Source organism: Rattus norvegicus, chromosome 2 (assembly GCF_021556685.1).
Source record: "Rattus norvegicus strain SHRSP/BbbUtx chromosome 2, alternate assembly SHRSP_T2T, whole genome shotgun sequence".
Classification (NCBI taxonomy): Eukaryota; Metazoa; Chordata; class Mammalia; order Rodentia; family Muridae; genus Rattus; species Rattus norvegicus.
The window spans coordinates 88,098,476-88,242,654 of NC_141535.1; the positions used below are offsets into that span (position 1 = coordinate 88,098,476).

The 144,179-nt window shown below is 39.5% G+C and overlaps 3 protein-coding genes and 2 pseudogenes across 6 annotated transcripts in view; all 5 read right to left on the minus strand.

Moving 5' to 3' along the window:
* Positions 1-3,307: 3,307 nt before the first annotated feature.
* On the minus strand, positions 3,308-70,459 carry Slc7a12 (solute carrier family 7 (cationic amino acid transporter, y+ system), member 12). Its single transcript, NM_001011948.1, is given in 4 exon segments — positions 3,308-3,827; positions 16,273-16,634; positions 18,344-18,475; positions 69,710-70,459. Coding segments are annotated over 4 exon segments (1,419 nt in total). The 5' UTR covers positions 70,377-70,459; the 3' UTR covers positions 3,308-3,569.
* Positions 70,460-100,417: 29,958 nt separating this feature from the next.
* On the minus strand, positions 100,418-113,717 carry Slc7a13-ps1 (solute carrier family 7 member 13, pseudogene 1; annotated as a pseudogene).
* Positions 113,418-123,502, minus strand: LOC134485875 (uncharacterized). Of its 3 annotated transcripts, none has more exons than XM_087636438.1 (6): positions 123,322-123,502; positions 117,741-117,908; positions 116,964-117,114; positions 115,534-115,794; positions 114,705-114,831; positions 113,418-114,359 (listed from the first exon to the last, which is right to left on the minus strand). In XM_087636438.1, exons 1-6 carry the CDS (start codon positions 123,376-123,378, stop codon positions 114,119-114,121), a joined length of 1,005 nt encoding a protein of 334 aa, XP_087492564.1. In that variant the 5' UTR covers positions 123,379-123,502; the 3' UTR covers positions 113,418-114,118. The 3 variants fall into 3 exon arrangements, with proteins under 3 accessions (XP_087492564.1, XP_087492563.1, XP_087492557.1); XM_087636437.1 differs by having other exon boundaries at positions 114,705-114,969; XM_087636431.1 differs by having other exon boundaries at positions 113,418-114,969.
* On the minus strand, positions 121,654-122,487 carry LOC147996150 (solute carrier family 7 member 12 pseudogene; annotated as a pseudogene).
* A 16,019-nt stretch (positions 123,503-139,521) lies between the features above and the next one.
* LOC134478919 (leucine-rich repeat and coiled-coil domain-containing protein 1-like) overlaps positions 139,522-144,179 on the minus strand; it is a 16,718-nt gene continuing 12,060 nt past the window's right edge. The window contains exons 5-9 of one of the 2 annotated variants that reach the window (XM_087636457.1): positions 143,717-143,892; positions 143,418-143,618; positions 142,072-142,268; positions 140,398-140,545; positions 139,522-139,706 (exon numbers count right to left, since the gene is read on the minus strand). In XM_087636457.1, the coding sequence (XP_087492583.1) occupies positions 139,554-139,706; positions 140,398-140,545; positions 142,072-142,268; positions 143,418-143,618; positions 143,717-143,892 (875 nt within the window). In that variant the 3' untranslated portion in view covers positions 139,522-139,553. Of the gene's footprint in view, positions 139,707-139,755; positions 140,546-142,030; positions 142,269-143,417; positions 143,619-143,716; positions 143,893-144,179 lie in introns of those variants that run through there. The other variant, XM_087636459.1, reaches the window with a different exon arrangement.

Consider the following 144,179-nt stretch of genomic DNA (forward strand, 5'->3'; position numbering starts at 1 on the left):
AATGTTTTGTATCTCAAAATAATTTTAAGCCAGTATTAGTCTGACTAGATTATATCATGAATACAAAGGAAAACTCTAGAGCCTATATGGCTTATGCCTTTCAAGAGATGGAATCAAGATTTTTATATTCATATTATTTTATATGTATATGTGTTTGTTGGCATATATATTTATATAACATGTGCAAATGTTAATAACTGTTGTCTTGAGAGCCTAAAAGAGGGGTGTTGGAATCACCAGACTGGAGTTACAAATAGACTTACAGATGGTTGTGAGCTGTCATATTGCCCAACTTCACTGTAATTGTTTTTGTTTTATTTTTATATTTATTTTGTTCTATTTAAAAAAGAATGAATGTAAACCTAGCCAGTATGATAAAGGCTAACAACAGAGCTATCACACCTGCTATGAGAGGGAAAGTCAGTTTTCTCCAGGAGTGTATTACTGGGAATATCAACTGTTCTAGGACAGGCCTATGTTCAGGAGTAGTTGACCAATATATTATGTTCTCCACAGTTTTGTTTGAGGATGCTTTTATTTTGTTAGAGTTTGGTGGTTTGGGGATGTGTGGTTTTATCTTGTTTTCTTCATTTTAAGGAATTTCTTATATTGGATTTTTGTTAAGTATAATTTTTACAAAAGCATAAAATAACAAAAAAATAAAGATTAGGCAAATGTCAAAGCAAAAACATAGCATCAGAGACTAGCAGAGAACTGAAGGAATCCAGCACATGAATTTGGAAGTCCCAAGAAGAAAATAAGGAGATAAGGTATAAAAACATTTGACGAAATTATAGCTTAAACTTTCCATGTTCTATCTAATCTCTGGTTTTAAATAAACAACTAGAGGTGTTGGAGAGATGTCTCAGAAGTAAAGAGCACTTTTTATATTTCCAGAGGACCAGAGTTCAAGTCCTAGCATCCATGTCAGGCAGCGTATAACTTCCTGAAACTACAGCTCCAAGGGACCTGATGCTTCCAGCTTCCACTCATGTGCATATACCCATGTACATACATATAATTGAAAAAACAAAACTTAAAAACAGTGGGAGATGATGGAAAGACAGTTCAGTTATCAAGAACATTGGTTGTTCTTCCAGAAGATCCAGATTCTTTCCTCAGTTCTCATATGGCTATCTTTCCATTGTTAGCCATCATAAAAGCATAATGCTTCCTAGCTGCTTCATTGGGATTCCATGTCAGAACAGTCAAAAACTCATCTTCATGAAAACAGACAACACATTCTGGTACATTTACAGGTAAAGAAGAAACCACATATACTGGCTGATATGACTATGAACTCATGTGACCATTAAAGAAATCACTGTGGCCCTATCACAAAATCTAGAAATACCATAAGTTTTATTTTTGTAACTCCTGGTTATATACTGAAAAGATATAAGCTGGCATACAGGCAGACTTTTACATACATGTTTATTACTACACTCTCAAAACCTCAAGCATGGAATTAATCTGATATCCATCAGAGAATAAATGAATAAGGAAAATATGGTAGATATATCCATTAGAATTTTATTCAGTTTTAAAGAATATTGAAATAATGACTATTTCTGAAAAGTGCATGAAATTGGGATCAACATAAGTCATATAAGTGATATAACGCAGATCAAGGTAGTCAAATATCACATTTTCTCTCATACGTAAAACCTACTTTAAAATGTATATTTGTATGTTCTAATGTGCAGAAGAAGAGAGGAAAAATGACTGGGCAATAGAATGTAAAAGTCATGGAAAGACAGATGGAATTTCTTTGCAGGAAGTTGAGAATCAGAATTAGAGCGATAGGAACATACTGGGGAACATAATAGTATAAAGATACACACACACACACACACACACACACACACACATATATGTCACACTGAAACTCAAAGTATTGCTAAGAAAAATAAAACAGGAAATAATTATGCAGTAAATTATTTTACATTTTAAACTTATTTTATAAATTTATGTAGAGAATGAGAGAATGTTATAACTTGATTAATTGTGATATTTAATGATTTAATCAGGGTAGTCAACAGTTTTACCTGAAACATTGTACTGGTTGCTTTTGTGTCAACTTGACACAAGTTAGAGTAATCAGAGAGGAAGGAGCCTCAGTTGAGAAAAATGCATCCATGAGATCTAGCTCTAAGGCATTTTCTCAATTAGTGACTAATAGGGGTGAGACAGCCCATGGTGGGTGGTGTCATTCCTGGGTTGGTTAGTGGTCCTGAGTTCTATAAGGAAGCAGGCTGAACAAGCCATGGGAAGCACGCCAGTAAAGAGTACCACTCTATTGTTTGCTTTCAGTCATGTTTTGTCACAACAATAGAAACCCTGTCTAAGACAAACAATTTAAAAAAATATCTTGGTTAAGGAGCCAATGACAATATTTATAGGGTACAGAGTTATATCCAGTATCCAGTGGGGTGTGTGTGTGTGTGTGTGTGTGTGTGTGTGTGTGTGTGTACTGTTCAAAACAGAGAAATACACCTTTTTTCTTGTATGTCTTATATGTTAAATAATAATTTGCTTTATACAGTAAATTTGTTTTCATAGGACCGAAACTTGGTGTCCTTTTTTGAAATATATTTACCAGATGCTATGTAGTGTCATTCAAAGTTGTGGTCATAATTGCTACCATCCCCCCAAATCTGCATATACAAATACCTCACAAATTACAATAGGTCACGAATCATTACTTGTTAAATCATCAATTAAAACTTTAGTCATTCAAAATTCTGGGCATTATAAATCTTTTCAAATTAGCAGTATAGCTGGGTAACTTTCTGTGAAAAATCAGTGAGAATATATTTTCAGCATTGAAGGTTATGTGGTCTCTGTCATTACTCTTAAAGTCTATCAATGTATAGGGAGAGTAGGCAGAGATGAATCACTAACTCTGGCTCTGTGGATAGAGTACAACCATTTCTTTTCATATGCAACACATTAAATAAACTTTGCCTTTTAGTAAAAATAAGCTAAATATGATTTGTGGCAACTCTACCTAATAGTTCTAAAGTACATTTGCTAACATGCGAAAACACTGTGGACACTTATGTCTCTCTTAATGAGAAATAAAATTTCCATATTTTAATTACTGTGTGTTTGTAATATTTAATCCTATGTCTACTAATTATTTAGAGGATAAAGATGTTTAAAAGGTAAAATTAAAAATTTACAACAATTATTTTGGGGATGGACATAATGTGAACAAGCATGTGTTTAAGAGCACACACACACACACATCACACACACACATATATACACAAAATTGCAATAAAATTGCACTCATTTAAAAAAATTTGATTTTTTAAAAAATTTTTATTAGATATTCTTCTTTACGTACATTTCAAACGTTATTTCCCTTCCCGGTTTCCTGTCCATAAGCCGCCGTTCCCTCCCCTCCCCCTTCCTCATATGGGTATTCCCCCTATGTGTCCCCTTTTTACCCGCCCCCCATATTTCCCTGCACTGGGGGTCCAACCTTTGTAGGACCAACGGCTTCCCCTTTCCCTGGTGCCCTAACAAGGCTATCTTCTGCTACCTATGCAGTTACTTCTTCTTTAATTGGGATTTAGAGAAGGAATTAATTTTTCTGGGTGTTCAGATGGGGAGACGTTGAAAAGTAATTGCCAGTAGCAGGTGATTCTATTAAAACAAACACCATGTCTATTGAGGTAAGCTTGAAGCCAATAACACAGCAGTCCACAGAAGAGAAACCCAACTTGATAGACGTGCTCTGTACTGGGAGACTGAATCACTGGTGTGAGAATGAGGAAGAGCGATGAAGCTATAGATCCAAATACAAACGGCAGCCGCACCTGAGAAAGCAAAGTAAGGTTTTCTGATATCAAGGTAAGTTCTTACTACAAAAGGGGCATCATGTATATTACAGAACCAAAAGGAAGTAAGTGCATATTACATATCTTCAAGAGGTTTAAAGTAGGTAGTCATGGTATTAGCTTATAAAAATAGATTGCAGATTAAGTATTATTTGAAAAAAAAATCAATGTAAAGTATATTACACTACTTCTGTAGTGTCCAGGAGTTTTTACTTTCTTCATCACCTTAAGTATTTATCCACTAAAGCCAGAAATTTATTTTTAAACATTATCAAGAATGGTTCCTTAGTAAGACACAATTGCCATACATAAAATAATGGCATTATAGACCTTTTAATAATTATCATTAACTGAATTATAAATACTAACTCTATATTTACACAATCAACATTTTCCCTGTCCCCCCCCCTTGCTCCTTCCTTCCTTCCCTCTCTTCCTTTATCTATTACTTTGCTTCTTTTATTAATTTTTTGTTAGCATAGTATAGTGGTATATTTGTAGGTATATTGATATCTACTTTTGGAATTTTCATATACATTCATAATTCTATTTTGTTCTTATTCTATTCCCCACATTCCCTTTTTCCTTTTTGTTTATCCATTCCCTTCTTGAAAATTGTTCCACTTAAACTTTCTAATATATGTTTGATTATCTCTTGTTTTCATAAATCTTTCTTTTGGGCATTATTATCTGTTCTGACCTCATTTCCATATTTATGTTCTATATATGAATATGTGTAACCAAATATTGAAAAAATAAATGTGTTTTCAAACTTTAAGTCTAGTTATATATAATATTACTTTTACTGATTTAAATATGTTCAATTAGACTTTCATTCCTATAATTAAACCACAATTTCTTGTAGTATCTTATCCTCTTGATATACTCTCAAATTTAGACTAGAAATAATATATTACAAATTGTTGTATGTATATTCACTAACAAAATTGTTTAATATCTTTTCTAATTTTTGTTGGCTTCTTGTTATTGTGGATTATTATTGTAGGATTATGGAAATGATGGCTTTGTAGAATTGTTTTTAGTATTTCTATTCCTTAGACTTTATGGAATTACTTGAGAAGCATTGGTGTCAACTCTTAAAGGTTGGTAGAAATCAACAGCTCCTTAAAGAGTTCTTTACAATACCACTAATACTACTTAGGAGTGAAGGCTGTAGGTAGGCACTAGCTCAACATCTCTTTGTTGAGTGAGTTGTGAAGGTGTCTTCAATAGGGCCATTCTGTCAGTCTGTAGGGAGCAGCAAATAGTCTAGGTCGTTTGGGGGTTTCCATGTAGCCCTTTTTACAAAAAACTTATTTTGATGTAACCTAATTCTGGTTCTTAAACTTCATTCCGTGTAAAGAGATATCCAGTTGGGCCTTTCTCTCCCTCATTATTTGTTGGTATAATTTATTTTAGGAAGTATACATTGAATTACTTTTCACTCAGATGATCCTTAGTTTTACCTGACGTCTCCATGATGATGATCTTTTTAAAGGGGTGGTTTTAGCAATACACCAATATTCTGGATGGTTGAAACACATTCATAATCATTTGATTTAAAGTTTTGATTTAAAATTTGATGGTAATATCCATCTGTAATTTCTCTTTTGCTTTGTAATCAAAGAAACACCTGTTAACAGTTTGTGTCATAGTGTCATTACTGGCAACAGAAGAGTCTCTAAGTGCGTAGTTTGATTCTCACAATGAGGTCCTTTCTGAATAGAAGTTTTTGATGGAAGAACTAGTGGACTATGAGCTTATTTAGGTATTTTTCTTCCCAAAATATTCTGAAAGTCAGTGTTGCTTCAACCCAAGTGTTATAATTTACCACTTTTTAGACAGAAGTTTCCAAAGTAGAGTCCATCCAATTTACTTTAGATCCCCAGCTGTTGTCTGTTTCAAAGTTAACTCAGAAACAACCTCATAAATGATTAACATTCTAATTGTCTTTTGATATACCAGGATGTCACAGAGGGTGTATTTGGTGTCCTCCCCCCACAGTTCTTGTTTTCTATTATATTTCCTACTAATATATGAAATGGCTACCCCTTAACATTAATGGATCAAAACATTCCTTCACCGAAATACTGGCATTTCATGATATAGGTATTGGATCTTGAATGTAATGGAGAGCTTGGCTATTTTGCCTTAAATTTTCTGTGTCAATGGCAAGTGCTGTTCTCTCTGTTTTTCATGGAGGTACCATCTCAATTTCTTGTTCAATTTGTTGTCCTATAACCAGGTTTCTAAGTCTAGTTCTTTATCTTTGTGGAAACAATTGTTCCTAAATGAATTCTAATATTTAGACATATTTAGCTTTTGTGTTTTTAGGGACTGTCTCTCAGTTTTATACATTATATCATTACACAGAAGATTTAGTTTTCTTCATTATGAGCATTTTCTGTATACCCATTTTATAATGTCTGATAACAAATAGGTTCTTAATACAAATGTGAGCATCATTTTATTTAACACACTTGTTTAGTTATTACACAGTCTTTTATTGACTTCATACTGTTAGAAAGCTAGTGTTTCCAGTGTAAGCATTCCTCAGATTGAAATACTCCACTTTCTGGTTTCTGCCTGGACATGGAACTGACCTGGTCCCACATCTCTCTGTACCCAAAGCCTGTAGGGAAAAGAGCTGAACTCTCAGAAGTGTGGACAATCCTGAGAGCTCAGGGGAGATCACTACTTCTGCTCACATTCCTGGCCCAAGAGGAGCCTGCCCAGAGCCCTCTGGACACAAGAACCTAGGAGCAGAAAGGAGAGGATCCTTCCAGTCTCTGCCTGTGCCCAGAGATAAAAGCCAGTTGCCAGGAGCACTGATACAACTGAGAACAGATGTAAACACTTCTGTTCCGAGGGACCAGCATAGAGCCCTCAGGATACACAAACCCAGGAGAAGTCTGGGACATGATACTTCTTATTGCTGACTGCACACAGAGCTGACCGGGTTCCACAGGTCTCTGGGACCCAGTTCCGGCTGGGAGAAAGCTGGTCTCCAGGAGTGCTGACACACAGGCTTGCAGGAAGTTCAAGCTACTGTCAGAGACAGCATGACCAGCTAACACAGAGACAACCAGATGGCAACAGGCAAGTAAGTACAGGAACTTGAGCAACATAAACCAATATTACATGGCCTCATCAGAGTCCAGTTTTCCCACCAAAGCAAATATTGGATATCCCAACACACCGAAAAGGCAAGATATGGATTTAAAAATCACATTTCATGATGATGATAAAGGACATTAAGAAGAACATAAATCCCTTAAAGAAATATAGGACAACACAGGTAAGCAAGCACTTAAAGAGCAAAAACAAAAATCATTTGAAGAATTATAGGAAAGCACAACCAAACAGATGAAGGAATTGAACGAAACGATCTATAATGTAAAAATGGAAATAGAAACAATGAAGAATTCACAAAGGGAGACAACCCTGGAGATAGAAAACCTAGGAAAGAGATCATGAGTTACAAAACAAGCAACACTACAAAATAGAAGAGATAGAAGAGATAATCCCAGGGGCAGAAGATACTATAGAAAACATTGACACAACCATCAAAGTAAATGTAAAATGCAAAAGGCTCCTGACTGAAAACATCCAGGAAATCCAGGGCACAATGAGAAGATCAAACCTAAGGATAATAGGCATAGAAGAGAGTGAAAACTCACAATGTAAAGGGCCAATAAATATCTTCAACAAACTTATAGAACACTTCCTTAACCTAAAGAAAGAGATGCCCATAAACATACAAGAAGCCTAGAGAACTCCAAATAAATTGGACCATAAAAGAAATTCCTTCCATCACATAATAGTTAAAACACTAAATGCACAAAACAAAGAAAGAAACTAAAAGCAGGGAAAAAGTTGAAGTAATGTATAAAGGCAGACCTATCAGAATTACACTGGACTTCTCACCAGAGACTATGAATGCCAGAAGATCCTGGGAAGATGTCATACAGACCCTAAGAAAACACAAATGCTAGCCCAGGCTACTACATTCAGGAAAACTGACAATTAACATAGATGGAGAAACCAGGATATTCCATGACAATTTACACAATATCTTTCCAAAAACTCTAACACAAGGAGGGAAACTACACCCTTGAAAAAGCAAGAAAGTAATCTTGCAGCAAAACAAGAAGAGAGCCACACAAACATAATTCCACCTCTAATAACAAAAATGACATGAAACAACAATCTCTATTCCTTAATATCTCTTAACATCAAGGGACTCATTTCCCCAATAAAAAGACATAGGCTAACACACAGAATGCAGAAAGAGGACCCAGCATTTTGCTTCATACCTGAAATATACCTCAGTGACAAAGATAGACATAACCTCAGAGTAAAAGGCTGGAAAACAATTTTACAAGCAAATGATCCTCAGAAACAAGCTGGAGTAGCCATTTTAATATTGAATAAAGTAGACTTTCAACCAAAAAGTATCAAAAAACCTAAGAAAGGACACTTGATATTTGTCAAATGAACTCTTTTTTCTTTTTTTTTTTGCTTTTCCCCCCATCTTTATTAAATTGGGTATTTCTTATTTACTTTTCAAATGTTATTCCCTTTCCCAGTTTCCAGGCCAACATCCCCCTAACCCCTCCCTCTCCCCTCCTATATGGGTGTTCCCCTCCCAAACATCCCCCCATTATCGCCCTTCCCCAAGAAACCTGTTCACTGGGGGGTCCAGCCTTGGCAGGACCAAGGGCTTCCCCTTCCACTGGTGCCCTTACTAGGCTATTCATTACTACCTATGCAGTTGTAGCCCAGGGTCAGTCCATGTATAGTCTTTGGGAAGTGGCTTAGTCCCTGGAAGCTCTGGTTGGTTGGCGTTGTTTATATGGGGTCTCAAGCCCCTTCAGCTCTTTCAGTCCTTTCTCTGATTCCTTCAACGGGGGTCCCGCATTGGTTTGCTGCTGGCATTCACCTATGTATTTGCCATATTCTGACTGTGTCTCTCAGTAGAGATCTACATCCGGTTCCTGTCAGCCTACACTTCTTTGCTTCATCCATCTTATCTAGTTTGGTGGTTGTATATGTATGGGCCACATGTGGAGCAGGCTCTGAATGGACGTTCCTTCAGCCTCTGCTATCAACTTTGTTTCCCTATTCCCTCCCAAGGGTATTCATGTTCCCCTTTTGAAGAAGGAGTGAAGCATTCACATTTTGGTCATCCTTCTTGAGTTTCATGTGTTCTGTGCATCTAGGGTAATTCAGCATTTGGGCTAATATTCACTTATCAATGAGTGCATATCATGTGTGTTTTTCTGTGCTTGGGTTACCTCACTCAGGACGATATTTTCCAGTTCCACCCATTTGCCTATGAATTTCATAAAGTCATTGTTTTTGATATCTGAGTAGTATTCCATTGTGTAGATCTACCACATATTCTGTATCCATTCCTCTGTTGAAGGGCATCTGTGTACTTTCCAGCTTCTGGCTATTATCAAGATGAACTCTTAATCCTGAATATCTAATGCTCCAAATGCAAGGGCACCTACATTCATAAAAGAAAACTTATTAAGCTCATATTGCAACTCACATAATAATAGTGGGAGATTTCAATATCCCACTCATGTCAATGGACATATATGGAAACAGAAACTAAGCAGAGACATAAAGAAATTAAGAGAGGTTATGAATCAAATGTATTTAAGAGATATCTATAGAACATTACATCCTAAAACAAAAGAATATACCTTCTTCTCAGCACTTAATGGTACTTTCTCCAAAATTGACCACATAATCAGTCACAAAACAGGCCTTAGCAGATACAGGACGTTTGAAACAATCCCATGCATTCTCTCACATCACCATGGATTGAGGCTGTTCTTCAATAAAAACAAAATGACAGAAAGCCCACATACAGATGGAAGTTGAACAACGCTCTACTCAATGATAACTTGGTCATGGAAGAAATAAAGAAATGAAATACTTTTAGAATTTAATGAAAATGACGGCACAACATACCCAAATTTATGGGACACATGAAAGCAGTGGTAAGAGGAAAACTCATAGCTCTGAGAGATTCAAAAAAGAAACTGAAGATAGCATACACTAGCAGCTTGACAGTACTAGTGCTCTAGAATAAAAAGAAGCAAATACACTCCAGTGGAGTAGAAGGCAGGAAATAATCAAACTCAGGGCTAAAATAATCCAAGTGGATACAAACGAGACATACAAAGAATCAGCAAAACTAGGAGCTGTTTCTTTGAGAATATCAGCAAGATAGATAAACCCTTAGCGAGATTAACCAGGGGGCACAGAATGTATCCAAATTAACTAAATCAGAAATGAAAAGAGACATAACAGAATTTGAGGAAATTAAAAAAAATCAGATCCTACTACAAAGACCCATTTCAACAAAACTGGAAAATCTGAATGAAATTAACAATTTTATAGACAGATACTTGGTACCAAAGTTAAATCAGGATCAGATAAATCATCTAAACAGTCCCAAAGTCCTAAATAAATAGAAGCAGTTATTAAAAGTCTCCCAACCAAAACAATCCCAGGAACAGATGGGTTTAGTGAAGAATTCTATCAGACCTTCAAAGAAGACCTAATACCAATACTGTCCAAACTATTCCACAAAATGGATACAGAAGAAACACTACCCAATTCCTTTTTGAATCCACAATTATGCTTATACCTAACCATACAAAAACCAAATAAAGAGAAACCAATTTTCCTTATGAATATGCAAAAGTACTCAATAAAATTCTCACAAACTGAATCCAAGAACACATCAAAACAATTATCTATCGTGATCATGTAGGCTTCATCCCAGTGATGCAGAGATGGTGCAATATACGGAAAACCATCCACATCATCTGCTATATAAACAAACTCTAAGGAAAAACACCACGTGATCATCTCATTAGATGCTGAGAAAGCATTTGACAAAATGTAACACCCCTTCACGTTAAAAGTGTTTGAAAAATCATTAATTCAATGCCCATACCTAAACAGAGTGAAAGCATAATACAGCAAACTAATAGCAACATTAAACTAAATGGAGAGAAATTTGAAGCAATTCCACTAAAGTCAGGGACTAGACAAGGCTGGCCACTCTCTCCCTACTTATTCAATATAATACTTGAAGTTCTAGCCAGAGCAATCACACAACAAAAGGAGGTCAAATGGATACAAATTGGAAAGGAAGAGGTCAAAATATCACTATTTAAAGATGATATGATAGTATACTTATGTGACTCCAAAGTTCCACCAGAGAAGAAATGAGGCCTGAAAAGCAACTTCAGCAAAGTGGCTGGATATAAAGTTAATTCAAACAAGCCAGTAGTTTCCTTCTACTCAAAGGATAAACAGGCTGAAAAAGAAATTAGGGAAACAACACCCTTCACAATAGTCACAAATAATAAAAAATTACCTCAGTGTGACTCTAACCTAACAAGTGAAAGATCTGTATAAGAGCTTCAAGTCTCTGAAGAAATAAGTTGAGGATCGCAGAAGATGGAAAGATTTCCCATGTTCATGGATTAGCAGGATTAATATAGTAATAATGGCCATTTTGTCAAAAGCCATCTACAGATTCATTGCAATCCCCATCAAGATGCCAACTCAATTCTTCATAGAAGTAGAAAGAGCTATATGGAAATTCATTTGGAATAACAAAAACAAACAAAAACTGCATAGCACAATCTATCCTCAACAATAAAATAAATTCTGGGGGAATCACTCTCCATGACCTCAGGCAGTATTACAGAACAATAGTGATAAAAACTGCATGGTATTGGTACATAGACAGGCATGTCGATCAATGGAATAGAATTGAATACTCAGAAATGAACTCACAGACCTATGGTCACTTGATATTTGACAAAGCAACTAAAACCATCAAGTGAAAAAAAAAAGGTAGCATTTTCAACAAATGGTGCTGGTTCGATTGGAGGTCAGCATGTAGAAGAATGCAAATCAATCCATTCTCATCACCCTGTACAAAGCTTAAGTTCATATGGATCAAGGACCTCCACATCAAACCAGATACACTCAAACTAATAGAAGAAAAAGTGGAGAAGAGCTTCGTACACATGGGCACTTCAGAAAATTTCCTGAACAAAACACCAATGGCTTATGCTCTATGATCAAGAACTGACAAATGCGACCTCATAAAATTGCAAAGCTTCTGTAAGGCAAAGGAAACTGTCATTAGGAAAAAACAGCAACCAACAGATCTTTACCAATCCTATATCAAATAGAGGGCTAATAGCTAATATAGTCAAAGAACTGAAGAAGTTACGACTACAGAGAGTCAAAAAACCATATTTAAAAATGTGGTAAAGATCTAAACAGTGAATCCTCAATTGAGGAATATTGAATGACTGAGAAGTGCCTAAAGAAATGTTCAACATACTTAATCATCAGAGAAATTCAAATGTAATCAACAGTGAGACCCACCCACCACACCAGTCAGAATGGCTAAGATAAAAATTTAGGTGACAACAGATGCTGGCAAGGATGTGGAGAAAGAGGAACACTCCTCCATTGTTGGTGGGATTGCTACCACAGAGTGGGTACAACAACTCTGGAAATCAGTCTTGAGGTTCCTCTGAAAATACAACATCATACTACCTGAGGAACCAGCTATACCACTCCTGGTCATATACCCAAATGATGCTCCAACATGCAACAAAGGCACATGTTCCACTATGTTCATAGTAGTCTTATTTATAATAGCCAGAAGCTGGAAAGAACCCAGATGTCCTTCAACAGAGGAATGGATACAGAAAACATGGTACATTTATAGAATGGGGTACTACTCAGCTAGTAAAACAAAGACTTCATGAAATTCACAGGCAAATGAATGGAACTAGAAAATATCATCTTGATGAATGCGGTAACCCAGTCACAAAAACACACATGTGGTATGTACTTACTGATAAGTGGAAAATAGCCCAAAATCTCGAATTAACCAAGATAGAATCCATAAACCACATGAAGCTCAAGAAGAAAGATGACCACAGTGCTTCAGTCTTTCTTAAAATCGGGGAACAACAATATTCATAGGAAGAGATTTGAAGACAAATTTCGAGCAGAGACTGAAGGAATGCCCATTCCGAGCCTTCCCCTACTGAGTATCCAGTCTGTATACATACAGACACCAAACACAGACTGTATTCATGATGCCAGGAAGTGCACGCTTACAGAAGACCGATATAGCTGTCTCCTGAGAGGCTCTGCCAAAGCATGCCAAATACATAGGTGAATGCTGGCAGCCAACCATTGATCTGAGAATGGTGTCCCCATTGGTGGAGTTAGAGAAAGGATTGAAGGAACTGAATGGATTTGCAACCCCGTAAGAACAACAATACCAACCAACCAGAGTTCCCAGGACTAAACCATTACCCAAAGAGTACACATTGACAGACCCATGGCTCCAGCTGCATGTGTAGTAGAGGATGGCCTTGATTGGTACCAAAGGGAGAAGAAACCCTTGGTCTTGCCAATGTTGGAACCTCCAGTATAGGTGAATGTCAGGGCAGGGAGGCAGGTAGGGGTGAATAGTTGTGGAGGGGGAACACCCTCATAGAAGAATGGAGAGTAGGGATGGGATAGTGGGCTTGTGGATGGGAAACTGGGAAAGGGGATAACATTTGAAATGTAAACAACAAATCCAATAAAAAAGAAATACTCTTCATCATGTACTATGACCAATGCTCAGGAAAAATACAGAAAATTAATAAACAGGAATTTGTGGTGCCTTGTGCTGGTACCTAAAAAAATGACTTAATTAATTTGTTTTTTTTTCAGATTTTTTTTTCGTTTTAAAATGATATCTATGGGACGGAGAGATGGCTCAGCCATTAATAGCACTGGCTGCTCTTCCAGAGTCCTGAGTTCAGTTCCCAGCAACCACATGGAGGCTCCCAACCATTCGTAATGGGACCTGATGCACTCTTCTGATGTGTCTGATAACAGCTATGGTGAACTCATATACATAAAATAATTAAATAAGTCTTTAAAATTGGCATCTAAGTTGATTTTGGTATTTAAAGTTTATAAGCCTGAATCACATTCACTAAATTGTGCTCAACAAAATATTTCTATATTGTCCTTGAATGACATATATAATCTTCTTTTTTTACTTTGATATAGTAAGACTAAATAAATTAAGATGAAAAATATGTTTATCCTAATAAGATGGATATTACCCCCCCCCCCCACACACACAAAAGTACAGAATTCCCAAGATACAGTCCACAGAACTCAAAATGTCAAGAAGCTGAATGGCCCAAGTGAGACTACCTCAATCCCACTTTGGAGGGAGAAGAAAGCAACCCCAACGAGGGAGCCAGTGACAGGGGAGGGAAAAGGGATGGAGTTGCGGTGGGAAACATGATCTGGTATTGGTTGGGGGAAAAGGACTGAAGCCCTGGGGGGCAGCAGAAAGAATAGAAACAGGCAACCTGGAGAGGAAAGAAGTTGGGAGGACTCTCTAGAATGTACCAGAGACTTGGGAGGTGAGAAACTCTCAGGACTAAAAGAGGGTGACCCTAGATGACATGCCCTCCAGTGGGGACAGGGCATCAATTGAATAATAGGGTTGCTATCCCACAGTCAAAGCTCTGACCCATAATTCTTGTCTCAGTGGATGCAGGGATGGAAATAGAGAGGAGCCTGAGGAAAAGAAGGTTCAGCAACAGGCCTAAAGTGGGATCCTGCTCATGGGGTGGCTCTAAGACCCGACAACATTACTGAGGCTATGGGGCATTCACAAAAAGAGACCTATCATCTGCCCTCAACAAGGAGTTCAGAGTCACATGCATATATGTGTTCCAAGCCAATGAACAGAAGTTACTGACCCTGCTGGTTGAATTAGGGAAAAAATGGAGGAAGCTGAGGAAGAAGGGCAACCCTGTAGGAGGACCAGCAGTCTTAATTAACCTGGACCCTTGTGAGATCCCTCAGACCCTGGATCCCCAACCTGACAGCATACGCCAGCTGAGATGAGGCCTCCAACATATATACAGCAGAGGACTCCGAGGTCTGGGTTCAGTCAAAGAAGATGCACCTAACTCTCAAGAGACAGGAGGCTCCAAAAAGTTTACAGGCCTGGTAGGGTGGGGACATCTATGTGGAGACTGGGGGGGGGGTGGCGGGAAGGAGGTATGGAGTGTGAAACTGTCCAGGGGGTGGGCTGGAGGGGAATAAATTCTGGAGTTTAAAATAAATAAAAATATTTTAAAAAAGAAAAAATATGTCTATACCCATTTATATAAGCAACTTTGATTCATCAAATGTAATTGTCTCAGAACCTCACTTTTAATAAGCTCATCTTTTCTAGCTCTTTCTGAACTCTGGCTACATAGTTCAACCCAACCATTTTGTCTCAAATACCACTTTAAACTGACTGATTTAATATGGCTTTGATAGGCTTCTCATTGAATTTCTTTGCCTGGCTCCAAACTAATTTGGTCAAATTAGTCCTATCTCCTGTCTCCTTATTCTCTGACTTTACCCATTTATTGAATTGTGTACAAGAATGTCTGAAATATAGCAGGTATATACAACATATCTAAGATATCATTTGCCCTTGTTAATATAGGATACACTTGAAGAAGAAATGATTACAAAAAAGAAAAATGTGGAATCTGGTATTGATTGACATTTTTCAGAATATGTTCAGTGATCCACTATTTGTAAGAATTCCAAGATGACTGATATTAGTACACATTTCAGTGGGCCAATAGAGACCGAATGAATCAGAACCCTAGGCGAAAAATCTGTGAATATGGGTTTTATTATCAATACTCAAGTGTTTACATATTATGCTTACTGTAATAATATTTGGAGTCTTATATTTTAATATTATCTCAGCAACCATGAGCTGACTCTGAGATGATAATTATATTCTAAATAAAAGCTCAAATCTTGATTACGTTTATGGGAATACTGAGAAGGAAAACAAAGATGATGGAACATCCTCAGATTTATGTTTAATTAATGTGTGACTTACACATTAAAACAAGACATAAATGTAACTCATTTGATTAGTCTTAAAAACCTTGATTTAAAGTATCAATTAAGGAAATAAGCAAGAAGAGGAAACTACTTCTACTATGTTATTAAGGTATTATTATTATGATGTGAGTTCATTTGATCATGGAGGCTACTGTTTTCTCCTTTGTTTTTGTTTTTGTTTTTTTGTTTCTTTGTTTTTTTGTTTTGTTTTGTTTTTTGTTTTCAAGATGATAAGGATGACATCTGTCTTCCCTGAAGTATATCAGTTTTCACATTTCTCACAATAAAAAGGAATCCTCAAACATCCCATATCTCAAAATCTGGAAAGGAAGACATAGGGCAGTTGCTTGGTTTGCACCTGATTAGAACAATATCATAGAACTTGAATAAGGTGACATTCGACACTGGTATTTACATATTGACTTACCTTATAAGGTCTTGGTAGGTCAGGGTTCTGGTACCTTAGCTTAAGCAACCCAATCATATTCAGCAAATTTAAGCACCATGTTCCTAGACCAACATATTTTATTAAATAGATCATATTTGAAGATATTATTCCAACAGAAGATAAAATAACAGCCTGTAAGTCAGCTACTACTGGAGAGTGAAGGTCATTAAGCATTGAGTAGATGAAAGGAAATTGTCCCTCTTGACTTGTGGCGTAGAAGATTCTTGATGCTGAAACTATTCCACAAGAAACGGAGCCAAATAGGAAAGCTGAGATCAACAAAGAAATTATCCATTGCATCGAAGGAAAGACTCTGTTCATCCATGTTACAGCAACAGAATCTACAAAAGTTGAATGAGAATTCAGAATGTCAAAGTTACTTTTGGTTTGAAAGAAAATAGAAGAGCATTTTTTTTCTGCAACCATATATTTTGTAATGTGACTTGGCAAATTCATTCTAGGAGGAGTCTTTTAATGCTTGAATATGTTGTGTCTTGTGATTGTTTTTGTCCAGTAGAGCACATTAGATACAGATATTTGTGAACTGCAAGACAACTTAGTGGCAGAAAAATGCATTCTTGCTCTCCTGATTGTTATGTTACCTATCTTATATATTAGCAAAGCCCACTTGTTTGTCAGTGATAATTCAGAAAAAAAGATATCCTATCTGTGGAGTTCTAGCATTTTATGATTCATGATAGAGTTATCCTACTACAAATGGTCTAAAACAGCCACTATACTTTTTAATGAGTTGTAAAATTGTGCAATGTCATGCCTCCCTCAGATAACTACTCCCTTTAAAGTCCCTGTGTTGCAGATATACTTGTAAATACTCCAATCCAATGTCTTTTTTCAGTAGACATTCCCTGCTAAATCTTCCTTATGCATCTATGTCATTTTATAGCCACCTATATAAGAATGAAACTATCCTAAAGAAAAATAGGTTCCCTTTGATTAGCATACTATTTAAAGTCAATTACCCTCCCGAGGAATTGAAATTTACCCAATAATTTTATGGAAGGAAAAACTGAAGCTCTGGTTCCAACCAGAATAGGCATTTACTTCTCAGGAAAGGATCTTATAGTTTTCTGACAACTTATCAGGTTAAACAAAGCCTAGACAATGATCAATGAGGGATGAGGGGTCTCCACTCTTAGTGGGATTGTGATGACTATTTCATGAGCAAATCATGAAAATTGCTGTTCATATTTACTTTATTTACTGCTCATATTAACAACATACTACACCATATCATTGTGCTACAATGTGGAGAATGAGTTTGAGAACTGGGTGTGACACACTTGTCTGTACAGTTACAGATGGATGTAAATGACAGCCTTACCTAACTTCTTGCCACTAGTATCAGCATCTAAGAAACTGAGAAGCTATTTATTTGGACAGCTGAATTTATTGTAAAGATGTAAGTGTATTATGGAAGATGAAGAATCTTTGTATAGTATCTATTCTTTGTGTTCTTGCTTTGCTCATATGTCTTCTCTTCTTTTTTTTATTCATGTCCTCTTCTTTTTATTTTAGCTTTGGTTGCTACATGTACTACTTGTTCTATAATTTAATTGTTAAAAGGTGATTGTTTATTTTTAATAGATGATTTGTGTAATTGTGTTTCTCTCAGATTCCTTGAAATGTCCAAAAGAAATAAACATTTTCATATCACTGTAGGTATACCAAACATATATACAGCTCATAAACTTCACTCGTGTTGGACACAGTTCAATGGTTCCATATGAACATGCTGAATGCTTGTGGGAAAACTTCAAGAAAATAAGCGTCCTGCGACCTCAGTTTTTTTTTTTCAAAACACAGAATTGTTCTTGGAATTTTTTTAACTTATGTGATTCGTAATTCCCAGAGTATAAATTGCCTGATGTTTTGAACAAAGGTTGTTATTAGATGAGAATTTAGATCCACATCAATTTTAGGACCAATTGTCTCAGGTTCATGCTGCCTACCAGAGCATTAAAATCATCAATGTTTTTGCCCCTGAGCACAGAGAAGCATTTATTTCCTATTTAAATTTACTTCATCATACCTGAAGAGATGATTTCCTCAGATGTCAAAACTGCCAAGAATGATACATTAGTCAGTAAGTATAACACAGTCACAACAGATAGACCATAAATTATTGATTTTGGAATTGTTTCAGCTGGCCTTTTTATTTCTCCTACGAAAAAGAAATTAACACATTAGAAAAGGATGCACTAAGCATGTGAAGTTTTCAAAGTCCCATGTCATGGAGATAGTGATATTAGGTCTTTGATAAAGTAATTATTTTTGTCACTAGGGATTTTCTATTGTCTTTTTTTTATTGAGACAGAAGCATTGATGGCTTAGATATCCAACCCATGTACTCATATATTCAATGAGTCTAAAAAATGTAAAATAGTACGTGGTTATCTTCAATGCTTCCTCAACACAAGTGTCTAGACATATGCACTGGGTTTCAGATACATATTGTAGGACAAAATGTCTGAGAAGACCATCTGAAAGACACTGTTTTGTTCATTCAAAATAACCAATCTTATCTAAGACTCTAACTCTATAATTTTCCTATAATAAATTTGTAAATAACATTATGTAGTGTGGTCTCTGATACTCACTGTCATTTAGGCAGTGTTCTTGAAGCTCTGAAGAAGGCTTTACTGAGAAATTGCCAATAACAAAAGGTTTTTGGATATGCAATGCCAAATGTTAATTCAAAATCAAACACATAACAAACAGGAGGTGTTTATCATTAGTGGTCAAGTGTGTTGGATAATGCACCTTTACAACAGCCATGTATGAAGGCATAACACAAGCATATTGTACAGTACTGCAGAGTATCATCAACAAATGCTACACTTAATATCTCAGCTCACCCTTTCTAGTTTTTTGCAAGTTCTGGCTGTGCAAGTTTGTACTCCCACCAGCAACAGATGAGTGTTCCCCTTGCTGCCCATCCTCACCAGCATGAGCTGCACTTGAGTCATAGCCATTCAGACAAGTGTAAGATTGAATCTCAAAGTAACTTTGGTTTGCGTTTCACTAAGGACTAAAGATGTTAAACACATCTTTCAGTTTTCTCAGCCAAATGAGTTTCTTCTATTGAGAATTATGTGTTTACATCTGTATTATACTTTTTGTTGCATTATTTGATTTTTTAAATATCATGTTTCTTCAGTTCTTCATATATTTTGGATATTATCCTTCAATTGGATGTAAAGTTAGAGAAAAATCTTTTCCCATTGTGTAGTTACCAGTTTCTCTAAATGATGGTGTCCTTCACCTTACAGAAGCTTTTTAGCTTTATGAGGTCTCATTTATTAATTGTTGCTCTTAGGGCCTGAGCTAATGGTGTTCTATTCAGAAATGCATCTTTTTGGCAAGATAGGACACTACATCCTATCACAAGGGCTCTTGCTTCACTATGTTTATTTCTTCTCTAGTCATATTAGTCCCAAAATGGGAAGATCTGGTATTTCCTTCAATAGAAGAATGAATAACAATAATGTGGTGAGATAACTGAGGTACAGAAGGATAAATATGGTTGTATTTCATTATATGTGGATATTAACCATTACATAAATGATAAGCAAACTACAGTCTGTTGACCCATAGAGGTTATTTGTAAAGGGAGGGACTGAGAGACACGTGTATTTCCCCAAGATGGGGGAAATAGAATAGATATTTTAGGTTGACTGGGATCAGAAAGCAGGATGAAATCAGGAGGATCAGACAGGGAAGGGAATAGCTGTGGTTGAGGGAGGAATTGTGGAAAGAGACATCTAGAATTGAGGAACATTATGAAAACCTAGTGCAGTGGAAACATAAAACAATTAAGCCAATTCTAATAAAATCTCCAAATAATGTGGAAGATGTAGCCTTGAATGGCAATATTTTGTAATCAAATGAATCTTCCAGTACTAGGTTGCATCCGATTTATATTGGCCAAAGGCATCCCATGGAAAGCACTAAACAACCCTGATTATTGAAAACCCAATAGGTTGCTCTACACAAATAAATAACAAAGGCTGGAGAAAATACCCCCAGAAATCATTGTACATGAACAGGTTCACCTGGTGCCTATATAAAGCTCCCACATCTAATGACTTTGACATGAGAAAGGTCTTTTCAGATAACTAAAAGTGAAATGTAAACTCCAACTCAGACACAAAAAATTTGGTCTACAATCTGTCCTGTTTGAAAAAATTCATAGATGAATGATGGCACAAAGCTGGTGGGAATAACCAACTAATATCTAATTTGATTTAAAACTTACTCCATTAGAACAAACTTATACACAACGCTGTCATTAAAATTCTTTAAAACAAAAATCCCCAGGACCAGATGCTTTTGTCCAGAATTCTATCTGACCTACAAAGAAGACCTAATACCAATGCTCTTCAAACTATTCCGCAAAATAGAAACACAAGGAACACTAATTAATACATTCTATGAAGCCGTAGTTACGCTGATACATAAACCACACACAGACCCAACAAAGAAAGAGAATAGCAGAAATGCAAACAATCCTGAGACCACAGCGAAGACTGCCACTTCTGCCCACTTCGGTCCACATCCCTTGTCTAAGAGGAAGCTGCATAGTGTCTCTGGATACAGGAATATAGGAGCAGTCATCAGCAGAAACCTGGTGGTTCCTGCCTGCTCCCAGAACTGAACTGAACTGAACTGGTCACACAGCTCCCTGCACCCAAATACTGTGGGGGAGAGAGCTGGACCCTCAGAAGTGTAGACACTCCTGAGAAATCAGAGAAAACTACTCTCTCCCAATTCAGGAGGAAAACACCTAGTGCCATCTGTGCCCCTGAGCAAAGTAACCTAGGAGCAGTCAGGGGCAGGACCCTTCCAGTTCCTACCTGCACCAAAAGCTGAAATCCAGCCTCCAGGAGAGACTACACACTTGAGAGAAGAACACTCTGTTCCCAGAACTGGCTGAAAGAAAACAGGACAACAGGTCTACAGGAGTAGTAACACTCAGGCCTACAGGAGTCAGAGATAGCAAGACAAGCTAACACCAGAGACAACCTGATGGTGATATACAAATACACCAGAAAAGCAAGATTCAGATTTAAAAATCACATCTCATGATGATAACAGAGGACTCTTAGAAGGACATAAATAACTCCCTTAAAGAAATATGGGACAATAGAGGCAAACAAGTAGAAGTCTTTAAAGAGGAAAGACAAAAATCCCTTAAAGAATTACAGGAAAACATAAGCAAACAGGTGAAGGAATTGAACAAAACCATCCAGAATTTAAAAATGGCAATAGAAACAATAAAGAAGTCACAAAGATATATAACCCTGTAGATAGAAAACCTAGGAAAGAAATCAAGAGTCATAGACACGAGCATCACCAACAGACTATAGGGGATAGAGAATCTCAGGGGCAGAAGATACCATAGAAAACATTGACACAACTGTCAAAGAAAATGTAAAACTCAAAAACCCAAAACATCTAAGAAATCCAGGGCACAATGAGAAGATCAAGTCTAACGTTAATAGGTATAGAAGACAGCAAAGACTCCAGCCTATAAATATCTTCAACAAACTTATAGAAGAAAACTTCCCTAACCTAAAAAAAGGGATGCCCATAAACATACAAGAATCCAAACAGAAAAGAAATTCCTCCGAGCACATAATAGTCAACGAAATGCACAAAACAAAGAAAAAATATTAAAAGCAGTAAGGGAAAAAGTTCAAGTAACATATAAGGGCAGACCTATCAGAATTATACCAGATGTCCCACCAGAGACTATGAATGCCAGAAGATCCTGGGAAGATATTATACAGACCCAAAGAGAACATAAATGCCAGCCCAGGCTACTATATCCAGCAGCACTCTCAAGTAACATAAGTGGAAAAACCAGGATATTCCATGACAAACCCAAATTTACATAATATTTTTCCACAAATCCAGCCCTACAAAGGATAATAGATGGAAAACTCCAACACAAGGAGGGAAACTACACCCTTGAAGAACCAAGAAAGTAATCTTCTTGCAACAAAACAAAGAGAAGAGAGCTACACAAATTCCACCTCTACCAACAAAAATAACATCAAACACCAATCACTATTCCTTAATATATCTTAAAATCAATGGACTGAATTCTCCAATAAAAAGACATAGACTAACAGACTGGATGTAGAAAGAGGATCAAGCATTTTCCTGCATACAGGAAACACACCTCAGTGAAAAAGACAGACACTTCCTCAGAGTAAAAGACTGGAAAGCAATTTTCCAAGCAAATTATCCCTAGAAACAAGCTGGAGTAGCCATTCTAATATTGAATAAAATAGACTTTCAAACAAAAGTTATCAAAAAACCTAAGGAAGAACACTTCATGTTCATCAAAGGAAAAAATCCACCAAGATAAACTCTCAATCCTGAATATCTATGCTCTAAATGCCAGGGCACCTACGTTCATAAAAGAAACCTTACTAAAACTCAAAGCACACATTGCACCTCACACACTAATAGTGGGAGATTTTAACATCCATCTTTCATTAATGTGCAAATAATAAAAACAGAAACTAAACAGAGGCATAGAGAAACTAACAAAAGTTATCAACCAAATGGATTTAATAGATATTTATAGAATATTTCATCCTAAAACAAAACAATATACCCTATTCTTAGCAACTCATCATACCTGTATGGTATTGGTACAGAGACAGGCAGGTAGAGTAGTGGAATAGAATTGAAGACCCCAAAATGAACTGGACACCTATAATCACTTTGTCTTTGACAAAAGAGTCAAAACCATCCATTGGTAAAAGTATTTTCAACAAATGATGCTGCTTCAATTGGAGGTCAGGACGTGTAAGAATGAAAATTGATCCATTCTTATCTCCTTGGACAAAGCTTAAGTCCAAGTGGATCAAGCACCTCCACATAAACCCAGATACACTCAAACTAATAGAAGAAAAGGTGGGGGAAAGCCTTGAACACATTGGCACTTGGGAAAATTTCCTGGAGAGATTACCAACAGCTTATGTTCTAAGATCAAGAATCGACAAATGGGACCTCATAAAACTGCAAAGTTTCTGTAAGGGAAAGGACACTGTCATTAGGACAAAATGACAAACATTGGATTGGCAAAAGATCTTTACCAATCCTATATTCAATAGAGTACTAATATCCAATATATACATAGAACTCAAGAATTTAGATTCCAGACAGCCAAATAACCCTATTAAAAATGGGGTACTGAAAAAAAAAAAACAGTATCATGCTTTAGGAGGACAAGAAAGCCAATATTATAAAGATACTAAAATTTAGTTCTATGATTAGAACTAGCCACTAGAAGAAGTAGGGAATGAAAGAATAAAAAAATGCAGCTAAGAAGTCAGAAGTTTAAAAAAGCCCCAAATACCTCAAGTTCCAGACCCTGCCCTCTACCTGTAGGTAAAAAGTCACATTTCTTGAGCCTGCTCTCCCAGGAACTAGATAAAAGGACTTAAGATAAGGCCCTTAGGGAACAATCTTGAGAAACAGGAAGCTTCTCCCAGGAACCGATGGACCATAAAGTAAATAATCTTGAGAAACAGGAAGCTCCTCCTTGTGATTTTTCACTGGTATTCTCGACATTTTCCAGTGATGCCCTCTCTGCCAGCTGGGGTTGAGGTTTCTTCCTTTAAGTTTCCCCTTGTCTTAGTTTCTGGGGGTCAAACTCCACTGCCCCTGCGTGGGATCTGAGTCTCGACCCCAGTACACTGGTTCCTATCAATAAACCTCATGTTTATTACAAAAAAATGGGGTACTGAGCTAAACAAAGAATTTTCAGCTGAGGAATATCGAATGGCTTGAGAAATACCTAAAGAAATGCTCAACATCTTTTGTCATCAGTGAAGTGCAAATTAAATCAACCCTGAGATTCCACCTCACAACAGTCAGAATGGCTAAGATCAAAAACTCCAGTCATAATAGATGCTGATGAAGAGGTGGAGAAAGAGGAACACTCCTCCATTGTTGGTTAGAGTCCAAGCTGGTAGAACCACTTTGGAAATCAATCTGGAGTTTCCTCAGAAAATTGGCTATATTAGTACCCAGATATACCACTCTTGGACATATACCCAAATGATGATCCAACGTATAAAAAGGATACATGCTTCACTATGTTCATAGCAGCCTTATTTCTGGAAGCTGGAAAGAACCCATATGACCTTCAACAGAGGAATGAATACAGAATATATGGTATATCTGCACAATGGAGTATTACTCAGCTATCAAAAACAATCACTTCATGAAATTCATAGACAAATGAATGGAACTACAAAATATTATCTTGAGTGAGGTAACACAATCACAAAATAACACACATGGTGTGTACTCACTAATAAGTGGATATTAGCCCAAAAGCTCAGATTACCCAAGGTACAATTTACAGTCGACATGAGATTCAAGTGGAAGGATGACCAAAGTGCAGATGCTTTAGTCCTTCTTAAAAGCAGGAACAAAAATATTCATAGGAGGAGATATGGAGACAAATTTTGGAACAGAGACTGAAAGAGTGCTCATTCAGAGCCTGCCCCACCTGGGGATATATATAGCCACAGAACCTGGACAATATTGTTGAAGCAAAAAAGTGCATACTGACAGGAGCCTGATAAAACTATCTCCTGAGATGCTCAGTCAGAACATGACAAATACAGAGGCACAGGCTAGCAGCAAACGATTGATCTGAGAACGGGGTCCCTATTGAAGGAGTTAGAGAAAGGATTGAAGGAGCTGAAGTACAACAATACCAACCAATCAGAGCTCCCAGGCACTAAACCACTACTCGTAGCTACTAAGCCATACACAGACCCATGGCTCCATCTGCATATGTAGCAGAGAATGGTCTTATTGGGCACCAATGGGAGGAGAAGTCCTTGGTCCTGCCAAGGCTGGACCCATCAGTGTAGGGGAATGTCAGGGCGGGGAGGTGGGAATGAATTGGTGGTTGTGATTTGGGAACACCCTCATAGAAGAATGGTGTGGGGGACTGGGATTGGGGGCTTATGGATGGGAAAGCAGGAAAGGGAGTAACATTTGAAATGTATATAAAAAATATCCATGAAAGATAAAGAAATGAGTTCACTAACTGAAAATCACCCTGGAGTTTGGCATATTTAATCTGAGGTCCAATAGATGGGTCAAACTCTGGAGTCTACTATCTTTCTTTCCCTGATGCAGAACCACAAAACCTTGAAGTCACAGAGATGTATGTAATACTCAATACAATGTCTATAAGTATGATGATTAACACTTATTTGTCTTGAAAGTAAGAAGGTAGATCCTTTATACTTATCTGTGTGCTGTTGTTGCTTCTTATAGACAATGCACTAGGAGACACACAAAAGCTGAAACATTATCCAGTTACTGGTATAAAATCTGAAGTCTCAGAAGAGTGACAGAACCTACAAAGAGTTACCAGCAGAGGTCTCCTTTCCACAAAACAGGAAAGTAAGCTGAAAATAACCAAGGAAGACAAGTAAAATCATGAAAAATAATCAAGGAAAATAAGCTGAAAATAACCAAGGAAGACAAGTAAAATCATGAAAAGTAATCAAGGAAATAAGAGAACCAAATAAATCTGTGGAACACCATGAACAGACCAAATTTATAAATTATGGCCACAAATGAAGGACCTTTGAAAATGTTTTTGATGCAATTATCCCAGAAACATTTCTAACACCTAGGGAAAGAAGATGAGATTCCAAGTGCAAATATATAGCACATCAAATGCAGATTACTGAAAGAAATTTTCTATGACATTTCATAATTAAGATACTAAGTATACAGAATAAAGAAGATATATTGAAAGCTTCAAGAGAGAAACTCCAAGTCAACTATTAAAAAAATCCTCCCCTATCAGAATGACAGCTGATTTCCCAACAAAACTGAAAAAGTTCAAAGAAAGACCATCTTTGCCCACACAGACTCTGATATCCATGACAATCATTTGTTATAGTCAAGAAAAAAGATATTATGGAAACATGCTTGAAGAATTAATGGTCACTAGATTTATGATCACTGTAAGCCCTTCTAGCAATAAACTCATCCAAGGAAGTAAAACACCTGTATATAAAAACTTTAGATCACTGAAGAAACAAATTAATCAGAAAGGCACAAGATATATAAAAACAATTTTAATGCTAGTTTCAGAGAAATTATATAAAAATTAAAATATATATTGAAAAAAATAACCAATTTGACAAAATAAATTCAAACAATGAAAACATTGGTGATAGCCTCTGCAAGTCTCTTTTCACATTATTTAATAGAACCATGGTGACAAAAACAACATGGTGCTGCAAAAATCTCACTAAACCCAAACAACCACGAAAAAGACACCAGAAGTATTTATAAGATAAGTAGAATAGGACTGGAGAGCTGGCTCAGCGGTTAAGAGCACTAACTGCTCTTCCAGAGGTCCTGAGTTCAATTCCCAGCAACCACATAGTGGCTCACAACCATCTGTAATGCTCTCTTCTGGTGTGTCTGAAGACAGAGACAGTGTACTCATATACATGAAATAAATGAATCTTAAAAAAAGATAAATAGAATAAGGATCCAGATATAAGCTTACACCCTACAGACACATGATTTATGACAAAGAATGCAAAGGAAATCACATATTGAATAAAATGTAACATCTTTAAGAAATGGTTTTGGAAATCTACATGTAGAAGGATTAAATTAGACCCCCAACTTTCACAGTACAACAAAACTGAAGTCTCCATCAATCAAGAAGTTCAACATGAGACCTCACATTCTGAATATGTTGGATGACAAAGTAAAGTTTATACTTCATCTGGTAGACAAGGGTAAAGACTTTCTGAATATAACAGAACTCTGGCAGTAGAGGAACTAAGACCTACAATTGATGAATAGGACCACGTGAATTAAAAACAAACCTCCAGAGAGACCTCACCGCCTGGACAGGTGGGCACTCCTGAGACTGCAGAGCAGAAGAGACCACCAACACTGCCCACCCCTGCCCACATCCCTGGCCCAAGAGGAAACTGTACACAGGCTCTGGGTTCCCTTGGATAAGAGCACAGCAGGAGCAGGTCCCCTGCGTCTGAGACACCGCGGGAACCTGAAGGGTTCAACCAGATAAACAGTTCTCTGCACCCAAATTCCATGGGAGGGAGAGCTAAACCTTCAGAGAGGCAGAAACGCCTGGGAAACCAGAAGAGACTACACTCTGCCCACATTACTGACTCCAGAGGAAAACACCAAATGCCATCTGGAACCCTGGTGCACAGAAGCTCCCAGAAAGGGCGGCGCAGATCTTCCTGGTTGCTGCCCACACAGAGAGGTCATAAGCAACACCCCACGACCAAACTGTAGCCTCCGGACCACAGGTAAGACAAACCTTCCTACTTCAAGCGACCTGCCTAGTGAACTCCGGACACAGGCGCACAGGAACAGCTGAAGACCTGTAGATAGGAAAAACTACACGCCCCAAAGCAGGACACTCTGTTCCCATAACTGGCTGAAAGAAAACAGGAAAACAGGTCTACAGCACCCCTGACACACAGGCTTATAGGATAGTCTAGCCACTGTCAGAAATAGAAGAACAAAGTAACACTAGAGATAATCTGATGGTGAGAGGCAAACGCAGGAATCCAAGCAACAGAAACCAAGACTACATGGCATCATTGGAGCCCAATTCTCCCACCAAAGCAAACACAGAATATCCAGACACACCAGACAAGCAAGATGTAATTTCAAAATCATATTTGATCATGATGCTGCAGGACTTCAAGAAAGATGTGAAGAATTCCCTTAGAGAAACACAGGAAAACATAAATAAGCAAGTAGAAGCCTATAGAGAGGAGTCACAAAAATCCCTGAAAGGATTCCAGGAAAACACAATCAAACAGTTGCAGGAATTAAAAATGGAAATAGAAGCAATCAAGAAACAACACATGGAAATAACCCTGGATATAGAAAACCAAAAGAAGAGACAAGGAGCTGTAGATACGAGCTTCACCAACAGAATACAAGAGATGGAAGAGAGAATCTCAGGAGCAGAAGATTCCATAGAAATTATTGACTCAACTGTCAAAGATAATGTAAAGCGGAAAAAGCAACCAGTCCAAAACATACAGGAAATCCAAGATTCAATGAGAAGATCAAACCTAAGGATAATAGGTATAGAAGAGAGTGAAGACTCCCAGCTCAAAGGACCAGTAAATATCGTCAACAAAATCATAGAAGAAAACTTCCCTAACCTAAAGAAAGAGATACCCATAAGCACACAAGAAGCCTACAGAACTCCAAATAGATTGGACCAGAAAAGAAACTCCTCCTGTCACGTAATAGTCAAAACACAAAATGCACAAAATAAAGACAGAATATTAAAAGCAGTAAGGGAAAAAGGTCAAGTAACATATAAAGGCAGACCTATCAGAATCACACCAGACTTTTCGCCAGAGACTATGAAAGCCAGAAGGTCCTGGACAGATGTCATACAGACCCTAAGAGAACACAAATGCCAGCCCAGGTTACTGTATCCCGTAAAACTCTCAGTTAACATAGATGGAGAAACCAAGATATTCCATGACAAAACCAAATTTACACAATATCTTTCTACAAATCCAGCACTACAAAGATAATCAATGGTAAAGCACAACATAAGGAAGCAAGCTATACCCTAGAAGAAGCAAGAGACTAATCGTCTTGGCAACAAAACAAAGAGAAGAAAAGCACACAAACATAACCTCATATCCAAATATGAATATAATAGGAAGCAATAATCACTATTCCTTAATATCTCTCAACATCAATGGTCTCAACTCCCCAATAAGAAGACATAGATTAACAAACTGGATACGCAATGAGGACCCTGCATTCTGCTGCCTACAGGAAACACACCTCAGAGACAAAGACAGACACTACCTCAGATTGAAAGGCTGGAAAAAACTTTCAAAGCAAATGGTCGGAAGAAGGAAGCTGGAGTAGCCATTCTAATATCAAATAAAATCAATTTTCAACTAAAATTCATCAAAAAAGATAAGTAAGGACTCTTCATATTCATCAAAGGAAAAGTCCACCACGATGAACTCTCAATCCTAAATATCTATGCCCCAAATACAAGGGCACCTACATACGTAAAAGAAACCTTACTAAAGCTCAAAACACACATTGCACCTCACACAATAATAGTAGGAGACTTTCTTTTTTTATTAACTTGAGTATTTCTTATTTACATTTCCAGTGTTATTCCCTTTCCCGGTTTCCGGGCAAACATCCCCCTAATCCCTCCCCTCCCCTTCTTTAGGGGTGTTCCCCTCCCCATCTTCCCCCCATTACCGCCCTCCCCCCAACAATCTAATTCACTGGGGGTTCAGTCTTAGCAGGACCCAGGGCTTCCCCTTCCACTGGTGTTATTACTAGCAGCCTTATTTATAATAGCCAGAAGCTGGAAAGAACCCAGATGCCCTTCACCAGGGGAATGGATACAGAAAATGTGATGATCTACACAGTGGAATATTACTCAGCTATCAAAAACAATGACTTTATGAAATTCATACGCAAATGGTTGGAACTGGAAAATATGAGCCTGAGTGAGGTAACCCAATTACAGAAAAACACACATGGTATGCACTCATAAATTAGTGGCTATTAGACCAAATGCCTCAATTACCCTAGATGCCTAGAACAAATGAAACTCAAGACGGATGAACAAAATGTGAGTGCTTCACTCCTTCTTTAAAAGGGGAACAAGAATACCCTTTTCAGGGAATAGAGAGGCAAAGATTAAAACAGACACAGAAGGAACACCCATTCAGAGCCTGCCCCACATGTGGCCCATACATATACAGCCATCCAATTAGACAGGATGGATGAAGCAAAGAAGTGCAGGCCGACAGGAGCCAGATGTAAATCGCTCCTGAGAGACACAGCCAGAATACAGCAAATACAGAGGCGAATGCCAGCAGCAAACCACTGAACTGAGAATAGGACCCCCGTTGAAGGAATCAGAGAAAGAACTGGAAGAGCTTGAAGGGGCTCGAGACTCCATATGAACAACAATGCCAAGTAACCAGAGCTTCCAGGGACTAAGCCACTACCTAAAGACTATACATGGACTGACCCTGGACTCTGACCTCATAGGTAGAATTGAATATCCTAGTAAGATCACCAGTGTAAGGGGAAGCCCTGGGTCCTGCTAAGACTGAACCCCCAGTGAACGTGATTGTGGGGGTAGGGCGGCAATGGAGGGAGGATGGGGAGAGGAACACCCATAAAGAAGGGGAGGGAGAGGGGTTAGGGGGATGTTGGCCTGTAAACCGGGAAAGGGATTAACACTTGAAATGTAAGTAAGAAATACTCAAGTTAAAAAAAAAAAAAACCAAACCTCCAAGCATCAAACAAACAAAACTATTTATACAGCAAAGAAAACTGTCAAAACAATGAAAATGAAGCCTATGAAATTGAAAAAAAATCTTAATTAGCTTTATGTCTGACAGAAAAGCGATGTTTAAGGTATACCTAAAAACTTAAAATGTTAGAATAGAGTAACGGAAAAGGAAGTTTTAAACCATGGGGAAGGACAGGGTAGATGAGGGAGCTCTAGGAGAAATAACACTAAAGACTTCTAAAAAAGGCTGCATGAACACCCATGACCATAGAAGCTTTCTAATATAGCAATATATTTACACATACACACACACACACACAGACACACACACACACACAGACACACACACACACACACATGCATGCACACACACATAATGAGGCAGAGATAGTGATATATGTGTGTGTGTGTTAGAGAGAGAGAGAGAGAGAGAGAGAGAGAGAGAGAGAGAGAGAGAGAGAGAGAGAGAGAGAATAGTATTACACTATTATTAAGTACTAGGGAGGACAAACAAAAATTTCCAGTGCCAATATGGGTGAACTTTTGTTTTTGGACCTCTTGATCAGCAAGTTTGCTTAACATTCCCCACCCCACACACCTGCAAAAAAACATTTACTAGCTATTGCAATGCTATTATTGGAGATACCACACACTTGAGTCATAAAACATGAAGACAAGAAACAAGTTTAAAGACTAGTTTTCATGGTTCTCAAAGGATCTATGACAGGTCATCAGAGGAAAAAATGTAATTACATTTTTTTACTGTGCTGTTCAACCGGTAAGCAACTAGAACAACTTGCCTTACAAGAATTCCCATTGGTACAGTAGTGTCACAAACATCATAAATGTAACCAACCACTTTTTGCTGTTTGAAATACCTTTTGCAATGATGAAACCTAAACCTGGCACCATTATCTAGCTAAGAACCTATAACTATAGAAGTATTAGGCCCTAAGGGGGAACTTACTACTATTATTTTGCTGAATGAATGATAGAAGATTCTGCTTTTTGAAAGTCATAGTCTATCATGTCTGGATAGTGCCTCTAAGTTTTATGCAAAATGGAGGACTCTCTTTCCCAAAATGGCTTCTACTTGTCTACCTTGTCCACACTCTACCTGAGGCAAAAATGCAGGTTAAATTTCCTGGAATGTCTCTTCATGCTAATGAGGTATCCCCAATACCTCAGCCAATGAAACTTCACTATGATCTAAGTCTATGATCTAAGAGAGCTGCTTTCTAAAGGAGCTGTAACATTGAAGAGTTGTTTAACCCTAAAAATCTTTGGAGGAGATCTCCCACAACCCCTAACTCAGGCAATCGTTGCCTAACCTGGATCCTGAGGACCTACCTCTTCTGGACTTGGCTTCATCTCTTTCCAATTAGTGAGCATTGGTGAACAAATACTCCAGGAGAAGAAGTGGACCTCTGAACTTGGCTTTGATCCATCATGCCCCACCTGATATACACCTGCCCAATGAGCATTCTGCTGGACACCCCAAGGGAAGACACAGAGTGTAGAATGTGGCTCTGCTCCATCCTTCCCTGCCTGGTGTGTACAAATGCGTGGACACCTCAAGAGAAGAATAATAAAAAACGGAACCACAAATGGATGTATTATTAAACCAAAGCCCAATGACTTATTGTTATACACGGCTTAACATATCTCTCAACACCTATCAGGGAAGTTTCTGTTTTCCACAGATGGCCATTAACACAGAGATTCAAAATTGGTCAAGGTGTAGACATTAAAGGACTTTGGAATTTCATGTGCTTAATGGAATTTGTGTATTATGCTGCTCCTGCCAAAGATCAGGGTTTGAGAGATTGTAAGAGACAAAGATAGTGGATGACTACAAACAAACTGTGTTTTCTTAAAACAGCCAAGCAGTTGTACATATGAACTTGTAACAACCTGACAGCATGCACAATAATTGTACAAGGTCAAGACAGCCAAATTCTAGCATGTAGAGAGGTGAGCATGAAGTTTTATTCGTAGTCAAGGATGTGTGGAAATTGATAGCTTTAAGAGGGAGTTTTCTTTAAGTGTATAGCCCCTGATAGGTTAACTACAATACACTGGAAGGCTAAATATCCAGAAATAGGTAGAATACAAAGTTTGACTTGATGGATTAAAACAAAAAAAAAAAAAAGAGGATACAGAGTCGAGTTGGTTATGATCTAGGGGAGAGTTGCAAGAGGGTGGATCAATATTACTAAAACAAATTGTATGAAGATCTTGAAGAAATAAAAACAGAGAAAACAAAGGAAGGGAAAATAACTGAATTCCAAGAAAACAATAACCTAATTGCTCTAGCCACAGTAGCCAGGAAAACAGCTAGACATCTGTGAGCTGCTACAAATAATTAAAATGTGTTACTTATACAGTGAAATTTTATTCAGCTGAAAATAAAATTAATTAAAAAGTTTTCAGAGAAACAATCATTCTGAGTAAGGTAACTGAGAACCAGAAAAATGTTCTCTCTCACATATGTATCTTCAGTATGGCTATCTAAATTGGAGTACCCATAGAAATCAGGAAAGTAGGTTGGGGCTAAGAGAGGAGTACAACTTCAAGGCAAAGGGAATAGTAGAAAGTAGGTGGTATAAGAGCAAAATCAGCATGAATAATGGATCAGAGAAGATAAAGTTGTGTAGAAGAAGACTGAAAAAAATAGTTGAGGGAAAGAGACAGGAACGATGACTTACACAAAGAACTTTGAAAAAAGTATATTTAACATATTCACATGTTTTAAAGTCATTAATACAATTCAAATGAAAAAGTGTTTTAGTGGAGTTACCCTGCTCAGGGGGATAATGCCATTCCTATATGTCATAGATTATCAAACAAAATGTTTTGTTCCAGGTGCAGAATGGTTTCTTTAAAGTTCTTAATCACTGAGTTCTCCTAATGTCCTCAAACAATACAGGGTACTGTTATTACTCTTGGTTACCCTCTGGTACTTTGTTGTAAGATAGTACTGGCAAAGACAGGATGTATTTGAGTCATGGAGAAATTAAGTTGGTATTTGGCTGGAAAGCTTTATTCTTACTGATTGTGCTTTCTATCGTGCAGAAGATGCTACACATGCTGCACCAGAGGACAAAAGTAGCATCAATCTGATGTGAACCCTGCCAACTAAAATAACAACCAGCTAGGAGAGGTTCATTAGTACAATAGTGGCATAAAAGTTTTGTGAGCCACCAAATGTTTAATATTGCATTTAAGCTCCTCTCTGTAAGGTAGAACTAGTGCCTGGTACTGTTACATATGTCAAAAATCTATGAATAGGGGGTTGGGGATTTAGCTCAGTGGTAGAGCGCTTGCCTAGCAAGTGCAAGGCCCTGGGTTCGGTCCCCAGCTCCAAAAAAAAAAAAAAAAAAAAAAAAAAAAGAAAAAAAAAGAAAAAAAAATCTATGAGTAGGTACATCATAGGTCTTAGGTAAGAATTCATTATTCAGATATTTAGACATATAATGGTATGTCCTAATACCTATCTTTATACCAGTTGATCAGTGTCACTCTCAATCATCATAAGGAGAATTGTTGGGAGTGGCTGAAGGTGGCACTGACATCTAGTGGTCGTTTTTGGTATACAATCATTATATCTGTGTCCCAGGCCTTCCTCTGGCATTTACAAGGCCAGGGTGATATGCATGTTAATAAGGTATCTCATACTCCACCAATCCCCAGAGGACAAGTTTACAGCCACTGTCTGTCTTGTACTTAATGTGAGTGCCTTTGTTCCTCGGGGTCCCCTGTATCAAGGATGAAGTGTTCCTGCAATAAAAGCTGTTGAGAAGAGCCCAACGGTGTCACATCTTCCTTGCTGGTCGAGGTGGGCTCTTCAACTGGTGGCCACGTATGGGGACCCGAGAAAATTCTCTGTTCTCATGAGGGCTCAGAACTTTTCAGCCTCAGGACTGCGACGTTGGTAAGTTCCCAGAAGGGGCAATTAGCTTCTGAATAAGGGACCATAAAGCTCTGGGGAATAGGGATTATAAAATTTCCCTAATGGGACAATAATGCTCTCTGGAGTAAGCAGAGACGATGAAAGCCTTATTTTAGAGGAAAAGGGTTTGTGGAACCCGGCAATGTTGTCTTTCTCATTTGATCCTTTGTGGGTTGGACTAGCACTTTTGCCTTATACTCTTTTTGTGTTGTGGTGTTGCTACTGTTTGAATTGCCATCGTCCAGGGCATGAATGCACTTGCTGGGAAGAGCCCACTAATGATGAGCCACAAGATCATGTGTAAACAAACATGCCAGCTCGCCCTGCTTGTAAATCGGTCATAAATAAGGTTGTAAAAGCATGGGAAACTCACATTCCACCCCGCTCCTGCCAGCTCTTCAGGAGCTTCTTGGTCAGCGTAAGCTTAAAATCGAAAAGAAAATCCTGTTGAGTTTTCTTGATGAATGTAACCGTTGTGCTTCGTGGTTTATTGTGTCAGAGTCGCTCACTTTAAGAGCATGGGACAAGTTAGGAAAAGATCTGGATAGGGAAACAACAGAGGGCAAGCTTAAACCAGGGACAAAGCCACTTTGGCGTATGGGTCATGCCTGTTTAGAAGATAAACAATGTGAAGAAGCTGTTAGGACAGGTCAGAAAATCATTACAGAGCAACAAGAGAGTATGTCAGAAGGAGAGAAAGTTTTGAAGGAAGGAAAGAAAAGAAAAGGAGGAAAAGAAGTAAAGGAAAAGACAGAAAAGACCAAGGAGAGGATAGACAGAGACAGAGGTAACAATCAGGACCTAGAGACAAAGAAAATATATCCCTCATTAAAGGCATTGACCTTGGGAATGTCTAGTGACTCAGAGCTTAGTGATAATGACTTAGTTGACCTTGAGGAAGAAGCCGATCGGTATGAGAAAGAGATTTATCTTCCTGACTGGCCACATACCTACGCTATGCAGAAACAAGCCAAAGAATTAGATAAGAAAGCAATTATACCAACGGCACCCCCTGCACCTCCATATAACTTTCAATGTAAAAGGATAGTGAAGCCTGCAGGAGGTACTTCTCTTTGCCCAGAAGTATGGAAAGAGTTAGGATTGAGTTTTCCAGTTTTTATGGATGTAAACGGGCAGTGACATCATGAACCTGTTGACTTTAAGACAATAAAGCAATTAGCAGAGTCAGTCAAAACCTATGGAGTCAATGCAACTTTTGTTATCGCTCAAATTGAGGCTCTTGGCAGATACTGTCTCACCCCTGGAGACTGGGGGAGTTTAACCAGAGCTTGTCTCTCTCTGGGTCAATATTTGGATTGGAAATCTTTCCTTTATGAAAATGCTAGTACTCAAGCTGCCATCAATTTGGCATCAGGAGCAGACCCTCAGAGACATTGGGATGCTGACATGCTATTGGGAATAGGCAGATTTGCTTTGGACCAGACTGGTTATCCAGATCAGGTCTATACCCAGATTAATGAAATAGCCATTAAAGCCTGGAAAACATTGCCTAATAGTGGTGCAGTCTCTGGGAACCTTACCAAGGTTCTGCAAGGGCCCACAGAGCCATTTTCAGACTTTGTAGCCTGCATGGTGGAGTCTGCTACCATGATATTCGGAGACCCCGATACAGCTATGTCTCTTATTAAGCAGCTAGTGTATGAACAATGTACAAAAGAATGTAGGACTGCTATAATGCCATATAAACTTAAAGGTTTAGAAGTTTGGATGAAGGTCTGCAGGGAGATAGGAGGACCATTGACTAATGTTGGCCTAGCTGCAGCAATGATACAATTAAAAAGGAAGGTTACTACAGAGACTTGCTTCAGATGTGGCCGTAAAGGGCACTATAGAAGTCAATGCCCTGACAAAAGTGGAGAACAGAGTAATAGCAGACCTCCACAACCTAGATTGTGTCCCCGCTGTAAGAAAGGGAACCACTGGGGTGTTTACCGGGAGTCCCAAACCCGTGGATCCCGGCCCACAGCAGCTGTCTGCTCCCAAACCCCGTGGGAGAGAGACCTCACCGCCTGGTCAGGTGGGCACTCCTGAGGCTGCAAAGCGGAAGAGACCACCAACACTGCCCACTCCTGCCCACATCCCTGGCCTAAGAGGAAACTGTATACGGCCTCTGGGTTCCCGTAGAGGAGGGCTCAGGAGCAGCAGGACCGCTGCGTCTGAGACACCGCCAGAACCTGAAGGGACCTACAGGATAAACAGTTCTCTGCACCCAAATCCTGTGGGAGGGAGAGCTAAACCTTCAGAGAGGCAGACAGGCCTGGGAAACCAGAAGAGACTGCACTCTGCACACATCTCTGACACCAGAGGAAAACACCAAACGCCATCTGGAACCCTGGTGCACGGAAGCTCCCGGAAAGGGTGGCACAGATCTTCCTGGTTGCTGCTGCCATGGAGAGCTCAAAAGCAACAGCCCACGAGCAAACTTGAGCCTCGGGACCACAGGTAAGACCAATATTTCTGCTGCAAGTGACCTGCCTGGTGAACTCCAGACACAGGCCCACAGGAACAGCTGAAGACCTGTAGATAGGAAAATCTACATGCCCGAAAGCAGAACACTCTGTCCCCATAACTGGCTGAAAGAAAACAGGAAAACAGGTCTACAGCACTCCTGACACACAGGCTTATAGGACAGTCTAGTCACTGTCAGAAATAGCAGAACAAAGTAACACTAGAGATAATCTGATGGCGAGAGGCAAGCGCAGGAACTCAAGCAACAGAAACCAAGACTACATGGCATCATCGGAGCCCAATTCTCCCACCAAAACGAACACGGAATATCCAAACACACCAGAAAAGCAAGATCTAGTTTCAAAATCATATTTGATCATGATGCTGGAGGACTTCAAGAAAGACGTGAAGAACTCCCTTAGAGAAACACAGGAAAACACCCATAAGGAATGGGAGGGGGGAGGAGGATATTTGCCCGGAAACCAGGAAAGGGAGTAACACTCGAAATGTATATAAGAAATACTCAAGTTAATAAAAAAAAAAATAGAAAAAAAAAGAAAAAAAAAGAAAAAAAAAAAAAAAGAAAGGGAACCACTGGGCAAATGAATGTTGATCTATAAAAGACTTGGATGGTCGCCCTCTAGGGACAGGATATGGTGGTGCATGGCCAAAAAACGGACAACGGGGCCCACGTCCCCAGGGCCCTCAAATATATGGGGCTCTACAGAATGACAGGCAGGCACAAGACAAATAGAGGCCTTGGCCTTCTCTTCACCACCCAAAGGACCGAGGAGAGCCACTAAATGCTCTGCAGGACTGGACCTCCACTCCACCACCAGAGTCATACTGACCCCCCAAATGGGGGTACAGCCTATAGACACAGATTTTAGAGGACCTCTCCCTAAAGATACAGTTGGGGTGTTGTTGGGACGCTCCTCCTCTGTCCTGAAAGGTTTGCAAATTGTACCTGGAGTAATTGACCCTGATTATTTAGGCACAATAAAAGTCCTGGTAACCTCTCCCCAGGGAATTACTGCTATTTCTCCTGGAGACAGAATTGCCCAGCTGCTGCTTCTGCCTGGCTTACATAGGCATTTTCCTGCTGAAAATAGAATCAGAGGAGACAGAGGTTTAGGATCTACAAGTTCCCAATTTGCCTTTATTTCGTTAGAACTGGGTGATCGTCCAATGTTAACATTGACTTGAAAGAATAAAGATTTTAAACTATCCCCCACTGACCCTGCTGTGAGGACAAGTGCACCTCACAGCAAAGAATAACATAACATTTTGGGGATGTAGCCTGGCTATAGCCACCACAAACCATCTGGCCTCGATAAGGCCTGACTCAACAGTCCTGAGAAAAATGAGAATTAGGGTCAGCTTGCCCCAGAAGGTGGCCTAGAGTTGAACTGAGCCCAAGTTACAAACCAATGAAATTGCTTTGTGTGACTGTTGCCAACTACCTATGTAATTTTCCCTATAAATCCTTTCTCCTAATTGGGCTCGGGGTCGACTCCTCTGTCTCCTGTGTGAGATATGTGTCATCCCCAGAGCTCTGGTTCCTCAAATACACCTCTTGTTTATTACATCAAGACTGGTTTCTCTTGAGTTCTTGGGGGGTTGTGTCGTCTCGAGACTTGAGTGGGGGTTTTCCCCACCCTGGTCTTTCAGACTGTGGCGGGATGTTCTTTCCTTGGTTTGTTAGACACTGGAGCAGATCGTAGTATCATCTCTGTTCATGGCCTACGCAAACATCATCTCAGGCCCTATGTGGTCTAGGCTATGAAATGGCTCCTTTAATAAGCTCCAAGGAATTGACATGGAAGGATGCAGAAGGAAGGTCAGGAAAGATTACTCCATATATTATAGACATTCCTGTGACACTGTGGGGCAGAGATGTCTTAATAAATCTAGACATGAGACTGACTAATGAGTACTCCCCACAGGCCAAGGATATGATGATAAAAATGGGCTACATGCCCAGAAAAGGTCTAGGAAAAAATTTACAAGGACAAGCTGACCCAGTGCTGCTGAATTCTAAAAGGGACAGGACAGGTCTGGGTTTTTCCTAGGGGCCATTGAGGGAGGCATACCCATTACATGGAAAACAGAGGAACATGTGTGGATTCCTCAATGGCCTTTATCCTCTGAAAAATCAACTGCTGTTGCTGAATTAGTGTCTGAACAGCTACAATTGGGACATATACAGTCATCCACATCACCCTGGAACACACCTATATTTGTTATCAAGAAAAAATTAGAAAAGTGGCGATTATTACATGATTTAAGAGCTATCAATTCTCAGATGCAAATAATGGGTCCCATACAGAGAGGTTTACCATTGCTCTCTAGTATTACTGATGACTGGCTTATTATTATTATTGACATTAAAGATTTTTTTTCCATCCCTCTTGCCCAACAAGATAGCGTGCGATTTGCATTTACTTTACCCTCTATGAATAATGAAGAACCTGATAAGCGCTATCAGTGGGTGGTCTTGCCTCAAGGTATGGCTATTAGCCCTACTAAGTGTCATCTGTATGTAGGACAAGCCCTACAGCCTATACGTGACCAATTCCCAAAATTAAGAATAATACATTTTATGGATGATATATTGCTTTCCACAAAAGATTGTAGCACCCTAGAAAAGGCCTATGCTAAAGTGGTTAAGGTGCTTGAAAACAATCAATTGTTTATAGCACCAGAAAAGGTTCAAATGGGCAAAAAGGGAGAGTATTTAGGAACAAAGATTACTCCTCATAGTATTTCCCTCAGAAAACTGAATTACGAAAAGATCATTTAAAAACATTAAATGACTTTCAAAAGTTACTAGGAAGCATAAATCGGATTCGACCCTATATTAAAATGCCTAATGTAGATTTACAACCACTCTATGAGATCCTGAAAGGGGATTCTCAGCTTACTTCACTCTGTGCTTTAACCAAGGAAGCACGATTATCCTTGAGAAAAGTAGAAGAAAGACTGGAAAAAGGAATGCTAAGAAGGTACAAGGAAAAAGAGGATCTTCTTTTGTGTATACTGAGAACTTTTCGTCAGCCTACAGGAGTGCTATGGCAACAAGGACCACTTCTGTGGATTTATCCCCATATTTCTCCTAATAAGACCCTTGAATATTATCCTTTTGCTATCGCACAGCTTGCTATGTTAGGTGTTAAATCTTGTATTCAGCATTTTGGTATTTTACCCAAGAAAATTATTATACCATATACTGCAACTCAGGTGGAAACATTGTGTGCCCTGATAGATGATTGGGCCATACGCTGTAGTTTTGATGGAGAGTTCGACAATCATTATCCTAAGGATCCTTTGTTACAATTTTTTACTGAACATCCAGTGATCTTTCCTAAGGTCACTGCCTCAGAGCCTTTGTCTGGAGCGATAGATATTTATACAGATGGCTCCAAAACAGGTGTAGGTGCCTATATGGTTGATTCCCAGGAACAAGTATTAATTCAATACAGTCCAGGCACCCCCCAAATTACAGAACGTAAAATTGTATTGGAAGTTTTTAAAAGATTTCATGATTCTTTTAATTTAATTTCTGATTCTGCTTATGTAGTTAACGCTGTGTGTCACTTGAAATTGCAGGACCAATTAGGTCGACTAGTACTGTATGTCAAATTCTTTTAGAATTACAAAAATTGATTTGGGCCAGAAAAAATAAAATTTTCATACAACATATTTGAGCTCATACTAATTTGCCTGGTCCCATGGCCAGTAATAACACCCTAGTGGATGCTAGTACTTGTAGAGAATTTATTTTTCATGCAGCTCCAGTTGATCTCGCTAGAGAATTTCATCAAAAGTTTCATGTTCCTGCTTTCACCCCTCAACAAAAATTTAAAATCTCTAGAGCTGCAGCTCGTGATGTGGTATTAAGTTGCCAGAATTGTGTTCAGTTTCACCACCATCCTCAGGTGGGAATTAGCTCTCATGGTCTGATTCTGCTAAAAATTTGGCAGATGGATGTCATGCACATATCTCAATTTGGAAATTTAAAATATGTTCATGTTTCTGTTGATACCTGTTCCAGTATTATAAATGCCACTCTGATGACTGAAAAGGCTCGTAATGCCATTAGTCATTGCTTAGAGGCGTGGGCAGCCTGGGGAAAGCCTGATAGTCTCAAGACAGACAACGGACCTGGCTACACTGCAAAGTCCTTTCAGGCATTTTGCCAAACAATGCAGGTCAAGCATACTACTGGATTACCATACAATCCCCAAGGTCAAGGAATTGTGGAAAGAGTGCATCTTACCTTAAAAGAGCTCTTACAAAAACAAAAAGGGGGAATTGCCTATGGCAGAACACCAAGAGAACAGTTGTCTTTAGCTCTTTTTACTCTAAATTTCTTAATTTTGGATGCGCATGACTGCTCTGCTGTGGATTGCCATGCTGCTACTAAACCTATGACTAATGCAGACGTAAAGTGGAAGGATGTCTTAACTGGTGAATGGTGTGGCCCAGAACCCGTAATTTAGAGATCTTGGGGAGCTGTTTGTGTTTTCCACAGAATCAAGACAATCCAATCTGGGTGCCTGAACGTTTGACTCGAAAACTGCCTCCTGTTCTTCGTGAAGATAAGACTACGAACCCTACTATTACTACTGGGAATGGTAATCCAGGTTGATTCACTCATGCTGTGGGCTATTGCCAGATCCTGGCCAGTACTTATGCCAGTTCATAGCAATTCTACTGTTTTGCCAACCTTTTTCTCCACATCCTGTTTGCGTGATGTTCCTTGTATAGTGCCAAATGGAGAATTGCCCCAACGATATACTGCCACTAATCTTTCTTTGTTACATACATTATGTTTCACTCTTAAAAATTCCTCCCAGCCTTGTATATGACTGCGAAGGACAACATTGGCTAATTGGTTAGATCCTGTGAGTAATAGTGCTGTGGGCACTGGAACCATCCTGGCTGCCTTGAGTCAAATTACCCAAGTCAAATTACCACATCAATCAATCATTCTGCTAAGTTGAAAATTACAACTTTGATTATGATGCATAATTGTAGTTTTCCATCACCCCCGGGGCAAGGCATTCACACACTGGATGACTCTACCTGTCATAGAGTCCTACCTACTTGCCCCCCATATCAAGCCTTTCCACCTAAATTTATCCCATGTCAGAGTCCATTCCATAGAGCAAAACAATTCCTACCAGGATTTGAATTTTCCCCTCCTATTGGCAATGTACAGTATGATCAGGGAAAAAAAAAAGACTGGCAAGCGTAATTTTTGGCCTTGGTATCAATGGGTATTATCAAATGAGCAGGGAGCATACACATCTCTAATTCCTTTTGCTTGATTATTAGGTGAAGAATTTACATTGTATAATATTTCAGCCACTACAACTAATAACAAAACCAGGTTAGTAAATGTAAAGATTAATGGTCTTTTAGCAAATGATACTGCCGTTGGTGCTTAAGTATGTGTTAGATCACCTTACTTCTTTCTCATAAGTACTAATGTAAGCGATAATGCTTTAAATTGTAATGACTCTGATGTAGTCTGTTATTTATCTGAATGCTGGGATGGCACCAATGATACCGCAGTGATGGTCAAGATTCCTTCTTTTGTGCCTATCCCTGTGGAAGCAAATCCAGATAATTTTCCCATACTTCATTTACTAAGAACCAAAAGGGATTTTGGTATTACTGCAGCTATAATTTCAGCCATTGTACTATCAGCCGCTGCAGAAACAACAGCTGTGATTGCTATGACTAATCAAGTACAGATGGCTGAGACTATCAATCAGATTGTGGAAAGAACCGCAGTGGCATTAGAGATACAAGAAGAATTTAATGCCCACTTGGCATCTGGCTTGCTTTTTTTTTTTTTAAATATTGTCACTCCCTGGGCCAAGCATATACAAACTATCACAGCTAAGAAACATGATTTTGAATGAAAGTTTCCAATAAACTTCTTCGAGTGTTGTGTGAGGTTGTTTGGGAAACCTTCCCTCATGATTTGATTAGATCATGCTTCTTTGGCCAAACTTCCATGTAATGCTTAGAAACTATGCATTTTGAAACACATATGTGTGCATTTATATATATATATATATAATATCTACTTCACATTTTTATTTTTATTTACATAATAGAGTTCTTTTGATACATGAATTATTTTCTTTATTAACTTGAGTATTTCTTATTTACATTTCTGTCTTTTTTTTTATTAAATTGAGTATTTCTTATTTACATTTCGAGTGTTATTCTATTTCCCGGTTTACAGGCCAACATCCCCCTAACCCCTCCCCCTTCCGTTCTATATGGGTGTTCCCCTCCCCATCCTCCCCCCATTGCCGCCCTCCCCCCAAAAATCACGTTCACTGGGGGTTCAGTCTTAGCAGGACCCAGGGCTTCCCCTTCCATTGGTGCTCTTACTAGGATATTCATTGCTACCTATGAGGTCAGAGTACAGGGTCAGTCCATGTATAGTCTTTAGGTAGTGGCTTAGTCCCTGGAAGCTCTGGTTACTTGGCATTGTTGTTCATATGGGGTCTCGAGCTCCTTCAAGCTCTTCCAGTTCTTTCTCTGATTTCTTCAACGGGGGTCCTATTCTCAGTTCAGTGGTTTGCTGCTGGCATTCGCCTCTGTATTTGCTGTATTCTGGCTGTGTCTCTCAGGAGAGATCTACATCCCGCTCCTGTCTGCCTGCACTTGTTTGCTTCATCCATCTTGTCTAATTGGGTGGCTGTATAAGTATGGGTCACATGTGGGGCAGGCTCTGAATAGGTGTTCCTTCTGTCTCTGTTTTAATCTTTGCCTCTCTATTCCCTGTCAAGGGTCTTCTCGTTCCCCTTTTAAAGAAGGAGTGAAGCATTCACATTTTGATCATCCGTCTTGAATTTCATGTGTTCTAGGCATCTAGAGTAATTCAAGCATTTGGGCTAATAGCCACTTATCAATGAGTGCATACCATGTGTGTTTTTCTGTGATTGGGTTACCTCACTCAGGCTGATATTTTCCAGTTCCAACCATTTGCCTATGAATTTCATATAGGCATTGTTTTTGATAGCAGAGTAATATTCCATTGTGTAGATGTACCACATTTTCTGTATCCATTCCTCTGTTGAAGGGCATCTGGGTTCTTTCCAGCTTCTGGCTATTATAAATAAGGCTGCTATGAACATAGTGGAGCACGTGTCTTTTTTATATGTTGGGGCATCGTTTGGATATATGCCCAACAGAGGTATAGCTGAGTCCTCGGGTAGTTCAATGTCTAATTTTCTGAGGAACCTCCAGACTGATTTCCAGAATGGTTGTACCAGTCTGCAATCCCACCAAAAAGGGAGGAGTGTTCCTCTTTCTCCACATCCTCGCCAGCATTTGCTGTCACCTGAGTTTTTTGATCTTAGCCATTCTCACTGGTGTGAGGTGAAATCTCAGGGTTGTTTTGATTTGCATTTCCCTTATGACTAAAGATGTTGAACATTTCTTTAGGGGTTTCTCAGTCATTCGGCATTCCTCAGCTGTGAATTCTTTGTTTAGGTCTGAACCCCATTTTTTAATAGGGTTATTTGTCTCCCTGCGGTCTAACTTCTTGAGTTCTTTGTATATTTTGGATATAAGGCCTCTATCTGTTGTAGGATTGGTAAAGATCTTTTCCCAATCTGTTGGTTGCCATTTTGTCCTAACCACAGTGTCCTTTGCCTTACAGAAGCTTTGCAGTTTTATGAGATCCCATTTGTCGATTCTTGATCTTAGAGCATAAGCCATTGGTGTTTTGTTCAGGAAATTTTTTCCAGTGCCCATGTGTTCGAGATGCTGCCCTAGTTTTTCTTCTATTTGTTTGAGTGTATCTGGTTTGATGTGGAGGTCCTTGATCCACTTGGAATTAAGCTTTGTACAGGGTGATAAGCATGGATCGATCTGCATTCTTCTACATGTTGACCTCCAGTTGAACCAGCACCATTTGCTGAAAATGCTATCTTTTTTCCATTTGATGATTTTGGCTCCTTTGTCAATAATCAAGTGCCCATGGGTGTGTGGGTTCATTTCTGGGTCTTCAGTTCTGTTCCATTGGTCTATCTGTCTGTCTCTGTACCAATACCATGCAGTTTTTATCACTATTGTTCTGTAATACTGCCTGAGTTCAGGGATAGTGATTCCCCCTGAAGTCCTTTTATTGTTGAGGATAGTTTTAGCGATCCTGGGTTTTTTGTTATTCCAGATGAATTTGCAAATTGTTCTGACTAACTCTTTGAAGAATTGGATTGGTATTTTGATGGGGATTGAATCTGTAAATCGCTTTTGGTAAAATGGCCATCTTTACTATATTAATCCTGCCAATCCATGAGCATGGGAGATCTTGACATTTTCTGAGGTCTTCTTCAATTTCTTTCTTCAGAGACTTGAAGTTCTTACTGTACAGATCTTTTACTTGCTTGGTTAAAATCTCATCGAGGTACTTTATATTATTTGGGTCTATGATGAAGGGTGTTGTTTCCCTAATTTCTTTCTCGGCTTGTTTCTCTTTTGTGTAGAGGAAGGCTACTGATTTATTTGAGTTAATTTTATACCCAGCCACTTTGCTGAAGTTGTTTATCAGCTTTAGTAGTTCTCTGGTGGACTTTTGCGATCACTTAAATATACTATCATACCATCTGCAAATAGTGATATTTTGACTTCTTCTTTTCCGATCTGTATCCCCTTAATCTCCTTTTGTTGTCTGATTGCTCTGGCTAGAACTTCAAGAACTATATTGAATAAGTAGGGAGAGAGTGGGCAGTCTTGTCTAGTCCCTGATTTTAGTGGGATTGCTTCAAGTTTCTCTCCATTTAGTTTAATGTTAGCAACTGGTTTGCTGTATATGGCTTTTACTATGTTTAGGTATGGGCCTTGAATTCCTATTCTTTCCAGGACTTTTATCATGAAGGGGTGTTGAATTTTGTCAAATGCTTTCTCAGCATCTAGTGAAACGATCATGTGGTTTTGTTCTTTCAGTTTGTTTATATAATGGATCACGTTGATGGTTTTCCGTATATTAAACCATCCCTGCATGCCTGGGATGAAGCCTACTTGATCATGGTGGATGATTGTTTTGATGTGTTCTTGGATTCGGTTTGCCAGAATTTTATTGAGTATTTTTGCGTCGATATTCATAAGGGAAATTGGTCTGAAGTTCTCTTTCTTTGTTGGGTCTTTGTGTGGTTTAGGTATAAGAGTAATTGTGGCTTCATAGAAGGAATTCGGTAGTGCTCCATCTGTTTCAATTTTGTGGAATAGTTTGGATAGTATTGGTATGAGGTCTTCTATGAAGGTCTGATAGAATTCTGCACTAAACCCGTCTGGACCTGGTCTCTTTTTGGTTGGGAGACCTTTAATGACTGCTTCTATGATATATGCTCTTTCCTGTTTCTTTCTGTAGGCACTCAGAGCTATGAGTTTTCCTCTTAGCATAGCTTTCATTGTGTCCCATAAGTTTGGGTATGTTGTACCTTCATTTTCATTAAATTCTAAAAAGTCTTTAATTTCTTTCTTTATTTCTTCCTTGACCAGGTTATCGTTGAGTAGAGCATTGTTCAACTTCCACGTATATGTGGGTGTTCTTCCCTTATTGTTGTTGAAGACTAGCTTTAGGCCGTGGTGGTCTTATAGCACGCATGGGATTATTTCTATCTTTTTATACCTATTGAGGCCCATTTTTTGACCAATTATATGGTCAATTTTGGAGAAAGTACCATGAGGAGCCTAGAAGAATTTATATCCTTTTGTTTTAGGATAGAATGTTCTATAAATATCTGTTAATTCCCTTTGGTTCATGACTTCTCTTAGTCTGTCTACGTCTCTGTTTAATTTCTGTTTCCATGATCTGTCCATTGATGAGAGTGGGGTGTTGAAATCACCTACTATTATTTTGTGAGGTTCAATGTGTGTTTTGAGCTTTAGTCAGGTTTCTTTTATGTATGTAGGTGCCCTTGTATTTGGGGCATAGATGTTTAGGATTGAGAGTTCATCTTGGTGGATTTTTCCTTTTATGAATATGAAGTTTCCTTACTTATCTTTTTTTGATGACTTTTAGTTGAAAATTGTTTTCATTTGATATTAGAATGGCTACTCCAGCTTGCTTCTTCTTACCATTTGCTTGGAAAGCTGTTTTCCAGCCTTTCACTCTGAGGTAGTGTCTGTCTTTGTCTCTGAGGTGTGTTTCCTGTAGGCAGCAGAATGCAGGGTCCTCATTGCATATCCAGTTTGTTAATCTATGTCTTTTTATTGGGGAGTTGAGACCATTGATGTTGAAAGATATTAAGGAGTAGTGATTATTGCTTCCTGTTATATTCATATTTGGATGTGAGGTTATGTTTGTGTGCTTTTCTTCTCTTTGTTTTGTTGCCAAGACGATTATTTTCTTGCTTTTTGTAGGGTGTAGCTTGCCTCCTTATGTTGGGCTTTACCATTTATTATCCTTTGTAGTGCTGGATTTGTAGAAAGATATTGTGTAAATTTGGTTTTGTCATGGAATATCTTGGTTTCTCCATCTATGTCAATTGAGAGTTTTGCAGGATACAGTAACCTGGGCTGGCATTTGTGTTCTCTTAGGGTCTGTATGACATCTGTCCTGGATCGTCTGGCTTTCATAGTCTCTGGCGAAAAGTCTGGTGTGATTCTGATAGGTCTGCTTTTATATGTTACTTGACCTTTTTCCCTTACTGCTTTTAATATTCTTTCTTTATTTTGTGCGTTTGGTGTTTTCACTATTATGTGACGGGAGGTGTTTCTTTTCTGGTTCAATCTATTTGGAGTTCTGGAGGCTTCTTGTATGCCTATGGGTATCTCTTTCTTTAGGTTAGGGAAGTTTTCTTCTATGATTTTGTTGAAGATACTTACTGGTCCTTTGAGCTTGGAGTCTTCATTCTCTTCTATACCTAATATCCTTATGTTTGATCTTCTCTTTGTGTTCTGGATTTCCTGTATGTTTTGGACCAGTACCTTTTTCCATTTTTCCATTATCTTTGACAGTTGTGTCGATGATTTCTATGGAATCTTCTGCTCCTGAGATTCTCTCTTCTATCTCTTGTATTCTGTTGGTGAAGCTTGGATCTACGGCTCCTTGTATCTTCTTTTGGTTTTCTATATCCAGGGTTGTTTCCATGTGTTCTTTCTTGATTGCTTCTATTTCCTTTTTTAATTCCTTCAACTGTTTGATTGTGTTTTCCTGGAATTCTTTCAGGGATTTTTGTGATTCCTCTCTGTAGGCTTCTACTCATTTATTTATGTTTTCCTGTGTTTCTCTAAGGGAGTTCTTCACGTCTTTCTTGAAGTCCTCCAGCATCATGATCAAATATGATTTTGAAACTAGATCTTGCTTTTCTGGTGTGTTTGGATATTCCATGTTTGCTTTGATGGGAGAATTGGGCTCTGATGATGCCATGTAGTCTTGGTTTCTGTTGCTTGGGTGCCTGTGCTTGCCTCTCGCCATCAGATTATCTCTAGTGTTACTTTGTTCTGCTATTTCTGACAGTGGCTAGACTGTCCTATAAGCCTGTTTGTCAGGGGTGCTGTAGACCTGTTTTCCTGTTTTTTTCAGCCAGTTGTGAGAACAGAATGTTCTGCTTTTGGGCGTGTAGTTTTTCCTATTTTCAGGTCTTTAGCTGTTCTTGTGGGCCTGTGTCTTGAGTTCACTAGGCAGGTCACTGGGAGTAGTAAGGTTTGTCTTACCTGTGGTCCCGAGGCTCAAGTTTGCTCGTGGGCTGTTGCTTATGAGCTCTCCGTGGGGGCAGCAATCAGAAAGATCTGTGCCGCCCTTTCCGATAGCTTCCGTGCACCAGGGTTCCAGATGGCGTTTGGTGTTTTCCTCTGGAGTCAGTAATGTGGGCAGAGTGTAGTCTCTTCTGGTTTCCCAGGTGTTTCTGCCTCTCTGAAGGTTTAGCTCTCTCTCCCACAGGATTTGGGTCCAGAGAACTGTTCATATGGTTGGTCCCTTCAGGTTCTGGAGGTGTCTCAGACACAGGGTACCTGCTGCTGCTGTGCCCTTATTTCCAGGAACGACTGGAACATTCCACTCTGGAAGGTGAGGTTCTCTTTCTCAGCATTGAGGTTGATTCAAGAACAGTCTGTAGTCCAGCTCCCCAACAATGGTTAGCTGTGAATGGAAGACCAAGGATCTAGAAGTTGCTCAGTCCCACGTGGGTAGTTGTTCCAGCTGGTCTTCTGTAGAAGTGGCTTCCAACTGGCGAGTGCCGGGGTAACAGGCAAGGCACTTTATGGCGGCGGCCCCTGGGCGAGAGGCTCATCGATGGAGGTGGCAGCAGAGTGGCCGAGGCGGTGAAGGCGGCTGCGGCGGTGGCTGAGGGAGAGGAGTGGTGGCAACCGCGGCGGGGAGCGGCGAGGGGTGGCATCTGGCTTTCTATTAGCTAACCAACGAATGGATTTGATTCAAGAACAAATTGAGGCATTATATCATATGACACAGCTGTCCTGTGTTTCCACCCTTAGAGGCTTATGTATTACTCCTTTGCAAGCTAACCTTTCTCAGTATTCTCAACAAAGCAAAGAAATCTTGAATTATCTGAAAGGAAACTGGTCCATGAAAGCGGAGCAATTATCGAGACAATTGTTGATGCAGATTGCTGTCTTTAACAACACTAGAATGGAACCCATCACATTTGGAGATTTCACGTCGTGCATTACCTTTCTCCTTTTTTAAAGAATGGGCTGGCATGTTTGCCTGGGGGGGCCATTGTCCTCTTGGGATGTGGAGTATGTCTATGGCTTTTTTGCCATTTACAACGAGAGCATGCCAGACAGAAAGCGATTGTTTACCAGGCTATGGCTACCATTGAAAGTGGTGCTTCTCCCAATATATGGCTGGCCTCTTTGAAAAATTAAGAGTTCGCCCTAGATTGTATTTTGTCACTGTCATGTGAAGCCATTGTATCCAGAGACGGGCAACTTTCTCAGGCTCGGACCAACCTAAGGCAGGAGCCCGGTGGCGATAGGGTTATTCCAACGATGGGTAATGCCCAGCTATCGAGGGGAATGACCTAAGACAGGAGCAATGACAATATTGATGTGACACTCTGATCTAGACCAGTCATAGACAGAGGTGGCTACGCCCCGTTTGAACATTCAGGCTGGTCAAATGCCCCTCTGCCCAGTTACTCCCCCAAATAAACACACACGTATAGCCCAGAACGGTGTGTTACAACATAAGTCATCTCTAGCCATTGGGGTGCAGTCCAAATTGCAAGAGTGGCTCGCCATGGCCGAACTGGGCACTCTGTGAGGCATGTCTGATCTCTCTCAGACCACTACCTCCATCTAATGGTTTCATTTTTATAATACAATAAAGGGGAGTTGTTGGGAGCGGCTAAAGATGGCACTGACATCTAGTGGTCGTTTGTGGTATACAACCATTATAGCTGTGTCCCTGGCCTTCCTCTGGCATTTACAAGGCCAGTGCGATATGCATGTTAATAAGGTATCTCATACTCCACCAATCCCCAGAGGAGAAGTTTACAGCCACTGTCTGTCTTGTACTTAAGGTGAGTGCTTTTGTTCCTCAGGGCCCCCCGTATCAAGAATGAGGTATTCCTGCAATAAAAGCTGTTGAGAAGAGCCCAACAGTGTAGCGTCTTCCATGCTGGTCGAGGTGGGCGCTTCAGAGAATTATGTTGCAATAGATGGTGTTTACTATAGTGAGAACTGGTCAAAGTGCTGAGTAAGAGATTGTGGAGAGTTCATCCATAAAAAAAAGACTTTTATATCAGACCCCTTCCCTCTAAGTTTCAGAGATCATCATGGAAGGGGGGACCAGAAAGAAAGGCTCTAAGGACCAGAAGCAGTGAAAGAAACTGTTTTCCAGTCATGACAGGCACCACGTAAACTTAGCCACTGTGTCTGCAGGTACAAGCTCTATAGATATAATATGCATGCATCATGGACATGTGAAGGGCTCAAGCAGTAGTGCCTCTAAATGAGGAGCTATTAACAATTAATGGTTTCTAGGGGAAGAATAGTCACATCCTGATAGACTTCTAATGTTCCATTATAGGCCCATATGCATATGCTGTAGCACTACTAAGTAGACTCAATGGGTTTAAAAATGGATTACATGAAGCTGTAAGGGAAAACATTTGTTAGGATATGGGATGAGTTTGAGAAAGAGTTGGAGTAGACTTGATTAACACACATATATTCATGTATGAATCATATAAGTTATCGTCTTCTAACAAAAAAGCCCACAACTAAATGGATTCATTGACCATTTCAATTGGACCTTTGCAATTCAATTGGACAGTCTTCACAATGTTTCATAAATTATACACTCAAAATATCTATTCAAGTCTTACTCCACTAAGAGAATTTTCTATAGATTTTTGGGTGAGGTGGGAATACTGTATTAACTATGAATTGAAGACTGATAAACAGCAATAAAACAAAAGAAAGAAATAAAAGAGATATAGATAGACAAAAGAAAAGTCAAATATGAAGATAATAGTAAAAGATAAAAATATCAAAAATGCTTATAGATTAGAAATATCGTCATTAAACAAATAATACCAGAAAACTGGATTTCCAATGTAGTAAAATACAAGTAAGTCTATATTTCACTCTGTAGAATAATCAATGAAAAATAAATCAAAGACATTAGGATACCTATTTTAATCAATGTTCCATTGCTGTGAGGAGACACAATGACTATGGTAAATCTTATAAAGGGAAATATTTAATTTGGGCTTGCTTACAGCTTTAAAAGTTTACTTCCTTATCAGCATGGCAGGAAACATATCATCATAGTGCTGGAGATGCTGAGAGTTCTACATCTAGATCAGCAGGCAGCAGGAAAACAGATTAATTGAACCTGGCTTGAGATTTTTGAAACCTTAAAGCCAAGCCCAGTGACACAGTTCTTTCAGGCAGGCCATATCTATTGCAAGAAGGTCACACCTCCTTATCCCTGAGAAGATGCTCCACTCCCTAATGACCAAGTACTCAAATATATGAGCCTATGGGGGCCATTTTTACTCGATTCATCACAGAACCCTAAGTGAAATGTTAGAGGAAAGCACAAATAAAACTCTTCAAAATAGAGTTATAGACAAGAACTTTTTCAAAGAATCCTGGTACTATAGTAAATAGTATCAATAGTTGACAAATATGAGTATATGTAATGCAAAAGCTTATGTATAGCTAACGGAATTCTCACAAATGTGAGGAGAAAGCACACCAATGGAACAAAAATTTCAGCAGCCATGTAGATAAAGTGTTAGAACCTAAGATATATGAAGAATAGCAACAATTGAGCATCCAAACGCCAAATTTAATAATAAACAGGCTAATGAACTGAATAAGATGTTCTCAAAAAAAATACAATAAAAGATTGGACGAGTTTTCATATACTTAGCCCTATGAAAAATATGAATCAAAATTATTTTTAGATTTTACCTCATACCAAAAAGAATGACTATCACCAAGAAAAGAAGTGACCACATTTTACGTTTCTATTTATATGTTAAAGGCAATTTATGGTATTTCCATTTACTTGCTATCTTGAAGAGGGTGGCCTCAAACAATGCTGAGCAAACACCATGAAATAAGCTCTCTTATCCTTTGGACATATGCGAAGAAATGTAATAGCTGGGTCATATACTAGGTTTAATTTTAGGTTTTTGTAGATTTTCCATGCTGTTTTCTATGTGAAATCAAATTTGCACACCCACCAAGGTGATCTATATGTCAGCTTTCTACACAACTTCACCAGAATTTTTTGTCAGTTGTTTTGTTAAACTTTCCCATTTTCACTGGGGTGAGATGAAATTTCAAAGTTTTAAATTTTGCATTTCCTTAATTGCTAAGGATGATAAAGATTTTTGAGATTTCCTAGCCTTTTTATTTCTTTTATTAAAAACTCTCCTTTTAGATTCCTATCTTATTTATAATTAGGTCCTTTGTGTCCTTGACTTTATTCCTTGAGTCCTTTGTTATTGTGGATATTAATCCTTTGTCAGATATGGATTAGCAAAATTTTGTCACTTTCTGTGAGTTTCTTCCAAGCTTGGTTGATTGTTTTTTTAGGTGTAAAGAAAATATTTTAGTTTTCTGAGGCCCCAGCTATTTATTGTGGCAATTAAGTCCTTGACAAGTAAAGTCCACCTGTATATTTTAGAGTACAGCCTACATTTTCTACTAGAAGTTTGATGTTTACATTTTCAAACTGAGGCCTTTAATCCACTTGGATCTCTCTTTCTATTTATTTATTTTATTTTATTTTATTTTATTTTTTTTGGTGCAGGGTGATGAATATCGTTCTAATTCCATTCTTCTGCCCGAATATAACCATTTTGCCCAGAAACCGGGAAAGGGAATAACACTCGAAATGTATATAAGAAATACTCAAGCTAATAAAAACAAAAAAGAAAATATTTTAGTTTTCTGAGGCCCCAGCTATTTATTGTGGCAATTAAGTACTTGACAAGTAAAGTCCTCTTTAAAAAGGGTTTTCTTACACCTGTATATTTTAGAGTATAGCCTACATTTTCTACTAGAAGTTTTATGTTTACATTTTCAAACTGAGGCCTTTAATCCACTTGGATCTCTTTCTTTTGTGCAGGGTGATGAATATCATTCTAATTCCATTCTTCTGCCCGTATATAACCATTTTAAGTGCCCTTCAGTAGACAAATGGATAATGAAAATATGGTAGTCTAAACAGTGGGATACTATTCCCATGTAAGTAAAAGTGAAATCACAAAAATTTTAGGTAAATCAATGGACCTAGAAAAGATTATACCGAGTAAGGTAACACGGATCCCAAAAGAGAAGTATCACTGCATGTTATCTCTCACCTATGTTTCTTAGATCCTTTTTAGGAAACATAAAGTGACCATATTGGAAAGGAGGTTGAGAGGGAAATAGCCTGATATAGTGGTAGGAAATCGCAAATACAATAACTGAAAGGGTATTCTGAATTGGGAGAAGAGAAGGATGTCAATACAGAGGTATAGAAGTGAAACATGACAAGGTAGTTTGATAAAGTTCAAGGAATCATATTACTTCAGATTTTTCTAAAATTATATGTAATAGATATATATTAGATATATTTTAAAAGAAAATAAGCCACTTGGGCTGACAGTACTTCCCACAGGAAACAGACTACAAAAACCCTAGTAACAGACAAAGTAACCACCCTTTGCGGTTCATTCAGAGTAATGCCATTGGCCCCCCAAAACCAATATAGGTTATTGATATAGTCTTTGACTGTCTCTCAGGCATTGAGTGTGGACCCTTATTGCAGAAGAAGATATTACAATGTACATACTTAAAACACATGTCTCAGATAATTCAAGATGGGGCTGGCCCAGAAGCCTTTGTCCTACAGTCTATGTTCCATGATTCTAGAAAACATGGTGCAACAAACGAAGGAAGAAAGAAATTAAACATGCAACATCTACTTAATATGCCAATATCCACTAGCAGTGATACTTATAATCAGGTCAATGGCAACAGATAATTAAAGTACAGTTGGACTTAAGGGTCACTCAATAGGAAGAAGCCATTCTTGGTAGCTAAAACATTCAAGGCAGTGAATTAATGGACAGAGACAAATAGGTTATGGGGTGCTCAGACCCAATGACTACATCTAAATTGTAGCTCATATGTCTATATCTTGGCCAACATGGGGAAAGAGGGAATGTAGAGATAGTAGAAATTAGAATAATAGGAGATGTGCTTTGAAACATTTGCTCTTAGAAATTACTGACTAAATATACTGGAACAATTATAGTCTCCATGACTATATTAAAGTGAGGTGGGTAAAATTCTCATGGTCTCCCTCTAGGCAAAGAACTATAAGCAACCAATGACTGTTTGGAGAAGGAGAATTACTCTGTCAGTAATAATCTAACTTACTGGTTGTCTACTATATAATGAACCCATATACATATAAATGATAGAAACAAATTCAGCAGCTTGTATTTATATGTGTGTTTGTATAAAAGATAATAATGAAAGAAAAAGAGGGTATCAATTTCAAGAGTCTGAGAAGATATTTGAAGGTTTTGGGGGAGCATATCTGGAGGAGGAAATAGTAGGTAAAATTGAGATAATTCAGCTTCAATGAAACATAAAAAATAAAATTGTGTAATATATATGTTTCTGTAGGTCATAAAACTAGAAACATGTTCATGAGAAAAGTGGAAGCATGCCGAGGAAGGGGAATGAAAAGGGTAACAGAATACATGTGATAAGAAAACAGAAGGACAGCAGTAAAGTTGCAGGAGTCCTGTGGTCCAGACTGCGCCCGGATGTGAAAGGACCCAGTCAAACAGCTCCCTGCACCCAAATCCCATGGGAGGGAGAGCTAGACCTTCAGAGGGGCAGACAGACCTGGGAAACCAGAGGAGACTACTCTCTGCCCACATTTCTGACTTTAGAGGAAAACACTTAGCACCATCATGGCCGCATGTGCACAGGGACCCAGAAGTAGGGGCAGGCCCTTCTGGTCGCTGTCCTCATGGAGAGCTGAAACCTTGCCCTGAGGAGCGACTTCAGGCCTGAGACCAGAGGTAAGACCAACTTTTCTGTTCCACGTGACCTGCTTGGTAGACTCAGGACACACGCCCAGAGGAAGAGCTCAAAGTCAGTGGACAGGAACGACTACATGCCTGAAAGCAGAACACTCTGTTCCCATAACTGGTTGAAAGACAACAGGAAAGCAGGTCTATAGCTTTCCCGACACACAGGCCTATAGAACGGTTTAGCCACTGTCAGAAATAGCAGAACAAGGAAACACCAGAGACAACCTGATGGCAAGAGGCAAGCACAGGAACCCAAGCAAAAGAAACCCAGACTACATGGGATCATTAGAGCCCAATTCTCCCACCAAAGCGAACACTGAATATCCAAACACACCGGAAAAGCAAGATGTAGATTTAAAATCACATTTGATTATGATGATGGAGAACTTTAAGAAAGACATAAAGAACTCCCTTAGAGAAATACAGGAAAACACAAGTAAACAAGTAGAAGCCCTTAGAGGGGAAACAAATATCTCTGAAAGAATTATAGGAAAACACAATCAAACAGGTGAAGGAATTGAAAATGGAAATAGAAACACAATTGAAAATGGAAAAAGAAATCACAAAGGGAGACAACCCTGGATATAGAAAACCAAAGGAAGAGACAGGGAGCCGTAGATACAAGCATCACCAACAGAATGCAAGGGATAGAAGAGAAATTCTCAGGAGCAGAAGATTCCATAGAAATCATCGACAAATGTCAAAGATAGTGTAAAACAGAAAATGTTACTGGCCCAAAACATACAGAACATCCAGGACACAATGAGAAGATCAAACCTAAAGATAATAGGTATAGAAGAGAATGAAGACTCCCAAATCAAAGGACCAGTAAATATCTTCAACAAAATCATAGAAGAAAACTTCCCTAACCTAAAAAAGAGATGCCCATAAACACACAAGAAGCCTACAGAACTCCAAATAGATTGCACCAGAAAAGAAACTCCTCCTGTCACATAATGGTCAAAACACCAAATGCACAAAACAAAGAAAGAATATTAAAAGCAGTAAGGGAAAAAGGTCAAGTAACATATAAAGGCAGACCTATCATAATCACACCAGACTTCTCACCAGACACTATGAAAGCCATAAGATCCTGGACAGATGTTATACAGACCCTAAGAGAATACAAATGCCAGCACATGTTACTGTATCCTACAAAACTCTCAGTTAACATAGTTGGATTAACCAAGATATTCCATGACAAAACCAAATTTACAAGATATCTTTCTACAAATCCAACCCTATGAAGGATAATAAATTGTAAAGCCCAACATAAGGAGGCAAGCCACACCCTAGAAAATGCAAGAAACTAATTGTTTTGCAAGAAAGCAAAGAGAAGACAAGCACAGAAACATAATCTCACCTCCAAATAGGAAGATAACAGGAAGCAAACATCAGTATTGCTTAATATCTCTCAACAACAATGGGCTTAATTCCCTAATAAAAGACACAGATTAACAAACTGGATATGTAAAGAGGACCCAGCATTTTGCTGCCTACAGGAAACACACCTCAGAGACAAAGACAGACACTACCTCAGAGTAAAAGGCTGGAAAAAAACTTTCCAAGCAAATGGTCTGAAGAAGCAAGCTGGAGTAGCCACTCTAATGTCAAATAAAATCGATTTTCAACCAAAAGTCAGCAAAAAAGATAAAGAAGGACACTTCATATTCATCAAAGGAAAAATCCACCCAGATGAACTCTGAATCCTAAATATCTATGCTCCAAATACAAGGGAACTGACATACATAAAAGAAACATTACTCAAGCTCAAAGCACACATTGCACCCTACAAAATAATAGTAGGAGATTTCAACACCCCACTCTCATCAATGGACAGATCATGGAAACAGAAATTAAACAGAGACATAGACAGACTAACAGAAGTTATAGACCAAAAGGACTTAACAGATATTTATAGAACATTCTATCCTAAAAGAAAAGGTTATACCTTCTTCTCACCAACTCATGGTAATTTCTCCACAATTGACCATATAATCAGGCACAAAAGAGGACTCAACAGATACAGAAAGATAGAAATAATCCCATGCATCCTATCATATGACCATGTGCTAAAACTGGTCTTCAATAACAATAAGGAAAGAAAGCCCACATATACATGGAAGTTGAACAATGCTGCACTGAATGATAACCTATTGAAGGGAGAAATAAAGGAAGAAATTAAAGACTTCTTAGAATTTAATAAAACTGAAGGTTTCAACCCAAACTTATGGGAAACAATGAAAGCTGTGCTAGGAGGAAAACTCATAGCTCTGAGTGCCTACAGAAAGAAACACGAGAGAGCTATATCAGTAGTTTAACAGTAGACCTAAAAGTTCTAGAACAAAAAGGAGCAAATACACCCAGGAGGAGTAGAAGACAGAAAATAATCAAACTGAACTGAAATCAACCAAGTAGAAACAGAAAGAACTATACAAAAAATCAAGCAATGCTGGTTTTTTTTTATACAAAAAAGAAGCAAATGCTGGTTCTTTGAGAAAGTCAACAAGATAGATAAACCCTTAGCCAGACAAGACGACACAGTGTGTCCAAATTAACAAAATCGGCTGCCGCTGCAGAGAGCCCCTGGGCAGCACCCCACGAGTGAACCTGAGCTTCGGGACCACAGGTAAGACCAAATTTTCTGCTGCAAGAAAGCTGCCTGGTGAGCTTGGGACACACGGAAGCAGAATTTCTCTAGGACCGGGCACATTCTGTGTTTACCGGAAGTCCCACACCCGCGGATCCCGGCCCGCAGCAGCTCTCTGCTCCAAGACCCGGTGAGAGAGAGACCCAACCGCCTGGTCAGGTGGGCACTCCTGAGGCTGCAGAGCGGAAGAGACCACCAACACTGCTCACCCCTGCCCACATCCCTGGCCCAAGAGGAAACTGTATAAGGCCTCTGGGCTCCCGTGGGGGAGGGCCCAGGAGCGGCAGGACCCCTGCCTGAGACACCACCGGACCCTGAAGGAAACAGACCGGATAAACAGTTCTCTGCACCCAAATCCCGTGGGAGGGAGAGCTAAACCTTCAGAGAGGCAGACAAGCCTGGGAAACCAGAAGAGACTGCTCCCTGCACACACATCTCGGACGCCAGAGGAAAAAGCCAAAGACCATCTGGAACCCTGGTGCACTGAAGCTCCCGGAAGGGGCGGCACAGGTCTTCCTGGTTGCTGCCGCTGCAGAGAGCCCCTGGGCAGCACCCCACGAGCGAACCTGAGCCTTGGGACCACAGGTAAGACCAAATTTCCTGCTGCAAGAAAGCTGCCTGGTGAACTCAAGACACAGGCCCACAGGAACAGCTGAAGACCTGTAGAGAGGAAAAACTACAGGCCCGAAAGCAGAACACACTGTCCCCATAACTGACTGAAAGAGAGGAAAACAGGTCTACAGCACTCCTGACACACAGGCGTATAGGACAGTCTAGCCACTGTCAGAAATAGCAGAACAAAGTAACACTAGAGATAATCTGATGGCGAGAGGCAAGCGCAGGAACCCAAGCAACAGAAACCAAGACTACATGCCATCATCAGAGCCCAATTCTCCCACCAAAACAAACATGGAATATCCAAACACATCAGAAAAGCAAGATCTAGTTTCAAAATCATATTTGATCATGATGCTGGAGGACTTCAAGAAAGACATGAACACACTTAGGGAAACACCGGAAAACATTAATAAACAAGTAGAAGCCTACAGAGAGGAATCGCAAAAATTCCTGAAAGAATTCCAGGAAAACACAATCAAACAGTTGAAGGAATTAAAAATGGAAATAGAAGCAATCAAGAAAGAACACATGGAAACAACCCTGGATATAGAAAACCAAAAGAAGAGACAAGGAGCTGTAGATACAAGCTTCACCAACAGAATACAAGAGATGGAAGAGAGAATCTCAGGAGCAGAAGATTCCATAGAAATCATTGACTCAACTGTCAAAGATAATGTAAAGCAGAAAAAGCTACTGGTCCAAAACATACAGGAAATCCAGGACTCAATGAGAAGACCAAACCTAAGGATAATAGGTATAGAAGAGAGTGAAGACTCCCAGCTCAAAGGACCAGTAAATATCTTCAACAAAATCATAGAAGAAAACTTCCCTAACCTAAAAAAAGAGATACCCATAGGCATACAAGAAGCCTCCAGAACTCCAAATAGATTGGACCAGAAAAGAAACACCTCCCATCACATAATTGTCAAAACACCAAACGCACAAAATAAAGAAAGAATATTAAAAGCAGTAAGGGAAAAAGGTCAAGTAACATATAAAGGGAGACCTATCAGAATCACACCAGACTTCTCGCCAGAAACTATGAAGGCCAGAAGATCCTGGACTGATGTCATACAGACCCTAAGAGAACACAAATGCCAGCCCAGGTTACTGTATCCAGCAAAACTCTCAATTAACATTGATGGAGAAACCAAGATATTCCATGACAAAACCAAATTTACACAATATCTTTCTACAAATCCAGCACTACAAAGGATAATAAATGGTAAAGCCCAACATAAGGAGGCAAGCTATACCCTAGAAGAAGCAAAAAACTAATCGTCTTGGCAACAAAACAAAGAGAATGAAAGCACACAAACATAACCTCACATCCAAATATGAATATAAAGGGAAACAATAATCACTATTCCTTAATATCTCTCAATATCAATGGCCTCAATTCCCCAATAAAAAGACATAGATTAACAAACTGGATACGCAACGAGGACCCTGCATTCTGCTGCCTACAGGAAACACACCTCAGAGACAAAGACAGACACTACCTCAGAGTGAAAGGCTGGAAAACAACTTTCCAAGCAAATGGTCAGAAGAAGCAAGCTGGAGTAGCCATTCTAATATCAAATAAAATCAATTTCCAACTAAAAGTCATCAAAAAAGATAAGGAAGGACACTTCATATTCATCAAAGAAAAAATCCACCAAGATGAACTCTCAATCCTAAATATCTATGCCCCAAATACAAGGGCACCTACATACGTAAAAGAAACCTTACTAAAGCTCAAAACACACATTGCACCTCACACAATAATAGTGGAAGATTTCAACACCCCACTCTCATCAATGGACAGATCATGGAAACAGAAATTAAACAGTGATGTCGACAGACTAAGAGAAGTCATGAGCCAAATGGACTTAACGGATATTTATAGAACATTCTATCCTAAAGCAAAAGGATATACCTTCTTCTCAGCTCCTCATGGTACTTTCTCCAAAATTGACCATATAATTGGTCAAAAAACGGGCCTCAACAGGTACAGAAAGATAGAAATAATCCCATGCGTGCTATCGGACCACCACGGCCTAAAACTGGTCTTCAATAACAATAAGGGAAGAATGCCCACATATACGTGGAAATTGAACAATGCTCTACTCAATGATAACCTGGTCAAGGAAGAAATAAAGAAAGAAATTAAAAACTTTTTAGAATTTAATGAAAATGAAGATACAACATACTCAAACTTATGGGACACAATGAAAGCTGTGCTAAGAGGAAAACTCATAGCGCCGAGTGCCTGCAGAAAGAAACAGGAAAGAGCATATGTCAGCAGCTTGACAGCACACCTAAAAGCTCTAGAACAAAAAGAAGCAAATACACCCAGGAGGAGTAGAAGGCAGGAAATAATCAAACTCAGAGCTGAAATCAACCAAGTAGAAACAAAAAGGACCATAGAAAGAATCAACAGAACCAAAAGTTGGTTCTTTGAGAAAATCAACAAGATAGATAAACCCTTAGCCAGACTAACAAGAGGACACAGAGAGTGCGTCCAAATTAACAAAATCAGAAATGAAAAGGGAGACATAACTACAGATTCAGAGGAAATTCAAAAAATCATCAGCTCTTACTATAAAAACCTATATTCAACAAAATTTGAAAATCTTCAGGAAATGGACAATTTCCTAGACAGATACCAGGTATCGAAGTTAAATCAGGAACAGATAAACCAGTTAAACAACCCCATAACTCCTAAGGAAATAGAAGCAGTCATTAAAGGTCTTCCAACCAAAAAGAGCCCAGGTCCAGACAGGTTTAGTGCAGAATTCTATCAAACCTTCATAGAAGACCTCATACCAATATTATCCAAACTATTCCACAAAATTGAAACAGATGGAGCCCTACCGAATTCCTTCTACGAAGCCACAATTACTCTTATACCTAAACCACACAAAGACACAACAAAGAAAGAGAACTTCAGACCAATTTCCCTTATGAATATCGACGCAAAAATACTCAATAAAATTCTGGCAAACCGAATCCAAGTGCACATCAAAACAATCATCCACCATGATCAAGTTGGCTTCATCCCAGGCATGCAGGGATGGTTTAATATACGGAAAACCATCAACGTGATCCATTATATAAACAAACTGAAAGAACAGAACCACATGATCATTTCATTAGATGCTGAGAAAGCATTTGACAAAATTCAACACCCCTTCATGATAAAAGTCCTGGAAAGAATAGGAATTCAAGGCCCATACCTAAACATAGTAAAAGCCATATACAGCAAACCAGTTGCTAACATTAAACTAAATGGAGAGAAACTTGAAGCAATCCCACTAAAATCAGGGACTAGACAAGGCTGCCCACTCTCTCCCTACTTATTCAATATAGTTCTTGAAGTTCTAGCCAGAGCAATCAGACAACAAAAGGAGATCAAAGGGATACAGATCGGAAAAGAAGAGGTCAAAATATCACTATTTGCAGATGACATGATAGTATATTTAAGTGATCCCAAAAGTTCCACCAGAGAACTACTAAAGCTGATAAACAACTTCAGCAATGTGGCTGGGTATAAAATTAACTCAAATAAATCAGTTGCCTTCCTCTATACAAAAGAGAAACAAGCCGAGAAAGAAATTAGGGAAACGACACCCTTCATAATAGACCCAAATAATATAAAGTACCTCGGTGTGACTTTAACCAAGCAAGTAAAAGATCTGTACAATAAGAACTTCAAGACACTGAGGAAAGAAATTGAAGAAGACCTCAGAAGATGGAAAGATCTCCCATGCTCATGGATTGGCAGGATTAATATGGTAAAAATGGCCATTTTACCAAAAGCAATCTACAGATTCAATGCAATCCCCATCAAAATACCAATCCAATTCTTCAAAGAGTTAGACAGAAGAATTTGCAAATTCATCTGGAATAACAAAAAACCCAGGATAGCTAAAGCTATCCTCAACAATAAAAGGACTTCAGGGGGAATCACTATCCCTGAACTCAAGCAGTATTACAGAACAATAGTGATAAAAACTGCATGGTATTGGTACAGAGACAGACAGATAGACCAATGGAATAGAATTGAAGAACCAGAAATGAACCCACACACCTATGGTCACTTGATTTTTGACAAAGGAGCCAAAACCATCCAATGGAAAAAAGATAGCATTTTCAGCAAATGGTGCTGGTTCAACTGGAGGGCAACATGTAGAAGAATGCAGATCGATCCATGCTTATCACCCTGTACAAAGCTTAAGTCCAAGTGGATCAAGGACCTCCACATCAAACCAGACACACTCAAACTAATAGAAGAAAACTAGGGAAGCATCTGGAACACATGGGCACTGGAAAAAATTTTCTGAACAAAACACCAATGGCTTATGCTCTAAGATCAAGAATCGACAAATGGGATCTCATAAAACTGCAAACCTTCTGTAAGGCAAAGGACACTGTGGTTAGGACAAAACGGCAACCAACAGATTGGGAAAAGATCTTTACCAATCCTACAACAGATAGAGGCCTTATATCCAAAATATACAAAGAACTCAAGAAGTTAGACCGCAGGGAAACAAATAACCCTATTAAAAAATGGGGTTCAGAGCTAAACAAAGAATTCACAGCTGAGGAATGCTGAATGGCTGAGAAACACCTAAAGAAATGTTCAACATCTTTAGTCATAAGGGAAATGCAAATCAAAACAACCCTGAGATTTCACCTCACACCAGTGCGATTGGCTAAGATCAAAAACTCAGGTGACAGCAGATGCTGGCGAGGATGTGGAGAAAGAGGAACACTCCTCCATTGTTGGTGGGATTGCAGACTGGTAAAACCATTCTGGAAATCAGTCTGGAGGTTCCTCAGAAAATTGGACATTGAACTGCCTGAGGATCCAGCTATACCTCTCTTGGGCATATACCCAAAAGATGCCTCAACATATACAAGAGACACGTGCTCCACTATGTTCATCGCAGCCTTATTTATAATAGCCAGAAAATGGAAAGAACCCAGATGCCCTTCAACAGAGGAATGGATACAGAAAATGTGGTACATCTACACAATGGAATATTACTCAGCTATCAAAAACAACGAGTTTATGAAATTCATAGGCAAATGGTTGGAACTGGAAAATATCATCCTGAGTGAGCTAACCCAATCACAGAAAGACATACATGGTATGCACTCATTGATAAGTGGCTATTAGCCCAAATGCTTGAATTACCCTAGATCCCTAGAACAAACGAAACTCAAGACGGATGATCAAAATGTGAATGCTTCACTCCTTCTTTAAATGAGGAAAAAGAATACACTTGGCAGAGAACGGAGAGGCAAAGATTAAAACAGAGACTGAAGGAACACCCATTCAGAGCCTGCCCCACATGTGGCCCATACATATACAGCCACCCTATTAGACAAGATGGATGAAGCAAAGAAGTGCTACCGACAGGAGCCGGATGTAGATCGCTCCTGAGAGACACAGCCAGAATACAGCAAATACAGAGGCGAATACCAGCAGCAAACCACTGAACTGAGAATAGAACCCCCGTTGAAGGAATCAGAGAAAGAACTGGAAGAGCTTGAAGGGGCTCGAGACCCCAAAAGTACAACAATGCCAAGCAACCAGAGCTTCCAGGGACTAAGCCACTACCTAAAGACTATACATGGACTGACCCTGGACTCTGACCCCATAGGTAGCAATGAATATCCTAGTAAGAGCACCAGTGGAAGGGGAAGCCCTGGGTCCTGCTAAGACTGAACCCCCAATGAACTAGTCTATGGGGGGAGGGCGGCAGTGGGGGGAGGGTTGGGAGGGGAACACCCATAAGGAAGGGGAGGGGGGAGGGGGATGTTTGCCCGGAAACCGGGAAAGGGAATAACACTCGAAATGTATATAAGAAATACTCAAGTTAATAAAAAATAAAAATAAAAAAAAAACAAAACAAAATCAGAAATGAAAAGGGAGAGATAACAACAGAATCAGAGGAAGTTAAAAAAACATCAGGTCCTATTACAAAAGCCTATGTTCAACAAAACTTGAAAATCTGGAGGAAATGGATCATTTCCTAGACAGATACCAGGTACCATAGTTAAGTCAGGAACAAACCATATAAACAACACCATAACTCCTAAAGGAATTGAAGCAGTCATAAAAAGTCTCTCAGCCAAAAAGAGCCCAGGTCTAGATAGGTTCAGTAAAGAATTCTATGAGACCTTCATAGAAGACGTCATACCAATACTGTACAAACTATTCCACAAAATTGAAACGGACGGAACGCTACTGAACTGGTTCTATGAAGCCAAAAATACTCTTATACTTACACCACATAAAGACACAAGAGAGAAAGAGAACTTCAGACCAATTTTCCATATGAATATCGATGAAAAAATACTCAATAAAATTCTTTCAAACCGAATCCAGGAACACATCAAAGCAATCATCCATCATGATCAAGTAGGCTTCATTCCAGGCATGCAGGGATGGTTTAATATATGAAAAACGATCAAGGTAATCCACTATATAAACAAAGTGAAAGATAAAAACCACACGATCAGTTCATTAGATGCTGAGAAAGCATTTGACAAAATTCAACACCCCTTCATGATAAAAGTCCTGGAAATAAAAAGGAATTCAAGTCTCATACCTAAACATAGTAAAAGCCATATACAGTATACCAGTAGGTAACATCAAACTAAATGGAGAGAACTTGAAGCAATCCCACTAAAATCAGGGAGAACACAAGTTTTCCCCCTCTCTCCCTACTTATTCAATATAGTTCTCGAACTCCTAGCCAGAGCAATCAGATAACAAAAGGAGATCAAAGTGATACCGAGTAGAAAGGAACAAGTCAAAATATCACTATTCGCAGATACTATGATGGTATATTTATGTGATCCCAAAAGTTCCACCTGAGAACCACTGAATCTGATAAACACCTTCAGCAAAGGGGCAGGGTATAAAATTAACTCAAATAAAATCAGTAGCCTTCCTCTACACAAAAGAGAACCAAGCTGAGAGAGAAATTAGGGAAACCATACCCTTCATTATAGTCCCAAATAATATAAGATACCTCGCTGTGACTTTAACGAAGCAAGTGAAAGATCTGTATGATAAGAACTTCAAGCCTCTGAAGAAAAAAATTGAAGAAGACCTCAGAAGATGGAAAGATCTCCCATACTAATGGATTGGCAGGATTAATATAGTAAAAAATGTCCATTTTACCAAAAGTGATCTACAGATTCAATGCAATCCCCATCAAAATACCAATCCATTTCTTCAAAGAGTTAGAACAATTTTCAAATTCATCTGGAATAACAAAAAACCCAGGATAGCTAAAACTATCCTCAACAATAAAAGGACTTCTGGGGGAATCACTATCCCTGAACTCAAGTAGTATTACAGAGCAATAGTGATAAAAACTGCGTGGTATTGGTACAGAGACAGACAGATAGAAGAATGGAACAGAATTGAAGATCCAGAAATGAACCCACACACCTATGGTCACTTGATTTTTGACAAAGGAGCCAAAACCATCCAATGGAAAAAAGATAGCATTTTTAGCAAATGGTGCTAGTTCAACTGGAGGTCAACATGTAGAAGAATGCAGATCGATCCATGCTTATCACCCTGTACAAAGCTTAAGTCCAAGTGGATCAAGGACCTCCACATCAAACCAGATAGAAAAAAAAGTGGGGAAGAATCTGGGAAGCCCAGAACACATTGGCACTGGACAAATTTCCTGAACAAAACATCAATGGCTTATGCTCTAAGATCAAGAATCGACAAATGGGATCTCATAAAACTGCAAAGCTTCTGTATGGCAAAGGACACTGTTGTTAGGACAAAGCGACAACCAACAGATTGGGAAAAGATCTTTACCAATCCTACAACAGATAGAGGGCTTATATCCAAAATATACAAAGAACTCAAGAAGTTAGACCGCAGGGAGACAAATAACCCTATTAAAAATGGGGTTCAGAGCTAAACAAAGAATTCACAGCTGAGGAATGCCGAATGACTGAGAAACACCTAAAGAAATGTTCAACATCTTTAGTCATAAGGGGAATGCAAATCAAAAGAACTCTTAGATTTCACCTCACACCAGTGAGAATGGCTATGATAAAAAACTCAGGTGACAAAAAATGCTGGCGAGGATGTGGAGAAAGAGGAACACTCCTCCATTGTTGGTGGGATTGCAGACTGGTACAGCTATTCCGGAAATCAATCTGGAGGTTCCTCAGAAAATTGGACATTCAACTACCTGAGGACCCAGCTATACCTCTCTTGGGCATATACCCAAATGATTCCCCAACATATATCAAAGACATGTGCTTCACTATGTTCATAGCCGCCTTATTTATAATAGCCAGAAGCTGGAAAGAACCCAGATGCCCTTCAACAGAGGAATGGATACAGAAATTTGGTACACTTACACAATGGAATACTACTCAGCTATCAAAAACAATGACTTCATGGAATTCATAGGCAAATGGATGGAACTGGAAAATATCATCCTGAGTGAGCTAACCCTATGACAGAAAAACGCACATTGTATGCACTCATTGATATGTGGACATTAGCCCAAATGCTCAAATTACCCTATATGCACAGAACACATGAAACTCAAGAATGATGACCAAAATGTGAATGCTTCACTCCTTCTTTAAAAGGGGAACAAGAATACCCTTAGGATGGTTTAGGGAGGCAAAATTTAGAACAGAGACTGAAGGAATGCCCATTCAAAGCCTGCTCCACATGTGGCCCATACATATACAGCCACCAAACTAGATAAGATGGATGAAGCAAAGAAGTGCAGGCTGACAGGAACCGGATGTAGATCTCTTCTGAGAGACACAGCCAGAATATGGCAAATACATAGGCGAATACCATCACTAAACCACTGAACTGAGAATGTTATTCCCGTTGAAGGAATCAGAGAAAGGACTGAAGGAGCTCTAGGGGCTTGAGACCCCATATGAACAACAATGCCAACCATCCTTAGTTTCCAAGTACTAAGCCACTACCCAAAGATTATAAATGGACTGACCCTGGGCTCCAAATTCATAGGTAGCAATGAATAGCCTAGTAGGGAAACCAGTGGAAGGGGAAGCCCTTGGTCCTGTCAGGTGTGGACCCCCTGTGAGCGCTATTCTTGGGGGAAGGGCAGTATGGGGACAGGATGTGGAGGGGAGCACACATATAGAAGGGGAGGGGAGGGGTTAGGGGGATGTTGGCCTGGAAACCAGGAAAGGGAATAACACTTGAAATGTAAATAAGAAACAATAAAGATGGAAAAGAAAAAGAAAACAGAGGACAACTATCAGGAAGAAGATGAAACAGCCAAAGTGTGACTGAGAGAATGGAAGAAAGTTAGATGGGAGAGATCCAGTTGATGTTAGAATATAATGACCCTTCTGCTGCTGAGTTTTATGACAAATGGACACAAGCTAGTCAGTTTAGAAGAACAAACCTTAACTGAGAAATTACTCCCACTAGGCCTGTAGACAACTGTGTGGCACATTGTCTTGATTAATAACTGATTTGGGAGAGCACAGATCATTCTGGGTTGTGCCTCTATTGTGTTGGTAGCCTTGGATTGTGTAAGAAAGCAGGCTAAGCAAGCAGTGAGGGAAAAGCTAGTAAACAGCATTCCTCCCTGGTCTCTGCATCAGTTTGTGTCTCCAGGCTTCTGTCCTGTCTTCCTGGATGATCAACTATAAACTGTAAGGTGAAATAAACCCTTTTCTTCTCCACTTGCCTTTTTGGTCATGGTTGTTCTATCAAATCAATATAAAACACTAATTAAGACAGATAAGTATTAATATGCTACAATGAGATTCATCACTGTGTATATTAAACACTTTTGTATGATTGTTTGCTGTCTCTTGGGAGCTTGATCTTTTCTGAAAGGAAATTCAGGTTGAGTGGACTTGGGGAGGAGGAGAGACAAGGACGGGATTGGAAGAGTGCAGGGATGGAAACTGTGATCAGGATGAGAAGATCTATTGTCAATAAGAAAAGAAAAAGAAATTAACATGTACATAAGATGTAATAGATTCTGTTCTTTAAATCACTTAGAAATTTCAGACAGATTGGTTTGCAATAATTATCAAATTCTTAGTACTGTGACATCATAAATGTTCATTATACCACTTTCTCTACTATGAATATATCAGACTCTTGAATTGCTCGGTAGTGAGAAGTATCAGATAAAAATGTTTAGGTAAGTGTATAACCACATAAAGTCCCATAAGATATATGACGGAATAAAATTTATTTGTTATTTTACTATCAAAGTGACATATATATATATATGCATATATATGTATATATATGAATGAAAGCACAATTTAGTTTCCAATGTAAATACACTAAGAGAGATGGTGACCTACAACATGTATGAGCGTGGGTATTTCTGGGAAGAAAACAAAGTTTCCAAGTTGAGGCGAAGTATATTAAAATCTGAGACATGTGATAACTTTATAAATATAACTTTACTAATATCTTTTTTATATAATTACTAAATTCAAGATGGTAGGATTACCTGAAATAAAATTGAGAATATAACATTATCTCAATTCTCTTGAAAATTCTTAGCATCCCTGTGGTTTTATACAAAGATATGACTTGAAGAAAGGTAAAGTCTATACAGTCTACATGTATAAATATTCATGGGTATTTCAATTATTACAGCATTATAGAGAAGATTGAATTTCACTACAAAACATGATACAATCATATTAGCCTTTCCCCCAAGTTCTATGCTTATTTTATGAATGGATTTACCTTCTATTGACAAACCCTTCTATGTAATGCCAGAGAGTTTTAGGAATGGATTTACCTGCTATGACGATGAGGAATGATGATCCTAGATATGCATAGTACACTTGGAGAATGGCTTCTGCAATCTGTGAGACATTAGGAAGTTCAGCCTCCAATGCTTTCTCAAACCTGGACACGTTCTCCTTTTTGCCAATCACTAGCAGCACAATTCCAGTTAGAGAAATGAGACAAAGAACACTCAACTTCATCAAACTGCTGATAGTATTAAACCAAGCCACTGGTTTTATACCTCTAGCACTTAGAATTCCAAATGACCACAAAATAGCCAAAGCCAGACATTTCTTTGGTAGCTCTGGGGCTTGGCATTCCGAATAGAAACACTGGATTAGCGAACTGGCTATTAGCAAGCACTGAGCACTGATGCCTAGAGTACAAGCAAAAATTTTAATCCAGATACTGAGGAAAGCAACAGAGGATCCAAGAGCTCTTTTGAGGAAATAGTAAGATGCTCCACTCACAGGGTAGGTGGCTGCTATCTCTGCAAGACAGACAGCATTCATCATGCTCAGCAGGCCACAGCCTGCCCAAATACTTAAGAAGATAGGGATGTTCAGTGAGCAGTATTTTAATACTCCTTTAGGAGACACAAAAATCCCTGTACCAATGGTGGCACTAAACAAGAACATGTTTACATGGAAAAATCCAAGTCCTCTCAAGAGTTGCATGGTTATGCCTTTTTGCTCTTTCAAATACTGAAAAATACAATTTTTCTTTATAATGCTTCTCTGTCAATTTGTGTCAAACCCTGTCAAACAGGGTATTGCTTTTGATAAAGCATTTGTTCTTTATAAAAGATTTTAAAATCTGAACCTAACTTGGGTTTGAAAATAATTAACTTCTGAGTTATTCTGAGGAATTGTGACTTCTTTCTAAAACAATAACAGATTTCTTGGTAAAAATCTTTTATTACTTTTATTTTTTTACAGTTCAGTTGTTGCCCTTCTCCTTGTCCACCCTCCCACAGCTCCTCACCCCAATCTGCTGGCTCTTGTCTTCAAGAAGATGTCATCCTTGCCCCCTGACAGTCCTCCCCACTCCCTGGGATGTCAAATTTCTCAAAGGTTAAGCACATCTTCTCCCACTGAAGCCAGACCAGGGCAGTCTTCTTCTGTATACGTGTCTCGTAGTCTTGGACCAGGTAGTGTATGCTGCCTGGTTGGTGGTTCAGTGTCCAAGAGATCTTGGGGATTCAGGTTAGTTGAGACTGCTGGGTTTTTTTTAATGAGGTCACTCTCTTCCTCAGCTTCTTCCAGCCTTTCCATAATTCAACCATAGGGGTCCCAAATTTCACTCCAATGCTTGGTTTTAAATATCTGTTCCTGTCTCAATCAGCTGCTTGTTGGGCAGCTATGTTAGGCTCCTGTCTGTAATTACACCATAGCATCAGTAATAGTGTCAAGCTTTGGAGCCTCCCATAAAATGGGTCACAATTTGGGCCGGTCATTGGATCTCCTTTTCCTCAGTCTCTTCTCCATATTTGTCCCTGTGGTTCTTTTAGACATAAACAATTCTGGGTCAGAATTTTTGACTGTGGGATGGCAACTACATCCCTCCACTTGATGTCTTTCTACTGGAGGTCTATTTTACAAGTTCCCTCTCCCCACTTGGGCATTTCATCTAAGGTCCCTCCCTTTGAGTCCTGAGAGTCTCTCATCTCCTGGGTCTCTGGTACTTTCTAGAGTGTTTCCACACATCCTACCTCCTAGAGTTTCATATTTCCACTCATTCTGCTTACCCTCAGGGCTTCTCCCGTTTCCTCCTCCATACCATTTTTCTGCTCCCCTTTTCCCTTCTCCCTCCCTTTTTCACCAAGGTCCCCCCCTTCTGTGGATGGAAGTAGAATATATCCTGATTGAGGTAATTCAGACCCAAAAGGACATGCATGATATGTATTTATTAATAAGTGGATAATAGCCAAAAGTAAAGAATAGCTAGGATACAATTTACAGAACTAAAGAAGGTTAACAAGCAGAGCAGAAGAGCCCAAGTGAGAATGCTTCAATCCTACTTGAGAGGGAGAAGAAAACAATCCTGTTAATATTTTTTAAAATATCAAATATGCTAATGGCAAAGTTACTTGACGCTAGTCAGGAAAAGTATTTTCTGTACTTTGGAAAGATACTTTTGGAGGTAAAACACTGCTAGATACAGTTTGTTTAATTGCTGGGCAATACATGTCAGGTAATTGGCAGAGAATAAACAAAAGTTTTAATACTAGAACATCAAAGGATAAGGAAACATCTTATGCCCCTTATTACTACACATCTATAAATCTTATTAACACACACACACACACACACACACACGCACGCACACACACACACACACACAGAGAGAGAGAGAGAGAGAGAGAGAGAGAGAGAGAGAGAGAGAGAGAGAGAGAAACAAAAGTCAACTCAGTAGGTAAACTATGTGAAATGGTTTTTATAAGGAGGTATAAAGGGCAGCAAGATGGGCCTGGTGGCAAAAGCCTGTCATGTAGCTGTGTTCTTACTTCCTTTGTGCCTTTCGTGTCCTTGCCAGAAATGATGCATCTCATCTTGATGTCCTGAACTTAGTTCCTGGAATTCTGAGTGCATTTTTCTACGAGTTAAACATTATGACAGCTTCCCTACTTTCTCTCAATTTATATACCTGACTGAATTGTAAAGAACCCTCACCATTCTAATGTGAATTGGTCAGCAGATGTTCTGGCTTCTGCCAAACTAAACACAATTAATCAGCAGTGAAACTCTGAGTTGGTTAGGAGTGCTTTTCTTTAGAATGTAGAATGTAGTATTGAAGGGGTGATTTAATCTTAAAGAACAGCTCTGAAGAAAGCAATTACTGGTGTAAAACCATTATCCAAGCTTGAAAGATTACTTCATGCATTTGTATCAAGACAATGTCTTCTAGCTGTATTCAATTCTGTTTAGTTTGAATTCATGTGGGAAAAGTGTTGAGCTTCACTTTGCCATTCAATAATTTTTAGTAAGATGCTCTTATTCCAATTTCAAGAAATTAATTCCTGTTTTTTTGTATGTATTGGTGCATATACTCAGCCATGCATTTCAACTGTGATAGTTTGACACATGAATGTATCATGCGTTTTCTTTAACAGAGGAGATCTCAGTGGTATGTCTTTGAACTGATTTCTGGGTTCTTTGTAGATTGATCAAAATGAGAAATACATGGAGTCCTAGGTGAACATTTATTTTTCTTGAAAGCTGAGAGAAAACACATAAAGCTTCTCCACAGGGTGGCATTAGGCTTGAGTAAGTAAACTACTTAAAAGCCTTATCTCTCCTTGTCCAACATTTTTATTCATTAAAAATGATATGGAGTACTGTTAGAAAGGTTTATCCTTTCAGGCTATGACAGATGATTTATTGGCTCTCTACAGTCCTAGAGCAGGTTTATATAATCCTTGAAATGGTCCAGAGAAATTCTATAATGTGTTTTACTGATTGTTGTGTCCTCAGAATAACTTCTTTATGGCTCATGTTTTTCTCTATATGGCTTTATTTTCTTATCTTGTCTATCCTTGAGAAACACAATCCTTGCCAATCTTTATGAGAAGCTGAGGCATAGGAGAGCTCATTTTCAGAAACTGCTACCACTTACATAGACTTGTTGCCTCAGTCCGTAAAGGACCATAAATTCTAACACTAGATGATTCAGCTGAGGCAATGAGAATTGAATCTTGTTGCGGGATTGATCTGAAACCCTGACATAATAGTTGGAATTTAATACCATCTAGGTAAAAGGAAACGGCTTAATTTAGAATTTTGATTGACAAGATCTGAACAGCAGGACTAGAAAAAACTTAGAGAAGGACTTGCCAAAGTAAACAACCAAGACATCTGATGTCAAACTTCAGGCCCTGAGTTCTTTGACTCAGATAGCTGATGAATTTTGTGGAATGAGCTTTCAGATTTTGTCTACTTTTGGGATATTAGAATGAAGTTAAATTTTAAAAATGTGGAGCCAGTTAAACTTTTATGTCATGTATATTTAATATACCAAAATAAAATAGTGACACATCATCCTTATAAATATATTTATATATTTAGAAGCTAGGAAAAAATTAAAGGTGATAATGATCTGATTAGTGTGAATTGATGTTAGTTTTTAATTGCAAGTACAAGGGAGTTAAGATGGTCAAGTGATTGGTGATACTAGAATTGAAACATTTGGATGTAGGAATGAAGATAGATATGAAGAATAAGACACTGAATAATAATTTTTAATGCAATAAAGAGGACAATCATAGAACTAGGAATAACAAGGTTAGGTCAACAAGAAATTTCACATAATGATAAGATAGCTATAAGACGACTACAGAAGTAGACTTGGAGGTTATTTAGGCTGAAGATTCTATAATATTATTATAAGGAAATATGCCTTATAACTGTACTTATCTCCCTAACTACTTAAAAATTTTGAAAATAAAGATGGAGCTAAAGATTCAAATACAAATACCAGATAAAAATGAAAGTCAAAAGCAAAATTATATCAATGGTGACTTTGTTTTTCAATTTTTTAAAATTCAAGCCATAGAGCATTACACATATTCCAGAGTCACGGCTTAGCATATCTATGTATATATGGGTACAGTCTCAGAATTACTGTGTAACAACTATATTTATTTGGCAATTGACCAGTTGTAAAAATATAGAGTTGAATCTATATATTCACTTTGATATTTCCTTGGCTCATTTCACTAATTATAGGTTTGACCATTCATTCTGTAAAATCAATGTTATTGCAGGATTGAGACTTAAGAACACTTTGAAATATATCATTTAACCTGATCTCTATTGAACTAGTACACATTAGGTAAAAAATATTTCATCTTTCAGATATGGAAAATTCAGAAGCACAGCTATGTCATAACTGAGCATCTACTCAGAGTACAATTTTAAACAAATATCTATCAATTTATCTCAGAGTATCATCACCAAATTACAGAAATAGAAAAAATTGTAAAAATCTGGTTTGAAATAAGGGCTTTATTTTATCATTTATTCCAGAAATATTCACTAAATGATTCCAATATCCAGCTGTATTTAGGTTAGATAAAATAAGTTTCTATCTTGAAAGCTATTTTTCACTCCTTGGGTTTGTAATCTTGCACTACACACTGCCACTCAATCTCAAAAACTATACTCAGTACATGCAATAATGGTAGACAGGAAGCATGCTTTGTACTCACATCAGCTTCAAATAACAGAGAATCTGGCCTGGGGGATCTGGGTCACTTACACAATGTGTAAAGCATAAAGTAAAGACCTCATAGAATTTCTGGCTTTCAATAGCCAAAGAAGGAATAACTGAAAAACCTCTAAATAAATAATGGAATTTTAAAAGCATAAGGGAAGTAAAGGAAAATATAGATAAGAATAAATTTTATTCACACAAATGCATGCTGCCTAGTGTTCTGTGGATTCTGAAGACACCTATCACAAGGCACAAGGCAGTAATTTGTTCTGGCAAGGCACGCATATTCTTGACACTGAGATCAGAAAGTAACATAAACCCAAAATGAATTCATAACAAACAACATTCATCACAATATGCATATAAATAGGGTTTCATATAAAAATATCTATCTCTTTTTTAAGGTATGTTGATTTATATGAAGCTCATAGTTGTTCTGAACATAAATATGTTTATTTATGGTAGATGTTGTGCTATACCCATGCATACTTTTTACTCATTCAAATTCTGCCCAGTTTTCAGTATGATTTTTTTAAAATAAGAGCTTATTTTTGTTGCTGTTTGATTGCTTACATATTTCATCTTGCAATTGTGCACCAATCTTCAAGGGAGTTTGTTTGAATTTTCATTATATTCTGGTCACAAGAATCTGTGCCTGGGCTTGATGACACATCTTCCCAGTGGAATGGATACTTTTAATTCAGTGGTAAAGCACTTTCCTATAGTGTGTGTATCACTAACATCACTTCTTAGTACCACCACCACCACCAACAACAACAACTACAGCAGCAGCAGCAACAACAACATGCTTAAAAGTGTTTCACTTGCCCATGGAAATGACTTAATAATGATAATTAAATTCAAATGTAAGTGTTTTTATAGTTTTGAAGTTGATGTTTATTAACATCTTATAGAAGTTTTATGTATTGGTGAGGATAGAAGCAAGAATGCAAGATTATATAATTTATGTTAGATGGTTCAAAGAGTAGTTAGGTTTGTACAGTGCCAGTATTTTATTACCCAAGTAAACACATAGACTAGTTCCTAAATCATAATGAAAATGACATATGTATTAATAAGAAGAAAGAGTTTTGGGTTTTTATATATTAAAAATAAAACAAAACAATGGTCCCTATCATAAAATTGGGAACTAGACAGTAGATTATATGTGTCAAAAGTTAAGCTTATACCTGATCAGAATCATCCACACATGTGAAACAAAATGTTTATTAATTTAATATCTTTCATATAGGGTAGGGTGGGTAGAAACTTAATGTTAGCACCTTATAAGGTGTGGTAACATTTGGGTTCTGACACTTCAGTTTAAGTTAAACCATCATACATAGTCCATCATCAAAAAATAAATATTAACTATTTATTTTAATAAATAATTTTAATTTGAAGGTATTATTGAAATCAAAGATAAAATGACAATTTGAATGACAGCCATTACTGGAGAGTAGTGGTAATTAAACATAGAGCATATGAAAGGCATCTGTCCTTCTTGACTCACAGGGCAGAAAAGTCTTGATGTTGAAAGTATTACACAGGCAGGGGTATTCAATGATGACATGGAGATATTCATAGAAATGACCTGTTGCATGTAAGAATATTATCAGTTCATGTCATAGCAGTAATATCAACAAACATTAAGCAGAAAGCCAATAATGAAAGCCCTTGCTTGTTGAGAATATTGTAACACTTCTCTATTCTATTCTTTGCAAGCAGTGTGGCTCTGTACCTTTTTCTAAAGATTTATTCTATTTTCCTGTTCAATATATCTTTCAAGAATTGTGAATTAGAAATTGTTGTTTCTCTGTGTTGAGACAAATCCATGAGACATTGTACAATTATTCTTGCTCTAGTGATGGGTACACACCTAGTAGATGTGTGACAACAACTCCTAGTTTGTCAGAGGATAGAAGCAAGACAAGCTATGCTAGCCCTAGAACTGTGAGAATAAATGGCACAATTTAAAAAGAATGATGGTTCTAGGATTCCATTATTTTCTTCTGTTACCTGACAAGAAGCCATTGAGTGTAAACATGGTCAACTGTCCTTAAATTTTGTAGAGTTAATGTCTGTGATATTGGAGAGAGCATGGCTTAAGAAAATATAGCAGGTGGTTAGACTGAGTAGTCAAGAAGTAGAGAATAGGCAAAATCTGTGAACAGTCTTTAAAACCACAGAGATCATTTCCGCAGACTTAGTTCCTCTACTATGTCTTCACGCTCAAAAAATGTCATAGTGTTCCCAAGTGGTACCTTTAGCTGAGACTTAGCATTCAATCACATGAGCCTATATGAGACATTTCATATCTATACCAAAAAAATCCTCAGCCACTAAACTGTAAGATGCTATTTAATTATATAAATAATCCTCCATTCTATTCCCATTTGCATGAGGTGTATAATTGTTCCTGAGTCAGTCTCATCTCACTCTTATTCTGCTTTTTACCAACAAAAACACTTGATCTTATTTGAGCATTATACTTAGAACCTTATTTTGGAGATTGATTTCTTTTCTTTATTTTATTGGATATTTTTAAATTTACATTTCAAATGTTACCTCCTTTCCTGGTTTCCTGTCAAAACCCCTCCTTGCCCCCTTCCCTTCTTCTTTGAGGGTGGTTGCCCACCCAAACACCCACCCCTTCCCATCTCCATGCTTCAACATCCCCCTACATTGGGGGATCGAGCCTTGGCAGGACCAAGGGTTTCTCCCTTATTGGTGGTCACAAAGCCATCCTCTGCTACATATGCAGCTGGAGCAATGGGTCTGTCAATGTGTACCCTTTGAATGGTAGTTTAGTCCATGGGAGCTCTGGTTGGTTGGTATTATTGTTCTTATGGGGTTGCAAACACCTTCAGCTCCTTCAATCCTTTCTCTTACTTCTCCAATAAAGACGCTGTTCTCAGTCCAATCGTTGGCTGCGAACATTCACCCCTGCAATTGTCATGCTCTGGCAAAGCCTCTCAGGAGACTGCTATATCAGGCTACTGACAGCATGCACTTCATGGCGTCAGCAATATTGTCTGGGTTTGGTGACAGTATGTAGATGGGATGGGTCCCCAGTTGGGGCAGCCTCTGAATGGCCGTTCCTTCAGTCTCTACTCTAAACTGTCTCCCTATTTCCTCCTATGAAAATTTTTGCTCACCCTTCTAAGAGGGACTGAAGCATCAGCACTTTTCCCATTGTTCTTTTTGAGCTTCATGTAGTCTGCGGATTGCATTTTGGGTAATTCAAGCTTTTGGGATAATATTCACTTAGTGAATGCATACCATGTGTATATTTTTTTGTGATTAGGTTACCTCACTCAGGATGATCTTTTCTTTTATTTACATTTCAAATTTTATCCTCTATCCTGTTTTCCTGTTCATAATCGCCCTATTCAATACCCACTCTTCCTTCTTCTATGAGGGTGTTCATCCTCCCCAACCACCCACCCCTTCCTACTTTTCTGCCCTGACATTCACCTACATTGGGGGGGGGTAATCTTTGGCAGGACCAAGGGCTTCTCCTCCTATCGGTGCCCCTAAGGTCATTCTCTGCTACATATGCAGCTGTAGCCATGGTCTGTCCATGTGTACTCTTTGGCTGGTGGTTAAGTCCCTGGGAACTCTTATTGGTTGATATTGTTGTTCTTATGGGGTTGCAAGCCCCTTCACCTCCTTGAATACTTTAAGTCCTCCAATGTGGACCCTGTTCTCAGTTCAATGGTTGGCTGTGAGCATTCACCTCTGTATTTGTCAGGCTCTGGCTGAGAATCTCTGGAGACAACTATATCAGGTTCCTGTCAGCAGGCACTTCTTAGCATCAGCAATATTGTCTGGGTTTGGTGGCTGTATGTATATGGGCTAGATCCCCAGGTGGGGCAGACTCTGAATGGCCATTCGTTTAGTGTCTGCTTCAAGTTTTGTCTCCATATCTCCTCCTATGAATATTTTTAGTCCCCATTTATGAAGGACTGAAGCACCTGCACTTTGGCCGTTGTTCTTCTTGAGCTTCATGTTTTCTGTGGATTGTATCACTGGGTAATCCGAGCTTTGGGGCTAAAGTTCATTTATCAATGAGTGCATACTATGCTTTTTTTGGGATTGGGTTACCTCACTCAGGATGGATGATATTTTCTAGTTCCATTCATTTGCCTATGACTTCATGAAACCATTGATTTTGATAGTACTCCACTGTGTAGATGTACCACATTTTCTATATCCATTCCTCTGTTGAGGGACATCGGGGTTCTTTCCAGCTTCTGGCTATCATAAATAAAGCTGATGTGAACATAGTGGAGCATGTGTCCTTGTTAAATGTGGAGCATCATTTGGGTATATGCCCAGTTTTGTATAGCTGGTTCAGGTAGTACTATGTACAATTCTCTGAGAAACCTCCAGACTGACTTCCAGAGTGGTTGTATCAGCTTGAAATCTTACCAACAATGGAGAAGTGTTCCCCTTTCTCCACATCCTAACCAGCATCTGTTTTCACTTGAGTTTTTCTCTTAGCCATTCTGACTTCTGTGAGGTGGAATCTCAGGGTTATTTTGGTTTGCATTTCTCTGATGACTAAGGATGTTGAACATTTCTTTAGGTATTTCTCAGCCAGTCGATATACTTCAGCTGAGAATTGTTTGTTTAGCTCTGTACACCATTTTTAATAGAGTTATTTGACTATCTGGAATCTAAGTTCTTGACGTCTTTGTATATATTGGATATTAGCCCTCATTTGGATGTAGGATTGGTAAAGATCTTTTCCCAATCTCTTGGTTGCCATTTTGTCCTAATGATATTATCCTTTGCCTTACAGAAGCTTTACAATTTTTTTAAATTTTTTTTATTAACTTGAGTATTTCTCATATACATTTCGAGTGTTATTCCCTTTCCCGGTTTCCGGGCAAACATCCCCCTCCCCCCTCCCCTTCCTTATGGGTGTTCCCCTCCCCAACCTCCCCCCATTGCCGCCCTACCCCCAACAGTCTAGTTCACTGGGGGTTCAGCCTTAGCAGGAACCAGGGCTTCCCCTTCCACTGGTGCTCTTACTAGGCTATTCATTGCTGCCTATGAGGTCAGAGTCCAGGGTCAGTCCATGTATAGTCTTTAGGTAGTGGCTTATCCCTGGAAGCTCTGGTTGCTTGCCATTGTTGTACATATGGGGTCTCGAGCCCCTTCAAGCTCTTCCAGTTCTTTCTCTGATTCCTTCAATGGGGGTCCTATTCTCAGTTCAGTGGTTTGCTGCTGGCGTTTGTCTCTGTATTTGCTGTATTCTGGCTGTGTCTCTCAGGAGCAATTTACATCCGGCTCCTGTCAGTCTGCACTTCTTTGTTTCATCCATCTTGTCTATATGGGTGGCTGTATATGTACGGGCCACATGTGGGGCAGGCTCTGAATGGGTGTTCCTTCAGTCTCTGTTTTAATCTTTGCCTCTCTATTCCCTGCCAAGGGTATTCTTGTTCCCCTTTTAAAGAAGGAGTGAAGCATTCACATTTTGATCATCCGTCTTGAGTTTCATTTGTTCTAGGCAACTAGGGTAATTCAAGCATTTGGGCTAATAGCCACTTATCAATGAGTGCATACCATGTATGTCTTTCTGTGATTGGGTTAGCTCACTCAGGCTGATATTTTCCAGTTCCATCCATTTGCCTACGAATTTCATAAAGTCATTGTTTTTGATAGCTGAGTAATATTCCATTGTGTAGATGTACCACATTTTCTGTATCCATTCCTCTGTTGAAGGGCATCTGGGTTCTTTCCAGCTTCTGGCTATTATAAATAAGGCTGCGATGAACATAGTGAAGCGCATGTCTTTGGTATATGTTGGGGGCATCTTTTGGGTATATGCCCAAGAGAGGTATAGCTGGATCCTCAGGCAGTTCAATGTCCAATTTTCTGAGGAACCTCCAGACTGATTTCCAGAATGGTTGTACCAGTCTGCAACCCCACCAACAATGGAGGAGTGTTCCTCTTTCTCCACATCCTCGCCAGCATTTGCTGTCACCTGAGTTTTTGATCTTAGCCATTCTCACTGGTGTGAGGTGACATCTCAGGGTTGTTTTGATTTGCATTTTCCTTATGACTAAAGATGTTGAACATTTCTTTAGGTGTTTCCCAGTCATTCGGCATTCCTCAGCTGTGAATTCTTTGTTTAGCTCTGAGCCCCATTTTTTAATAGGGTTATTTGTCTCCCTGCGGTCTAACTTCTTGAGTTCTTTGTATATTTTGGATATAAGGCCTCTATCTGTTGAAGGATTGGTAAAGATCTTTTCCCAATCTGTTGGTTGCCGTTTTGTCCTAACCACAGTGTCCTTTGCCTTACAGAAGCTTTGCAGTTTTATGAGATCCCATTTGTCGATTCTTGATCTTAGAGCATAAGCCATTGGTGTTTTGTTCAGAAAATTTTTTCCAGTGCCCATGTGTTCCAGATGCTTCCCTAGTTTTTCTTCTATTAGTTTGAGTGTGTCTGGTTTGATGTGGAGGTCCTTGATCCACTTGGAATTAAGCTTTCCACAGGGTGATAAGCATGGATCGATCTGCATTCTTCTACATGTTGACCTCCAGTTGAACCAGCACCATTTGCTGAAAATGCTATCTTTTTTCCATTTGATGGTTTTGGCTCCTTTGTCAAAAATCAAGTGATCATAGGTGTGTGGGTTCATTTCTGGGTCTTCAATTCTATTCCATTGGTTTATTTGTCTGTCTCTGTACTAATACCATGCAGTTTTTATTACTATTGCTCTGTAATACTGCTTGAGTTCAGGGATAGTGATTTCCCCCTGAAGTCCTTTTATTGTTGAGGATAGTTTTAGCTATCCTGGGTTTTTTGTTATTCCAGATGAATTTGCAAATTTTTCTTTCTAACTCTTTGAAGAATTGGATTGGTATTTTGATGGGGATTGCACTGAATCTGTAGATCACTTTTGGTAAAATGGCCATTTTTACTACATTAATCCTGGCAATCCATGAGCATGGGAGTTCTTTCCATCTTCTGAGGTCTTCTTCAATTTCTTTCATCAGTGTCTTGAAGTTCTTATTGTACAGATCTTTTACTTGCTTGGTTAAAGTCATATCGAGGTACTTTATATTATTTGGGTCTATTATGAAGGGTGTCGTTTCCCTAATTTCTTTCTCGGCTAGTTTCTCTTTTGTGTTGAGGAAGGCTACTGATTTATTTGAGTTAATTTTATACCCAGCCACTTTGCTGAAGTTGTTTATCAGCTTTAGTAGTTCTCTGGTGGAACTTTTGGGATCACTTAAATATACTATCATATCATCTGCAAATAGTGATATTTTGACTTGTTCCTTTCTACCCGGTATCACTTTGATCTCCTTTTGTTGTCTGATTGCTCTGACTAGGAGTTCGAGAACTATATTGAATAAGTAGGGAGAGAGGGGGAAACCTTGTGTTCTCCCTGGTTTTAGTGGGATTGCTTCAAGTTTCTCTCCATTTAGTTTAATGTTAGCAACTGGTTTGCTCTATATGGCTTTTACTATGTTTAGGTATGGGCCTAGAATTCCTATTCTCTCCAGGACTTTTATCATGAAGGAGTGTTGAATTTTATCAAATGCTTTCTCAGCATCTAATGAAATGATCATGTGGTTTCGTTCTTTCAGTTTGTTTATATAATGGATCACATTGATGATTTTCCATATATTAAACCATCCCTGCATGCCTGGGATGAAGCCTACTTGATCATGGTGGATGATTTTTTTGATGTGAAGCTTTACAATTTTATGAGGTCACATTAGTCAATTCTTGAATTTAGAGCATATGCCATTGGTTTTCTTTTCAGAAAATTTTCCTCAGTGTCATGTTTTTGAGGCTCTTCCCTATTTCTTCTTCTTCTCCTTCTTCTTCTCCTTCTTCTCCTTCTTCTTCTTCTCCTCCTCCTCCTCCTCCTCCTCCTTCTTCCTCCTCCTCCTCCTCCTCCTCCTTCTTCTTCTTCTTCTTCCTCCTCCTCCTCCTCTTCCTCCTCCTCCTCCTCCTCCTCCTCCTCCTCCTTCTCTTCTTCTTCTTCTATTAACTTGATTATTTCTTATTTACATTTCGAGTGTTATTCCCTTTCCCGGTTTACGGGCCAACATCCCCCTAACCCCTCCCCCTCCATTTCTTTATGGGTATTCTCCTCCCCATCCTCCCCCCATTGCCACCCTCCCCCCAACAATCACGTTCACTGGGGGTTCAGTCTTAGCAGGACCCAGGGCTTCCCCTTACACTGGTGATCTTACTAGGATATTCAATGCTACATATGAGGTCAGAGTCCAGGGTCAGTCCATGTATAGTCTTTAGGTAGTGGCTTATCCCTGGAAGCTCTGGTTGCTTGGCATTGTTGTTCATATGGGGTCTCGAGCCCCTTCAAGCTCTTCTAGTTCTTTCTCTGATTCCTTCAATGGGGGTCCTGTTCTCAGTTTAGTGGTTTACTGCTGGCATTCGCCTCTGTATTTACTGTATTTTGGCTGAATCTCTCAGGTGAGATCTATATCCGGCTCCTGTCGGCCTGCACTTCTTTGCTTCATCCATCTTGTCTATATGGGTGGCTGTATATGTATGGGCCACATGTGGGGCAGGCTCTGAATGGGTGTTCCTTCTGTTTCTGTTTTAATGTTTACCTCTCTATTCCCTGCCAAGGGTATTCTTGTTCCCCTTTTAAAGAAGGAGTGAAGCATTCACATTTAGATCATCTGTCTTATGTTTCATGTGTTCTAGGCATCTAGGGTAATTCAAGCATTTGGGCTAATAGCCACTTATCAATGAGTGCATACCATGTATGTCTTTCTGTGATTGGGTTAGCTCACTCAGGCTGATATTTTCCAGTTCCATCCATTTGCCTACGAATTTCATAAAGTCATTGTTTTTGATAGCTGAGTAATATTCCATTGTGTAGATGTACCACATTTTCTGTATCCATTCCTCTGTTGAAGGGCATCTGGGTTCTTTCCAGCTTCTGGCTATTATAAATAAGGGTGCTATGAACAAGATGGAGCACGTGCCTTTGTTATCTGTTGGGGCATCTTTTGGGTATATGTCCAAGAGAGGTATAGATGGATCCTCAGGCAGTTCAATGTTCAATTTTCTGAGGAACCTCCAGACTGATTTCCAGAATGGTTGTACCAGTCTGCAATCCCACCAACAATGGAGGAGTGCTCCTCTTTCTCCACATCCTCGCCAGCATTTGCTGTCACCTGAGTTTTTGATCTTAGCCATTCTCACTGGTGTGAGGTGAAATCTCAGGGTTGTTTTGATTTGCATTTCCCTTATGACTAAAGATGTTGAACATTTCCTTAGATGTTTCTCAGTCATTCGGCATTCCTCAGCTGTGAATTGTTTGTTTAGCTCTGAACCCCATTTTTTAATAGAGTTATTTGTCTCCCTGCAGTCTAACTTCTTGAGTTCTTTGTATATTTTGGACATAAGGACTCTATCTGTTGTAGGGTTGGTAAAGATCTTTTCCCAATCTGTTGGTTGCCATTTTGTCCTAATCACAGTGTCCTTTGCCTTACAGAAGATTTGCAGTTTTATGTGATCCCATTTGTCGATTCTTGATCTTGGAGCATAAGCCATTGGTGGTTTGTTCAGGAAATTTTTTCCAGTGCCCATGTGTTCAAGATGCTGCCCTAGTTTTTCTTCTATTAGTTTGAGTATCTGGTTTGATGTGGAGGTCCTTGATCCACTTGGACTTAAGCTTTGTACAGGGTGATAAGCATGGATCGATCTGCATTCTTCTACATGTTGACCTCCATTTGAACCAGCACCATTTGCTGAAAAATGCTATCTTTTTTCCATTGGATGGTTTTGGCTCCTTTGTCAAAAATCAAGTGCTCATAGGTGAGTGGGTTCATTTCTGGGTCTTCAGTTCTGTTCCATTGGGCTATCTGTCTGTCTCTGTACCAATACCATGCAGTTTTTATCACTATTGCTCTGTAATACTGTTTGAGTTCAGGGATAGTGATTCCCCCTGAAGTCCTTTTATTGTTGAGGATAGTTTTAGCTATCCTGGGTTTTTTGTTATTCCAGATGAATTTGCAAATTTTTCTTTCTAACTCTTTGAAGAATTGGATTGGTATTTTGATGGGGATTGCACTGAATCTGTAGATCACTTTTGGTAAAATGGCCATTTTTACTATATTAATCCTGGCAATCCATGAGCATGGGAGATCTTTCCATCTTCTGAGGTCTTTTTCAATTTCTTTCTTCAGAGTCTTGAAGTTCTTATTGTACAGATCTTTTACTTGCTTGGTTAAAGTCACACCGAGGTACTTAATATTATTTGGGTCTCTTATGAAGGGTGTCGTTTCCCTAATTTCTTTCTCCGCTTCTTTCTCTTTTGTGTAGAGGAAGGCTACTGATTTATTTGAGTTAATTTTATACCCAGCCACTTTGCTGAAGTTGTTTATCAGCTTTAGTAGTTCTCTGGTGGAACTTTTGGGATCACTTAAATATACTATCATACCATCTGCAAATAGTGATATTTTGAGTTTTTCTTTTCCGGTCTGTAGCCCCTTGATCTCCTTTTGTTGTCTGATTGCTCTCACTAGAACTTCAAGAACTAAATAGAATAAGTAGGGAGACAGTGGGCAGCCCTGTCTAGTCCCTGATTTTAGATCGATTGCTTCAAGTTTCTCTCCATTTAGTTTAATGTAAGCAACTTGTTTGCTGTATATGGCTTTTACTATGTTTAGGTATGGGCCTTGAATTCCTATTCTCTCCAGGGCTTTTATCATGAAGGGGTGTTGAATTTTGTCAAATGCTTTCTCAGCATCTAGTGAAATGATCATGTGGTTTTGTTTTTCTCAGTTTGTTTATATAATGGATCACGTTGACAGTTTTCCTTATGTTAAACCATCCCTCCATGCCTGGGATGAAGCCTACTTGATCATGCTGGATGATTGTTTTAATGTGTTCTTGGATTCGGTTTGCCAGAATTTTATTGAGTATTTTTGCGTCGATATTCATAAGGGAAATTGGTCTGAAGTTCTCTTTCTTTGTTGTGTCTTTGTGTGGTTTAGGTATAAAAGTAATTGTGGCTTCATAGAAGGAATTCGGTAGTGTTCCATTTGTTTCAATTTTGTGGAATAGTTTGGATAGTATTGGTATTAGGTCTTCTATGAAGGTCTAATCGAATTGTGCACTAAACCCGTCTGGACCTGGGCTCTTTTTGGTTGGGAGACCTTTAATGACTGCTTCTATTTCCTTAGGAGTTATGGGGTTGTTTAACTGGTTTATTAACTCCTGATTTAACTTCGGTACCTGGTATCTGTCTAGGAAATTGTCCATTTCCTGCAGATTTTCAAGTTTTGTTGAATATAGGCTTTTATAGTAGGATCTGATGAATTTTTGAATTTCCTCTGAATCTGTAGTTATGTCTCCCTTTTCATTTCTGATTTTGTTAATTTGGACACACTCTCTGTGTCCTCTCGTTAGTCTGGCTAAGGGTTTATCTATCCTGTTGATTTTCTCAAAGAACCAACTTTTGTTTCTGTTGATTCTTTCTATGGTCTTTTTTGTTTCTACTTGGTTGATTTCAGCTCTGTGTTTGATTATTTCCTGCCTTCTACTCATCCTGTGTGTATTTGCTTCTTTTTGTTCTAGAGCTTTTAGGTGTGCTGTCAAGCTGCTGACATATGCTCTTTCCTGTTTCTTTCCGAAGGCACTCAGTGCTATGAGTTTTCCTCTTACACAGCTTTCATTGTGTCCCATAAGTTGGGGTATGTTGTACCTTCATTTTCATTAAATTCTAAGAAGTCTTTAATTTCTTTCTTTATTTCTTCCTTGACCAGGTTATCGTTGATTAGAGCATTGTTCAACTTCCAGGTATATGTGGGTGTTCTTCCCTTATTGTTATTTAAGACTAGCTTTAGGCTGTGGTGGTCTGATGGGATTATTTCTATCTTTCTGTACCTGTTGAGGCCCGTTTTTTTGACCAATTATATGGTCAATTTTGGGGAAAGTACCATGAGGAGCTGAGAAGAAGGTATATTCTTTTGCTTTAGGATAGAATGTTCTATAAATATCTGTTAAGTCCATTTGGTTCATGATTTCTCTTAGTCTGTCTATATCTCTGTTTAATTTCTGTTTCTATGATCTGTCCATTGATGAGAGTGGGGTGTTGGAATCTCCTATTATTATTGTGTGAGGTGCAATGTGTGTTTGGAGCTTCAGTAAGGTTTCTTTTACGTATGTAGGCCTTGTATTTGAGCCTTAGATATTTAGGATTGAGAGTTCATCTTGGTGGATTTTTCCTTTGATGAATATGAAGTGTCTTTCCTTATCTTTTTTTGATGACTTTTAGTTGAAAATTGAATTTATTTGATATTAGAATGGCTACTCCAGCTTGCTTCTTCTGACCATTTGCTTGGAAAGTTGTTTTCCAGCCTTTCACTCTGAGGTAGTGTCTGTCTTTGTCTCTGAGGTGTGTTTCCTGTAGGCAGCAGAATGCAGGGTCCTCGTTGTGTATCCCGTTTGTTAATCTATGTCTTTTTATTGGGAGTTGAGACCATTGATGTTGAGAGATATTAAGGAATAGTGATTATTGCTTCCTGTTATATTCACATTTGGATATGAGGTTATGTTTATGTGCTTTTCTTCTCTTTGTTTTGTTGCCAAGACGATTAGTTTCTTGCTTCTTCTACGGTATAACTTGCCTCCTTATGTTGGGCTTTATCATTTATTATCCTTTGTAGTGTTGGATTTGTAGAAAGATATTGTGTAAATTTGGTTTTGTCATAGATGGTTTCTCCATCTATGTCAATTGAGAGTTTTGCAGGATATAGTAACCTGGGCTGGCATTTGTGTTCTCTTAGGGTCTGTATGACATCTGTCCTGGATCTTCTGGCTTTCCTAGTCTCTGGCGAAAAGTCTGGTATGATTCTGATAGGTCTGCCTTTATATGTTACTTGACCTTTTTCCCTTACTGCTTTTAATATTCTTTCTTTATTTTGTGCATTTTGTGTTTTGACTAATATGTGATGGGAGGAGTTTCTTTTCTTGTCCAATCTATTTGGAGTTCTGTAGGCTTCTTGTATGCTTATGGGTATCTCTTCCTTTAGGTTAGGGAAGTTTTCTTCTACGATTTGTTGAAGATATTTACTGGTCCTTTGAGCTGGGCGTCTTCACTCTCTGCTATACCTACTATCCTTAGGTTTGATCTTCTCATTGAGTCCTAGATTTCCTGTATGCTTTGGACCAGTAGCTTTTTCTGCTTTACATTATCTTTGACAGTTGAGTCGATGATTTCTATGGAATATTCTGCTCCTGAGATTCTCTCTTCTATCTCTTGTATTCTGTTGTTGAAGCTTGTATCTACGGCTCCTTGTCTCTTCTTTTGGTTTTCTATATCCAGGGTTGTTTCCATGTGTTCTTTCTTGATTGCCTCTATTTCCATTTTTAATTCCTTCAACTCTTTGATTCTATTTTCCTGGAATTCTTTCAGGGATCTTTGTGATTCCTCTCTGTAGGCTTCTACTTGTTTATTTGTTTTCCTGTGTTTCTCTAAGGGAGTTCTTCACGTCTTTCTTGAAGTCCTCCAGCATCATGATCAAATATGATTTTGAAACTAGATCTTGCTTTTCTGGTGTGTTTGGATATTCCGTGTTTGCTTTGGTGGTAGAATTGGGCTCTGATGATGCCATGTAGTCTTGGTTTCTGTTGCTTGGACTCCTGCATTTGCCTTTCGCCATCAGATTATCTCTAGTGTTACTTTGTTCTATTTCTGACAGTGGCTAGAATGTCCTATAAGCCTGTGTGTCGGGGTGCTGTAGACCTGTTTTCTTGTTTTCTTTCAGCCAGTTATAGGGACAGAGTGTTCTGCTTTTGGGCGTGTAGTTTTTCCTATCTACAGGTCTTCAGCTGTTCCTGTGGGCCTGTGTCCTGAGTTCACTAGGCAGGTCACTTGGAGTAGGAAGGTTTGTCTTAACTGTAGTCCCGAGGCTCAAGTTTGCTTGTGGGGTGCTGCCTACGAGATCTCCGTGGGGACAGCAATCAGGAAGATGTGCTCTGCCCTTTCCGGGAGCTTCCGTGCACCAGGGTTCCAGATGGCGTTTGGTGTTTTCCTCTGGAATCAGTAGTGTGGGCAGAGTGCAGTCTCTTCTGGTTTCCCAGGCATGTCTGCCTCTCTGAAGGTTTAGCTCTCCCTCCCACAGGATTTGGGTGCAGAGAACTGTTGATCTGGTCGGTCCCTTCAGGTTCCTGTGGTGTCTAGACGCAGGGGACCTTCTGCTCCTGTTCCCTTATCCAAGGGAACCCCCATTTTTTCTTCTATCAGTTTGAGTGTATCTGGTTTTATGTGGCCGTCCTTGATCCACTTAAACTTGAGCTTTGTACAGTGCAATAAGAATAGCTTGGTTTCTAGTCTACATATTGACCTACAGTTGAACCAGTAACTTTTGTTGAAAACGTTATCTTTTTTCCACTGGATGGTTTTAGCTCTTTTGGCAAAGATCAAGTGACCATAGGTGTATGGGTTCATTTCTGGGTCTTCAATTCTATTCCATTGATCTACCTGGCTGTCTCTGTACCATACCATAAAGTCTTTATCACTATTGCTCTTTCATACTCCTTGAGGTCAGGGATGGTGATTCCACTAGCAGTTCTTTTATTATTGAGGATAGTTTTCACTATCCTGTGTTTTTTGTTATTTCAAATGAGTTTGCAAATTGCTCTTTTTAACTTTATAGAGAATTGAGTTGGGTCATTGAATCTGTCAATTTCTTTTGGCAAAAGGGTCATTTTTACAATATTAATCCTGTCAATCCATGAACATGGGAGATCTTTACATCTTCTGAGATCTTCAATTTCTTTCTTCAGAGACTTGAAGTTCTTGTCATACAGGCCTTTTACTTGCTTGGTTAGAGTCACAATGAGGTATTTTATATTATTTGTGATTATCGTCAAGGGTGTCATTTCCTTATTTCTTTCTCAGCCTTTTTATTGTTTAAGTAGAGGAAGGCTACAGATATGTTTGTGTTAATTTTATATCCAGCCGCTTTGCCGAAGTTGTTTATCAGGCTTAAGAATTCTCTGGTGGAACTTTTGGGGTCACTTGAAAGTATATTATCATATCATCAGCAAATAGTCATTTTTTTTTATTAACTTGAGTATTTCTTATATACACTTCAAGTGTTATTCCCTTTCCCGGTTTCCGGGCAAACATCCCCCTCCCCCCTCCCCTTCCTTATGGGTGTTCCCCTCCCAACCCTCCCCCCATTGCCGCCTTCCCCCCATAGTCTAGTTCACTGGGGGTTCAGTCTTAGCAGGATCCAGGGCTTCCCCTTCCACTGGTGCTCTTACTAGGATATTCATTGCTACCTATGGGGTCAGAGTCCAGGGTCAGTCCATGTATAGTCTTTAGGTAGTGGCTTAGTCCCTGGAAGCTCTGGTTGCTTGACATTGTTGTACTTTTGGGGTCTCGAGCCCCTTCAAGCTCTTCCAGTTCTTTCTCTGATTCCTTCAACGGGGGACCTATTCTCAGTTCAGTGGTTTGCTGCTGGCATTCGCCTCTGTATTTGCTGTATTCTGGCTGTGTCTCTCAGGAGCGATCTACATCTGGCTCCTGTCGGTCATCAGCAAATAGTCATATTTTGACTTCTTCCTTTCCAGTTTTTATCCCTTTGACCTTTTTTTTGTCAGATAGCTCTGGCTAGGACTTCAAGTACTACATTCAATAAGTATGGAGAGATTGGGCCGTCTTGTCTAGTCCCTGATTTTAGTGGGCTTGCTTCAGGTTTCTCTCCATTTAGTTTGACACTGGCTGATCTTCTGTAGACTTTTAACATGAAGGAATTTTGAGTTTTTCAAGTGCTTTCTTGCCATCTAATGAGATGATCATGTGGTTATTTTCTTTTAGTTCGTTTATATAGTGGATTATGATGCTGTATTTTCATATATTGAAACTTTCCTTCATTTCCTGGGATGAGGCCTATTTGATCATGATGGAAGATCATTTTGATGTGTTCTTGGATTCAGTTGGTGAGAATTTTATTCAGTATTTTTGCAGCGATTTTCATGTAGGAAATTGGTCTGAAGCTCCTTTACTTTGTTGGGTTTTGTTGTGGTTTAGCTATAAGCATAACTGTGGCTTCAGAGAATGAATTGGGTAGTGTTTTTTCTGTTTCTATTTTGTGGGATAATTTGGACAATACTGGTATTGGTTCTTATGTGAAGTTCTAATAGAATTCTCCACCAAACCCATCTGGTCTTGGGCTATTTTTTTTGTGGGGGGGAACTTTTAATAACTGTTTTTATTTCTTTAGAAGTTATTGGGGTATTTAGATTGTTTTTCTGATCCTGATTTAACTTTGGTAAGTAGTATCTGTCTAGAAAATTATCCATTTCATCCAGATTTTCTAGTTTTGTTGAGAATAGCTTTTGTAGGAAGATCTGATGATTTTTACAATTTCCTCAGATTCTTTTGTTATGTCTTCCTGTTTATTTATGATTTTGTTAATTTGCACATTCTCTTTGTGCCCTCTGGTTAGTCTGGCTAAGGGTTTATCTATCTTCTTGTTTTTCTCAAAGAACCAGGTCCTGGTTTTGTTGATTCTTTGTATAGTTCTTTTTTTTAAATCCACTTTGATGACTTCAGCCCTGAGTTTGATGTGTGCTCCTCTTGGGTATATTTGCTTCTTTTTGTCTTAGAGCTTTCACATGTGCTATCAAGCTCCTAGTGTATGCTCTCTCCAAATTCTCTTTGGAGGTACCAAGAGCTATGAGTTTTCCTCTTAACACTGCTTTCATTGTGTTCCATAAGTTTGGGTATGTTGTGCCTTCGTTTTCATTACATTCTAAAATGTCTTTTTTTTTTTTTGGTTCTTTTTTTTTTTTTTTTTCGGAGCTGGGGACCGAACCCAGGGCCTTGCGATTCCTAGGTAAGCGCTCTACCACTGAGCTAAATCCCCAGCCCCTCTAAAATGTCTTTAAATTATTTCTTTATTTCTTCTTTGACCAAATTATCATTGAGTAGAACATTGTTTTACTTTTGTGTGTACCTGGGCTTTCAGGTGTTTTTGTTATTATTGAAGTCCAACCTTAGTCGATGGTGATCCGATAGGATGCGTGGGAATATTTCAGTCTTCTTGTATCTGTCAAGCCCTGTTTTGTGTTGATTTTATGGTCAATTTTAGAGAAGGTACCATGGGGTTCTAAGAGGAATGTATAATCTTTTGTTTTAGGATGAAACGTCTTATAGATATCTGTTAAAACTATTTGTTTCATAACTTCTGTTAGTCTCTCTGTGTGTCTGTTTAGTTTCTCTTTCCATGATCTATCCATTGATGAGAGTGGGGTGTTTAAGTCTCCTACTATTATAGTATGAGTTGCAATGAGTTCTTTGTGCTATAGTAAGGTTTCTTTTATGAATGTAGGTGCCCTTGCATTTGAAGCATAGATATTCAGGATTGAGAGTTCATCTTGGTGTTTTTTTCCTTTGATGAATATGAAGTGTCCTTCCTTATATTTTTTGATAGCTTTTGGTTCAAAGTCAATTTTATTCTTTAGTAGAATGGCTTCTCTAGCTTGTTTCTTGGAAACATTTGCTTGGAAAAAAATTGTTTTCCAGCCTTTTAATCTGAGGTAGTGTCTGTCTTTGTCAGTGAAGTGTGTTTCCTGTATGCAGCAAAATGCTGAGTTCTCTTTACCTATCCAGTCTGTTGGCCTATGTCTTTTTTATTGGGGAATTGAGTCCTTGACATTACAAGATACTAAGGAATAGTGATTTTTGTTTCCTGTTATTTTTTTGTTAGAGGTGGAATTATGTTTGTATGTCTGTCTTCTTTTGGGTTTGTTGCAAGAAGATTACTTTCTTGCTTTTTCTACAGTGTCGTTTCCCTTCCTGTGTTGGAGTTTTATGTCTATTATCCTTTGTAGGGCCAGATGTGTGGAAATATAGTGCGTAAATTTGGTTTTGTCATGGAATATCTTGGTTTCTCCATCTTTGTTAATTGAGAGTTTTGCTGGATATAGTTTCCTGGGCTGACATTTGTTTTCTCTTATGGTCTCTATGTCATCTACCCAGGATCTTCTGGCTTTCATAGTCTCTGTTGAGAAATCTGGTGTTATTCTGATAGGATGGCCTCTATATATTTCTTGCCTTTTTTCCCCTTACTGCTTTTAATATTCTTTCTTTGTTTTTTGCATTTGGTTTTTTGACTATTATGTGAAGGGAGGAATTTCTTTTGTGGTCCAATCTATTTGTAGTTATGTAGATTTCCTGTATGTTTATGGGCATCTCTTTCTTTAGGTTAGGGAAGTTTTCTTCTATAATTTTATTGAGGATATTTACTGACCCTTTTATACCTGTTATCCCTAGATTTGATCTTATTTTTTCCTGGATTTCCTGGATGATTTGGTGAAGGAGCTTTCTGTGTTCTGCATTTTTTTTGATGGTTGTGTTAATGTTTTCTATGATATCTTCTCTGAGACCCTTTATCAATTGTATTTTCTTGGTGATGCTGTGTCTGTGACTCCTAATATTTTTCCTAGGTCTTCTATCTCCAGGCTTGTCTTTCTTTTTGTTTTCTTTATTGTTTCTATTTCCATATTTAGATCCTAGATGTTTTTGTTTAATTCCCTCATCTGTTTTGTTGTGTTTTCTTGTAATTTTTATGGTATTTTTGTTTTTTCTCTTTAAGGGCTTCTACTTGTTTTCCTGTGTTGTCTTGTATTTCTTTAAGGGAGTTATTTATGTCCTTTTAAAAGTCCTCTATCATCATCATGTGATGTGATTTTAAATTCAAATTTTGTTTTTCTGGTGTGTTGGGTTATTTATTATTTGCTTTGGTGGGAATACTGGACTTTGATGATGCCAAGTAATCTTGGTTTCTGTTACTTAGATTCCTGCACTTGCCTATCACCATCTGGTTATCTCTGGTGTTAACTGGACTTGTTGTGTCTTGCAGTGGCTTGACCCTCCTGTAAACCTGTGTGTATGTACTCCTGGAGACCATCTTTCTTCTAGCAAGGTCTGGGTAGAGACAGGTGTGTCACTGGATTAGCTCTGGGCACAGGCAGAAACCAGAATACTGTCCCAAACTGCTCCCCATTTTCTGTGTTCAGAGGGCTCTAGATGGGTTCCTTTTGGGACAGGACTGTGAGCAGAAGTTGTGTTCTCACCTGTGCTTTCAGGATTGTTTGCACTTCTGACAGTCCAGCTCTCTCTTTCCCATAAGATCTGGGCACGAGAGCTGTGGGACTGTGTCAGCTCTGGGCACAGGTGGAAACTGGTTTTATGCTTTCTATTAATTGTAGTTGTTTGCCTTTAAGACTTTCATTAGCATAGGATAGCCTGTATATTCACAGAGGTTTGATAGAGAATAAAGAACTAAATGGGGATGACTAAGCCAAGAGGATCTCACAAGGATGAGAGAATAGACTATATTTTTATGTAAGACAGATGACTCTGGAATAGGATGGTCAAAGGAGTCGGAAGAAAAAGAGAACTGTTGGGAAAGGAATATAGGAGAGGGCATAGATCACACTAGGGTCATTTCAGAGATCATTTGAAAGTCTACTAATATAAAAGATTCCTAAAATATACACATCTATGAAAGTAATCTAAATGGAATCATCAAAACATTCATGATATATCTTTAGTCACATGTCAAACCTCTTTTTACAGGAATGTGTTATATCTAGTTGAATCATTGGCCAAAGGTGCCCTATGGAAATGTCAAAGCCACCCAGACTCTTGCCAAATCTATATATTGCCCTCTCCATACTAATGGTAAGACGTTGAAGATAACACTTATACATGTCATTGAATAATAATAATAATAATAATAATAATAATAATAATAATAATACAATAAAAAACTAACCTTGTGACAAATTAAAGTGTCCATGGAACCAGAACAAACTCTACACACTTCTAGAGGACAAATATAATCATAAACTCAGCTACAGATCCTGAAATCCACAACGGTGACCTGACTGCATAATATGCTGGTGCAGTGATGCCAAAAACAATTTTGGAGTAACCAACTGCTCTCTAATTGGAGATAAATCTCAATCCAAAACTTGAAATCCATACTTGACATTGCTTATGTGGTTAAGAACCTGTGACTATTAGTCCAGAGACCAATGAGAAAACTAAATATTATTGCTACGGTATAGAAATATAGCAATATAATGAATCATAAGGACAGTTTGCTATAACCATAGATTAGTGTCTAGGTCAGTCACCATTGGAGAAACCTTCCTGAGTAGCAAATGAGAACTAACACAGAGACCCATAACTGGACAATGTATGGAGAGTGAGAGATTTTGGAACAGCCCTCCCATCAGGGATCAGGGTGCTATGTTGAAGCTGAGGTGGAAAGAATCCAAGAGCCTGAAGGGATGGATGATATCAAGGAAACTGTTTTTTACACACAACAGGACTGATGAGACATTTGAAGGTACAGAGACTATGACAGCAGGCACAGGGACTACAGTCTCAGGGCTGAGAATGGGAAATGGACATGAACTTCTTCCACTGACCACAGAAGTATTGGCAATTAACAACCATTTACAAAGTGGAATCCAGTATAATCTCATAGGTTCTCTGAACCACATTTAAGTGTAGGCCTTATGCTCAGCAATAGACAGCCAATGAAAAACAAAGTCAATGACATTTTAGAAACCTTGTCCCATATTGATTTATTTGGATATTTTTTCTTTTGCTGGCTTTTTGAGGGTATATTATTACTCTTTCTGATTTTGTTTTTTAATGGGTTTTATTTTTGTATGTGTGTTTCTTTTGCTTTTTCTTTTTTAAAAAATGTAGTTTTTATGTTTGTTTATGACACATACACAGAGAGAGAGAGAATAGAGGGAGAGAGAGAGGAGAAAGAGAGAGAGAGAGAGAGAGAGAGAGAGAGAGAGAGAGAGAGAGAGAAAGAGAGAGAGAGGAGTTCTGTGTGCAGGAGAAGGGGAGGATCTGGGATGACTTGGAAAAGGTGGAAGCATTATCAGAATATTGTATAAAATATTTATTGAATGCAAAAGAAACAATTGATCCATAACTGACAGTAATCACATGTGTGCCTGTTTTCTGTTACACTGTGACAAAGCCAACTGAGCAGAAGTGACTAACAGAAAATTGAGGATTGACAAACACTACTGTTAGAAACGTTACTCAGCTTTCATGCAGAGTTTTATAGTAGCACATTATGATTATTTATTAAAATGATATGATTTAAATTTATGAAGTCTAGCTTTTTCCATGTGGAGACTTACCACAGCTCACACCTCCTCTTTGCCTCCCCCTACCCCCATGTCTCCACAGGGATGTCCCCACCCCACCCTCCTCACCCATCCCATCAGACCTCTTCCTGGGTCCCCCAGTCTCTTGAGGGTTACGTGCATCTTCTCAGACTGAACCTAGACCCAGGAGTCTTCTGCTGTCTGCTGTGTATGTGTTGGAGGCCTCATCTCAACTGGTGTATGCTGCCTGGTTGGTGATCCAGAGTCTGAGAAATCTCAGGGGTCTTGGTTAATTGAGACTGCTGGTCCTTCTACAGGGTTGCCCTCCACCTGAGCTTCCTCAGGTTTTTGCTAATTCGACCAGAGTGGTCAGCAGCTTCTGGGTGCAAACATCTGCATCTGACTCTTTCAGTTGCTTGTTGGAAAAGACCCAGATTTTTATGCTACAGCACAGAACAGGATATATAGAATGGTTCAGAGAGTTTAGCAAGCTGTATTTTTCAAAAATGTTTCAGGAAGTTATTGTTTGAAAGTGTTAGAACATGGTCAAAAGACTGACCATGGTGAACAATGGCTTGGAAAACTGTGAGAGAGGCTACAGGACAAAAGGCAGAGAACCTTTTATCTCGGGTTTACCTCATATTGCTATTGGACGTGATTTCATGTCTCCTGCCACAAGCACTTACCTTCAGCTTATAAGACATGTTTATTTTTCTTGGATGTCTGATTGTAGCTGTAGAACCCAGTCTGGTCAGTATACCCTAAATGTGGATATGTCCTTCTATTTTGTCTTCATACATTCCCAGATATAATCTGTAGTACATGCCATTCAATTGCATTTAAATTGGTGTGTTCTGCGAGAGTTCAGGGGAAGGGCTGCATTGCTTATTTAGATGTTCTTTATTTAAATGTTTTTCTGACCATTTTTCTGAACTCAAACAACCTTCTTTGGATCATACCTTTCATTGTTACTTTCATGTACAAGATGGACTATAGCTCAGACTATAGTCTGCTCCATTTTTTGTGGGTTTAAAAAACTTATTCACTTTATACCCCAATATCAGTCCCCACTCCTCTGAGTATCCCCTCACACAGATCTTCCCCTTACCATTGCCCTTCTCTTTTGAGAAGGGGAACACCTCAAATATCATCCCTCACTCACATCAAGTCACTGTGAGTCTAGGTGCATCTCTCTCACTGAGGTCAAACTGCCCAGCTAGGAGAATGGAATCCACAGGTAGGCAACAAATTCAGGGAGAGCCCCAGCTCTAGGTGCTGGGGGACCTGGATGAAGACCAAGCTGCACCTCTGCTACATATGTATGTGTCAGGGGGACAGATAGGCTCAGCCCATGTTTGTGCTTTGGTTGGTGGTTTAGTCACTGAGATTTCCTAAATGTCCAGGTTAGTTGATTCTGTTGGTCTTCCTGTGGAGTTCTTGCCCTGTTTGTGTTCTTCTACTCTTTCCTTTCCCTAATCTTACACAAGACTCTCTGAGCGCTATTGGATATTTGGTTGTGGTTCTGCTGGGCAGAGCCATTCAGAGGACAGTTATACTAAATTCTTGTCTGCAAGCATAATAGAATATCATTAATAGTGTCAGGAATTGTTTCTTACACATAGGATTGATTTTAATTTGGGCCAATCGTTGGTAAAGGTTTTGTGGATGGGTTACTGTTCTTTATCTCTCCACTGGGAGTCCTACCTGGCAACAGGAATTGGCCACTTCCTTATCCATGACTGTTAGGGATCTCTGCTAGAGTCACGCCCATAGACACCCAGGTTCCTCAGTCCCAGGTCTCTGGCACCTTCTAGAGACTCCACTACCCCTTTCCCCCATCTCATGTTCACCTCAGAATTTCATTTTGTCTCACTGTGCTCACAATACCTGATTGGTGGCCCCCTTCCCTGTTCCCCACTCCATTGCCTCATTCACCTAGTTTCCTCCCTCCATCTACTTCCAATATCTATTTTTATTTTTCCTTCTGAGAAAGATTCAACCACCCTTCATTGTCTCCTATCCCTGTGTTGGCTTCTTTGGGTCTGTGAATTGTAACATGGTTATTCTGTACTTTATGTCTAATACTCACTTATAAGTGAATACATACCATTCATGTCTACGCAAAGAAAATTTGAAGAATCAACAAAATCAAAAGCTGCTCTTTGAGAAAAACCAACAAGATACACAAAACTTTAGCCAAACTAAGTAAAGGGCAGGGAAATAATATCCAAATTTAGAAAATCAGAAATGGAAAGGGAGATACAACAACAGACTCTGAGGAAATGCAAAGAATCATTAAGTCTTATTTCAAAAGTCTGTACTCCACAAAATTGGACAATCTAAATGAAATGGACAATTTTCTTGATAGATTCCACTTACCAATGTTAAATCCAGATCTGGTAAACAAATTAAACAGTCCTAAAACCCCTAAGTAAGTACAAGCTCTCATTAAAATCTCCCAAACAACAACAACAACAAAGAACAAGCAAAACAAAATAAACCAAACTAAATAAGAAACAGCGACAACAACACCACCTAAGAAACATAGGGCCAGATGGTTTTAGTGCTGAATTCTACCACACTTTCAAAGAAGAGCTAATACCAATACTCCTCAAACTATTCCACAAAATACAAATGGAAAGAACACTGCCACACTCATTCTATGAGGCCATAATCACCTTGATACCTAAACTACACAAAGACTCAAAAAAGAAAGAGTATTTTAGATTTCCCTTATGAAAATTGATGCAAAGATACTCAATAAAATACTTGCCATATTCTTTCAGATCCTTAGATTCCAGGTCCAGTAAACAAGGTCTTCATAGGTTGGTTGAAAAGTTGGCAGAAACTTTCAGGCAGACACAAAAATTTTCATAAATTTTTGTTAGTTTTGTAATATAACTGAAAGTAGTATCTTTTTAAAAACATTTATTATATTTTGTATATAGGTGTTTTTCCTGTTGTCTGTGTACTGTATAAATGCAGTACCAAAAATGCTGAGAGGGCACTAGATTCCCTGAACTGAAAAGACATATGGTTGTGAGATGATGTGTAGGGGCTGGGACTGAACCCAAGTCCTCTCCAAGAAGAGCTAGTTTTCTTTACACTTTAGTGAATGTTTTATATTAAATATTACACAAACGTCTTTGTCTATTTCAGAGCATCAAACATCTTATCTTTAAAAGGTTTTAGTGTGTGTATTTGTGTTTGTGCAAGTGTGTGCATGTATGTGTGAGAAGACATGCATGTGGGTATCCTAAAAGGCCAAAGGAGGACTTTGAATACCAAACATATGGAGATAGAACTAGTTGTTATCTTTCTGAGGTGAATGAGTTGAACAGAGTAATTCTGGTCATTCTCATTCTTGGAAGTTGTTAACATATATAAATACAACCTGTGGAGTGCATTTACAGTTGCTTGTATGTACGTATTTTTTGAACTGACAGTCACTTCATATTGGATAATCAACTTGGGTGGTAAAACTCTCTCTCTCTCTCTCTCTCTCTCTCTCTCTCTCTCTTCTTGTTAATTGATTGTATTCATTTAGGCAACAATAAAAGATAAATAGAAAAAACCAAGGAGTTTGAGAGAAAGTAGATGAGGAGTGGCAGTGGCATAATTATATTTGACTTAAAATAATATATGAACAACCTAAAACAAGAATACCATCATCAACCAAACCCCAAAACACTGGTGAGTCATGCCTGCAGCTCTCATCATTTTCTTTTGGTGCTATGATATCCAAAGAATTTAGTGTTGCTCCAGAGAAACATCAGTAAGAGAAGGGTCTTGCCCTTTCTAAAAGGTAAAAGTTACAAACACTTTAAATATTCATGACAGCGAAGAGCAGCACTAAAATGAATGTCTTAGACACATACATATAAACAAAATGAGATCTAAGATGAAACAGTAAAATACAAATGAAGAAGCATTTTCCTGCTCTGGAGAACACAAGAAAATGTGATGTTCTCAACATATAAGTGCATGAATAGTGAAGGCAAAATTGTTGGCTGTGCTTTTATGTAGCTAAATGGGGTTAGGGGGTTGAGATAGGAAGCAAATCTCACATATGTGTTATATTTTAAGTATATACGTTAACTTACTATATAACTACTATTTAACTGACAATGCCTCAAAATAAAAGGATTTACTGCAAAACAATCTGAGAATACAATATTTTCTTTTGAAACTAAGACATTTTCAAGGTATTACATTAAACACAAAACTGAAAGAAAACTAAATTTTATTAACTGATTATAAGTGTTGGTTTAATGATGACCATATGTAGAGTATGCAAAATTTTATTAGAAAACTGATTTATCTTTCTCCATAAGCTCTGCTTACAACTGCTGCCAATAATTTTGTAATGAATCTATTTACCTGCTATGTTAGTTGGGAGCACTAAATCTTCCTATAAATAAAACCCTTGGAGAATGGCATCTGTAATCTGTGAGGCATTAGGAATTTCAGGGCCCAAAGCATTCTCAAACTTGGACACATTCTCTTTTTCCCAATCACTAACAGCACAACCCCAGATAGAGAAATGTGACAAAGAACACTCATCTTCATCAGACTGCTGATAGTAGGAAACCAAGCCATTGTTTTCATCCCTCAAGCATTGAGAATTCTGAATAATCACAAAATAGACAAAGCCAGGAATTTCTTTGGTAGTTTTGGAGCTGGGCATCCAGAATAGATTGGTTGGATTATATAACTGTTAGTAACTTTTGAGCTTCTATTCCTAAAAGAATAAGCAAAAAGCTTTATCAAAAGATTGAAGAAAGCAGCAGGCAATTCAAAAGGTCTTTTGAGGAAATAGGGTGCTAAACTCACAGGGTAGGTGATTACTAGCTCTGCAAAACTGAGAGCATTCACCATGCTTAGCCGAGAATAACCTGCTCAAATACTCAGAGAAGCAGATGTTCAGTCATGAGTATTTTAATACTCCTTTAGGAGGCACCCAAATGTCAGCTTCTATGGTGATACTAATTTAAAACATGTTTCCATGAAAGAATCCAATTGCTTTCAAGTTTTGCCCTTTTCTGTTGTTTACCCTCAAGAATTATTTAAAAATTTTATGTAAGTTGCGAATTTTTTGACATTTCCAATCTAATGTTTCTCTTTTATGTTTTTTGTATAAATATCTTTGTTATATATAAATCTAAATATGTAACTTAAACTTGCTTTATTGAATTATTAGCTGATGACTTTTACCAAGAACTTTTGATCTCTTCAGAAGAAGACCAAAATTATACATATATATGCTGTATATATACATATATTTGCTGACCAAGTTTGCCACTGGAAATTTGGAAATTAGTATTCTAAATTCTAAATAAAATTATTCCACTTTGGCAGTTCAAGAGTGTACTCACTTAACTGAGAGGTAATCATTTGTAGATTCATGCCATGAAGCAAAATTATAGTTTAACCAGAAGAATTTAGACTTTGGCTTTCAATGAATCAAGATGTGAGCCTTGTGTTTGTTCATTTGCAGGTGCATGCCTTTTGACACTTGTAGTTCTTTAAAATATCATTCTTTATCCATGTAGTGAAGACAAAATTTTTATTTGTATATATTGCTTCTATGGAAGTGAATAAAATGACAAGTGAAATATGTAAAACTTAATCTAGTTCTTATTTTCATTTTATTTTATTTTATTTTTTTGTTTTCACTATAACCCAACAACAGTTTCTTCTCTGTTTACAACTACCACTCCTATCCCACCTTACCTCCCATCTCTCTGTGGTGTACTCCTTTTCCTTTTCTCTTCAGAAAAGAGGAGGCCCCTGAGGAGTAATGACAGAACATGAAATAAGAAACAATAAGACTAAGTGCAAAACCTTGTATCATGGCTGGGAGAGGCAACCCAGTAGGAGGAAACATGTCCCAGCAGACTAAAGAGTCAGAGACACCCCACTGCTAGGGGTCCTACAAAAACACCAAGCTAGCAACCATAATATATACGCAGAGGGCCTATCACAGAACCATGCAGATTCCCTAATTGTCCCTTCAGTCTCTGGGAGTCCCTATGAGCCTCACTTAATTGACATATGTGGGCTGATTTCCTCAACTCCTCTAGCTTTTACATTTATTCTTTCCCTTTCCTATATGGTTCCCTGAGTTCCAAGGGAAGGGACACAGTGGAATACTCCAATTTGAGCTTTCTTCCTTCCTTCCTTCCTTCCTTCCTTCCTCCCTCCCTCCCTCCCTCTCTCTCTTTCTTTCTTTCTTTCTTTCTTTCTTTCTTTCTTTCTTTCTTTCTTTCTCATTTCTGCACATGTAGCAAAAGCTTGTTCAATAGTTTATATTTCATCTTATAAAACTTATTTTTCTATTTACCATCCAGTGCACTTTGTACATTTTCTTAAAAAACAATTTTTTGAATAGTTTATTTACATTCCAAATGTTATCTCCTTTCCCAGATCTCCCCTCTAACATCCCTCATCACCCTGATTCTATGAGGATGTTCCCTCTGGTATCATTGACACCCTGGCATTCTCCTACACTAGGGAAAACAGCCTTCACAGAACCAACAGCCTCTCCTCCCATTGATGCCCAACAAAAGGCCATCTTCTGCTACATATGCACCTGGAGCCATGAGTTGCTCCATGTGTACTCTTTGGTTGGTGATTTAGTCCGTGGGAGCTCTGGGGTATCTGGATGGTTGTTCCATATTGTTGTTCCTCCTTTGGGGTTTCAAAGCCCTTCAGCTCCTTTATTCCTTTCTCTAGCTCCTCTACTGGGGAACTGTTCTCAGCCCAATGGTTGGCTGCAAGAATCCACCTTTGTAATTGTCAGGCTGTGGCAGAGCCTTTCAGGAGACAGCTATATCAGGGTCCTGTCATATATACAAAGAATTGTAAAAGTTAGATTCCAGTGAATCAAATAACCCTACAAAATGGGGTACAGAGCTAAACAAAGAATTCCAAACTGAGAAATATGGAAAGGCCATGAACCACCCAAAGAAATGTTCAACATGCTTAGTCATCAGGAAAATGCAAATCAAAACAACCCTGAAATTCTACTTCAAACCAGCCGGATTTTGATCTTGATTAAGATCAAAAACTCAGGTGACAAAAGATTTGGTGAAGATGTGGAGAAAGAGGAACACTCCTCCATTGTTGGTGGGATTGCAAGCTGGTACAACCACTCTGGAAATCAGTCTGGTGTTTCCTCAGAAAATTGGACAGAGTACTATGTGAGGACCCAGCTATACCACTCCTGGGCATATACCCAAAAGATGATCCAACATATAACAAATACACATGTTCTTCTATGTTCATAGCAGCCTTATATATAATAGCCAGAAGCTGGAAACAAGCCAGATGCCTCTCAGTAGATATAAAAAGATTGAAAGAATCTCTTTCATTCTACTGGATCACCGCACACTAAATCTGGACTTCAACAACAAAAACAACAATAAAAACTACCCAACAGAAAGTTCACACACAAATGGAAACTGAATAACTCTCTCTCCAATGATAACTTTGTCAGGGAAGAAATAAAGAAACTGAAGACTTTCTAGAATTCAAAGAAAATGAAGGCATAATACTCAAACATATGACACAATGAAAGTAGTGTTAAGTGGAAAATTAATAGCACTAAGTGCCTTCATAAAGAAATTGGAGAGATTCTATACTAGCAACTTAACAGCACACCTGAAAAGTATAAAAAGAAGCTAACAAACTAAAGAGGATTAGACAGCAGCAAATAGTAAAAATGAGTGCTGAAATTACCCAATTAGAAACACAGAGAACAATACAAAGCATCAACAAAACCAAGAGCTGGTAATTTGAAATTAAAAACCAACAAGATAGATAATCCCTTAGACCAACTAACTAAAAGGCAACAGATAGCATCCAACTTAACAAAATGGGAAATGAAAAGGGAGACATAGCAAAAGAAACAGAATATTCAGAAAATCATCAGATATTACTACAAAAGTCTACACTTAGCAAATATGGGTGAAATGAATGAATTATTTTACACATACCACATACCAAAGTTAAATCAAGATAAGGTAGACTTTTTAAACAGTTCCATACCTCCTACAGAAGTAGAAGGAGTCATTTAAAACCCCCCACCCCAAACAAAAACAAAACAGGGCCAGATTGTTTCAATTCAGAATTCTACCAGACTTTCAAAGAAGAGCTAATATCAATACTTCTCAAATTATTTCACAAAATAGAAACAGAAGGAACATTCTATTCATTCTATGAGGCCGTAGTTAACTTTGATATCTAAACTACTCAAAGACCCAACAAAGAAGGAGAACCTTAGAATAATTTCATTTATGATCATAGATGCAAAGATACTCAGTAAGAGTATTGCAAACCAAAACCAAGAACACATCAAAAACATCATTCCCCACGACATAGTAGGCTTTATACCAGGAATGCACAGACATTTCAATATACAAAACTCCAGCAATGTAACCCACTGTATAAACAAACTCAAAGGAAAAAACATAATCAGATCAATAGATGCTAAAAAAGCCTTTGACACATTCCACAATCTTTTCATGTTAAACATTTGAGAGACCAGGAGTTCAAGACTCATACCTAAATATAATCCAAGCAATATGCAGCACATCAGTAGTATCTATGCAATAAAATACTTGAAATTTTAGCTACAAGGAAGGAAAACAAAAGGACATCAAGGGGATACACATTGTAAAGGATGAAGTCAAAGTATCATTATTCTCCAATGATATGATATTATACATTATGGATTCCCAAAGTTCTACCAGATAACTATTAGAGAAGAAAATTTTAGCCAAATGACTGGAAATAAAAATAACTCCAAAAAATCATTAACCTTCCTTAGAATCCACACTTAGATGGGGGAACAAAATAATCATGTAAGGTGGAGGCAGGGAGAGATATGCATGGGAGAGTCGAGGGAGAGGGGAAAAAGGTAGGTAGGATTAGGTATGGGTGGAGACAGAAGGAAAGCCCAGATGGCCAGGAGAATGAATGGAAGTATGAAGCTGCCAGGGATGGAGGGTATAGGGGAATCCTCTAGAAAGACTCAGAGACCTGGGATTAGGGGAGCTGTCAGGATTCAATGTGGGTGACCTTAACCACAATGCCCAACATTGGGGATCTGGAACCTGAAGAGACAACCTCCAGTAGTTAGACAGGGCCCCAGTGAAGGGGTTGGAATAACAATCGCCTTCAAATTTTAATCCAAAATTGTTTCTGTCTAAAATAAATGAGGGGACAAAAGTGGATCAGTGAATGAATAACTGACCAGTGACAGGCACAACTTGGGATCCATCCCATGCGAAGGCACCAAACCCTTACACTGTTACTCATTTATTTTGTGTTTGCACATAGGAGTCTATCATGACTCTCTTGTGAGAGGCTCTACCAGCAGTTGACTGAGACAGATGCAGATATCCACTGACAAGCGTTTGATTGAGGTTGGGGATCCCTATGGAAGAGTTAGGGGAAGAGTTGGGGAGCCCTTTGAAGGACTGAAGGATATGAACGGGATGGCAACCCCATAGGAAAACCAACAGTGACAACTAATCTGGATGCCTGGGAGCTCCCAGAGACAAAGCTGTAGGTTGATGTCTTTATGCAGAAAGGTTAGAATGAGGTCTGTCATTGGATGAGAAGGAAGAATGGGAAGGAACAGAGTTTTAGAAAGAGAATGAGTTGGAGAGAGGGGATGAACTGGGAGAACCAGGCAGCAGATATTAAGATTCTTTTCTGTGGGACACCGCCGGAACCTGAAGGAAACAGACCGGATAAACAGTTCTCTGTACCCAAATCCCGTGGGAGGGAGAGCTAAACCCTCAGAGAAGCAGACACGCCTGGGCAACCAAAAGAGACTGCACTCTGCACACACATCTCAGACGCAAGAGGAAAACACCAAACGCCATCTGGAACCCTGGTGCACTGAAGCTCCCGGAAACAGCGGCGCAGATCTTCTTGGTTGCTGCCGCGAGGAGAGCTCTTGGGCAGCACCCCGCGAGCAAACTTGAGCCTCGGGACCACAGGTAAGACCAACTTTTCTGCTGCAAGAGACCTGCCTGGTGATCTCAGGACACACAGAGGCAGAATCCCTCTAGGACCGGGCACCTCCTGTATTTACCGGGAGTCCAACGCCCACAGATCCCGGCCCGCAGCAGCTCTCTGCTCCCAGACACCGTGGGAGAGAGACCCAACCGCCTGGTCAGGTGGGCACTCCTGAGGCTGCAGAGTGGAAGAGACCACCAACACTGCCCACCCCTGCCCACATCCCTGGCCCAAGAGGAAACTGTATAAGGCCTCTGGGTTCCCGTGGGGGAGGGCCCAGGAGCGGCAGGACCGATGTGTCTGAGACACCGCCGGAACCTGAAGGAAACAGACCGGATAAACAGTTCTCTGCACCCAAATCCCGTGGGAGGGAGAGCTAAACCCTCAGAGAGGCAGACACGCCTGGGAAACCAGAAGAGACTGCACTCTGCACACACATCTCGAACGCCAGAGGAAAACACCAAAGGCCATCTGGAACCCTGGTGCACTGAAGCTCCCGGAAACGGTGGCTCAGATCTTCCTGGTTGCTGCCGCTGCAGAGAGCTCGAGGGCAGCACCCCGCGAGCGAACTTGAGCCTCGGGACCACAGGTAAGACCAACTTTTCTGCTGCAAGTCACCTGTCTGGTGAACTCAAGACCCAGGCCCACAGGAACAGCTGAAGACCTGTAGAGAGGAAAAACTACACGCCAGAAAGCAGAACACTCTGTCGCCATAACAGGCTGAAAGAAAACAGAAAAACAGGTCTACAGCACTCCTGACACACAGGCTTATAGGGCAGTCTAGCCACTGTCAGAAATAGCAGAATAAAGTAACACTAGAGATAATCTGATGGCGAGAGGCAAGCGCAGGAACCCAAGCAACAGAAACCAAGACTACATGGCACCATCGGAGCCCAATTCTCCCACCAAAACAAACATGGAATATCCAAACACACCAGAAAAGCAAGATCTAGTTTCAAAATCATATTTGATCATGATGCTGGAGGACTTCAAGAAAGACGTGAAGAACTCCCTTAGAGAACAAGTAGAAGCCTACAGAGAGGAATCACAAAATTGCCTGAAAGAATTCCAGGAAAACATAATTAAAGAAGTAGAAGCCCATAGAGAGGAGTCACAAAAATCCCTGAAAGAATTCCAGGAAATCATAATTAAACAAGCAGAAGCCCATAGAGAGGAGTCACAAATATCCCTGAAAGAATTCCAGGAAAACACAATCAAACAGTTGAAGGAATTAAAAATGGAAATAGAAGCAATCAAGAAAGAACACATGGAAACAACCCTGGATATAGAAAACCAAAAGAAGAGACAAGGAGCTGTAGATACAAGCTTCACAAACAGAATACAGGAAATGGAAGAGAGAATCTCAGGAGCTGAAGATTCCATAGAAATCATTGACTCAACTGTCAAAGATAATGTAAAGCGTAAAAAGCTACTGGTCCAAAACATACAGGAAATCCAGGACTCAATGAGAAGATCAAACCTAAGGATAATAGGTATAGAAGAGAGTGAAGACTCCCAGCTCAAAGGACCAGTAAATATCTTCAACAAAATTATAGAAGAAAACTTCCCTAACCTAAAAAAAGAGATACCCATAGGCATACAAGAAGCCTACAGAACTCCAAATAGATTGGACCAGAAAAGAAACACCTCCCGTCACATAATAGTCAAAACACCAAACGCACAAAATAAAGAAAGAATATTAAAAGCAGTAAGGGAAAAAGGTCAAGTAACATATAAAGGCAGACCTATCAGAATCACACTAGACTTTTCGCCAGAAACTATGAAGGACAGAAGATCCTGGACTGATGTCATACAGACCCTAAGAGAACACAAATGCCAGCCCAGGTTACTGTATCCTGCAAAACTCTCAATTAACATACATGGAGAAACCAAGATATTCCATGACAAAACCAAATTTACACAATATCTTTCTACAAATCCAGCACTACAAAGGATAATAAATGGTAAAGCCCAAAATAAGGAGGCAAGCTATACCCTAGAAGAAGCAAGAAACTAGTCGTCTTGGCAACAAAACAAAGAGAAGAAAAGCACACAAACATAACCTCACATCCAAATATGAATATAACAGGAAGCAATAATCACTATTCCTTAATATCTCTCAACATCAATGGCCTCAACTCCCCCATAAAAAGACATAGATTAACAAATTGGATACGCAACGAGGACCCTGCATTCTGCTGCCTAGAGGAAACACACCTAAGAGACAAAGACAGACACTACCTCAGAGTGAAAGGCTGGAAAACAACTTTCCAAGCAAATGGTCAGAAGAAGCAAGCTGGAGTAGCCATTCCGATATCAAAAAACATCAATTTTCAACTAAAAGTCATCAAAAAAGATAAGGAAGGACACTTCATATTCATCAAAGGATGAATCCACCAAGATGAACTCTCAATCCTAAATATCTATGCCCCAAATAAAAGGGCACCTACATACGTAAAAGAAATCTGACTAAAGTTCAAAACACACATTGCACCTCACACAATAATAGTAGGAGATTTCAACACCCCACTCTCATCAATGGACAGATCATGGAAACAGAAATTAAGCAGAGACGTAGACAGACTAAGAGAAGTCATGAGCCAAATGGACTTAACGGATATTTATAGAACATTCTGTCCTAAAGCAAAAGGATATACCTTCTTCTCAGCTCCATATGGTACTTTCTCCAAAATTGACCATATAATTGGTCAAAAAACGAGCCTCAACAGGTACAGAAAGATAGAAATAATCCCATGCGAGCTATCGGACCACCACGGCCTAAAACTGGTCTTCAATAACAATAAGGGAAGAATGCCCACATACACGTGGAAATTGAACAATGCTGTACTCAATGATAACCTGGTCAAGGAAGAAATAAAGAAATTAAAAACTTTTTAGAATTTAATGAAAATGAAGGTACAACATACCCAAACTTATGGGACACAATGAAAGCTGTGCTAAGAGGAAAACTCATAGCGCTGAGTGCCTGCAGAAAGAAACAGGAAAGAGCATATGTCAGCAGCTTGACAGCACACCTAAAAGCTCTAGAACAAAAAGAAGCAAAAACACCCAGGAGGAGTAGAAGGCAGGAAATAATCAAACTCAGAGCTGAAATCAACCAAGTAGAAACAAAAAGGACCTTAGAAAGAATCAACAGAACCAAAAGTTGGTTCTTTGAGAAAATCAACAAGATTGATAAACCCTTAGCCAGACTAACGAGAGGACACAGAGAGTGTGTCCAAATTAACAAAATCAGAAATGAAAAGGGAGACATAACTACAGATTCAGAGGAAATTCAAAAAATCATCAGATCTTACTATAAAAGCCTATATTCAACAAAACTTGAAAATCTGCAGGAAATGGACAATTTCCTAGACATATACCAGGTACCGAAGTTAAATCAGGAACAGATTAACCAGTTAAACAACCCCATAACTCCTAAGGAAATAGAAGCAGTCATTATAGGTCTCCCAACCAAAAAGAGCCCAGGTCCAGACGGGTTTAGTGCAGAATTCTATCAGTCCTTCATAGAAGACCTCATACCAATATTATCCAAACTATTCCACAAAATTGAAACAGATGGATCACTCCCGAATTCCTTCTATGAAGCCACAATTACTCTTATACCTAAACCACACAAAGACCCAACAAAGAAAGAGAACTTCAGACCAATTTCCCTTATGAATATCGACGCAAAAATACTCAATAAAATTCTGGCAAACCGAATCCAAGAGCACATCAAAACAATCATCCCCCATGATCAAGTAGGCTTCATCCCAGGCATGCAGGGATGGTTTGATATACGGAAAACCACCAACGTGATACATTATATAAACAAACTGAAAGAACAAAACCACATGATCATTTCATTAGATGCTGAGAAAGCATTTGACAAAATTCAACACCCCTTCATGATAAAAGTCCTGGAAAGAATAGGAATTCAAGGCCCATATCTAAACATAGTAAAAGCCATATACAGCAAACCAGTTGCTAACATTAAACTAAATGGAGAGAAACTTGAAGCAATCCCACTAAAATCAGGGACTAGACAAGGCTGCCCAATCTCTCCCAACTCATTCAATATAGTTCTTGAAGTTCTAGCCAGAGCAATAAGACAACAAAAGGAGGTCAAGGGGATACAGATCGGAAAAGAAGAAGTCAAAATATCACTATTTGCAGATGATATGATAGTATATTTAAGTGATCCCAAAAGTTCCACCAGAGAACTACTAAAGCTGATAAACAACTTCAGCAAAGTGGCTGGGTATAAAATTAACTCAAATAAAACAGTAGCCTTCCTCTACACAAAAGAGAAACAAGCCGAGAAAGAAATTAGGGAAACGACACCCTTCATAATAGACTCAAATAATATAAAGTATCTTGGTGTGACTTTAACCAAGCAAGTAAAAGATCTGTACAATAAGAACTTCAAGACAGTGAAGAAAGAAATTGAAGAAGACCTCAGAAGATGGAAAGATCTCCCATGCTCATGGATTGGCAGGATTAATATAGTAAAAATGGCCATTTTACCAAAAGCAATCTACAGATTCAATGCAATCCCCATCAAAATACCAATCCAATTCTTCAAAGAGTTAGACAGAACAATTTGCAAATTCATCTGGAATAACAAAAAACCCAGGAAAGCTAAAACTATCCTCAACAATAAAATGACTTCAGGGGGAATCACTATCCCTGAACTCAAGCAGTATTACAGAGCAATAGTGATAAAAACTGCATGGTATTGGTACAGTGACAGACAGATGAACCAATGGAATAGAATTGAAGACTCAGAAATGAACCCACACACCTATGGTCACTTGATTTTTGACAAAGGAGCCAAAAACCATCCAATGGAAAAAAGATAGCATTTTCAGCAAATGGTGCTGGTTCAACTGGAGGGCAATATGTAGAAAAATGCAGATCGATCCATGCTTATCACCCTGTACAAAGCTTAATTCCAAGTGGATCAAGGACCTCCACATCAGACCAGACACACTCAAACTAATAGAAGAAAAAATAGGGACGCATCTGGAACACGTGGGCACTGGAAAAAATTTCCTGAACAAAACACCAATGGTTTATACTCTAAGATCAAGAATCAACAAATGGGATCTCATAAAACTGCAAAGCTTCTGTAAGGCAAAGGACACTGTGGCTAGGACAAAACGGCAACCAACAGATTGGGAAAAGATCTTTACCAATCATACAACACATAGAGGCCTTATATCCAAAATATACAAAGAACTCAAGAAGTTAGACCGCAGGGAGACAAATAACCCTATTAAAAATGGGGTTCAGAGCTAAACAAAGAATTCACAGCTGAGGAATGCCGAATGGCTGAGAAACACCTAAAGAAATGTTCAACATTTTTAGTCATAAGGGAAATGCAAATCAAAACAACCCTGAGATTTCACCTCACACCAGTGAGAATGGCTAAGATCAAAAACTCAGGTGACAGCAGATGCTGGCGAGGATGTGGAGAAAGAGGAACACTCCTCCATTGTTGATGGGATTGCAGACTGGTACAACCATTCTGAAAATCAGTCTGGAGATTCCTCAGAAAATTGGACATTGAACTGCCTGAGGATCCAGCTATACCTCTCTTGGGCATATACCCAAAAGATGCCCCAACATATACCAAAGACGTGTGCTTCACTATGTTCATCGCAGCCTTACTTATAATACCCAGAAGCTGGAAAGTACCCAGATGCCCTTCAACAGAGGAATGGATACAGAAAATGTTGTACATCTACACAATGGAATATTACTCAGCTATCAAAAACAACGACTTTTTGAAATTCGTAGGCAAATGGTTGGAAGTGGAAAATATCATTCTGAGTGAGCTAACCCAATCACAGAAAGACATACATGGTATGCACTCATTGATAAGTGGCTATTAGCCCAAATGCTTGAATTACCCTAGATGCCTAGAACAAATGAAACTCAAGACAGATGATCAAAATGTGAATGTTTCACGCCTTCTTTAAAAGGGGAACAAGAATACCCTTGGCAGGGAAGAGAGAGGCAAAGATTAAAACAGAGACTGAAGGAACACCCATTCAGAGCCTGCCCCACATGTGGCCCATACATATACAGCCACCCAATTAGACAAGATGGATGAAGCAAAGAAGTGCAGACCGACAGGAGCCGGATGTAGATCTCTCCTGAGAGACACAGCCAGAATACAGCAAATACAGAGGCGAATACCAGCAGCAAACCACTGAACTGAGAATAGAACCCCCGTTGAAGGAATCAGAGAAAGAACTGGAAGAGCTTGAAGGGGCTCGAGACCCCATATGTACAACAATGCCAAGCAACCAGAGCTTCCAGGGACTAAGCCACTACCTAAAGACTATACATGGACTGACCCTGGACTCTGACCTCATAGGTAGCAATGAATATCCTAGTAAGAGCACCAGTGGAAGGGGAAGCCCTGGGTCCTGCTAAGCCTGAACCCCCAGTGAACTAGACTGTTGGGGGGAGGGTGGCAATGGGGGGAGGGTTGGAAGGGGAATACCCATAAGGAAGGGGAGGGGGGAGGGGGATGTTTGCCCGGAAACCGGGAAAGGGAATAACACTCTAAATGTATATAAGAAATACTCAAGTTAATAAAAAAAAAGATTCTTTTCTGTGTATAGATTCAGGTTGTTATGAACATTTTTAAGGATGGGTGTGTACAGGATTTTGTGCTGTCTAGATGGGCAAATTATATCATATCAATTGGATCAGAGGTTTTTGTGTGGTGTGTTCTTTCATGTGGTGACTTATCTGAGTTCAAGAGAAGGTGTGGTGATGGGATGCACCAATCCTGCCACAGAATTGGGATGTGGATGCCTAGTGTGGTAACAACCCACCAAGGGATCTGTGAGTGAAAGCAGCATGGCAAGATGCCTTGCTGGAATGGCCTGCAGACCTCCTGGCTCAGAGACTACTTGGGGGCAGTGTGGAGCTGCTGAGATAAGGATACCTTGCAATGCTATACGGCCCCACGGATGCCAGTGCTAGCACAGGATTAAAGTTTAGCAGTTTTTAATATTTACTGCAACAAGTGGCAAACCAACAGGCAAGAGTCCACTAAAATTTCAAGTTTTTCAGCCTGAGAAAGTTTTATTTTCTAAGTAAGAGGGAGCAAGGACCATGTTGAGTCACATGATGGTAAACAACAGAAACAGAGAGGCACTCTGTCTGCTAGCAGGCTCAGGGCCCCTGCTGGGAAAAGTGCAGGCTGATTCTGAAAAGCTCTCAGGGAGAACTTTCCCTCGGGATGGAGACCCTCCAACTCCAAAGACCAGACCGAGACACCACAGGATGCAATCAGCAAGAGGATTTGGTTTATTGTCGGGATACACAGGCATAGGCACCTGCGGGCACTTCAGTCACTCAGGGGACTGGCGTGCCCCACAGAACCAAGGATGGGCTTTTTATAGGATTTTGGGGAGCAGAAGCAAGCATACAGAAGCAGATGTATGGTTACAGGGATATAATTGGTGGATTCTAATGTGGCAAGGGTTCAGCCCGGGTGCGAGTTTCCTAGCTACCTTTCTGAAACATAACGGCTGACTCGGCCCCCCACCAGGGTGTGGGACCTCTCCCGGAGGGCTTTTCTCATTGTCAGGTGCTCAACCGCAGTCGTCCTGTTGCCAGGCCTTCAACCAAACACATCCTGCTTGGCAGCCGCTGTGTACTCAGTGTTCTAACCTTTCCCTGAACCAGTCATCTTAAGTACAGCCTTGCAAAATGGCGTTACTGCTGCTAAGCTGGGGTCTTTCATTCCCCCATTTTTTTTTTGCCAACTTTGAGTGAAATCTTTCACTCGACTTGGTCAAGAAATTTCTGTCTGGTGGGGGCTTATTCCCCCACTGACTCTAGGCCACAAAAGGGCTAGGAGGAGCCACGTAGGAGTTTTAACTTTAAGGGGTTTGGAGTGCGCTGAACTCTCCATGTCTGGGGTGTAGTGTTGTGATTAGTCAATTCCTCAGACCGGACTGCCTTGACGTGTGGTGTGTGGATCTAAGCCGAGACTCCGTCTACTTTTAGGGCGGTCAGGGTAGTCAGGAGGACGGTGTAGGGTCCTTTCCACCGTGGCTCGAGATTCTTGGTCTGGTGTCTGCGCACCCACATGGTGTCTCTAATCTGGAACGGGTGTGGCACCACCGGATGCTCAAGCTTGTCCTGGTAAGCAGCGGCCAAAGGTCTCCAGACGTCTCTCTGCACAATCTGTAGGGCCTGTAAATGGGCCCTCAGAGAAGGGCTGTCAGCAAAATCAGCAATGTTTGAATCAAAGAAATGGACAAATGGGGGTGGTGTTCTATATATTATTTTAAAAGGAGTTAGACCAAGGGGGCCCGGGGTATTCCGGGCCTGATATAGAACTAGGGGAAGGAGGGCCACCCAATCCTTTGAGCCAGTTGCAAGCGTAAGTTTGGATAAAGTCTCTTTAATTGTTCTATTCATGTGTTCTACCTGACCTGAACTCTGGGGTCTATAGGCACAATGTAATTTCCAATCAATCCCCAACAATTTGGCCACCAACTGACTTACTTGGGAGACGAAAGCAGGCCCGTTGTCCGACCCCAACACTTGAGGCATGTCATACCTGGGAAAGATTTCCTCGAGGAGCTTCTTGGTGACCATTTTTGTAGTCTCGTGCTTCGTGGGGAAGGCTTTGACCCATCCTGAGAAGGTGTCTACAAACACTAGGAGATACTTGTATCCATATATACCTGGTTTAATTTCAGTAAAATCAATTTCCCAATGGATGTCGGGACGGTGTCCCCTAGGACGAACTCCTTGTCCAATCATGGTCCTTCCCGGGTTAACCTGAGCGCATGCTTTGTAACTCTCAGTCACCTTTTGTATCGCTTTGTCCCGATTCAAAAAAAAAAAAAAAAACCCACAGATTTATCTCTTCCCGATCTAGTAAGGTTTTCATCTTCTTAAACCCCAAATGGGTTAATTTATGTAAAAAGGAGATCAATTTAAAAGTCATTTTTATTGGCATAACTGTCTTTTTTTTGTAGACCCACTGTTTTAGTTGAGGGTGGTAGATGGCCCCCATTTTTTTTCTAGGAGCTCTATGTCCTCATGGGCATAAACCCAACTGGTTTGTCCCACTGGTGGGGGCGTGGGTTGGTCTGGGCTATTTAAGGGCAAGATTTGTTTGCTCATGGCCGCTTCTCGCGCCGTGGCATCGGCCAGCCGGTTTCTTCGTGCCTCTGGGTTGTGCCCTTTCTGGTGTCCTGGACAATGTATAATACTCAGTCTTTTGGGCAAGAATAGGGCTTCTAAGAGGGCCAGAATTTTAGCCTTATTTTTAATATCTTTACCCTCAGATGTGAGCAGCCCCCGCCTCCGATAGATCTCCCCGTGGATGTGTGCCATGGCAAAGGCATAACGGCTGTCTGTATATACATTTAGCCTCTTACCTTTTGCCATCTTGAGCGCCTGAGTCAAGGCGATGAGTTCAGCCCGTTGTGCGGAGGTACCTGCAGGCAGGGCTTTCGCCCAAATCACTTTGTCCTCCGTAGTGACTGCAGCTCCAGCCTTTCGCTCTCCCTCTGCCAAGAAGCTGTTGTCATCTGTGTACCATGTGTGGTCAGCATTCTGAAGAGGCTGGTCCGATAGGTCCGGCCTGGTTCCATGTACTTCTGCGAGGATTTGTAGGCAGTCATGCTGTTCTGTCTCCTCTGGTAGAGGAAGCAAGGTGGCAGGATTGAGGGCGACTACGGGCCCAAACTGAACCCGTTCTGCATCCAGTAACAAGGCTTGGTAGTGGGTCATGTGGGAATTAGAGAGCCAGCGGTCTGGGGGCTGCTTTATCAAGGCCTCTATTGCGTGGGGTGCTAGGATGGTGAGTGGCTGTCCCAAAGTCAATTTTCTAGCGTCCTTGATCAGGACAGCAATAGCAGCCACCATCCTTAGGCACGGTGGCCAGCCGGAGGCCACAGGGTCCAATTTCTTAGACAGGTAGGCCACAGGGCGTTTTCAGGGTCCCAACCTTTGTGTTAGGACCCCTTTAGCATACCCCTGTTTCTCATCGATGAACAGTTCAAAAGGTTTGCAGGAGTATGAGGGTGGGATGCTGAACCCTAAAGTCAGCTAAGTCCCGATGTAAGGCCTCATCAAAGAGCGTTGGACTGTTTTTAAACCCTTGAGGCAGTCTTGTCCAAGTTAATTGTCCTGAAAGCCCTATTTCAGGGTCTTTCCACTCAAAGGCAAATAAGGGTTGGCTTTTCGGGCTCAGCCGGAGGCAAAAGAAGGCATCTTTCAGGTCTAAAACCGTATACCAAGTATGTGTAGGGGGCAGTGTACTGAGCAAATTGTAAGGGTTTGGAACAGTCGGATGAATATCTTCTACCCTCTTGTTGACCTCTCTCAAGTCTTGTACTGGCCTATAATCTCCAGTGCCAGGTTTCTTAACAGGCAGAAGAGGCGTATTCCAAGGCGACCGGCAGGGGACTAGGATGCCTTGATCCAGAAGCCTCATAATGTGAGGCCTTATACCTTGATAAGCTTCATGTGACAGGGGGTATTGTTTTATGGAGACTGGAGTTGTAGTGGCCTTTAACTGTATAATTAAGGGGGGCTGTTGGAGCGCCAACCCCATCCCACCAGTCTCTGCCCAAGCCAGTGGAAAATTTGTGACCCAAGTGTCTATTTCTAGGGATTGTGGCTTGTCCTGTCTCAGTTTATATAGTCTATATTTATAGAACTTGAAGGGGAGTTCCGTGGGGGCCAGTTATTCGGGCCCCTCCTTCCTCAAAATGAATTTGTGCTTTTAGTTTGGTGAGCAGGTCACGGCCCAGCAGAGGGTACGGGCAGTCCGGAACATGTAAGAAGGAATGGGTCACCTTACCGGTAGCCAGCTGAACCCGGCGGTCCGTAGTCCATCGGTATTGTTTCTCACCAGTAGCTCCTTGTACCCAGGCTGTCCGTTCGCTGAGTTGTCCTGAAGCTTGGGTGAGGACTGAATGCTGGGCTCCTGTGTCTACCAGGAAAGTAACCGGCTGCCCCCCAACTTTAAGCGTTACTCTGGGCTCGGGGGGGGGGGCTCCTGGCCCTGACCTCCCTAATCTTTATCTAGAGCCAAGAGGGAGGTTCGTGGTCGAGGCTTTCGGGGTCCGCCAGGCTTCTTGGGGCACTCTCTGGCCCAGTGCCCTTTTTCTTTGTAATAGGCACATTGATCTTTATCCAGCTTCAGCCCCTTTCGAGCTCCCCCCTATCTCCCTTCCTTTCTTGGCCCTGAACTACGGCGGCCAAGATTCGACTCAATTCTCTCTCTTCCCTCTCTCTGCGAACTCTATCTTCTTCTTCTTTTTTTTTTTTTTAGCTTCTTTAAATAAATCCTGTAATGTATAGCCCTGCAAATTTTCTAACCTCTGTAACTTAGTCCTGATATCTGGAGCAGCCTGCCAGATGAAGGACATAGAGACACTCGTCATTTGTCCTGGGTCATCTGGGTCATAGGGAGTGTACATACGGTAGGCCTCCTTAAGTCTCTCTAGAAAGGCGGAGGGAGTTTCCCCTGCTTCCTGTAATACCTGTTTTACCTGAGCCAAATTAGTAGGGCGTCGTATAGCCCCTCGGATACCCGCTAGAAGCAACTGGCGATAAAGGCGTTGGTGTCCCTTACCTTCAGCTGTATTAAAATCCCAGTTTGGTCCTCAGGCAGCTGGGTGGGATGCCCATCATCTCCCAGAACATGCTTTCTGGCCTCTAGGAACACTCTTTGTTTTTTTTTTTTTTTTGTTTTTGAGGTTAAGAGGGCCTGTAAGAGCTGTTGGCAGTCATCCCAAGTAGGCTGGTGGGTAAGTAAAACAGATTCTATTAGGTCGGTGAGTGCCACCGGATTTTTGGAGAAAGAAGGGTTGTTTTGTTTCCAATTGTAAATGTCAGCTGCTGAAAACGGCCAGTATTGGGTCTGGCCACCGGTTCCCTGTCTAAGTGGGAAAGCCTGGGAGGTTGTATCTGGCATCACCTCGCGCTTATTGCACAATCTCCCTGCGACAGGGGAGAAACCCTTATCAGACTGTGGCCCGGCAACTTATCTGGCCGGCGGCTCTGCCTCCTCCGTTTTAGCCGGGCCTGTCAGAGAGAAGATCTATGAGAGGGGAGTTTGGGTCTGCCAGGAGGACAGGTTTCTCTGATTTCACAAAGGTAGAGAGAGGAAGACGTGGCCGGCGGACCGGGCGGGGCCGAGGGGACAGGCTGGGGGTTGAGGGGAGGCCAATTCGGGTTCACGAAGGGTTCCGCCCAGGAGGGGGGTTTTAAGGCGAGACTCTCTCAAGTGATAATATAAGGAACCTGGTCAGGATGTCCGTGGACGACCCGATCTTTAACCTGTAAAATAATGATCTTTTTTTTTTTTTTTTTTTTTTGGTTCTTTTTTTCGGAGCTGGGGACCGAACCCCGGGCCTTGCGATGATCTTATTAAATGTGTCATTCACTGGCCATCCCGCTCCGAAAGTGGGCCACTCGGATGTGTAGAGAGTCTGCCATTTTCCTTTTTTTAACCTCGACGGACTGGTTGTGTGCCCGGTCGTGGACGTCTTTCTAATGATCAAGAGTGAGACTTAGGGGCGTTGTTAGGGACTGTCCCATGTTAGTTCTAAGGAAGATTAGAACACAGAGAAAACAAACAACACCAACAGTCAAACAAACAACAGACAGGCGTGCTGCACGGCTTTGGTACCAAACTGAAAGCAAAAAGTCAGATGGAGGTGGCAAAGGTCCGGGGCCCTCTGAAAGCCAAAAATACAGACAGAGGTGCCGTTAGTCCGGATCCTTCTCCTCTAACCAGAGTCCCAGATTGGGCCCCGAAAAGTCGGGCCCTTAACACCCTTGGAACGTCTTCCAGGGCTGCGGGGCGAGAAGTCCGAGCTCGTCAGCTCCTTCTTCGTCCCGCCCAAATTCCAAACAACCTGGCTGAGCGCTCACAGAACAGACCTGGCTGAGCGCTCACAGAACAGACCTGGCTGAGCGTTCACAGAACAGACCTGGCTGAGCGCTCACAGAACCTGGCTGAGTGCTCACAGAACAGACCCGGCTGAGCGCTCACAGAACAGACCCGGCTGAGCGCTCACAGAACAGACCCGGCTGAGCGCTCACAGAACAGACCCGGCTGAGCGCTCACAGAACAGACCCGGCTGAGTGCTCACAGAACAGACCCGGCTGAGCGCTCACAGAACAGACCTAGCTGAGCGCCCACAGAACAGACCTGGCTGAGTGCTCACAGAACAGACCTGGCTGAGCGTTCACAGAACAGACCTGGCTGAGCGCTCACAGAACCTGGCTGAGCGCTCACAGAACAGACCCGGCTGAGCGCTCACAGAACAGACCCGGCTGAGCGCTCACAGAACAGACAGAATAGGGCACAACAAGACAGAATCAGACAGACGCCGGCCGGCTTACCTCCCAGTGGGTGGTCGGTGGTCCCTGGGTGGAGGATCTCCTTTCCCGGCCAATGCACCAAATGAAAAGCTCTCAGGGAGAACTTTCCCTCGGGATGGAGACCCTCCAACTCCAAAGACCAGACCGAGACACCACAGGATGCAATTAGCAAGAGGATTTGGTTTATTGTCGGGATACACAGGCACAGGCACCTGCGGGCGCTTCAGTCACTCGGGGGACTGGCGCGCCCCACGGAACCAAGGATGGGCTTTTTATAGGATATGGGGAGCAGAAGCAAGCATACAGAAGCAGATGTATGGTTACAGGGATATAATTGGTGGATTCTAATGTGGCAAGGGTTCAGCCCGGGGGCGAGTTTCCTAGCTACCTTTCTGAAACATAACGGCTGACTCGGCCCCCCACCAGGGTGTGGGACCTCTCCCGGGGGGCTTTTCTCATTGTCAGGTGCTCAACCGCAGTCGTCCTGTTGCCAGGCCTTCAACCAAACACATCCTGCTTGGCAGCCGCTGTGTACTCAGTGTTCTAACCTTTCCCTGAACCAGTCATCTTAAGTACAGCCTTGCAAAATGGCATTACTGCTGCTAAGCTGGGGTCTTTCAATTCTAGCCATAGAGAGCTGAAAAATGGAGGTTGCCTGCTTCCTTAACACATGTTGATTATAGTACGATTTATTAAAAAGGCTTGTTTATTTGTTTTTAGAATAGACTTGTATGCAGAGTATGATGTCAAAACATTTTTCAGAACTTCAACTCCTTTTTCATCTTTGTTTACTGTAACAAACTTCTTTCTCCTGAGCTGGTTCCACTCCCTGTTAGCAGCTTTCCTCAGCAGATAGCCCATGGATCTGGCATCTTAAATATCGCGGAGTCTCCAAGGCAGCTTGTTTCAATGTCTTGGATCCACACATGATCCTCCAAAGGGCTGGATTCTCTAGCTCTACCCTCTGTAACACTCAGGTTGTTCCATTCCACTGCCTCAGCTGTTCTTGGTGATCATCTCATGGTACTGGCATCTCAAATACACTGAGGTCTTTCATTGCAACTAGGCTTCACCAGTAACCTCTCACAGACTCTCCTCATGGTGCCAAGCCTTATCTCCTCTGCATGACCCCTTCAGTCCTGGGCCATCAATTGCAACTGAGGGTACACCTTCACAAATGGCTTTCCATGGCCTCTCACAGTGCCCAGTCTCAGCTACTCTTCATGCTTTCAAAACCAGTACCACCAGGGTGACTCTTACAAATTACCAAGTACAGCTACAGCATGAGGTACAACCTTAGCTATCTCAGGAACAGAGATTCTTTGTGCTCTCAGAAGACACTTTCCAGAAGATTTCACCTCAGTGATGCTGATTTCTTTCTTAGCTCCTGCTAACCAGCATCAATTGTCCCAGTAGTCTCCTTCTCCTCTTGAATATAAAGCCAGAGACACATGGCTGAAGCTGCTGAGTTCTGCTGCTTGCAGGAGTAGGAGAATGGTTCCCTCGTTCTATTACATTATCACTTGCTTCCTCTTTTCTAATTCCTTCACTGCCTAAGCTTGGCTGTCCTGGATCTTGCTCTGTAGATTGACCTTTAATTTAGAGATCTGTATGCCTGTCTCCTGGGATTAAATGTGTGTACCAACACAGCTGGATTTAAGTTTTTCTTCATGTAGAACTTGCTCTGTTCTAGGCTGGCCTTGAACTCAGAGATCTGTTTGTCTTTGCCTCCTAGGATTAAAGGTTTGTACTACATTGTCTGGAGCTAATTTAGCTGGGTGGGATCTTGTCCCAAGGAAAGTATGTCCTTAATGTAATTTAATATCCTTGAACACAGGATTCAGCTCCATTTCACTTCCTGGTGTCCCTTTAGTACTCGACCCATATATTTGTTTTTGGTTTTTTTTTTTTTTTTCATTTTTCAACTTCCCCTTTTTCATTAAAATCTCTTCATAATAGTGAATTTTAGTAACTACACAACAGAAGTTACACCAGGCTGTTTTGAGAATTCCTTTTTCAAAGCAATTAATCTAAATCTCTTCACCTTGACCTCAGGCACACTCTTTGGACAATGGCAAAAAGCAGTCACATCACCGCCCCCCCCCCAATACCACAAAAACTGAAGTTTTTCTTCACTGATCCATTTTGGGCCAGGTCCTAACAGTTCAAATTACCTGAATGGCATAATGACAGGTATTTTTATGAATGTATTTAGCTGCTACTTTGATCACGATTGATGATCCTACATATGAATAGTACACTTGGAGAAAGGCACTGTAATCTTTGAGACATCAGAAAATTTAACATCCAGAACATTCTCAAACATGGTCACATTCTCCTTTTTCCCAATGTTTAACAGCACAACCCCAGTTAGAGAAATAAAACAAAGAACACCCAACTTCATCAAACTGGTAACCGTTTGAAATCTAGCCACTGTGAGCATTGAGAATTCCAAATAGCCATAAAAGAGCTAAAGCCAGGCATTTCTTTGGTAGCTCCGGAGCTGGGCATCAGAAGAGAAAGGTTGAATTAGGTAACTAGCTTCTAGTAGGCACTGAGCACGAATGCCTAGAAAATGAGCAAAACGTTTAATCCAGAGACTGAGGAAAGCAAGAGATCTTTTGAGTAAATGGTAAGATGCTGCACTCACAGGAAAGGTAGTTGCCAGCTCTGCAGCTCTGCAAGACAGAAAACCGACATTCTGTTTATCAGGCCACAGCCTGCCCAAATACTGAGAGACACAGGATGTTCAGTGAGGAACATTTCAAAACAGAGACACAAATCCCTGTCCCTGTCGTGGTGAAAGACCACTGGGGTGGGGAAGACCCCCACTCAAATCTCAAGATGATGTAACCCCCCAAGAACTCATGAGAAACCAGTCTTGTTGTAATAAACAAGAGGTGTATTTGAGGAACCAGAGTTCTGGCGACGACACGTATCTCACACAGGTGACAGAGGAGTCGACCCCGAGCCCAATTAGGGGAAGGTAATTATAGGGAAAATTACATAGGTAGTTGGCAACAGTTACACAAAGCATTTCATTGGTTTGTAACTTGGGCTCAGTTCAACTCTAGGCCCTGCTTCTGGGGCAAGCTGACCCTAATTCTCGTTTTTCTCAGGACTGTTGAGTCAGGCCTTATCGAGGTCAGATGGTTTGTGGTGGCTATAGCCATGCTACATCCCCAAAACATGTTATGTTATTCTTTGCTGTGAGGTGCACTTGTCCTCACAGCAGGGCCAGTGGGGGATAGTTTAAAATCTTTATTCTCTCAGTGGCACTAAGTAAGAGGATATTTCCAAGGAAGAATCCTACTGCTCTCAAGAGTTGAATGTTTTTTAGCCTTTATCTCTTTCAAATCTTAAAAAAATTGAGGTTTTTCTTTACTATGGTTCTCTGTCAATTCCTGCAAAATCCTGCCAAACAGGGTATTGCCTTGTTTAAGCCATCTATTCTGTATAAGAGAATTTTAAGTCTGGACTTAATTTTGGTTTGAAAACGAATTAACTTTTGAATTAGTGCAGTTTTATTTCTTCTTTAAAAGACTGCAGCTAACATATTTCCTATTAATAATACTTAAACCATCAAATATACCAATGACCAAGTTACTAGATGCCAATCAGGAGAAGTATTTTCAGTAGTTCTGAAAGACGCCTTTGGAGCAAAACAGTCTATTTGTTTGATGGACTAATAGCAATATATGAAAGGTAATTGGTGGGAAAGAAACAGGAGTTTTCAAGTATGAGAAATGGGAAGGATCAGGTGATGTCTTATCTCAATTACTTCACCTAAACAAGAAAAAAACTTGTGTAAGCAAAACACATACCTTTTTGTATAATGCAGTACAAAGGGCAGCAAGACAGACATGCTGTAAAAGGTTCATGATGCAGCTGTGTTTCTACATTTCTTTCACTTGTCCCTGTTAGGAACAACGCAATTCATCTTAACTTCCTGAACTTAGTTCCTGAAATTCTGAGTGCATTTTTCTACAAGTTAAATATTATGACAGCTTCCCTACTTTCCCTCATTTGATATACATGACTGAGTGAAGAACCTTCACCATTCTAATGTGACTTGGTCAGCAGAAGAGTTTCTGCCAAGCAAAACAGAATTGTTCAGCAGTGAAACTCTTGGTCATTTAAGATTGTTTTCCTCTAGAATTTAGAATGCAGTATTGAAGGGGTGAATTAAAATGTCAAAGTAGAAAAAAAATAAAAAAAAGATTGCCAAAGAATAACTCTGAAGAGAACAGTTACTGCTATAATATCATTACGTAACCATGAAATATTACTTCATGGATTTATACCTAGACAATGTCTTATAACTGAATTAGATATTGTTTACTTTGAATTCAAATGGCTAAAGATTTGAACTTTATCTTGTCCTTTAGCCATCGTTATTAATATGCTGTTATATCATTTCCCAAAAATCAATCCTCATTTCTTATAGTTATTAGTGCATATTACTTATACTCATCAATGGAATTCTGTAGTTGATGTCTCTGTGCAGGTGAGGGCTGGGACAACATTAAGGCAGGGACAGAGTTTTTGTAAGACGGGAGAGAAGAAAAGAGAGAAGAACCAAAATGGAGGCAGAGAGGGATGACCCAGATCTGTGTGGCCTTAAGTGGCCATAGATAGTTATGAATATTTCTTAAGGGATGGATTTTTATAGGACAATTTTTCTTATCTAGGGGTAAAGTTTATATCATTATTAATTGGTTGTGAGTTTATTATGTGGATGTTTTGTGGATTGAGAATTTAAGATATAAATCTGGTTGCTAAATTACAAGCTTACTGAGTTTTGATTTTAATGGTTTACTGGGAGTTGTGACTATAACCACAGGGGGCGGATGCTGGGAATATGAGCAGAGTCCACAGCAAGAGAGTTGCAGGAGGGTGGCTGCAGCCTGGCTCAAATAGTAGACAGTGGCAGCATGCGCTGGCTAGTTGACATGGGTTGAAATGCTCTGCTCTTTAAGATGAAAATACCCTGCAGATGCCATGTAGCCCAACAGAGCCGGCACTTACATGAGACGGTAGATTCAATTTTTAATATTACTGCAACAGAGTTCAATTGTGATAGTTTGACACATGAATGTATCATGCCTTTGTCAACAGAGAGGGACTCTGTGGTATGCCTTTGAGGTGATTTCTGAGCTCTTTGTAACTTGAGCACAGTGAGAAAGACAGGAAATACTAACAGTGAAAATATAATTTTTTGAGAGGTAGGACTAAAAGCATAAAATAACTCCACAGGATGGGGTCATGTTTGAGTGAGCATGATCCTCCAAAGTCCCACCTCTTCTGTTCTAGTGACTTTTTATTCATCAAAATATATGGATATGGAGTACTTTTAGAAGGGGTTATCATTTTAGGCTGTGGCAGATGATTCACTGGTTTTGGAGCAGGTTTGTATAATCCTTGAAATGGTCCAGAGCTATTCTCTAATGTGTTTTTTTGAGTGTTGAGTTCTCAGATTAAGTCTATGTGGCTCGTAGACTTCTGTGTGTGGCTTTATTTTTCTACTTTGTCTGTTCTTAAGTGACACGTACTTGAAAATCTTTATAAGAAGCTGAGGCACAGGAAATCTCATTTCCAGTAACTGCTAACAATAAAACATATATTATCTCTATTAGGGATCACGATTTCTCACTTTAAATTATCTAGCTGACACTGTACTTGAATCTTGTTCCAGAATTGATCTGAAAACCTGATATGATAGTAGGAGTTTAATATCATCTTGGTAAGAAGAAAGCAATTGATTTAGGATTTTGATTGACAAAATTTGAAGAATAGGACTAGAAAAAACATAAAGACGGACCCTGGGAAGATAAGCAACCATGACATCTGATATCAAACTATATAACATGAGTCCTGTGATTCAGATAGTTGCTCAATTTTCTGGACATTACTAATTAAATTTTATCTAGAATTTCTGAGTAATCATGATTTTTAAACATAAAACATCATTCTTCTTCAAGAAAGTGACACAGTCTTAATGCTCAGTAAATTATGTTGATGTTTTCCTTAGGAATGGTTTTTAGAGAGCAACACTTTGTCTCAGCAACAGCGAGGGTTGTTTGGGGATTTCCATGGATTCCCTTGGCCAACATCTCAATTGAAAGCAACTGAATCTTGCCACTCGTGGCCTCACCTGGCATCAAGAGACAGTCAAATTCATATGAAAGATTTTCCTTTCTTTTATTGTTTTTTAACTCTATCAATCTCCATTACATTTTTATATCTTTTTATATTATACATCCTTGATAGTTCATTTATAGTTTTCTTTTTTCAGTTAAAGTTTATAAATAATTTTATTAATAAAATAAGGTTCCAATATAAACAAAGGAATCCTTATCTTAAACACTGGGAAGCCATGCTAGCAGTATTTTCTATAAATTTAAATTTGTCAGAAAGTCAAGCCCTTTTATAACATATTTAAAGCCTTGTTTAAAAAATTATTTCTGTTTCTTAATTTGAACTCACCAAATGGCAGGACAAAGTTTTGGAATTTGTACCTTTATTTTGTAATTTTCCCCTCCACTTTAGTTGCCTGATTGTCTCCTCAAGCAATCATATTAATTTCTGAGGCAAACCTAGTAGCATGGGTATGTTACTATTTCAATTCTCAGACTAGCAAGGCCTCACAGGACTCTCCATTCAAATTAAAGGTAGCAAATATGGGTCTCGCAGACTTGATCTGGGGGCAACTAGCTGAAACAGTATGCAAACTCTCTGCCACACAAGACAGAATATCTGAGTTAGGTCTTTGAAATACATTTGAAAGCAGAAGGAAAGAACAAACTCTGCAAAGTTGTTCCCAGACCTCCATAGTTATTACATGCATCACAGAACTGTACTATATACATACTCAGGAATGGTATATATATATGGATATTGTGGCAGTTCTAGATATTTTTGAGGGCTCTTTATTATGCTATTTGTAATGGATATACTCATTTGCAATCCAAGTAATGATCTATCAGAGTTATTTATTAATATCTTTACCAACACGAAATTTTAATATCAATCCATTTCCGATAAGAAAGAATATTATATAAAATTGATTAATATTTCCCTAATGGCTAAAGGAGTTGACTTTTTCATATATTGGTGATTTTTACTTTTTTGATGTTTCTGTGTAGACCGTGTGACTATTTTTAAGAGATTCCTCTTTCTCTGAAGAAAATCCAACCACTGCTTGTTGCCAACATTTATGCATGTATAGGACATCTACGGGAGCCTTGCCAGTCTTTCAAATAGTCACACCTCTGAAAATAAATCATCTCTTTCCTCAGCAGCCACCAACAGCCATGGGTCTTCAAATAGGAGTGGAGTCTTATATGGCCTACCATGTGAGAATTCTAGTTTCTTGATCTTATCCAGAGAACCATTTTTTTGAAGCAAAGGCCAAAGAGAGAAATGGCCATGTGATGTCCAGAAGAAATTGTTTTGCAGCAATCCTCTCCATCCTCTGCTCTTACCGTTTTTCTTCCTCTTTTATGATGTTCCCTCAGTCTTGATGTGTGTGTATATGAGTGTGTGTGTGTGTGTGTGTGTGTGTGTACGTATGTGTGTAGGTATGTTATGTTTGTCCTGTCTATGGCTGTATGCTCAACAGTCACTTATTCTCTGCACTGCAACCAACTGTGAATCTTTGTTGGAATTGTGACCTACTGCAATAAGAAACTTCATAGATAACCCTTGATAGAGGTATAGATTTATGAGTATAAAATGGTTTAGTGGTATGTTTAGTAATATATCTACTTTACAAAATAATGGAAGTAGGTTCTTTCCCAAAGTTTATGTGCTCCCCAGTCAAAGACTCTTGGCAAGGTTTACAGCATCAAGTATGAGTTGCTTTCTTAAGACCAGACCTTTAATCTATTCAGAAAGAAGTTCATTACCCCAAAAATAGCCATTTCACCACTGAACCAATGTGCAGTCATTACTGTAAATTGTAGGGCTCATTGTAGCGCAAGAATGTTGAAAACTTCTCCCATAGTCCATATCTTACATTGTATCTTGTAGCACCCTATAAATTAGTTAGTTCTCACTCATAATTATTCCTGTCTGAAAGAAATACAGGGATGTAAATGAAGAAGTGCATGAGGAAAAGAAAGTCCAGCAACAGCCCCAAAGTGGGTTCCAGCTCAAGGGGAGGCCCAAAGACCTGACACCATTACTGAAGATATGGGGCAGTCACAAAAAGAGACCTACCATGACCACTCTCCAAAAGACCCAACAAGCAGTGGAAAGAGTCAGATACAGATAAGTACATCCAAGCAATGAACCTAAGTTGCTGTCCTCTGTCGCTGAATTAGAGAAAAGCTGGAGGAAACTGAGAAGGAGAGCAGCCCTGTAGGAGGACCAGCAGACTCAATTAATCTGGACCCCAAGATCTCTCAGACATGAGATCACTAACCAGGCAGCATTCACCAGCTGAGATGAGGCCTCCAACACACATACAGCAGAGGACTACTGGGTCTGGGTTCAGGCAGAGAAGATGCACCTAACTCTGAAGAGACTGGAGGCCCTAGTAAGTTTAGAGGTCAGCTGGGGTTGGTGGGGTGGGGTGAGTTGTGAAGACTGGGGAGGGGGAGGAGGTATGGTGTGTGGAACAGTTATGGGGTGGACCAAAATGGGAATAAAATCTGCAGTGTAAAAATGAAGAAAGAAAAAGAAAAGAAAAAAAAGGTTCATTTATTTTATATATGTGAGTACATGTTTCTCTCCTCAGACACACCAGAAGAAGGTATTGGATCCATTACAGTTGGTTGTGAGCTATCAAGAGGCTGCTGGGAATTGAACTCAGGACCACTGGAAGAGTTCTTAATCACTGTGAAATTTTAAATCATGAATACTTAACGTATCAAAATACAACAGTGATGCATCACAATAAAAATTATATAGACTAGGAAAAATTAAAGTAGGTGATCAGATTAGTTTGTGTGTTTGTGTTGAAGTTTAGCATCATTTGTATAATTGTTAGTACCAGGAAGTTAACATGATCAGGTGAATAGTGAGAATATAATCAAAATATTTGAAAGTGGACCACAGATGGATACTGAGAATAGTAGGACACTAAATATTTTTAATGTAATAAAAGAGAAAAATCAAAGAACTATGAGGTTCAAAATTAGAATAACAAGAAATTCCGTGTAATAAGGATATATAAGATAAGAGCGGAAGAAGAATGGAAGTTATTTAAGCTAAAGGCATAATTATAATACTTTTTTTTATTATTATATTTTTATTAACTTGAGTATTTCTTATATACATTTCAAGTGTTATTCCCTTTCCCGGTTTCCGGGCAAACATCCCCCTCCCCCCTCCCCTTCCTTATGGGTGTCCCCCTCCCAACCCTCCCCCCATTGCCGCCCTCCCCCCATAGTCTAGTTCACTGGGGGTTCAGTCTTAGCAGGACCCAGGGCTTCCCCTTCCACTGGTGCTCTTACTAGGATATTCATTGCTACCTATGGGGTCAGAGTCCAGGGTCAGTCCATGTATAATCTTTAGGTAGTGGCTTAGTCCCTGGAAGCTCTGGTTGCTTGACATTGTTGTACTTTTGGGGTCTCGAGCCCCTTCAAGCTCTTCCAGTTCTTTCTCTGATTCCTTCAACGGGGGACCTATTCTCAGTTCAGTGGTTTGCTGCTGGCATTCGCCTCTGTATTTGCTGTATTCTGGCTGTGTCTCTCAGGAGCGATCTACATCCGGCTCCTGTCAGTCTGCACTTCTTTGCTTCATCCATCTTGTCCAATTGGGTGGCTGTATATGTATGGGCCACCTGTGGGGCAGGCTCTGAATGGGTGTTCCTTCAGTCTCTGTTTTAATCTTTGCCTCTCCCTTCCCAGCCAAGGGTATTCATTTTCCTCATTTAAAGAAGAAGTGAAGCATTCACATTTTGATCATCCGTCTTGAGTTTCGTTTGTTCTAGGGATCTAGGGTAATTCAAGCATTTGGGCTAATAGCCACTTATCAATGAGTGCATACCATGTATGTCTTTCTGTGATTGGGTTAGCTCACTCAGGATGATATTTTCCAGTTCCAACCATTTGCCTATGAATTTCATAAACTCGATGTTTTTGATAGCTGAGTAATATTCCATTGTGTAGATGTACCACATTTTCTGTATCCATTCCTCTGTTGAAGGGCATCTGGGTTCTTTCCAGCTTCTGGCTATTATAAATAAGGCTGCGATGAACATAGTGGAGCACGTGTCTCTTTTATATGTTGAGGCATCTTTTGGGTATATGCCCAAGAGAGGTATAGCTGGATCCTCAGGCAGTTCAATGTCCAATTTTCTGAGGAACCTCCAGACTGATTTCCAGAACGGTTTTACCAGTCTGCAATCCCACCAACAATGGAGGAGTGTTCCTCTTTCTCCACATCCTCGCCAGCATCTGCTGTCACCTGAGTTTTTGATCTTAGCCATTCTCACTGGTGTGAGGTGAAATCTCAGGGTTGTTTCGATTTGCATTTCCCTTATGACTAAAGATGATGACATTTCTTTAGGTGTTTCTCAGCCATTCGGCATTCCTCAGCTGTGAATTCTTTGTTTAGCTCTGAACCCCATTTTTTAATAGGGTTATTTGTTTCCCTGCGGTCTAACTTCTTGAGTTCTTTGTATATTTTGGATATAAGGCCTCTATCTGTTGTAGGATTGGTAAAGATCTTTTCCCAATCTATTGGTTGCCGTTTTGTCCTAACCACAGTGTCCTTTACCTTTCAGAAGCTTTGCAGTTTTATGAGATCCCATTTGTCAATTCTTGATCTTAGAGCATAAGCCATTGGTGTTTTGTTCAGGAAATTTTTTCCAGTGCCCATGTGTTCCAGATGGTTCCCTAGTTTTTCTTCTATTAGTTTGAGTGTGTCTGGTTTGATGTGGAGGTCCTTGAACCCCTTGGACTTAAGCTTTGTACAGGGTGATAAGCATGGATCGATCTGCATTCTTCTACATGTTGCCCTCCAGTTGAACCAGCACCATTTGCTGAAAATGCTATCTTTTTTCCATTGGATGGTTTTGGCTCCTTTGTCAAAAATCAAGTGACCATAGGTGTGTGGGTTCATTTCTGGGTCTTCAATTCTATTCCATTGGTCTATCTGTCTGTCTCTGTACCAATACCATGCAGTTTTTATCACTATTGCTCTGTAATATTGCTTGAGTTCAGGGATAGTGATTCCCCCTGACGTCCTTTTATTGTTGAGGATAGCTTTAGCTATCCTGGGTTTTTTGTTATTCCAGATGAATTTGCAAATTATTCTGTCTAACTCTTTGAAGAATTGGATTGGTATTTTGATGGGGATTGCATTGAATCTGTAGATTGCTTTTGGTAAAATGGCCATTTTTACTAAATTAATCCTGCCAATCCATGAGCATGGGAGATCTTTCCATCTTCTGAGGTCTTCTTCAATTTCTTTCCTCAGTGTCTTGAAGTTCTTATTGTACAGATCTTTTACTTGCTTGGTTAAAATCACACCGAGGTACTTTATATTATTTGGGTCTATTATGAAGCGTGTCGTTTCCCTAATTTTTTTCTCGGCTTGTTTCTCTTTTGTATAGAGGAAGGCAACTGATTTATTTGAGTTAATTTTATACCCAGCCACTTTGCTGAAGTTGTTTATCAGCTTTAGTAGCTCTCTGGTGGAACTTTTGGGATCACTTAAATATACTATCATGTCATCTGCAAATAGTGATATTTTGACCTCTTCTTTTCCGATCTGTATCCCCTTGATCTCCTTTTGTTGTCTGATTGCTCTGGCTAGAACTTCAAGAACTATATTGAATAAGTAGGGAGAGAGTGGGCAGCCTTGTCTAGTCCCTGATTTTAGTGGGATTGCTTCAAGTTTCTCTCCATTTAGTTTAATGTTAGCAACTGCTTTGCTGTATATGGCTTTTACTATGTTTAGGTATGGGCCTTGAATTCCTATTCTTTCCAGGACTTTTATCATGAAGGGGTGTTGAATTTTGTCAAATGCTTTCTCAGCATCTAATGAAATGATCATGTGGTTCTGTTCTTTCAGTTTGTTTACATAATGGATCACGTTGATGGTTTTCCGGATATTAAACCATCCCTGCATGCCTGGGATGAAGCCTACTTGGTCATGGTGGATGATTGTTTTGATGTGCTCTTGAATTCGGTTTGCCAGAATTTTATTGAGTATTTTTGCATCGATATTTATAAGGGAAATTGGTCTGAAGTTCTCTTTCTTTGTTGTGTCTTTGTGTGGTTTAGGTATAAGAGCAATTGTGGCTTCGTAGAAGGAATTCGGTAGTGTTCCATCTGTTTCAATTTTGTGGAATAGTTTGGATAATATTGGTATGAGGTCTTCTATGAAGGTTTGATAGAATTCTGCACTAAACCCATCTGCACCTAGGCTCTTTTTGGTTGGGAGACCTTTAATGACTGCTTCTATTTCCTTAGGAGTTATGGGGTTGTTTAACTGGTTTATCTGTTCCTGATTTAACTTCGATACCTGGTATCTGTCTAGGAAATTGTCCATTTCCTGAAGATTTTCAAGTTTTGTTGAATATAGGTTTTTATAGTAAGATCTGATTTTTTTTTTCAATTTCCTCTGAATCGGTAGTTATGTCTCCCTTTTCATTTCTGATTTTTTTTTAATTTGACGCACTCTCTGTGTCCTCTCGTTAGTCTGGCTAAGGGTTTATCTATCTTGTTGATTTTCTCAAAGAACCAACTTTTGGTTCTGTTGATTCTTTCTATGGTCCTTTTTGTTTCTACTTGGTTGATTTCAGCTCTGAGTTTGATTATTTCCTGCCTTCTACTCCTCCTGGGTGTATTTGCTTCTTTTTGTTCTAGAGCTTTTAGGTGTGCTGTCAAGCTGCTGACATATGCTCTTTCCTGTTTCTTTCTGCAGGCACTCAGCGCTATGAGTTTTCCTCTTAGTACAGCTTTCATTGTGTCCCATAAGTTTGGGTATGTTGTATCTTCATTTTCAGTAAATTCTAAAAGTTTTTAATTTCTTTCTTTATTTCTTCCTTGACCAGGTTATCATTGAGTAGAGCACTGTTCAATTTCCACGTATATGTGGGCATTCTTCCCTTATTGTTATTGAAGACCACTTTTAGGCCGTGGTGGTCCGATAGCACACATGGGATTATTTCTATCTTTCTGTACCTGTTGAGGCCCGTTTTTTGACCAATTTTTGGTCAATTTTGGAGAAAGTACCATGAGGAGCTGAGAAGAAGGTATATCCTTTTGCTTTAGGATAGAATGTTCTATAAATATCCGTTAAGTCCATTTGGCTCATGACTTATCTTAGTCTGTCGACATCACTGTTTAATTTCTGTTTCCATGATCTGTCCATTGATGAGAGTGGGGTGTTGAAATCTCCCACTATTATTGTGTGAGGTGCAATTTGTGCTTTGAGCTTTAGTAAGGTTTCTTTTACGTATGTAGGTGCCCTTGTATTTGGGGCATAGATATTTAGGATTGAGAGTTCATCTTGGTGGATTTTTCCTTTAATGAATATGAAGTGTCCTTTCTTATCTTTTTTGATGACTTTTAGTTGGAAATTGATTTTATTTGATATTAGAATGGCTACTCCAGCTTGCTTCTTCTGACCATTTGCTTGGAAAGTTGTTTTCCAGCCTTTCACTCTGAGGTACTGTCTGTCTTTGTCTCTGAGGTGTGTTTCCTGTAGGCAGCAGAATGCAGGGTCCTCGTTGTGTATCCAGTTTGTTAATCTATGTCTTTTTATTGGGGAGTTGAGGCCATTGATATTGAGAGATATTAAGGAATAGTGATTATTGCTTCCCGTTATATTCATATTTGGATGTGAGATTATGTTTGTGTGCTTTTCTTTTCTTTGTTTTGTTGCCAAGACGATTAGTTTCTTGCTTCTTCTAGGGTATAGCTTGCCTCCTTCTGTTGGGCTTTACCATTTATTATCCTTTGTAGTGCTGGATTTGTGGAAAGATATTGTGTAAATTTGGTTTTGTCATGGAATATCTTGGTTTCTCCATCAATGTTAATTGAGAGTTTTGCTGGATACAGTAACCTGGGCTGGCCTTTGTGTTCTCTTAGGGTATGTATAACATCAGTCCAGGATCTTCTGGCCTTCATACTTTCTGGCGAGAAGTCTGGTGTGATTCTGATAGGTCTCCCTTTATATGTTACTTGACCTTTTTCCCTTACTGCTTTTAATATTCTTTCTTTATTTTGTGCATTTGGTGTTTTGACAATTATGTGACGGGAGGTGTTTCTTTTCTGGTCCAATCTATTTGGAGTTCTGTAGGCTTCTTGTATGTCATTGGGTCTCTTTTTTTAGGTTAGGGAAGTTTTCTTCTATGATTTTGTTGAAGATATTTACTGGTCCTTTGAGCTGGGAGCCTTCACTCTCTTCTATACCTATTATCCTTACGTTTGATCTTCTCATTGAGGCTTGGATTTCCTGTATGTTTTGGACCAGTAGCTTTTTCCAGTTTACATTATCTTTGACAGTTGAGTCAATGATTTCTATGGAATCTTCTGCTCCTGAGATTCTCTCTTCCATCTCTTGTATTCTGTTGGTGAAGCTGGTATCTACAGCTCCTTGTCTCTTCTTTTGGTTTTCTATATCCAGGGTTGTTTCCATGTGTTCTTTCTTGATTGCTTCTATTTCCATTTTTAATTCCTTCAACTGTTTGATTGTGTTTTCCTGGAATTCTTTCAGGGATTTTTGTGACTCCTCTCTATGGGCTTCTACTTGTTTATTTATGTTTTCCTGGAATTCTTTCAGGGATTTTTGTGTCTCCTCTCTATTGGCTTCTACTTGTTTATTTATGTTTTCCTGGAAATCTTTCAGGGATTTTTGCGATTCTTTCAGGCATTTTTGCGATTCCTCTCTGTAGGCTTCTACTTGTTCTCTAAGGGAGTTCTTCACGTCTTTCTTGAATTCCTCCAGCATCATGATCAAAAATGATTTTGGAACTAGATCTTGCTTTTCTGGTGTGTTTGGATATTCCATGTTTGTTTTGATGGGAGAATTGGGCTCCGATGGTGCCATGTAGTCTTTGTTTCTGTTGCTTGGGTTCCTGCGCTTGCCTCTCGCCATCAGATTATCTCTAGTGTTACTTTGTTCTGCTATTTCTGACAGTGGCTAGACTGTCCTATAAGCCTGTGTGTCAGGAGTGCTGTAGACCTGTTTTCCTCTCTTTCAGTCAGTTATGGGGACAGAGTGTTCTGCTTTCTGGCGTGTGGTTTTTCATCTCTACAGGTCTTCTGCTGTTCCTGTGGGCCTGTGTCTTGAGTTCACCAGGCAGCTTTCTTGCAGCAGAAAAGTTGGTCTTACCTGTGGTCTCGAGGCTCAAGTTCGCTCGTGGGGTGCTACCCACGGGCTCTCTGCAGCGGCAGCAACCAGGAAGACCTGTGCCGCCGTTTCCGGGAGCTTCAGTGCACCAGGGTTCCAGATGGTCTTTGGTGTTTTCCTCTGGTGTCCGAGAAGTGTGTGCAGAGAGCAGTCTCTTCTGGTTTCCCAGGCTTGTCTGCCTCTCTGAAGATTCAGCTCTCCTTCCCACGGGATTTGGGTGCAGAGAACTGTTTATCCGGTCTGTTTCCTTTTGGTTCTGGTGGTGTCTCAGGCACAGGGGTCCTGCCGCTCCTGGGCCCTCCCCCACGGGAGCCCAGAAGCCTTATACAGTTTCCTCTTGGGCCAGGGATGTGGGCAGGGGTGAGCAGTGTTGGTGGTCTCTTCCGCTCTGCAGCCTCAGGAGTGCCCACCTGACCAGTCGGTTGGGTCTCTCTCTCACAGGGTCTGGGGGCAGAGAGCTGCTTCGGGCCAGGATCCGCGTGTGTGGGACTTCCGGTAAACACAGAAAGTGCCCGGTTCTACAGGAATTCTGCTTCCGTGTGTCCCAAGCTCACCAGGCAGCTTTCTTGCAGCAGAAAAGTTGGTCTTACCTGTGGTCCCGGGGCTCAAGTTCGCTCGTGGGGTGCTGCCCACGGGCTCTCTGCAGCGGCAGCAACCAGGAAGACCTGTGCCGCCGTTTCTGGGAGCTTCAGTGCACCAGGGTTCCAGATGGTCTTTGGTGTTTTCCTCTGGCGTCCGAGATGTGTGTGCAGAGAGCAGTCTCTTCTGGTTTCCCAGGCTTGTCTGCCTCTCTGAAGGTTCTGCTCTCCCTCCCACGGGATTTGGGTGCAGAGAACTGTTTATCCGGTCTGTTTCCTTCTGGTTCTGGTGGTGTCTCAGGCACAGGGGTCCTGCCGCTCCTGGGCCCTCCCCCACGGGAGCCCAGAGGCCTTATACAGTTTCCTCTTGGGCCAGGGATATGGGCAGGGGTGAGCAGTGTTGGTGGTCTCTTCCGCTCTGCAGCCTCAGGAGTGCCCCAATTATAATACTTTTATAAAAATGTGGTTCATAATAGTTCTTAGTACCTTAGCTACTTTAAAGTATTGATCCTTTTATAATAAATATACCTATGTATGAAATTTTATTATATTAAAAAATAAATTTTAACATGTCTATGCCCTTTACTTTTGTTTAGAGAGCTTCAGACCAAAGTACTGATCCCAGCTATGGGCTAGAATATTTTGCTTGCAACTGAAAACGTAACTTAAATAAACAAATAGGGAAAGTTTACTGGTCTACATAACTAAACTTAGACTGGCTAGAACTCTTCTGCACTGAATCCCATTAGGATTCCATTCCACGGAGTTCATTCTCAGGAATTGGCTTCAGCATTTCCTAGTGTGTCTTTATATTTATAGTGTGACAAGAAGTTAAGGGCAAGCCACAAACACTTGGGCGCACTGTCTTTTAAACTTTTTATTATTTGTGTTTGTATATGTGTGTGAACACATGTGCATGCATGAAGGTCAGAGAACAATTTTAATATATAGGTCCCTCCGTGCATTGTGGGTTCAAGAATTGATTTCAGGTTGTAAGGCTTGTGGGGCACGTGCTTTTATCCACTAAGCCATCCTGTAAGCCCTGGGTTTACATTCTAACAGTCACAACAGGAACGATCTTTGCTTGACACAACTTAGAAGAGCCATAAGAGGCTCGGATTAGTTCATTTTAGTTTATATGTGCACCCTGTGTACCAGTCATTGTGATTGGTATTATATTATTAGCTTCAGTTCATACCTCATCCAAATATAAGAAGCAGCTAAATGGTTGATATAACTCTAGTTTGTGGAAGAATCTCATGAATTAATTACTGAAAGTTGTTTAATGTTTGCCAACTGTAATTCCTAGCATATATGTACACGCACACACACATATATATGCTATATATGTATGTATCCATCAACTGTTCTATGATGGTAATTTCTTTGATTTTTATTGTCTTTCCTTTTGTCTTTAATGAGAACAGTTTTCAAAATAGTCTTCCTTTATTCAGTCAATTCCAGGTTGACATGAGAAAATAAAAGATGAGGGCAAAGAGCTGTAGATAAATAAGATTTAAATAATAATCTAAGTAGTAAATCATAAACCAAGAGTAGAGTTTTAGGATACAGAGGAGATAGGTATTTTAAGAAACAGAATCAAGAAGATATCAATACCAACTAGCTTTGATACATAAGAAAGAGGTAGCAGAACAATTCTTTCTAGTTTTGATAGCAGACAGAATATTCATGGAACACCAGTTACTAAGGCAAAGGATACAGAATAAGACAAAATATGCTTCTTCCTCAGGATGGGCTAACCTGAAATCACTTATGAGAAATACAGGGAAGGCACTTTTGGTACCGACTAGAACGATAAAGTCCAAGAAGGTTAAAACAATAAACATACTAAACGAGATCTACTTTTGACACAACATTATTCAGAGGGTGGCACCCAGCTGTCAGACTTGGTATTCGGGGCAATGGATACAAGACATACTCAAGAACATCAAGAGCCAGGGGACATTAATCTCAAGATTTTACACCCAACAACATGGGTATAGATAGAAGTAGTGTTAGAATAACCATGACTGTTCAAGAGAGCAAGGACCATGGAGGTGTATGTTCCAAACCTCCCAAATCCAAACTGGTGAGCAGTTAAGATATTTTTTCTAATATACCACAGTTAATATCTATACTATGAAATAAAGCAAAAACTATTTGCATATAGCCCAAACCAAAAGATCAAGAATGTCAAACTGCATGGTGGCAGACACCTGGAAGGCAGAGGCAGGCAGATATCTTCTGAGCCAGAGCTACATAGTGAGACACTACCTCAAACATTCAACATAACAAAACAAAACATGCCAACACTAAAAGGAATTCCAATTATAATATGAAGGGAAATAACATTTAATAAAAACAATTTCTAAAATAAGCGTTGCTTCATTCTGAAGAGAAGGGGAATCCTGTCTTCTACAGTCTCCCTGTGATACATCCTGGGATCTTTGTAAGCCTGTCATGTAATGGGGCTGTTCTGAGGAAGTTTGAGCACTGTTCCCTTTCTCATGTCATGCTTTCATTTCCTGATTAGTATTTTCTTCTATCTATTCAGAGACAGTGATCCCTAAAACACAAATGAAGATGGTGTCTTCGCGTATAATTGCTGTGAAGAGACACTATGACCAAGGCAACTCCTATAAAGGACAACATTTAATTGGGGCTGGTTTACAGGTTCAGTCCACTATCATGTCAGGAAGCACAGCAGCATATAGGCCGATATGGTGCTGGAGGAGCCTAGAGTTCTACATCTTCACACACAGGCAGCAGAAGGAGACTGTGTGCCACACTGGGCATAACTTGAGCACAGAAGACCTCAAGGACTGCCCCCACAGTGACACACTTCCTCTGGCAAGGCCATATCTCCTAAAAGTACCACTTCCCATGGGCCTAGCATTCACACACAAGATATGGGGCATACCTATTCAAACCACCACAGATGGTGACAGATAGACTCACATAAGAGCAGAGTGCACCAAAATATGCAGTCACAGTGATTTTCATAGTGAACATATTTAGGTAGCATGGCTTCTTTTTCTCTCTCACACAGGTACAACATATAAAAGAAGCAGGTAGGAGAGGCATTTTTCTGTTTTCTTTTCTTTAAGTATCAGTATCACACAACCAAATGTATAAAATAAATGAGGGATCAGGTGGGAAACTGTTTCCCTCAATTTCATATTCACATGAGATCTTGTAAGAAGAATTATCCTGTCTATAGACACAAAACTGAACTAAAACTTCCAGATCCTACTTATGACCAATACCAAGTCTGGAGACCTAGTGTTCCTCTAAAAATAAGAAAAAACAGAATCAGAAAATAACTCTGAGGAAAAACAATAACCATTTGAAGAAAGGGATAACTTAACTATTGAAATCAAAGTGGAGGGGGTTACTACAATGTATCTTTACACAATGTAATAAGAATGTACTGGAGTGAAAAACTCCTTAGGCAAATAGGAGACTGAATAGACAAGAAAAAAATAAGAAAGAATTAAGGAACTTGACCTACATAGTACCAAAGCTAACACAGGAAATGATTATGTTAAAGAGACTAGGATTCATAAACCTTAAAGAGAAATTTGCCAACGCCAGCCCTTTTTACAAATTCAGCATTGTACAAAGCATGTTACCCCTTCAAAGCACTAAATCTTCAAATCAAATGAAAGTCACATATATTCATTTTCCTAACTATCACTATTTTAAACCAAGGCATTCCTATTCCAAGTCTAGTAATTTTCGTGTTCTGAGAGACACCTTTAGACTCCTATTTTTCCCTACTTTTCTTAATTTATCTCATATATCCAGAGCACTGGTTTATCCTCCTTTCTTTCCCCACAGTGCCCCTCCCTCCATTCACTCTTCTGAAAAAGGCAGGCCTCCCAGGGATATATCAACCAAACAGAGCATTTCAAGTTTCAGAAAGAAAGTTCTAGGCGTCTCCCTCATATCGAGGCTAGACAAGGTAACCCAGTGGGAGGAAACGTGTCTCACAGCTAGGTTCCATATGCAGAGTACCTACCTCACATTTATACAGGCTCTCTGGTTGTCAGTGCAGCCTCTGTAAGCCTCTCTGAGCTAGTTAGTTGATTCTGTCAGTGTTCTTGGCCCCGCTGATCAAGGTCCTCCCCTCCTCTCTTCTGAAGGATTTGAGCCATATCTTTGCCTTACCTATCTGTGGTAATGATTGCCTGGCTGTGAACATCTTTCTTCTCATTTGCTTGCTTATGTAGCTCATCAATATAGTCCATAAGTTTCTTTTCCGTTTGCTCCGCTTTCCACCTCATCTCTCTCTCTTGGTCTAACTGTTCCACAAGGGACTAAAGAAAACAGCAATGCTTCAAAATTTGGAAAAAGTCAGCAAACTTCTCACCGCCTGAGTTGTTTCATTTATTTTACAGTAACTTATTGTAAAAAGTTACAATGAGAATTACAGTATGGACGTAAAGCGCACAGAAGAGAGTGGATATTGTTGGGTACATAATCATTTCAAATGAACATTAGCTGGTACTGTCATGATTATTATAGAAGGCAAACCTATTGTTAGATTATATTTTTTACAGTATATAGTAGAATACAATAACCAGTTCTCTAACATGTAAAATGAGGACAAGCAAATTAATATATTCAGCAAGTCTTGAATTTGTAAAATAATTTCAGCATCTCTGCATCCTTTTCCAAAACTGGGTTTCAGGAAAACTAACACGACAGTATAAAGAATACTTTTCTGAGAAAACATAGAGATTTACTTTTTTATTTCTCTCAAAGTAGGAACTATGGCTTGGGAAATAGGAACTGAGATTTTCCCAATAAAACATCATTTCAATTGATCTAGCAAATGTTAACAGCAGTGATATCACACAAAATATGGAAACTAGGAAGGGTAAAATTAGCCAATTTTCATCACTCTGACTAAACTACAAACATTTATTGCTCATGAAAAATTGGTTAACTTTCTAGGACTTTATTCTTAAATCTAAGATTCAGTTTTCTTAATTTTCTAAACCATACCCGGTAAGTGCTGTCGCTCGAAGCACTTTTGTCTACTTTAATCATGCCATTCTTCTGCTCATCTACTTCTCTTAAGTTATTACAGTTTACTAACGATGATCTTACATATAAATCTCTCAAGTAAGGCTGTCTCATTTTACGATTACAACTGCAAAGAATAAAAGGCAGGAAATAATCAAAAGTACAGTTTATGTTTTTCAATACAAACACCTGTAGCCACATATCTGGTATTTAAAATTAAGGAACTGGAGAAGTCGCTCAGTGGTAAAAATCACTGGCATTCCAGGGAAACTGGGTTCATTCCTAGCATTCACATGGCAGCTCATAACCATCTGTAACCCAGTCCCAGAGGACCTGATGCCCTCTTCTGTCATTAGCAGGCATCAGGATACAGTGTAGACATATATGCAGACAAAACACCCATACCAATACAATAAATAATTATTTTAACAAAAAATGTATTAAGTAAGGTAATAATTAACTTGGAAAAGTAATTCATGAATTTTATAAGGGATGAGCTTTTCTAATTCACTATTTAGAGTTTCAAGAGATAATGATTTTATTGTGTAGTGTTCAACAGATGCAAGATGAAATGCACTATGATCATATAATAGAAGAATTTGAAAAGGATGATTTAATTACCCTATGGCACTTGAAAGCTTAAAATTGACACAATAAACCAGAGTAAACGGATTCTATCAGTAGTCAGAATAAAAAGAAATTCTTGGGCATGTCCTAACTAAAAAGTACTAAATGTTTTTTTTTTTATCACATGGAATTTTATACATGGATTACTATGAAGAATTGAAATAACCAATGAGTACATTTAAAAAAGAATCATGCAGGTAAAATGTGGATTGTACCTACTCTGAGGTACAGTCTTTTCTTAATTGCTCATGGTTGATACCCCAGCTATGAAAATAGACATTAGATTTCTACATCTGCATATCAAAAATAATCATTTTGTTTGCCTCTGATCCTAGCTTAGTTTACTGTTTAACTAGGCCTTGGCCTCCCAGCAAGATCTGCCTACAGATAGAGTAGAAATTAGCCAATAAAACACAAGTGTATCAGATTTACTTCCTACTTCCTGCAAGTAGTATAGTGGCCTTTTGTTTGATATTATACATTAATTTCTCAAAGAGAAAGCCATCTTTTATGAGTATACAGTTCTCAAGTTCCTTCGGGGATTGGGTGTAGAACCAAGTACAGACACCAAAATCTCTAAATGCTCCCTTCATTATATAAAATGGCATAGTATTTTTATACATAACACATTTGAGTATATATTAAAGTGTTTAGACAAATTTCAATATCCAATACAATATCTGACATGATACCTAAAAAGCTAATTTATTATACTCTATATTTAAGAAATGACAAGAAAAGTTCAATGAGAAGCAATAACTTTAAAACTAGTAAATAGTTCATATTAGTAAAGATGTAATTCTTTGATTTCATTTGATCAGAGGTTGGTTGAATCCATGGATGCAGAAATATAGGATATGGGAGGCCAATAGTAGTCCAAATCTGAGCTCCCAGGGTAAGAAGGAAAAAAAAATCTTTGATGTCAATAAACTGAGAAGTTTATCATCATGAAACAGCAAGGGGGAAGCCAGTCAGTTACCCCTACCTGTGTGCTTTATTTGGACTACTAAGACCAAAGCCAAGTACCTTACAAAAGCACCATTGTTTTTATTGTGGTGCTTAATACTTTGAATAGTTCTGGTATAGTATGGGATTTTTGTTCTTCTGGAAACTTTTCTGCTGCACTTTTTTCTGTTTCCATAGTCACTTTCAGAAGTTATATCTGTGTCTCTTTTTGGTCTGAGGTCTTTCTCAGGAACATTATCTATTAAGGAATTATTAGTCTAGAACATAAAAAGAGAAAGGAAGTCTGTTAAAAGTTCTGCTCAGAATAACTAATTAAAATTTAATGCCTTCTTAAATATTAAGATACTCTATAAGATTAAAGATTTATAAATTATGTATCTTTGAAACTGAAGACAAGACATCCAGCTCTGGCACAAGAGAAAAAGGGGGAAAAGTTTTTAGCAACTCAAATCTGGGAAAATAAAAAGAAAACAAAACCAGGAAAAGATAAAACTATTTTAAAGACTTCAGAAGTGGGAAAAAAATGCTAAGACTAATTTAGCAAAAATAAACCAGAATGAGACCATGCTTCTATCTGAGACTATCAGTTTACTATGGAGAAATTTTGACTGCCAGGTATACAAGGTTAAGACGTTTGGGCTGAAAACCAAGGGAATAAAAGGCAGTTTCTAAAAGCAAATGAAATATGAATTGATACCTAACAGACAAAATTAGAGTTCAAGTCAAATCAAATTAGTGCTAAATAATAGCATGCAAACATTCATAACATTCAGCTTCCAAGTGTTCACTAGGAAGGTTTATAATGAAAAAGACAAATCAGAGTTAAGTATGGTGGTATATTACTGTAATCCCAGAATTCTAGAAGCAGAGGCAGGACGTCAAGGTCATCTGTGTTACATATTAAGAACTCATCTTAAAAAACTAAAGCAACTAAGGAAGAAAAAAACCTAGATCTCCCATCAACTGTCATTAGGGACACAGAACACAGCAGCAACTCTGAAAAATCTGGCAGGCCTCCAAATCAATCTAGGGATGAGGAACTGCACATGTGGGTATCCAGCCAAGAGGATTCAAAACACACATCCAATTCAAATCCTGAATGGTAGCATTATAGTAGTGTCATTCAGCTGCCATGGAAACACTAGTCAAATGTCTATGAACTGATATCACATATAGAAAACAAGAAAGTACTATTGCAATACAGGTACTGACACCCATGAAGGAAGGCAACAAAGAAAATGAGTGAAAACCATCTCCCGTTGTTTTCTGCCACTGTTACTGTACATAATTCTATTTTTGTAAAGAAAAAATACAGATACAGTCAATATGATGTTTCTGGTTGGTCACCTTATGTACAATTTCTACTTTATATTCTTAACTACTTTTTCTTCAATAAAATACATTACTTCGTTGAACAGCTGTAGGATTTGATCATCTAATTTCTGAAGTTTCATCTCATTTTGAAAATTGTTTTCATGATTATTTTTTTCTGGTTCAGCTGAACACGCAGATAAAAGTGAGGTCAAAACATTTTCTTCTGGTGCACTTGTAAATTCCTCCAAAGGAGGCAACACATCTATTGGTGGTGCTGACATATTATCAACGACCTATGACACAGAAACAAACCAAAGTCCTTTAAAGTTCATATTCTGATTCATTAACTCTTGACGCTATCATTTCTCTTAGAAAACCATTAATACTTTACCTCATCTTCACTTATATTCAGGGGGGAATCAGAAGAAACTAAATTATCCAAAAGACCTTCGAAGCATTGTAGGTGTGATGAGTTTATCTCTTCCAAACTTACTGGCTCACCAAATATATTCTTGCAGTCTAAGATTCTCGGGTGTGGTAAAGTCTGGAGAATGATTGCTCGGTACCCTGGGAAACAAAGAGTTCAAAATCAAAGCATAAATACTTTAAGAGATTATGTCTAAAACCAACCAAGCTACTAGGTATATTGCCTGAATATCAGTCCCATGATGTACTAATAAACTGAGAATAAACATTATGAACTCAACATCTTCAACATGCAGTCAGTAAATACAGAAGAGGCAAAGCGGTCCTGCCTTATCCCAAGCACCATTCCTGATAAAGCCAGATCACTGAACCATAAGTGTGAAAAATTATGTCAGGATTATAAATGCATGAAACCAACAGAATTCTAC

Excerpts from the sequence above, each read along its gene's own strand:
- LOC134485875 (XM_087636431.1), bottom strand. The coding sequence starts at position 123,378 with ATGAACCTTTTACAGCATGTCTGTCTTGCTGCCCTTTGTACTGCATTA. Across the intron at positions 117,115-117,740 it reads GGATTTTAATACAGCTGAAG|CCGGTTACTTTCCTGGTAGA; the intron begins GTAAGGGACACC and ends GTTGGGGGGCAG. Across the intron at positions 115,795-116,963 it reads CCGGGTTCAGCTGGCTACCG|AGGAGACAGAACAGCATGAC; the intron begins GTAAGGTGACCC and ends TTCCTCTACCAG.